Source organism: Schistocerca americana, chromosome 1, assembly GCF_021461395.2.
Source record: "Schistocerca americana isolate TAMUIC-IGC-003095 chromosome 1, iqSchAmer2.1, whole genome shotgun sequence".
Taxonomy (NCBI): Eukaryota; Metazoa; Arthropoda; class Insecta; order Orthoptera; family Acrididae; genus Schistocerca; species Schistocerca americana.
Window position 1 is genome coordinate 1,180,580,497 of NC_060119.1, and position 144,179 is coordinate 1,180,724,675.

The window sequence follows — 144,179 nt, forward strand, 5'->3', positions numbered from 1 at the left end:
TTTTGATTCTGTTTGAATTTTCTAATTTGTTCATACTCTTCTGTGTCAGTGAAGGCTACAGGTCTTGTGTCATTCAGATCATCATCTACCTTTGTAGATAAGTTAGTGACCTGATCCGAAAGTTCGGCTACTTTCTCCGATAGTGAACACATTTCCTCAGTGTGTTTTCCTGAACCAAGTTTCAGAGTGTCCATTTGTGTTGAAATCGAATCTACTGTGTCCTTTAAGTTTTCCTGAGTTTTTGCAAGTTGCGTAAGCGAATCGGTAGATGCAACTGAGTCAATTTTAGCCCACAAGGTCTCATGATTTTCATGGACAATGGTTTGCAGTTCTTTTATGGCTGCTTCGTGATTCTGTAATGCATTTTCATGCCGCGAAAAAATAGGTTGAAAATGCTCACAAATTTGTGTTTTACGTCATTACAGACTTTTTGACATTTCTATTCAATGTTATGTAACTCAGTAGTTAAATCTTCACGTGTTTGTTCAAGTGTCGTGTCAACTTTTGAAGATTTTGTTCCATTGCGTTTAGCTGCTGCTGTGTTTGTCTCTGGTGTTGTTCCATTGTGTCTAACTTTTTAAGATTTTGTTCCACTGTGTCTAACTTTTTAAGATTTTGTTCCACTGTGTCTAACTTTTTAAGATTTTGTCCCATTTGTCTCTGATTTTGTTCCATTTGTTGCATTAATTGCAATAATAATGTATTAGTGTCTGGAATCTGTTTCTCTACGCTATTCGGCAGTGCATTTGCACCGGCAACATTCACATTTTGACAAGCAGAAAATGTGTCTTGACTTATTTGAGAAAACGGTGATGACCCAAAACCTGAATCTACAGTATTTGCGAAATTGTGTCCTGTCATTTCGGATTCCTGAGGCGAGCTGTTGCCGACCGATCGATCGATAATGCTTCCCTGTTCACTACCTGTTTCAATGTCTACACCATTGTTTGCAGCCCGCTCCATTTCCCTATGCACAATTACCAAATTACTACTTTGAACATCAGTTAATTCATTACTCGGTGGCGCTAACACACTGCTTTCATTTTCATTGTCATTTCTCAGTTTACTTTGGAGCCTAGTATTACGTTTTTCACACGCCATTATTGTCACAGTATTTCACACGACAACACAGAAAAACACAATTTGAAGATCAAAAATAAGAGAACACATTAACATAGCACTGAAAATAATATCTAGTTAATTGCAGCTGCGAAATACTTGGTGCAAATCTACATGCATTCCACAACTGTTTTACTGTACAACAATGAAAGACTGCAATTACAAAGGAGATTCTCTCTACAATTACGCGCTAGCAATAAACAATATCTACACTAGTTGCACAAACTACAAGAAAAAAATCAGAAGATTCCAGTGAGGTATCCTCGGCTAAGGGTCGACATATGAAACGTCCCCTTTGAACAATTATACATGACTGTCCTTAAACTGACACACAATATTTTTAGCGAAACGCAATCCGACTTTCAATAATCCCTACAAAAGAATGGCCCTGACTAACATTAACCTATACCTTTCACAAATCACTTACCTCACAAAAATCTTCGTTACTCGAACTACTGCAATACAGCGAGCGCCACTACTGCCAGCTAAATAAAAGATTCAAGCTATGGAAGGCACTAACTACTGATAGGGATAGTTAGCAAATGAAAGATATTAATAGAGAACAAACAATGTATTTACCTTGATATCATCATATATAAATATAGCAGTTCATGACAAATTTCAAAACTCCGCCATCACTCTCCCCACATCCACCACTGCTGGCGGCTCACCTCCAACTGCGCAACGCTACGCGCTGTTCACAGCCAGCTGCCTAACACTACAATGGCGAGTATTACAACAATGCAAAGCAGCCACAGACTGCACACAGCACAGCCAGTGATTTTCATATTGAGCGCTACGTAACGTTGCCAATAAGAAAACATAAACAGCCTACTTACATAGAGAAAACATAAACAGCCTACTTACAAGTACACCACTTTCCTCGCCGTTGTCAGTTACCGTGACCGGAGCCGCTACTTTTCAATCAAAAAGCTCCTCAATTGGTCTCACAAGGGCTGAGTGCACCCTGCTTGCCAACAGCACTCGGCAAACACAGATGGTGACCCATCCTAGTGCTAACCAAGCCCGACAGCGCTTAACTTCGGTGATCTGATGGGAATTGCTGTTACCATTGCGGCAAGGCCGTTGGCCCCTAGGGAGAAAAGCCATACTATAAATAAAATTTTAGTGAACTTTTTACTTATTGTATTCTTAAATTACCTGTAAAAATCTATATTTGATGTGAACTTCTTCTATTTTTTGATAAAGAAAACAATTTATAAATGTATCTGTAACAAAATGATTTGTGTAAAGTATTGAAAATTCAAAATCTATCTATCACTTGAGCCTTGCCCCGCAGTTACGCAGGGTCAGCCATCGTTAATCGGATGTGGCATGTTAATGGTTAAGGGGTGGCCGGATGCCCTTCCTGCCGCCACCCCGTACCCCCTGGGATGGAATTAGTGTACCCCAACTGTCTGCGTCGAGTGTAATCCATGGAATAGTGCGAAAGTGTTCAGATGTCTGCGAGCCGTGTAACTGAGGCGGAACTTGGAGAGCAGCCCGGTATTCACCTTGCGGGATGTGGAAAACCGCCAAAAAACCACATCCAGGGCGGCTGGCACATCGGCCCTCGTCGTTAATCCGCCGGGCGCATTCGATCCGTGGCCGGCGCGCCTACCCGAGTCCAGGAAGCAGCGCGTTAACGCTCTCGGTTACCCTGGCGGGTCATGGAAAATTCAAAATATGCTGTAATAAAGTAACTTAATTAACGAATCCAACAACACACCTGTATTCTTTCAGTTGTTGTAAACCATAAAAGCCGTAGCTGCAAAGACAGAGTTGTTGTCGTACGTGCATCATAATTTGGATGGGGACGATATCCGTAATAGTAGTAGTAATCTTAACGTGCTCGCAAAGATTTGTCAGTCATCATTCCACTCTGGTTTGCGCATGCAAGTGTTGCGTAATAAACACCAAAGCTGAATTACAACCCTGCACTCTTCCACACAATCTTGAAGTTCGGCTATGAAAGTCTCACCACAATAATAAAGTTTACATGGCTCTGAGTGCGTCGGTCAACAAAACAGAATTACGACCACTTACTTCGTGTTATGTACACAATACGAGGGAGCGGGTTCCACAGCTTCACCGCTTCACTTCAAATTTTGTTCTTAGCGAAGTCACAGAACTTGTATCTCCAAGCTGCCCATGTAGCCAAAACGCCCGACCAATTTCACACCGCAACATGTATGTAACGGTCATCTCGCTCGTTTGGCAGCCGTTGACACTCGTCTCCCAGCGGATGTCACGAGATCTCGAGGTTTACTCGTCGAAGGCTAACAACCAACTCGCTTCGCCCGCCAACCCGGAAGATAAGACACGCGAGAAGTTAAGATAGCTTAGCTCAACCACAGTCGATCTCAACGATACATGAACAAAATAACACTGGCTCAAAGCTCATGAAAAATAAAATCTTGACGTATCCTTCTCGGCTTTGTCCATCTGTTCATTCAGAAGTAACAGTAATTTAGATTTCAGATCTCATTTACGCCTGTCACAAAGTTTCGTGAAATCAGAAAGCACAGACTGAAAAAAACACCCAGTCAGCATTATCAGCAGGTGACTCCCAATGTCTTTTCATTTCAATAAGATTTTCATTTCCAGCTTCGGCTTGTATCAATAGCATACGAAAAGGAGAAACACGCGGCAACACCGCACCCCGCATAGCAGGGCAGAGCTGACGGTAATAGCTTCGCGTGTGTGACGTAGCAGCCAACTTGTCGCGGATAGCTTCCAGTATACCTCAGATATTTTGTCGAAAAAGGGAAGAGGTATGGCTCTGCTTCCACCGTTAGATATTTTAGCTGTATCTCTTATGTAGCAATGTACGATATAAAATGCACCAAATGCAAACGCTGATAAGCGACTACATGCATTAGGTTTTCCGTGATTTCCGTAAATCGCTTCAGGCAAATGCCGGGATGGTTCCTATGAAAGGGCACGGCCGACATCCTTCCCTAGTCCGATGGGGCGTATGACCTCACTGTTTGGTCCCCTCCCCCAAATCAACCAACTATCCAACCACGTCTACCTTGTAATGATGGTCAGATTATAGATGTAGTTGTAATTAATTAGAACTAAATAAAAAACTAATCTTTTAAAAACAGAATTCTCACAATTTTCCGCACTCTTTCCCCTCAATCATACCTTCCGAATTAGTACGACAGCTATTTCTTTATTAAGGTCCGATCGGTCGCGAAATGGAAACCACAGTGAAAATCCGATGGCGGTTTGTACCGATGTGCTAGGCGGTGTCTGTAGTACGAATGTGGATTATGTCATGCCGCTCTTTCCAGTTCTGAGCACACAGTTAGCGCATAAAGGTGCCTAGAAACTAGTGTCTCCCGCCAAGTAATAGTGCCTGCCGAGAGATTTCGCCTGATTTTATGCAGCCCACATAACGTAACTATCATGCGTTTCCTTCTTCATGACAAGTCTCGGCCGCACTCTGCAGGGGTAATGAAGACACTCGTGCAGCGTTTTCGATGAGAAATGTTTGATCACCCACGATACAGCGCGGACTCAGCTCCCTCTGATTTTCACCTCAGCTTACATCAACCGCTGGCTACGGAGACAACATTTTGGCACAGAGAAGAAGCTGCAGACCAGCGAAAAGAACCGGCGTAAAGCACAGCAGCCTTCGGAAGGGTATTGGAAAACTGGTACTGTAACGCCGGAAATGCATATCCTCCTATTTCCATCTATCGTTCTATAATTGTTTTCCTTGTTTTGTTACCTCAAGATACGACATTTCTGTGTCTTTATATATTGTAATTGTTTTACTATTTGTATATGTATATATTTATGAATTTATGTCGATGTATAACTGGTTTGTTTTGTAAATATTATGTGTATTTTTACGCTGGGTCTGGCCTAGGTAAAACTATGCTATCGAACGATTACATCGATAGGTCGTGTGGAGAACCAAAGTGTTTAGGATCTTTGGTAGTGTTAACTCTGCCGCATGGAGCTCGGGCAGAGAGAGTCTGGCGGCAGTAGTGCGGTTGAGTACGTGTTATGTGTGACGCTCCCGCGAGTTGCCGCGCTTTCGGGGTTTGGCAGCATGTAATTGCGCTCGACTTGCTATGATAGTTTCTGACACGGTGTCGCGGACGGGAAGCATTAGCTGGCGCACATCAAGAGCCCGTTTCGCCTGGTGACCGTGTCGAGAAGAAGGCGCGCCAACATCCAGCTACTGCAACAGCGACGGCCGACAATGAGTGACTGTCGCCACCTCCTCGACCGACGACTTCAAACCTTCAATCAACCAACAAGGAAGACTGGAAGCACGTAAAGTTTTAGAACTGTATGGCAGACCTCAGCTTTTAAAATTGTTGCATCACAAAATTACAGCAACTTAGCATGAACCTTTGTTGCTCATTGTCCCAATTGCATTACCAAGCAGGGTCCCTTCCTTTTCCGGAATGAACCCGAGTGTCGAAATTCAAACGTCAGCATCATTCGATTTCACTGCTTTAATTTCAAAGTTCAGTTAAGGTATTCATAGCTGGCTACAATATTTAGATTACACGAGCACAAATTAAGAGCGCGAGTTTTGTTAGCATATTTTAGCTTACCTGTGACTGCAGCTCAGCTTGGTACGTACTAAATGCTACTATTGTTAATTGTCCAGAATCATTTAATTCAAGTTCAAAGTTAAATCTCTTATTTCTAAATTGCGTAGATTCAAGTAGCTTTTGAAATGATTGTTGAGGTAGCCCAAGACTAACCTTATTTTACTGAATTTCGTAGTGCTTCAGAAACAAATCTCACTATTAATTTCAGTCACTAAATTAACTTTCAGTTTTCCGGTTTTATTAATTCTTTTGCTAAATTAAGTCAGAGTGTAGTGAAATTTATTACTTCTGACAAACTTTCAGTTTTCACACTACACGTGTCAACCTTTAGTTGCCACGCTTTTAGTGGTAATTATATGTGCAATAACCTTTCTTTTTCACTTATTATAGTAGTTGTCCATAGGACTGGCTACCGTGATTTTCCCCAAATCTCAAATATCTAATTAACGCCAATTAATTGTTAACGTGACGACCGCACATTTACTTTCTTTATTAATTTTAATCTTTTCTCAAAATTAATTTCCACCAATTTCATTTGCATTTTTCCTTTCATTTAGATGTAACCCTTTCCTCCCTCTTTACCGACAGATTAACTTCGGTGACGATTGCTTTTCCCAAATTTCCATTAGGTACACGCGGTTTAATTTTTCACTGTCATTAAGGTCGATAAGTGAAGGGGAGGTTACAGTACAACACTACCGCAAATGTCTAAGTCACAGTGGCGACAATGTAGACAAGTAGCTGGAGGGTGTAGCTAACTGTTGCAAATAGAACAATTTTGATTTTCACTGTGATTTCCATTTCGCAAGCGATCGGAACTTAATAGACAACTAGCCCTCGTACTTTAATCGAGTATTTGTGGGGCAGATTTTAGGTGATTCAACCTGTGTACATATTCTTCTTCAACATTTGAATTGTTGTGTTAAATCTTTACGTAATACCTTTTAACGTGTATGAAAGCATTTTAAATTTTTATATGGAGTTTTTCTGACGCCACGACAATTCAAGCACATTCTGCGATGCAGCTCTTCTCTGTACCGCAGTTGGACTGTGGATGTAGGAAGCCCAGATCCTATATTCTCATCCGACAATATGCTACTCTCCTACTGCGCAATGATCTTACTGTGGGACGACGTATTAATTTATTTTCTGAAGTCCCTAGGTATTTTCCACTCTGATGTTGGTATCTCAGAAACATTGTTTTGGAACTATTGAACAGCTTCTTGAGGTGATGAAAATCGCTCTGTAAGCAGATTTCCTTTGGCACAAGACAGCAAAAAGACGTCGTTCGGCCAAAAATTGTGTGAATAGGGGTGACGAGACATAGATGCGATGTTTTTCTTCGTCGAAATATTGTCTGGCTTATACCACACATCTGATGTCGTCTCGACGAAGAATAATGCGATAGTCTCTTATTTTTTCAATTTTTATCGCAAAGTTGTGGTAAAACAATATTTGTATAACATTCATCACCATGTGTAAATCGACCCTGTAAATAATGAAGACATCGCTTACTAGGAAGACTTTCCTCAGTGAATCGCTACACACTATTTGATCGAAGGTATCTGGCCACCCCTATGCAATGTGGACTCGGCCACTAGATGTCGCGAGAGACGGATCCGCCGCTATAAACAGAAGCGGATGAACTTTGTGTTCTAAAATGGTTCAAATGGCTCTGAGCAATAGGGGTCTTAACATCTGAGGTCATCAGTCCCCTAGACTTAGAACTACTTAAACCTAAGTAACTTAAGGACACCACACACATCCATGCCCGAGGCAGAATTCGAACCTGCGACCGTAGCAGGATTTGAACCTGAAGCGCCTAGAACCGCTCGGCCACAACGACTGGCTCTTTTTGTTCTCAGAAGAGAAGCAGTGACAAGAGATCGAGTCGCTCAGAAGAGCTAAATGACTTTAAACGTGGACTGGTCATCTGATATCACCTCAGTAACAAACCCATTATGGTCATTTGAACCTTCAGCTTCGTAGTGATATGACTGTGAACTAGGAATGCCAAGGAACAGCCACAGGTAATACAGGACCAGGAAGACCTCATGTGCTTACAGATAGGGACCGTCGACCATTGGGTAGGGCGGTTGTAAAAAAATCGCATGTATTCAGTGGAAGGTGTCACTTGTGAATTCCACAGCGCTAGAGTCAGCGCAGAATACAATGGCTGGTAGATGCGCAGACGTCAGGGCACGTGCGGGAAAAACGGTAATGGCATTGTAGGGGAAATCTGGAGCGCTAGAGGGAGGTGCCGTTCTAAACTAAAGCCTGCACTCACATTTTTTGTAAATATTAAGTGGGGCGTGTCCACGCCCACATTTGCACGGCGACCATTAAAAAAGATTTGTCGCATCTGCTTTGGTTAGCATCTAAAAAGAATACCGCCAAAAATGCAGCAATTCATTTTCGTCTGGCTTGTTAACCATGCGTAACTTTCACAGAAGCGTCATGAGTGGAGAATTTTGAGTAAAACGTACACATTTCTCAGGTTGTCATGTTAAAATTTGCGTCTTTTGCCAAAACACAGCGGCGTTTACAATGTCTCAACTTACGTGCAAGCTGTGCGGACACAAATGCGACAGAATTATGAAACAGTGCTTTATTATGTTTATTGAGGAATTGAGGAAAAATAAGGTCAGTAGCTTATGAAAAAGCACATCCTCGGTAAAAAAAAGTGTAATGTCTTCATCTATATTGTTCCAAAACCCATAAAATTTCGCGTTTCACCACTTATCGATGGACAGTATAAATTACATTCTTTCATCGAAAATGTCTGTAGTTAATCGAATTAAACGGTAGGTAATGAAGTTTTGCATAATAACGATATTGAAAAATACTCTCCTCTTTGCTTGCTATCATCTGCCAAAATCATATTTCGATATCTGAAACCGTTTATGAAATATGAGGAATGTTGTAGATATTTCACTGTGGGCTGATCGCTGGCGCGGCGCGATCGCAAGTGAGTGTGCTACCTCAGATTAATTTTCTCGAGATTGGTAACAGATAGATACCTCTACCTAAGTCTAAGGGAAAATTCAATATGTTAGCTAAATTTCATACGCAGTAACATATTATGTCATACGCACCAAACGAAAAATCATAGCGACCTATATTTTTCATTGTTACGAATTTTTTCCACGCAATGTGACCATTAACGAAATGATGGGCACATCATAAAGAACCTGATATGTAAAGCTGTAAGTAAAGCAAAAATGAAATTTTTTTGCGCAATAGTTTATGCAAAATCCTTTGAGAAAGAATGCAGGGCGTGCACCTCGATTCTGCCGTCAACGACCGGCCGAAAGACGGCAAACACTTGGCCGCCACCCCTTCCGCCTAGTCCTTTTGGAACTGGTCACCGCCCACCGGCCGTCGTAGCTTAGGGAATTGAAAAGAATATTATACAACGGTCGAATAGGTCTTCATAAAACCGCACATTTCTGTAGTAACTGCAATTCCTGAATCATGTAAGAGTGAAGCCACTGGACAGTGAATTGGAAACTCGCTATGCCATGTGGCCATCCTGTGGATGTGTTTGGGTTTCGCAAATGCATGGAGGGCGTTAGCTGCTCCATTTGTAGTGCCAATAGAGAAGCGTGGGGAAAGGTGTAACGGTATGGGGCTGTTTTCCGTGTCAGTGTGTGCTCCTTACAGCACTTAAGGAAACGCTAAATGCGGATGGATAGGAAAAATTGTGTACGTGCAGTAGAGGAACTGTTCAGAGACGATGATTGTTTGTATGAGCACGTCAGTGCATCACCTGTCATAAAGCAGCATCTGTGAGGCAATGGTCTGTGGACAGAGGTTCTGGAAATGGCGCGGCCTGCCCAGAGTCTCGAGCTAAACCCAATGGAAAAGTTTTTAGGACTAGGATCAACGTCCAACATCACAACCTTCTTTGGTTTCCCCTCTCAAGGAAGAATGGGCTGTCATTCCTCCACAGACATTCGGAGACTTCATTGAAAGTGGTTCCAGCACAGTTCAAGCCATGGTAAGGGGCAAGGGTGGACACTCTCCATATTGATGTCCACTAATAGGTATCTAGATGCTGTGGATCAGGTAGTCTGGTTAATTCCAGTTCTTCTAGGAATAAACAAATAGTTCCTGGGCTGTACGGATATGAATTTTTTGGCACGAGCCTATTTTTGCGTTTCTGCCAAATTCCACGGACTCCACCGGAAAACAGAACTTTTTCACAGCCGTACGTGCTTTCAGGATCGAATGTACAATATTCTTAGACTTGGCTAGCAATTTCGCTATCTCACTACGTCGAATGACTATCCTCATCGACCAACATTAAGCGCTGACTCTAGAAGGGCTACGACTGAATTCAGCAAATCAGTTTGACCAGTCTTTTCTGGAGGTGTTGGATTACCAAAAGTTGAACGAATCAGTTAGGGGCATTGTTATTAATCATCACTTTCTCCATGTTTGGAGGATGTTGTTAGTCCGCAGCTCGTGGTCGTGCGGTAGCGTTCTCGTTTCCCACGCCCGGGTTCCCGGGTTCGATTCCCGGCGGGGTTAGGGATTTTCTCTGCCTCGTGATGACTGGATGTTGTGTGATGTCCTTAGGTTAGTTAGGTTTAAGTAGTTCTAGATGTTAAGTCCCATAGTGCTCAGAGCCATTTGAACCATTTTTTTGATAATGTTGTTATTCCACACTGTATTTAATTAAGGAAAAACCGTTTGAGCGGCCTTTACAATCAAGCCATTCTCAGAGTCACTTGAAACCACAGTACTTTTTTAAACACTCACACTACTAGGCACCACGTGTTAAGCCCCTTGACAACCAACCTCCACAAAGTTCTGTCTTGAGCTCCAGTGACAACAGGTCCTGCATACTGGAAGCGACTGACTACCTCGTATCCAATAATTCTTGCCATGTCAGGTCCGTTGTCATTAGGGCGATCTACACTGATCAGCGAGAGCATAATGATCGCCTACCTAATACGTGGTTTGTCCACCTTTGGCGCAGATAACAGCGGCGTCGTCGTGGATTGGAAGCAATGAGGCTTTGGTAGGTCGCTGGACGGAGTTGGCACATACAAGTCATCAACATTATATGATCAAAAATATCCAGACACCTGGCTGGAAATGACTTACAAGTTCGTGGCGCCCTCCATCGATAATGCTGGAATTCAGTATGGTGTTGGCCCACCCTTAGCCTTGACGACAGCTTAAACTCTCGCAGGCATACGTTCAATCAGGTGCTGGAAGGTCTCTTGGGGAATGCCAGTCCATTCTTCACGGAGTGCTGCACTGAGGAGAGGTGTCGATGTCGGTCGGTGAGGCCTGGCATGAGGTCTGCGTTCCAAAACATCGTAAAGGTCTTGTATAGGATTCAGGCCAGGATTCTGTGCAGGCCAGTCCATTTCAGGGATGTTATTGTCGTGTAACCACTGCGCCCATCCATGAAAAACACGACCACACCGTAACACCACCGCCTCCAAACTTTACTCATGACACTACACAGGCTGGAAAATGACTTTCACCAGGCATAAGCCGTACCCACACCCTGTCATCCGATCACCATATTGTGTACCGTGATTCGTCACTCCACACAACGTTTTCCCACTGTTCAATCGTCCAATGTTTAGGCTCCTTACACCAAGCGAGACGTCGTTTGACATTTACCGGCGTGATGTGTGACTTATGAGCAGCCACTTGACCATGAAATCGAAGTTTTCTCACCTCCCGCCTAACTGTCATAGGGTTGCAGGGGATCCTGATGCAGTTTGAAATTACTGTGTGATGGTGTGGATAGATCTCTTCCTATTACACATTACGACCCTCTTCAACTGTCGGCGGTCTCTGTCATCAACAAACGAGGTCGGCCTGTACGATTTTGTGCTGTATGAGTCCTTTCACGTTTCCACTTCACTATCACATCGGAAACAGTGGACCCAGGGATGTTTAGGTGTGTGGAAATCTCGTATACAGACGTATGACGCAAGTGACACCCAATCACCTGACAACGTTCGAAGTCCGTGAGTTCCATGGAGCTACCCATTCTGCTCTCTCACGATGTCTAATGACTACTGAGTTCGCTGATATGGGGTACCTGGCAGTAGGTGGCAGAAAAATGCACCTAACACGAGAAACGTATGTTTTAGGGCTGTCCGGATACTTTCGATCACATAGTATAATTCCTGCAAATGCTGGAGAGGTGAACGAGGAGTTCTGACGCCACGTTCAACCACATCCCACATGTGTTCGATCGGGATCAGATCTGACTTGCTGTGGGGCCAGTACATCAACTGGAACTCGCCATTGTGTTCCTCGAATCACTCCATCACGCTCCTGGCCTTGTGACATGGCGCATAATCTTGATGAAAAATGTCACTACCGTCGGGAAACATGATCGTCATGAAGGGGTGTACGTGGTCTGCAACCAGTGTGCGAAACTCCTTGACCGTCACGATGCCTTGGACCCATGGGTACCCACGTGAATGTTCCTTAGAGCATCAGGGAGCCGCCACCAGCTTGTCGGCGTCCCTTAGTACATGTGTCAAAGAGGTGTTCTCGTGGAAGGCACCAGATTCGCACCCTCCCATCGGCATGATAAGGAATGTATCAGGATTCATCAGATCATCCAACGTCCTGCCCCTGCGCCAATGTTCAGTGCCGATGGTCATGTGCCCATATCTTCCGCGCATGCGTGAGTCGTCGGCTGTGGAGGTCCGTCATTACGAGTATGAGATTTTCACTCAGCAGCGGAGTGTGCGCTGATATGAAACTTCCTGGCAGATTAAAACTGCTGTGTGCCCGACCGAGACTCCAACTCGGGACCTTTACCTTTCGCGGGCAAGTGCTCTACCATCTGAGCTACCGAAGCACGTCTCACGCCCGGTCCTCACAGCTTTACTTCTGCCAGTATCTCGTCTTCTACCTTCCAAACTTTACAGAAGCTCTCCTGCGAACCTTGCAGAACTAGCACTCCTGAAAGGAAGGATACTGCGGAGACATGGCTAAGCCATGTGCTATTAGCGCCAGTTCTGTGTAGTGCCACGTTGTGTGCCACCACATTCTGCAATTATCCTTAATTTATGAGCATGCGTGTAGATGCATCGTGCTTGTGTCTGCGTAGTGGTCATTCCTCGCCAGTTGACGCTGCTATCGCCTGGACGAGCTTATATCGACACTAGGTCGGTAGTCATTATGTTCTGATTGATCAGTGTACAGTCATCACTTTCGTCTTTGTCTTGTTGATTGCAAGATCATATTCTCTGCTTTGTTGGGCCAATCTTTGCATGCCGGTTTCCAATTGATGTCGGTTTGCTGCTATTATCAGAATGTCATCTGCGTAACCGGAGAATGCCACCTACAAAGACCAGACTTCAAGGAACTCCCTCGTAATGTGCTCACTATATTCACTGAAGAGTAGTGAAGAGAGAATATAACCACGTCTCACGCCGGCAATAGCAGGAAATATGTCTGAAAAAGCGTTACTGATTCTTACTTTAGCTGTGTTCGAAAAGGACTTTAACAATAACAAACAACAAAAATTAAAACAATGTGGCTGCTGTATCTAGAAAATTAAAAGGCGGCCCTCGTATTACATTTTCTACACACTATGTTGTGAAATGTCTGTTTTAGAGTTAGTCTAGCAGCAGCAGCAGCAGCATGCGTGGTCGGAATCAAGCCGCTGAGTCACGGTGTCCTGAAGCGGTCGCTGCAGCAGGCGCTGGCCCGCCTGAACTGCGTCCGCATTGCTAGGGCGTTTCACAGCCTGGGAGCTGCAACGTCACCGCACGTTTCCAGAATGACCGAGTCACGCCCGGCCCAGCCGACGACTGGAAGAGGGGCAGAGCTCCGCCGGATACGGGCCACGGGGACACAGAGCGTCCGTTTCTCTTGCTTTCCCAGTGGCCGACTTTGTTTTGAGAGATGTACTACTGAATTTAACTGGAGTACTGCTAGAGTTATGTAGCAGCGCCAATCGGTTAGTAGGCCGTTAGTAGCTGTAGAAGACAGGTGTGCTGCTAATTCTATAGAAATTGTTAGCACATTCGCAAGTTTTAGGACGTAATTTTCTCACCGACTGGCTAAGTGTGTAAAATTTCACGAACATAGTTCAGTATTGTTGTACAATGGTTATGCAAAGGAAGTAATAAGACACCGATTGATACAAACTATAGATACGTGAGTGGTAATAGAGTGTGGAGTGTTTAATGCTAGCCAGAGATTTTTACACTACTTTAGAGCAGGTGACGTATGAAGACAGTAGGGTATAAATTCATTATGCTGTAAACTATCGCCGACAGCGTAGTATAGCTCATCTAAAAGACCTGCTTGCAGGCTAAATACATCTTGCGGTCTACCTGTAATCGGATAACGAACCGAGCTTATTGGACTGAGAATGCTTTGAGAAATGCCGCCAATGCTGTAATCAATGAAACTCTCCTTTCTGGGCAGCGAGAAAGCTATTTCAGTATACCTGAGAAAATTAAGGACTAGAATGAAAAACAATAATTTCACTAAAATAAGTCTCGGACCTCTACCACGACTAGGACTTAATGCCAAAAAAAAAGTAGTAAAACGTGTTCTTGACCTGCAGGTTGAAGGATTTTCTCCATCAAGAAGAGATGTCAGAGAGAGAGACTGCAATATAGCGGACATACAAGGTTGAAAAGCCATATTTAATAAAGATAAGAAAATGGGGGGGGGGAAAGCAAGCATAAGTTCCTTTCTAACAAGAAATTCTGAGTTCTGTACGACGAAACGTGAAGGTTGTTCTTCACCAAGATCAGAAGTTGTGAACAGGAAAGAAGTATCTGATTAGTCTGAAATTTTGACCTAAATACTGACAGAAAATAATCTTCTTGATAAACCTGGATTCATACGGAATGCGGACGCAATTAAACTCCAGATCAACAACGTTGTTGGACAAGTAACTGTAGGTTACAACATGGTCAGGGAAAGGCGAGACAGCTACTGTTTTGACTTGCTGTAATGCAGAAGGCCCCTTTTTACCCCCTTGCTGCATAACGAGGAAGTACACAGCACTCCAGAATTACAAAGGGTGTCACCTCCAGGGACAGTTATCGAAATGTCGCCCGGGTCAGCCTACATTAACACAGACTTGTTTATGGATTTGTTGCTAAACGCCGGCCGAAATGGCCGTGCGGTTAAAGGCGCTGCAGTCTGGAACCGCAAGACCGCTACGGTCGCAGGTTCGAATCCTGCCTCGGGCATGGATGTTTGTGATGTCCTTAGGTTAGTTAGGTTTAACTAGTTCTAAGTTCTAGGGGACTAATGACCTCAGCAGTTGAGTCCCATAGTGCTCAGAGCCATTTTTTTGTTGCTAAACTACTTTATTCCCAGAAGCCTTTGAGCGAAAATCTCCTTGTCTAGGATGGTCACACATCACGTACAAATAATACCAATATGCTAGAAGCACCCAGAGATAATGACGTCAGTATGAACTGCCTACCGACTCAAACTGTACATTATCTTCAGCCATTGGACCGTGTTTGTTTCAAACCACTAAAGACATAAAGACACACGTCAGAAGTTCACCAGGGTGAAAGAAAGGTATCAATAATACAACCAGATCTCGATTTGGGAATTATAAGATTTTTGATGTTCAGAATGGCTTTTCAGCATTTAGAGCTACATGTATCTTCTATTCAATATGGAGGCTATTCCACATTATATTTATCTTTTATCCTGCGACCAAAACCATTCAGATCTTTGTTCTCCAAGCATACTTTCCTCATCTCATTTTTCTGTTCCCACTTCTCCTCAGCCAGGTACAAGTACTTCAATAAGTTTTCCTAATTTGAGTTACTGACCTTATTTTCACTATCCCATTTCTCCTCACCAATGTGCATGCGCATCAAGTTCTGCTAATGACTTTAGTAAATGGATCTTTATTGACAAACTCTGAACCTAATACAAACAAAGTGGGCGTTTAACAAAATCCAAGGGTCTGAAAACTAGCTGACCTATTCCGTCAGACTTACAACCCTCTGCTTCAAAAAGGAAACAAAGTGTTGTTAGCGTATCGGATCCAGCTTACATTAGCAAATAGAAAAGCAGAGATGAAAACAAGGGAAAAGAGGCCTGCTGAAAAATTCCCTTGTACAATGCGCAGAAATGAATCTAGTTTGTCAAAACAGTTTCCAAGAAGGCACAGATAAGATTGGAATTAATCATCAGATGATGACAACGACAAGTAAACTATTCTTCACTCCGATAATAATTCAAAAGTAATTCAATGAAGATGAGGGTGTGAAATATCTAGAACTTTATTCTAAAACTCGATCTAAAGCTAACTGGCTAAAATGTGCAGTGTGCGTGAAGACTGTCCAGTTTACAGCACCACGTGTGCATTTTTTGTGGAAGAAATGAAAAGAAAAACCTGTAAAAAAATTACAGTCATACGAAAAGTTGAATAATAATTGCTGTATTGTAACTGATTTATTTGTTTGGTTACCTGTCTCTGAACACTTTCATTCAGTTTCTACGTTTATATCAGCTACCACATGCGTTTTTAATAGTTAAGTGTTATTCTGATTACTTCATTGTTTCCATTAGTTGACATTGTAATACAAGCTTCCTAAGCCAGTTTTGTACCAATAGGCTAGACTTGTCTTTACAATTAGACGAAGCAGTTCCGAATTACAATCATGAATCATCTCTCCTACCCTACCCTAAGAGGAGAGATGGCAAAATACAGTCTTCTTAGATACCGTTTAAAATTCCAGTTTCATTAATGCAACGAAAATAAATAAATAAATAATGTATTTACAGAAGCGATATTTTTCTCACAGACGAGTAATTTGCGCCAGATATTTGGCAAGGATTTACACTTTTAACATACATTTTTACTGGGTTTACACAATGTTTCCGAGTTTCTCCTCGCTTGAGGCTATGTGCAAATGGTATTCCACATGGTTGAATGCAAGCTCCATTGCTATTTTGCATATGTGTGTATGATATTTCATGTAAAACTTAATAAATATAATTACTTCGTCTCTCAAATTATCTTATAATCAAAACAAACACCATAGCCGTACAAGTCACTCGCGTTCCAATTACGGCTCTTGTGTTCCAAGTATATTTCGAAGTGATGTTTATTCAGAGTAGCTTCTCGATCTGCGTATTTGGTGGTTTGCAAAGGGACTACGTTATTCCTTTGTGACCTGTTCGAATCCACGTGCACGCTTGGGAGATAGTATCCAGCTATATCTATTCCATTAGTAATCTTGATCATGTTGAGCACTACAGCTGACACTAAATGTCATTATTACCTGTTGAATAATTTTTCCATCCTCCTGAATCCTTTTGCTTCCACAGATGTGGTCACAAATTTGGTTTTTTGAATGAATATGACCATGCTTATGGTTTTGCTACAATGTTAAATGTGTCTAAGACTTACTGCGGATTATCTTCACTGCTTGTCAGTAGTACTGCATCGTCAGCATAACAAATGATTTTTATTTCTATAACAACTACCAGCCAATATCTTCTTTATCACCTTTTCCATGACTGTTTTAAAAAGTAGCGGACTCAAAGAGTCACCTCGTCTAATGCCACTACTAACTGCTGTGCAGCTAGTTAACCTGGAACCAATTTTCGCCTGAATGTGGGTGTTGGAATAAATGTCTTTAACTGTTTTATTAAGTTAGAAGGAATCCCCCGAGTGCAGAGAATGTTGACCACATCTGTTAACTGAATCCATCGGAAGCCTTCTGTAAATCAATAAAACAAAGACAAGCTGGTCTGTTGTATTAAATAGACTTCTCTACAACCTGTCTGAGAATGAATACTGCATCCATGCATCCCGTACCTGGTCTAAAACAATACTGGCCCTCTGTAACGGTTTTAATGCTTTTTATTTTATTTCTTATTATTTTTGTAATGAGTTTAAGCACTGTAGTTGGATCGGTCTTCCATAACTTACTGGTGATAAACTCCTGTTTCCTTTCCCGACGGCCTCTCTTGGACAACTCTCCTTTTATCGACCCAAACGATATCACGTTTCGAATTCCGAATGTGTCTTTCGTTTTCGGTCCTCAACTCAGACCTCATAAAACAGAGTGCTGGGTCATCAAAGGCTTAGAGAAGAAGACCCTGAAGAAGAAAGTCAGCGCTTCTTGTTGTTTTGCAGTATAAAAGGTGGTGGAGCACCAAAGCCTAGGAGATGTTAGAACTCCCAAACAAAGTCTGATGGGGCAAGTTGGGCTCCTATGCTGTAGTGAAAGCAGTCAGCCTATAGAATAGAAAAACTTGAAAAAAAAAAACACGTCGAAAGCCAGGCCAGCGGCTTATTGGAGGTGTAATTTCACTGCTCAGAGTACCAGTGATGTGCCTCGGGAAGTCCGGACTACAAATATGATTCTTAAGGCTAGGAATCAGAGAGATCAGTCCACCCAATTTTCAATATTTTTCTGTAGCACCACATCTCAAATGCTTCGATTCAGGTCCTCCCAAATTTCATGTTCCACTACCATATGCCGTGCACCAAACGCACACTCTCAGAAATTTCTTTCTCAAATTAAGGCCTATATTTGATACCAGCAGATTTCTCTTGGCCAGGAAAGCCCTTTTTGCCAGTGCTAGACTGCTTCTTATGCCCTCCTTGCTCCGTTCGACATTTTTTTTTTTTTTTTTTTTCCTCTCTTGGTGGCAAAATTTTTTAACTACGTCTCCTTCGTGATCCCCTACTCTGATGTTAAGTTTCTCGCAGTTCTCATTTCTGCTGCTCTACATTACTTTCGGTATTCTTCGATTTATTCTCATTCTATATTCTGTACTCATTACACTGTTTGTTCCACTCGAAAGATCCTGTAATTCTTCTTCAATGTCGTCAGTGAATCTTATCATTGATATCTTGCCACTCTGAATTTTAATCCAACCCTTAAATGTCTCTTTTATTTCCGTCCTTACTTCTTCGATATATAGACTGACCAGAGTACATCCTAGTCTTACACCCTTAATCCGAGCACATCGTTCTTGGTCTTCCAGTCTTATTGTTTCCTCTTGGTTCTTGTGCATACTGTACACTAAGGTTACCAGAATCGTAGGATAGCTATATGCACGTCTACAGATGGGGTTTGTATCGCATACACAAGGTATAAAAGAGCATTACATTGGTGGACCTGGCATTTGTATGTAGTCCAGTGATTCACGTAACAAGGTTTCGGGTGTAATTATGACCGCAAGACGGGAATTAACAGACTTTGAAAGCGAAATGGTAGCTGGCGCTAAACTCATGGGACATTCTGTTTCGTTACAGAATTCAGTATTCCGAGAACCACAGTGTCAAGAGGTGCCGAGAATTCCAGATTTCGCCACTGACTACGCAATGACCGACGGCCTTCACTTAACGATCGACAGCAAAGGCGTTTGCATAGAGTTGTCTGTGCCAACAGACAAGCAACACTACACGAAATAACCGCAGAAATCAGTGTGATACGTAAGAGAAACGTATCCTTTAGGACAATGCGGCGAAATTTAGCGTCAGTAGGATGTGGCAGCATACAACCAACACGAGTGCCTTTGCTAGCAGCACGACATCATCTGCGCCTGGGCTCTTGACCACATTGGCTGGACTCTAGATGACTGGAAAACCGTGGCCTGGTCAGAGGAGTCCCGACTTCATTTGTAAGGAGCTAATGGTAGGGTTCGGGTGTGGCATAGACCCCACGAAGCCATGGACCCAAGTTGTCAACAAGACACTGTGCAAGCGGTGGTGGCTCCAGAATGGTGCAGGTTGTGTTTATGTGGAATGGACTGGGACCTCTACCCCAACTGAACCGATCATTGACTGGAAATGGCCAAGTTCGGCTACGTGGAGACCATTTGCGATCATTTATGGACTTCATCTTTTTTTTGCAGTTCAGTACACCCTTTTCCTGTTTTCATGCTTGACCTGTGTTCAGTTTTTGACGGGCTATCCACGGGACCATCTTACCACTAAGTGTGAGGGGCGAGCGATGGGGAATTTCCCCCGTGAGGAGACGCGTATATCCCAAGCCCCAACAAGGACTTTCTCCTGCATACACAAGAACGTGCGGCGCACTTCTCACACCAGTAATATACTCCGTGGACGCCCCTATTGGCGCCTCACAACTCAACCCAGCAATCTCACCATCACAAGCTTGCCCCGCCCCTCCGCCTCGAAATCCCGCTACCCGCTACCCACGTACTGACAGCCACCACATCCTGGCAGCCTGACCACACTTCCGGCTTCTTGGGCAAAGATCAAATTCAAATATGTGAAGCGATTATCTATCATGGCACGGTTCAGGTATTGATGCCATAAACATGTGACATCAGAGTTAGCTGGATCTGTTGGTGCTCGATTGTTCTCTATTTAACTGACGGTCTGCACTGCCCCATTAGTTGCTGCAGTCGTGGTTCCCTTCCGACTTTCTATCAGTGGAAACCAGTGACATTGCGTCAACGTCTTGCATCTCTAGACACTGCTACATTTCCTGAGCCCGATCCCACCGACGGTGGGAGGGTGGGGGGGCGGAGGGGGGGGGGGAGATTTAGGGGCGTGAGGTTGCCACGACAGACAGAGGGATCAGTATTCTGCTGCATCGCTTCCTCCGTCCCATCGCCATGAAGTTGTCAGTCTGTCGCTGTAGGTGATATAGTCTGTATGGTTGTGACTTTGCCGATGTCTGTTGTCCTCTTCTTCCACTTCCTCAGCGACTGCTGTTTTCTTTGACGCATCTCCATGTCTGGTGAGGACTGCCATTCTAAATGGTCCTCCTGCAGACCAGCTTTTAAGTACAATCATTCAGCCAACACCAAAGTAGGGGATGCCATGACTGTTGGACTGTTTTGTGTCATCATCGTGTTGTTGTGGCTTGTCCCTCATCGTTGATGTCAACGGGTGGTCAGGTTTCTGGACACAGACGCCATTTATGGAGTGGCTTGTCACCCATGTCGCTCCACATATGTAAGAGGTAATGATGGCAGCTAAACTGGAAGTTCCTGGTCACCATGGGGGAGATGAACTAGACGTCATCAATGGAGACACTCAGATCGAATGTGACCTTCCTGTACGCAGCTGAAGCAGATCCTATGTTGTTCATGATATACAACGATGGAACGACACCCTCTGATGCGCACATGAGATGGTATGTTCTTTCAGAAGTTGATACGCCATTGAGTACTGGTAAGTCTCGAAACTTGCTCATTTCTCTGCAATATGATTGAGGACTGTTACATGTGTCCAGAAAGCGTCTATAACCATGTCCATTGGAATTTCAAATGGAAGTTCGAATATACAAACTCCCATGCTGTCGTGATCAACTGGAACTGCAGCCATGTTCCCAAAAATGTGACAAAACTGCTAACCATCCTCAGATCGTAGAAGAAGTCTGTCACAAACTGCTCCATCCACGAGCTTAAGGTGAACTATACTGGAAGCAATGGACAACTGAATCACTGTCAGCTCTCTTAGGTAGCGTTTCACCACATCGCATCAAAAACTCTCAATTTCGTATGCTTTAGGCCGTGTATATTGTGTTTCAAAAGTGAACTTAAGCATTTCTTTTCGGTAGAAAAGAGCCATTGTGGTTCGCGTAGATCAGTATACTAGTGTGTGGTGCAGCTCACAAGTAAACATCACCAAGCTAACAATGAGCTGACAGAACACAGGCAGGTCTGCACTGCTACGCTGCCGAAGGCAGACTGCCCCCTAGACCATGAATGACTTACGATTTCTGTTGTCCTTATAGGAGTACTATTTTTGTACTCTTCTTTCGAGAATTATAAACAGGTGTCAGCAGGGAAGAAACAGGGTATCCAGTATTAGAGTCAGAATTTGAAAGAACTTTGGACTACGGCAGGAAGAAGGTTGTTCATATTGGCGTGTAGAATGCTTGAGACTAGCGATATACCGTCTGACTTTCGGAAAAACATCATCCATTCAATTCCGAAGGTACAAGAGCCGACAGGTGTGAGAATTATTTTACAATCAGCTTAACTCATCATGCATGCATGTTTCCCATATATTTCGTACGCATAATGATTGCAGTAGAGAATTTTCTTTGTCCACACACATCACCACGTGGTTTTGTTCATCCATGCGGGTACGAAATGGGCTCATGGAAACTAGCTCCATATTCCTATGTGGTTTATTTTGCAAGTATAGCTCCTATTCACCTCGCATTAAACACACCAGCTAACTTTCAGCAATCAAATAAGAATGCGACGGAGCAGTTACTGAGAAGTAGCTTGAAATACAATTTTCAGACGCATCACTGTCCTCCACAGGGGAAAACCACCTTAAAGTAGCACTGTCCATTCGCATAAGGAGGATTGAGTGCTTTGGATCAAGAGTGCTATGTTGGTGGTAATTCAGCTACCAGGAGGGTCATCCAAGACGGACAGGACAAAGGAGAGGAACCAGACGAAGTGTGTCCCACAACGGAATATTGGCCCTTATATCCTAGACTTGTCCTAATCATATCCCTTTCCCTATCTCCAGTTAAAGGGTAGGGAGGACTCGTGGGTGTAGGCAAGCCAGCCTCCCTAGGCGAGAAAATCCTTAGAAGAAAATCGGTCAGATTGGAAGGTACCAGAGTGGCAGTCCCATTATCCATCTATACTCCTGCAGGCCTTGTACAACAGCCAGGTGAATTTTGCCAGACATTGTTAGTAACCAAATCAGCCTTGGATCAGTGTCATGCATACTGACGATAAATCCAATGATGAGAAAGACTGGCCACGTAAATTTCTGGTGGATTCATGCAGACCTTCGGTCCCCGCCATTGCGTTAGTGGAGGCACAAGCTTGAGACCATTTCCCATAGTTGTGGGAACTGCCGTTCCAGCCTTGCATCAGGCACACACATGGGCGGATTTCTACGTAGGCGTCGTTCAACCAAATCGGCGAGCCGGTGGCTGACACACTACTCCAGCACACTCATGTCGGCTACCACAATCTTTCTCACACGATTTGAAAGTACCTTTTTGGCAAAAAAAAAATGGTTTCTACGTTAGCTATAGCTTCATATATCAGCTTCATGATAACGTGCCCATCATTTCGCTAATGGTCATAGGAATTGTGAAATTTTGCATATAAATAACACACTGCCTGAAATTCGAATACTTTGCAATTAAAAGTACGGATCGCTATGAATTTGTGTTTGGTGCATATTAGATCATATATTGCTGAGGATGACATTTAGCTAACACAAAGAATTTTTCTTTAGACTTAGGAGGAGGCTGCTATGTATCACTAATCTCAAGAAAATTGATATTATCCAGCGCATTCACTTGCGATCGCACGCGTCAGTAAAAAAGCCAGAATGAAATACTTACAACATCCCTCACATCTCACAAACTGTTTGATGTATCGAAACAAGATTTTGGGAAATGGTAGCAAGCAAAGAGGAAAGTACTTTGTCTTATAGTAAACAAGCTGAACTTTCTTATCTACCACAACTTACGAGTAACTGCAAACTTTTCTAATGGAATGATGTAATTTTTTGAGCCATCAATAGCTGGTGAAATCGGGATTAGTGTGACTTTGAAACAAGATAACGACGAAATTTACAGTTTTATATTTATACCGAGAATATGCTTTTTCATAAGCTTTTGACCTGATTTGGCCTCGGTTCCTCATTTAACAAACCACTATTTCAGCATTCTATCGAAACTGCAACTGCATTAGGACTGCATTGTGTCAACTCCGCTTTGTTCTGCCAAAAGAAGCAAATTTTAACATGGCCACCGGGTAAATGTAGCTATACTCGAAATTCGCTAGTGGTGAATAGGTGGTTTCCAGGTGACAGCAAGTTTTAGTTACTACTAGTATAGTAAAAGGATTGGACTAATGACCATACCGAAAAGATTGTACAATTGTACCAGGAAATACGTAGTCTGTGAAAATTTACACATGAACATTACACAGACACGAGTTTACAAAATAGAGCGGAAACAGACAGCTGAAACATTTATAGGCAGTATTCCAACTTTGGGTAAAAGGTTTATAAAAGCTTACAACAGTGCCAAACGAGGGAATACCTCAAAAACGTGCAAGTAGAGAGCTTTCCCTGATGTGAGCAAAAATTGTACATAGTGTATCGAAAGTAACATCAGCCTGTTTTGTAACGAACTAATTTACATACAGAAAGCAAGTCAGATATAAATATGTTGCATTCACTGATGATGTTTTATTTCAATAAAACGAAAACAAATGTGTATTTTGTTATAGTTGCATAACAAGGATTTAAGGTACGTTCAGTAATTCTAGAAGTACCTCAGAAAAGTGTAGTTCTCTATAAAGAAGCGTAAAAGGGAAGGGTGCAATATGATGTGTCTAAACCAGCATTGTAGTGAGCGTCAATTTGTGACACAAATGTGTATTTTGTTATAGTTGCATAACAAGGATTTAAGGTACGTTCAGTAATTCTAGAAGTACCTCAGAAAAGTGTAGTTCTCTATAAAGAAGCGTAAAAGGGAAGGGTGGAATATGATGTGTCTAAACCAGCATTGTAGTGAGCGTCAATAACGTGGCGCTTTTACTACGCTCATTATTGTAGGCTGTTACCCATCTGCATTTACATGTACATTGTAACTCTATAATTCACAGTTAAGTGCCTGGCAGAGAGTTCATCGAACCACCTTTAAGCTAATTCTCTACCGTTCCACTCCCGAACACCGCGTAGGAGAAACGAACACTTAAATCTTTCTGTGCGATCTCTGATTCCTCTTATTAAGATGCTCGTTTCTCCATATGTAGGCGGACGCCAAAAAAAATTTCACTCTGTCAGGAGAAATCTGGTGATTGAAATTTCATGAGAAGGTCCTGTCGCAGCCAAAAACACCATTGTTTTAATAACTACCACCCCAATTGGCGTACCATATCTGTCGCACTCTCTCCCTTAACTTGCGATGATACAAAAAGAGCTGCCATTCTTTGAAGTTTTTCTATAATCCATATCTGTGTCACGTCCATTATTTCACAGGCAATACGACTTACTGAACTTTACAAAGGCTCAAACAGCCGACGACTGTCACAATTTTGTTCTCTCGATGATATACAAAACACCGAAAGAAAAAAATCGCAGCACCAAAATCTAATTAATGCAGAGTAATGAAATTTCCGGAATACGTTTGTCTAGATAGCAAATTTGTCTTGCTGAAAAATGGCGTCTGGGGTGTTGTGCAGAAAGGGTATGGCTAAGGGTCGCAGGATATCATTCACGTACGTCACCCTGGTCGCATTGCTCTGGACACGCAGGAACTGTGTTTTGTGGCTGTACCCAGTAGCACCCCACACCATAAGACCTTGAGTTGGAGCTGTATGTCTTGTGCCAATGCAGTCGCTGTGATCCTGGTCCACTTGTCTACGACGAACCAAAATGCGGCCGAGAATTCTTCCGGGTTGTGTGGCCGTGGTCCATTGAACTCTTCTTGTAAGCTGCATGCCAGATATCTTGCTGTTTGGTACTTTGGGGAATAATTAGCACTGACAATGGGTCTCGGAGGAAGGTTAATCTTATGAACTTTAGGTAGGCCACAAAGTCTGGGACACATAGCCTCACTCCTCAACAAACCTTTCTTGTCCTCCTTTTGAATTGAAGTAGATGACTTTATCAGTTGCATTGTCTTTGTCAGAAGGAAGAACCACTATCCCTTCCTCTGCACTTAAATCTCTGAGAGCCCTTCCCTCACCTTTCGTTAGGTTATTTTCCAAAGGTTTGTTGCGGCACAAGACCCTGGTGGTTTCGATTCGAATTACATTTGCATTTCCTTTGGGGAGGGTTCGTATCCCTGCTGCTACGTTCGCAATTATCTCCTCAACTAGTACTTTCGTAGGTGTAATAAAAGTTTCCTCCTTTTGCAAGGACCGAAATTCCATCTTGAGACTATCTATTAATAACAGTATTAATAACAGTATCTGACATGACAACGTTACTAGTACTTAGCACATTAGGTTGTAATTTGTCAAACTTCTTCTTGTGCCTACTAGTAGTTACTTCCATTATAGATTCCATCGACCTAAAAATCAGGTAATATATATTATTCCACAGATCTACCGATACCTAGCTGGCAATGAGTAAATGTAATTGCAGTAACGTACGGTCAACAGAATCCATCTCTCGTCTTGTAAAATGTATCCAACCACATATTGGACGAACTGATTCTTATGTGAAAGATTCATGTCATTTCATTGAGAAACTGAAGGGACTAGCTTTGGCTGCTGAGGATATTCTTGTCAGTTTTGACATAGTGTCTTTATTTACGATAATTCCGCTAAACGAAGTTATGGTTTACATAGCGGATGTTTTCCCAGCAGATTTGACCGCCCTTTTCAGTTTTATGAGCAGGTTGATGGTGTGGCCATGGGTAACTCACTGAGTCCTACGATCGCCAATTTTTACATGGAAAAATTCGAACAATTAGCTCTGGAAAAAGCGAATAAGAAACCGTGTCGATGGTATCGATACGTGGATGATACATTTGTGGTTTGGTCACATGGCAAAAAAGCTTTAGAGGAATTCTCTTGTTGTTTACATAGTATAAATCATAATAGCCAGTTTACCGTGGAAATGGAGAAAGACAATGCAATATTCTTCTTGGATGTCTTCGTCATGAGACAGACTGATGGCAGCTTGAAACATAAAGTCTTTCGGTAGGTCACACATACCGACAGATACTTGCTTAAGGATTCCAATCATCATCCACAAAAGAAAAGAGGTGTAATTAAAAGTCTAGTGGACAGAGCTAAAAGGATTTGTGCGCCGGAATACCTGGACGCCGAGTTAAAACATCTAACGTAGGCTTTTGAGAAGAATGGGTACTCTAATAAGGAAATAGAATTTTGCGACCGAATAACAGGAGGCCTAAGGCCTTCATCAAAAAAGTAACGGATCAAATCGGCACGATTTTAAGGGAACATAACGTTCGACCGATTTTCATACCAACTAAGAAAATAGGCCAAGCACTTCGTTCCGTTGAGGATAAACGTCCCCCTCTGTCTGCAAGTTGTGTATACAAGATTCCGTGTACATATGATAGGGTCTACATTGGAACTACAAAGAAAAGTGTGAATACACAGTTGAAGGAACATAAAAGTGTTTGCCGACTACGGAAAACAGACAAGTCAGCCGTGGCGGAACATGCTCTTCAGTCGGGTGATCAAGTAGTGAAATTTTCGGAAACTGACGTTTTATGTACTATGACGAACTATTGTCCACGGCTATATAGAGAAGCCATCGAAATATATAAACATGGGGGTAATTTTAACAGTAAAGAAGAAGGTATGAAGCTCAGCGATATATGGACAATGGCGCTACAGAATCAATGACAATTTTTTATTTTTGACGTACTATGATCGATAGTTATATTTTATCCTTGACAACGTTTATCGCTGCTATGATGCGAAATCCAGAACACCTTCCACGGTATTTAGGCCGTTCTTCGACATCCGACTCGTCAGTCGGCAAGGCTCAGCACAACCAAGAGCACCTCCGAAGATGGGACGAAACGTCAGGGATAGAAGAGTTCCATGGACCACGGCCATACAACCCGGAAGAATTCTCGGCAGCTGAACCAAAATATGGCCATCATTTTCAAACAAACAGAAACTGGATTGCTTCGAAAACACTATCTGAGATCGTTCCTGCCCACAGTGATATCGTCCCATACGCCATTGCGTTTAGCATGCTTCTGCACGTTCGTCAAAGGTAGGCAGAGCAGTGGGCGATGTAACCCATGCCGTAGTAAACAGCGACGGACTGTCACCCCTGATAGTGTACTGTGTGTTACACTACCCCACTGTTGCGCCAGAGACGGGGAGGACGCAGATCCGTCATGCAGTGCCATTCGGATGAGGCGTCGATCTTCTCCGCTGCTTCGACCTCACCCATCTTGTCGTGTTCTACGGCCTTCCATTAATATTCGGCACACACTCGTTGCGCTACCGAAACACTTCGTCCCATACGAGCAGTAATTTTCCAGTTGGATGCACCACATTCTGTCATACCAGTAATGCTCCCTCTTTTAAACCCACTGATTTGACGGTACGGTTCGCATGTACTTTGCGATGCCTACTGCACGTGTGCTCAAGTCACACTGATAGTAATAAATTTTTTGGCCAAGATTGCCCTTCTTGCCTGATTTAGTCCTCCTTGCTTCGCCTGTCATCGGTTATTGTACCTCAAAGGTAGACAAATTGCTTAACTTTGACTATTTCGTGATCATCAGTTTTGATGTCAAACTTCTCGTTATTCTCGTTTCAGCTACTCCGCATTACTTTCGTCTTTATTCGATTTTCTCTCATTCCATATTCTGCACTCACCAAACCATGCATTGCATTCATCGGTGACTGTAACTCTTATTTATCTTCACTGAGGGTAGCATGTCATCAGCGAGTCTTATCTTCGATATCCTTTCACCCTGAATTCGAATCCCACGTTTGAACCTTTCTTTTATTTCCGACATTACTTCTTCGATGTATAGATTGAACAGTAGGGGCGAAAGACACCATCACATCCTTTTTAATCCCAGCATTTCGTTCTTGGTCACAATTTTATTGTTCGCTCTTGGTTCAAGTGCATATTGTATATTACCTGCCTTTTCCTACAGATTACTCCAATTTTTCTCAGAATTTCGAACAACTTGTAGCATTTTAAACAGTCGAATGCTTTTTCCAAATCAACATATCCGATGGTCGTGTCTTGAATTTTCTGTGTCTTTACTTCCATTATAAAACACAACGTCAGTACCGCTTCTCACCTGCGGGGGGTTACTGAGGATCAAAGAACGAATTAAAACTACGGATGACATTTAACTATCTGAATGTCTAAACAACTGATTTTCCCAGCTCTGTTAAAGGACGTGATGAAGTCAACTAAGGTGGATAGTTTTACCATCTCGACTATTGTTAATTATTTACGTCAGATACTAATTGGACTTCGTGATTTGTGTGGTGTGTGATTTTCTTCGTAAGGAACGTACTTCTCATCCTTGCTTAATATGACAAATGAATATGTGTGTACTTCGTAAATAACGTCATTTTCAGCCTCAGTCAGAAAAAAGATTTTCCAAGAATCACAGTACTGTAGAAGGAAATCTGTTGTTGGAATATGGCAACCTGGCATACCCTTCTCTCTGCCTTCCCTCAACAATAAGTATAGCATAGATACGAGGTGCATTCAAGTTCTAAGGCCTCCGATTTTTTTTCTCCGGACTGGAAAGAGATAGAAACATGCGCATTGTTTTAAAATGAGGCCGCGTTCATTGTCAATAGGTCCCAGAGATGGCAGCACCGTACAGCAGATGGAATTTTACCACCAGCGGCGAGAATGAGAACTGTTTTAAATACTTAAAATGGCGACGTTTTCCTTACTTGAACAGCGTGCAATCATTCGTTTTCTGAATTTGCTTGGTGTGAAACCAATTGAAATTCATCGACAGTTGAAGGAGACATGTGGTGATGGAGTTATGGATGTGTCGAAAGTGCACTCGTGGGTGCGACAGTTTAATGAAGGCAGAACATTGTGTGACAACAAACCGACACAACCTCGGGCTCACACAAGCCGGTCTGACGACATGATCGAGAAAGTGGAGAGAATTGTTTTGGGGGATCGCCGAATGACTGTTGAACACATCGCCTCCAGAGTTGGCATTTCTGTGGGTTCTGTGCACACAATCCTGCATGACGACCTGAAAATGCGAAAAGTGTCATCGAGGTGGGTGCCACAAATGCTGACGGACGACCAAATGGCTGCCCGTGTGGCATGTTGCCAAGCAATGTTGACACGCAACGACAGCATGAATGGGACTTTCTTTTCGTCGGTTGTGTCAATGGATTAGACGTGGGTGCCATTTTTCAATCCAGAAACAAAGCGCCAGTCAGCTCAATGGAAGCACACAGATTCACCGCCACCAAAAACATTTCGGGGAACCGCCAGTGTTGAAAAAATGATGGTGTTCATGTTCTGGGACAGCGAGGGCGTAATCCTTACCCATTGCGTTTCAAAGGGCACTACGGTAACAGTTGCATCCTACGAAAATGTTTTGAAGAACAAATTCCTTCCTGCACTGCAACAAAAACGTCCGGGAAGGGCTGCGCGTGTGCTGTTTCACCAAGACAACGCACCCGCACATCGAGCTAACGTTACGCAACAGTTTCTTCGTGATAACAACTTTGAAGTGATTCCTCATGCTCCCTACTCACCTGACCTGGCTCCTAGTGACTTTTGGCTTTTTCCAACAATGAAAGACACTCTCCGTGGCCGCACATTCACCAGCCGCGCTGCTATTGCTTCAGCGATTTTTGAGTGGTCAAAACAGACTCCTAAAGAAGCCATCGCCGCTGCCATGGAATCATGGCGTCAGCGTTGTGAAAAATGTGTACGTCTGCAGGGCGGTTACGTCGAGAAGTAACGCCAGTTTCATCGATTTCGGGTGAGTAGTTAATTAGAAAAAAAATCGGAGGCCTTAGAACTTGAATGCACCTCGTACTTCATCTCACTGTCACCCTACAGCATTCATACTACAGTAGTGTTGACAATCGCAGAACTCATCACAATTATACGTGATGTCTGTTTCCCTAACAATCTGCTACGAAGTACGCGCATTTTTTAACTGCATGGCCAGTAGAAGAATAGTTCTAACAGTGGATGAAAAATGGAAGTGATTTATGGAATCGAGAATGAAGCTTAAAAGGATGACGTGTATCATCAGTTCAGCCTCGTAATTTCCAAACGACCTGGAAGAACAAGGATAAAATTGTTACTGCGTTTGAAAAAAATTGATCTAAAATTCAGCGGCTACGAAAAACTGAACGGAGCGACGTGCATAAAGCACTGCTTAAGTAGTTTAAGCAACAGAGAAGCGTCGGTGTATCGATTAGTGGACCTCTCCTTACGATGAAAGAAAAAGACTTTGCCAAGAAATTAAAAGGTGAGGAATTTGTTTGCAGCAGTGGCTGGATTGACAGATTCAAATAAGGTCACGTCATTACTTTTGGCAAAGTGAGCAGTTAAACCAACAGTGTGAATACTGAAACAATCCAAGCGTGGCTCACTGCCGTGCGGCCTTCAGTTCGTGAAGGATATGCAGACTGACATCTTTAACGCAGACGAGACTGGCATTTTCTTTAAATTGACACCTGAAAAACTCTGAAATTGAAGGGCGGGAAAATGTGTCGGTGACAAGTTATTACATAAAGAACCATTAACAATTCTGGTTTGTGCTAGCGCAGATGGAACTGAAAAGAAAAAATTGTTCGTGACAGGTTGATCAAAAAATATTAGGTTTTCTAAGCATGTAAGAAAAGCTACCAGTGGACTACAGTGCTAATAAAAAGTCCTGGATGACCTCCGAACTCTTTGAAGCTGAAATAAAGAGTTGGGTTCTGGAACTTAGATTCTGGTCCTTGTTGGCAACTGTCCAGCACATCCTGCAGTCACTGGACTGGAGAATATTTATTAAGCTTGTTTTTCCTTCTTCCAAATGCGACAAGCTTATTGCAGCCCACGGAGCAAGGAGTAATTAGGAGTCTGAGCTGCCACTGTCGTAAGCTCATATTACTGAAAATGATACAAAAGTTTGATTATTCTGTTACGTTGATGGACACCATCACATGCAATACCGACGCTTGGAGCCGGGTCACGGCCCAAACCATAAAGGACTGTTTCCGTCATGCAGGAATCAGAACTGATGGAATGAACCCCGACGAAAGGGCAGGCATGTTCAGTGACACTGATCACCTGGTGCTATCTGCTTTGCTGCCAGAAATTACCTGTGATATTTTCAATCAGTACGACCATCAAATGAATGCGACAATAGATGATGACATCGTAACAATCGAAGGACAAACTGAAGACGGAGCTGCAAATGAAGTAAAGAATCAGTTTTACAGTGACCATGAAGAGAGCAAGGCATATGAAGAAGATAAAGAAAAAAAATAAAGTGTCTATCCTTATTGTGAGTGACACTTTGGAAGCTATAAGAATAGTTGAACTTTTTTAATGAAGCTAGAGGATGGAGCAGTGAAATTGCAAATGAAATAATGAACATAGAACGTAATTCAGAAAGTGTGTATTGGCCAAATAGACAGCAGAGTGAAATGTCTGATAACTTCACTGCTAAGTAAAGAAGTTTGGTGAGTACTCAACATTTTCATTTATATACTGCATTCAGAGTGAATGCTGTATGTTAAATAAAATAAGGCTAAATAAATTTGTTGTCCACTTGCCACCACAATAAACTGAAAATACGAATCTCGGTTACAACGACACTCGCTTGTAACAACATAATTTTCAAGGTCCTTCCATGGTTGTTATAGCCAGTTTCCACTGTAGACAAAGTGTGTGAGACGTGCACCGGATGGGACTAACATGGAATATTGAACAAAGGAGGGTGGTATGAAAGGTGACATGTTTGTTTGGCTTGCGGAAGAGCGTTACGGGAATGTTAGAACGTGAACTGGGAGACTTTTGAAAAAGGACGCAATTTATCCCGTGAAAACACAGTGACAAAATTTCAAAAAGCACTATAAGTGAAGAATCTAGAGATATTATTCACGTCTCTAGTTACCGCTGCCGTAGAGACAGTGAAGACAGTTAGACCGACTGAAGAAGGAACAGGGGCACTTAACTCTTCCTTCGCTTCATTCGCAATTTGAACAGGAAGAAACAATAACATCATTTGTTATGGAGTAAAGTTAAGCGCCGGCACGCCAGTCTGGAACGAAAGAAAAGAGACGGCTGTGAGAAGACGTAAGCTAATCGCACGCTGACAGACCCCTCTCCAGGACGACAACGCGACAACAGCGGCCTCTATGTGAAGAGGACATAAGCGCCGAGCCCGACTGGTCGCTGCCAGTTCAACAATAGTTTCAGAACTAGCAACATGGACAGAAGCATCAACTCTAATCACTTGCCTGCACCGTCTATGTAACACGGACTTGGAAATTGTTAGACTGAAGAGATTTTCTATTTTGTCTGTCACCGTTTGCTTGCGACACATCTATGTAACACAAAGTTAAGTAATGTATTTTCTCATTTTGTAATAAAACTCATTAATACGATTTGTTTGAAAGAAATCAGGTTTCCTAGACCCCCACAATTGACGACTAGGCTGGATTAAACGTACTTGTACCACGCTATTTACCCTCTACTTTGTGCAACGCAATGCTTTGCAGAGTATGTACACTGTCTGATCAAACGGAATCGGACACCAGAATGTAATGCAGAACTGACCAATAGATGTCGTCAGAGCCGGACGTGCCTGCACAAAAGGAGGTGGAGAGTGCTGTGTTGTTAGTAGAGAAATAGTTGCTACTCCAGGCGGGCGTAAAAATGAATGTGCGCAACGGAAAACAGTAAACGCTAAAATGATGATTTGGCCCTTTCTGACTATCCCCTGAAGCAGATCTTAGGATCTCTTAATGCTCCTTATTTTTACACATAAATCACAATCTAAGTATAAATGAATGATGAAGGCAACTAATACTACTAAATGATAAACGTTGTTGTTCAACATATATTTATTATAGATTAAAATCAACCCTTTAAATACAATTGTCTATATTTTCTAACGAAAATTATTAACCAATTGCCCAACTCTGCCCTTTATTACGACTGCGCGATCTAATATCAGTAACGCAAAATGACTGACATCATCTGCGTACCAAACACTAGAAAACACTACTTTCAAAGATGATCTACGGTGGTGTGGAACCTCAGTGGAAATAAAGTAACGTGATCACAGCTGTTTAGCTTTATAGGCCTAAGGAGCCGAAGCAATTTGTGATATCACCGTATGTACTGCGTCCGGTGTGTCCAAGTGATGGTTCTCGTACTCGTCTGCAACGTTGGAAGAACTCCAGCCACAAATACTCTTTCGAACACTAGGACGGCAGAAGGCGGTCCTCTGGCAAATATACTCTAATACTGTTTCTCCTCTCTGTGTTCTACAGACGAGAAACGCGAACTCCCAACCACAAGGACGGAGTTCAGATAACGTCTCAATGAAAGTATAGGCAGCAGAAGTGCTCTCAATTACTGATCGCTGCGTACTCAACGACGACTTCCAACCTGGAGGTGAAGTCCAGAATCGTATAGGTTCGCAACAGTACCGTGCCTAACTGTTCTAACTATAAACTCTCCTGAGAGCACAGACAGAAAGTCCGTCTGTACCAAAAAAGCTGATACCGAGCGACCCCCACACACGGGCCATCACAACAAAAGACTTCGTCTCTTCACTGCTGTATTCCCAGCAAGGCTCAGCTCCCAACCCTCGTAATTCCGAAAACGAATCATATTCTCCCTCTCTACAGATTTTTACGAACGCCGACCAACCATATTTCAGTCTTCTGTCGTCCAACGCGGAATGTTTGCGAGGAAAAACCTATACTCGTACAATGGTACGCTTCTGAGTAAAAATCCTTGGGAATAACCCAGCCTGCAAGGTTTCCGAGGTGCCGCTTCTTCGTTCCTCTCACCTACGTCCAAGATTTGCAGAGTTCCCGGTTATTCTTCACGTCCTGCTACAATAGCGGCCGGCCGTCACCCTATTGTTCAAAAATGGTTCAAATGGCTCTGAGCACTATGGGACTTAACATCTATGGTCATCAGTCCCCTAGAACTTAGAACTACTTAAACCTAACTAACCTAAGGACATCACACAACACCCAGTCATCACAAGGCAGAGAAAATTCCTGACCCCGCCGGGAATCGAACTCGGGAACACCCTATTGTGCTCCAGAGCTCAGGTGCATCGACGTCCGTCTAGCTACTTGCTGTTTTTAAGCGGGACCAACACCTGTGCGGGCCTTCCACCCAGAGCTTGGATTCTGCCTGCCGTTTCATCTCGACTGGCGTTCCAACCTCTACTAGAAAAGGCAATCATTCATTACGCCGTGATTATAATAAAGACACTCCGTCACCTTTCATGCAATAAGCGTTATTATTGAAACTTCCTGGCAGATTAAAACTGTGTGCCGGACCGAGACTCGAACTCGGGACCTTTGCTTTTCACGGGCAAGTGCTCTACCAACAGAGCTACCCAAGCACGACTCACGCTCCGTCCTCACAGCTTTACTTCTGCCAGTACCTCGTCTCCTAACTTCCAAACTTTACAGAAGCTCTCCTGCGAACCTTGCAGAACTAGCACTCCTGAAAGAAAGGATATTGCGGAGACATGGCTTAGCCACAGTCCCGAGTTCGAGTCTCGGTCCGGCACACAGTTTTAATCTGCCAGGAAGTTTCATATCAGCGCACACTCCGCTGCAGAGTGAAAATCTCATTCTGGAGCGTTATTATTATTTGCAAGCTGTACGTGACAATATCTTTATCCTTTAAATATTCATATATACGATGTACAACTTATCAAATAATACCTAATTATGGGTTAGTTCACGGCAAAGTAAGTGGATGAGTGCTTGTAGGATGCGAAATTATAGTCACCTTACATAGTGATAGCAGAAAGAGGCGGTCAGGAGAGCACAGTGATTTTGGACGTGGCCTAGTCACAATACGTCACCCGAATGACAAATCGAGCAGCGAAATTTCAAACTTTCTAAAGCTGCCCAAGCCAGCTGTTGACGATGCGGTTGTTAAGTGGAAACGCGGAGGTAGGACCACAGATGAACCAAGACAGGGCGGACCTCATGTGCCGACGAACAGGGGACGTCGAGCATTGTGGAGAGTGAATACAGAAAAACGTATGGAATCACCAGAAGGAATCACTTGTGAGTTCCAAAGTGCTACCATCGGCTCAGGTGACGAAATGACTATGCGTAAGAACTTAAAAAGTATGGGGAACAGTGGAAGAGCAGCTCGTAATTAGGAGCTAAAGTAACCCACACATTTGTTTAGTCAGTACTAAGCGACGCTTGAGGTGAAACAAAGAGCGCCGCCACTGACTGTGAAGCAGTGATTTGGAGTGATGATCACACGGAAGGGTTTGGGCTTTGGCGACTGCCTGGAGAACATGGCGCAGCGCCAACAGCGGAGTACGAGGGTGGTGATCGGGAACGGTATGGCTGTGCTTTTCGTTGTTAAGAGTGTGGTCCCGTAATAGCGCTCCAGAAAACGCTAAATGCGGAAGGGGCTACGGACCCGTTTTACAGAATTGTGTTACTGGGTAGTGTCGGAAGTCCCATGCGGCTTTTCGCGGATGATGCTGTAGTATACAGAGAAGTTGCAGCATTAGAAAATTGTAGCGAAATGCAGGAAGATCTGCAGCGGATAGGCACTTGGTGCAGGTAGTGGCAACTGACCCTTAACATAGACAAATGTAATGTATTGCGAATACATAGAAAGAAGGATCCTTTATTGTATGATTATATGATAGCGGAACAAACACTGGTAGCAGTTACTTCTGTAAAATATCTGGGAGTATGCGTGCGGAACGATTTGAAGTGGAATGATCATATAAAATTAATTGTTGGTAAGGCGGGTACCAGGTTGAGATTCATTGGGAGAGTTCTTAGAAAATGTAGTCCATCAACAAAGGAGGTGGCTTACAAAACACTCGTTCGACCTATACTTGAGTATTGCTCATCAGTGTGGGATCCGTACCAGATCGGGTTGACGGAGGAGATAGAGAAGATCCAAAGAAGAGCGGCGCGTTTCGTTACAGGGTTATTTGGTAACCGTGATAGCGTTACGGAGATGTTTAACGAACTCAAGTGGCAGACTCTGCAAGAGAGGCGCTCTGCATCGCGGTGTAGCTTGCTCGCCAGGTTTCGAGAGGGTGCGTTTCTGGATGAGGTATCGAATATATTGCTTCCCCCTACTTATACCTCCCGAGGAGATCACGAATGTAAAACTAGAGAGATTAGAGCGCGCACGGAGGCTTTCAGACAGTCGTTCTTCCCGCGAACCATACGCGACTGCAACAGGAAAGGGAGGTAATGACAGTGGCACGTAAAGTGCCCTCCGCCACACACCGTTGGGTGGCTTGCGGAGTATAAATGTAGATGCAGATGTAGATGTAAAGGAACAGTTCGTAGACGATGATTCTATCACCATGAGAGTGCACACTGTCACAAAGCAGCACCTGTGAGGTAATAATTTGTGAACAATAAGATTCCTGAAATGGGTCGGCTTGACCAGACTCTCGATCTCAACCAAATGTCACACTTGTGGATTGAGTCAGAATGTCGACTTCGCTACACACCACAGTGTCCAACACCACTACACTCTCTGATTTAGGTTGTCGAGGAGAATGGAATGCCATTCCCCGACAGGCATTCGCACACCTCAATGGTAGTGTCCACAGCAGAGTTCAAACAGTCATACAGATGCAAGATGGACACATTCCAATGTCCACTATAAACTTGTATGTACTTTTGATCAGATAGTGTACATAAATATAGACGTGCCCCCGTTTCCCACCCGTATCTGTTGTTGTTGTTGTGGTCTTCAGTCCAAAGACTGGTTTGATGCAGATCTCCATGCCACTCTATCCTGTTCAAGCCTCTTTATCTCAAAATAATTACTGTATCTTACTATCTTCTGAGTTTGCTTATTGTGTTCATCGTTCGGTCTCCCTGTACAACGTCTACCCCCAGACACCCGTCGAATACTAAACCGCTGATCTCTTGATGTCTCAGAACGTGTCCCATCAACTGAACCCTTTTCCTAGTTAGGTTGTATCACAAATTTCTTTTCTCATCACTTCCATTCAGTACCTCCACATTAGTTACTTAATCTACCCACCTAATCTTCAGCATTCTTCTGTAGCACATCTTTTCTAAAGCTTCTACTCTCTTCTTATCGAAACTGTTAGTCATCCACATTTCACTTCCATGCACAGCTACACTCCACAAAAATACTTTCAGAAAAGACTTCCTAACACTTAAATCTATATTCGATGTTACAAATTCCTCTTTTACAGAAAAGCTTTCCTTGCCGTTGCTGGTCTACATTTTATATCCTCTCCACTTCTGCCATCATCAGCTATTTTGCTGCCCAAATAACAAAAGGCATCTTTTACTTTAAGCGTATCGTTTCATAATCTAATTCCCTCAGCATCGACTGATTTAATTCGACTACATTTCACTATCCTTGTTTTGCCTTTGTTGATGTTCATCTTAAATCCTCCTTTCAGTACACTACCCATTCCGTTCAACTGCTCTTCCAAGTCCTTTGCTGTCTGACAGAATTACACTGTTGTTAAAAAACCTCAAAGTTTTCATTTTTCTCCCTGAATTTTAATTCCGTCTCCAAACGTTTCCTTGGTTTCCTTTACTGCTTGTTAATGTCCAGATCAAACCACCGGCGACAGGCTACATCCCAGTCTCACTCCCTTCTCAAGCACAGCTGCCCTTTCATGCCCCCGACTCTTACAAAGCAAGAACGTGGCCGACATTACACACAGACGTTAAAAGATATCGCCTTAGTTCTTTCACAGCCCAATAGAGGGAACCTTTGTCCTCCATGCAATATCAATAAAGCGTTCGTTTACTTTGAATTCTTATTAAGACACACAAAAACAGACTTAAGTGCAGCCTACGTGTCGCGTTTTGAGGCTGTGTTTCCCTGTAGCAGCCTAAACGTCCGAGAATGAGTCACGCCGCGGCGAATAAATATAGCGAAGAAATCAAAGTAATACGTACAAAAGGGATAACATGCAATAAATTGGTTAAAAACGTGGATGACTTCGACAGTGCGCTGCACTCATGTCTTTTGTTGTGAATCTCAGTCAAGAATTCTTAGTAAACTAATGCTTTATGGACATTGCTTGAAGAACAAAGGTTCCATCTATTGAGCTATGAAAGAACTAAGACGATATCTTTCAACATCAGTGTGTAATGCCGACCACGCTCTTATTTAACAGACTGTAAAACTGCTCTCTGCTTTCTGTACATGTTGCCGATAGCATTTCGCTCACTGTATTTTACCCCTATTACCTTCAGAATTTCAATGAGAGTATTGCAGTCAACATATAACAGTTTTATTCAAGCAGTCATATAATTTATAAAAAAATTTTGTCTTTAAAATTTGTGATAATTTAACTGTGGTATGCAAAGACTATATGGAAAATGTGATATATGTGGTGTTACAGTGCTTTGCTAATGTGCGCTTGTAATTTATGTAAAGAAATATGTGAAATGTGTAAGTTACTAAATAATATTTTGTCTTTGAGTTATAAAATGAAAATATTCGTGTATGTAATTTTATATATTTGTCCAAGATGACATTTTTATAAAATGTTACACGCTTAGGGACAATATAAGGGATATGTGTCAGGTGAGAGGTAAAGACGGGGGTTATTGTGGGAAGCGTAAAAGGTGACTTAGGTTTTTGGCGCTCTATCTGTAGAGCAAGCAAGAAGGAGAAGATATAGTCTATAGGCAGCAGTGAAAAAGACAACACTCGGACGGAGCAGGGATGCATTGCCTGGAAATTGTTACACACTAGCCTCTGATGGCGACTGCTGAATTATGACGGCATTAGTTCAAATTGTTGGGCTCTTATGGACGTTAAAACGATGCCAAGAAGAATTAATCAGTGTGTACTTCAAGAAACTTGTACGTCGTTCCATAGGTAGTGCAGCCGACATTACAATCCACTATACCCAACGACTGCAGCCAACAGGTTACGAACTGTATAATTAGAATTGCAGAAATTCAAAATTAGCTTTTATTGCTTAATTATTCTTAATTATTCACCTATATATGGTCTTTTCCTGATGTTTGATTTTTACGAGTAAACCTGTTATAAAAATATTTGAAGTGTTTTATTCAGTATCTACAACCACTAATTTTCATCTTTTAATCTGAAAGTAATTGTTACGTACCAACTTTTAAAGCGCAAGTAAAAGTACTGTATGATTTACATACCTGCTGAAGTGAAATTTTACTTAAATACTGAAGTAGATGCTTTCAGACAAATATAGCAATTTCAATATTCTTCCTCTCTTTGTGGCAATAAGTAAAGTGAAAGGGAGTAGATAGTAACTGTCTTAATAAATTTACATGTGTGTATTATATTATTAGAATATTTAAGCATTTAATTCATTGTTATACAAAATGCAAACACAGAAGTGTTCCCCCCCCCCCGGGCCAAAACATTTTTAGCACATAATGATGATTAAAAATTCAGGACCTCTCTAGATCAAAATTGTATATGTGTATGGGTGTAGTAGCTACAAGATTCCTGTGTCTTTCTCAGAACAATATTCTGAAAAGTTATATTTGTTTGTGAAGATCTGTTAGGGAACAGCAGGAAAGTAGGCCAAATTTACGTCTTCTGCTTTTCTGAAGCTTAAACATTTTTTTTACTGGCGTCCGAAAATCCTTTAGACAAGCCACTTAATGAACGTATCCCATTTTTATTTCGTTTCTTTCTAACAGCTAGAAAATTCTTAGGCATAAGAACTATTGGTCTGATTTCCGTATCCATTAGTCATAAATCACGATAAAGTCCTGGAAAACGGCTGTTGTGGAAAATAGGCACATTTATGACATGTAATACATGCATAATTCCCCGTATAAGAGTGTTATACGTGGCTTTTCCCTGATCGAGGTTATTTGTTCTGTTACGGTGTAGTGTTAGAAACATTGCTTTCTCTGCGTCTACAAATGCTGTAAACATAGATTTGCATTTCTTCTAAGGTAATTCGTAGCGTCAGTATTGGCTCACGTGTTCCTAAATTTCTCTGGAATCCAAACTGATCTTCCCCGAGACCGGCTTCTACGAGATTTTCCGTTCTTCTGTAAACATACAAGTCAAAAAAGGTTTTGCATCACCTCTGTTCCGAGAGTTCCGTAACCTGTACAGAAAATTGGAATAGAGATCAAGATAAACATCAATTATCCGCCCTTTTTATTGCTCATGAAAAACACACGTTGCTTGTTGTACCACAATACAGCGAGACCTTCAGAGGTGGTTGTCCAGATTGCTGTACACACCTCTAATACCCAGTAGCACGTCCTCTGGCTTTGATGCATGCTTGTATTCGTCGTGGCATACTATCCGCAAGCTCGAATGGTTCAAATGGCTCTGAGCACTATGGGACCTAACATATGAGGTCATCAGTCCCCTAGAACGTAGAATTACTTAAACCTAACTAAGGACATCACACACATCCATGCCCGAGGCAGGATTCGAACCTGCGATCGTAGCAGTAGCGCGGTTCCGGACTGAATCGCCTAGAGCTGCACGGCCTCCACGGCCGGCTTCACAAGTTCATCAAGGCACTGTTGGTCCACATTGCCCCATTTCTCAACGGCGATTCGGCGTAGATCCCTCTTAGTTGATGGTGGGTCACATCGTCCGTAAACAGCAGTTTTCAATCTATCCCAGGCATGTTCGTTAGGATTCATGTCTGGAGAACATGCTGGCCACTCTAGTCGAGCGATGTCGTTATCCTGAAGGAAGTCATTCACAAGATGTGCAAGATGGGGCCGCGAATTGTCGTCCATGAAGACGAATGCCTCGCCAATATGCAACCTATATGGTTGCACTATCGGTCGGAGTATGGCATCCACGTATCGTACAGCTGTTACGGCGCCTTCCATGACCACCAGTGGCGTACGTCGGCTCCACATAATGCCACCCAAAAACAGCAGGGAACCTCCACCTTGCTGCACTCGATGGGCAGTGTGTCTAAGGCGTTCAGCCTGACCAGGTTGCCCCAAAATAAGTTTCTGACGATCATCTGCTTGAAGCCATAAGCGACACTCATCGGTGAAAAGAACGTGATGCCAGCCCTGAGCGGTCCATTCGGCATGTTGTTGGGCCCATCTGTACCGCGCTGCATGGTGTCGTGGCTGCAAAGCTGGACCTCGCCATGGACGTCGGAAGTGAAGTTGCGCATCATGCAGCCTATTCTGCTCAGTTTAAGTCGTAACGCGACGTCCTGTGGCTGCACGAAAAGCATTATTCAACATGGTGGCGTTGCTGTCACTGTTCCTCCGAACCATAATCCGTAGGTAGCGGTCATCCATTGCAGTAGTAGCCCTTGGGCGGCCTCAGCGAGGCATGTCATCGACAGTTCCTGCTCCTTTGTATCTCCTCCATGTCCGAACAACATCGCTTTGGTTCACTCCGAGACGCCTGGACACTTCCCTCGTTGAGAGCCCTTTCTGATACAAAGAAACAATGCGGACGCGATCGAACAGCGGTATGGCTGAACTACAGACAACATGAGCCGTGTACCTGCTTCCTGGTGGAATGACTGGAACTGATCGGCTGTCGGACTCCCTCAGTCTAATAGGCGCTGGTCATGTATGGTTGTTTACATCTTTGGGCCGGTTTAGCGACATCTCTTAATTGTCAAAGGGGCTGTGTCTTTGATACAATATCCACAATCAACGTCTGTCTTCAGGAGTTCTGGGAGCCGGAATGGTGCAAAACTTTCTTTGACGTGTGTAATTTGTGTTAGCATTATTCAACCACAACTTATTAAACTGATAGTTCGGTAGTAATCACACTTGTGAGCACTTGAAATTACTACATTCTTCCTGAAGTCTGAGGGTGTTTCGCCAGTCTCATACATCTTTAGTACCAGATGGAAGAGTTTCGTCATGGCTTCCTCTGCTAAGACTGTCAATAGTTCTGATGCAATGTCGTGTACTCCTGGGGTCTTGTTTGGACTTAGGTCTTTCAGCGCTCTATCAAATTCTTCAAATGGCTCTGAGAATGATGGGACTTAACTTCTGAGGTCATCAGTCCCTTAGAACTACTTAAACGTAACTAACCTAAGGACAGCACACACATCCATGCCCGAGGCAGGATTCGAATCTGCGACCGCAGCGGTCGCGCGGTTCCAGACTGTAGTGCCTAGAACCGTTCGGCCACCCCGGCCGGTCAAATTCTTCACGCAGTATCAAGTTTCCCACCTCATCTCCATCTACGCCCTATTCCATTTCTACCTACACCATCCTAAACACACTACGGGACGTTGTAGTGATACGTGCTATCCTTGCAGCACGAGTCGAATGCGCGCCGTATCCGGTACCGGCACGACCCGGGGAGTGATGCAAGCGCGCATGACAGACGTGCTAATGCCCGGGCCCGCCGTGACGCAACGCGCCTCACGCACGCATTTTAGGGTCAGCCACCTCCAGGCGGGCCGTCCAGCGCGCTGCCCTGGAGGCGCGTAGAGCCCGGCACAGACCGCCGCGCCGGCCGCCGGTCACGAGGCATCGATCTGGCAGCCCCGGCCGACGCGGCGGCCGCTGTCACGCGTCCAACACGCGGATCATCTTCACGCGTAGCTTCCTCCACATAGGGTCGCAAGGCTCGCGAAAGAACAAAGGATTGAGCGGTTCTAGGCGCTACAGTCTGGAACCGCGCGACCGCTACGGTCGCAGGTTCGAATCCTGCCTCGGGCGTGGTTGTGTGTGATGTCCTTAGGTTGGTTAGGTTTAAGTAGGTAAGTTCTAGGGGACTGATGACAACAGATGTTAAGTCCCATAGTGCTCAGAGCCATTTTGAGAACAAAGGATTGCCGTTTCTGAAAGTCTCGAGTCGCCCGACAGATTTGATGCTGATGCCGTCCTGCCCTTCCCATCTGGCCAAAATGTTGTCACCTTCCAACAACCCTGCCACAACAAAGGTCAAAATTTACTAATGATTGTGCTGCTAAGTACTGCATTTTCGGGGCAACAACGAAGTTATTATGTGGCAGGTGTCATTAGAGCACAGTTAATAAAGTCATTTCATGTAATAATGAATATATTAGGCACTCATCTTTTCGTGTTTCCCACGCTGGTCTCGTTGTAAAACCATGGCTGAATCGTCGAAAATATAGGTGGAGATGGTTCCAAGCTCGGATGCAAAGAGGCCTGGGTTTTATTCTGCTATATTCAAAAGTTTTGTAGATGCGCTTCACAAACCTTTTTGAAGATTAAACCTTTCAAAGTTAGCACAATGGTGATGTAAAAAAATAATCAGCACTCCGAATTTATAGTTACACTTCCTTTTTATTGCTTTTGTTGCAATATCACGTAACACACAAAACATCACTTCACAATACAAAACATACTTGAAAACATCTTCCTCACTGTTAGAGTTCACATTTTATAAGCTGACTACAATACGCGTCTTTCCAACATCACGTCCAAGACTTGACTTTCTCAAGGTCCGACTCTCTAACAACTAACTGCTTACGCGCACAAAAATCAAGAGTTACAAGTACGTCAAAGATCATAGTGACAAAAGAAAGAATACACATAAGAATAATATCATTACAACATAAACATATCGATGTATCAAAGTATCTCTACATTAATGAAATCAAATCTGAATGTTGTCACAGAAATATGTTAACTACTTTACAGAAACACAGTAAAATATTGCTGGTATCGAGAGGTTCAGGTGAGGTACCGTAATGGTTACGTAATTCAAGTACCATTACAACCTCTGCACAAGGACGTTTAATAGCGCCATTACTGTTAACATCGTACGCTGTGGGCGAGAAGTCTCCTTAAACCCTAGCATCGAATGCTATTTGATTTTATCTTATTTTGAACAAGTACGTATAAAGTATCCATTTTAATGGTATGTTGCCGAACATGCTATAAACGCATTTCTGTACGCCTCCATGTTCTTGACCATGTCCGGCGTTATAGTGCGAAATGCATCCTCAACAGCTTCATATTAGACGAATGCCCAAGGAACAGACACCCCAAAGAATCCGCATCTGCGAAACATTATACGTAAATTAAAGAGGGATCACTGCTGTCAGTTGCAAGGGGACGTTAAGCGGAATCAGCGGCGACGAGCGAAAATGTGCACCGAACCGGGATTCGAACGCGTGATCTCCTGCTTACTAGGCACGTGCGGTAACCACTGCTCCATCTGGAACATAGCGCTATCGCCACTGGTCGGACTATCACGGCACGCCCCACAGCCGATCCACATTCCCACCGAGCGCGACCTGTCCGCAGTCCCTGTCCATTAAGCTCCTGTTTGTTACTGAGAGACTCTCACAGGAGCTCGAATGTGTTTGTGCATTCGCACTTGAAGAAAGGGGAGCCATCGCCCAGCCAGGCCTAACAACACTTTACATTCTCATAGGTCTTGCTGGGCAGTGAATCCCCTTTCTTCAAGTACCAATACACTAATGAGTCCGATCTCCTGCGGAAATCTCTGAGTAGTGAACAGGGGTATAATGGACAGGGACTGTGGACAGGTCCCCCTCTCCTTCCTTACAGTCCTAGCCACCCTCTACGTTATCCTCTCCACCGGCTTCTACCCTGACCTGTGGAAGACTTCTTGGATCCTTATGTTTCCCAAACCTGCCAAACACACTTCTGACGCCTCCTCCTATCGCCCTATCAGTCTCATGTCGGTCTTCAGCAAGATCCTGGAGTCCATCCTTACCCACCACATTCACCACCACCTCCACCAGTACTGCCTCCTTCCCTTGACCCAATGTGGCTTCCAACCTTCCTTCTCTGCAGATGATCTCCTCCTCCACCTGACACACCTCTTGTCCACTCACCTCAATTATCTTCGCTCTGCCATCTTTGTGTCCCTTGACCTTGAATGCGCCTACAACCGTGTATGGCGTCCTGGCCTCCTCTTGAAACTCCAGACTTACACCCTCCCCATCAACTATATTCACTTCATAGCCTCCTTCCTCTATCACCACCCCTCCTATGTTACCATCCACAACTCCAACTCTTACACCTTCTACCCCTCCACAGGCGTTCCCCAATGCTTTGTCCCTCTCCTCTACCTCTTATATACAGTGGACATGCCACAGCCCCCACCACCCGTCCATCTCCTGCAATATGCCAATGACACCACCTTCCTTGTGCTTGCCCCCTCTCTCCAACATTCCCAGCACCTCCTCCAGTCGCACCTTGAACTGTTCACCACATGGTGCAACCAATTGCTCCTTAAGATCAATCCCTCCAATACCCAGGCAATCATCATAGGCCACACCACCCCCTCCTTCTACCTCCTAGATTTCTACCTCACCATCTATGGGCTCCCCATTGCCCTCACTCCCACCCTCAAGTACTTTGGCATCACCCTCAACTGCCACCTTTCCTCGACCCCCCCATCTCCTCACAGTCCAAGCCAAGCCACGTAACTGTCTCCATCTCCTCAAACTCCTCTCTGGTCGAACGTGAGGGTTAGACCCTTCCACTATTCTACATACCTATATGTCCCTGATACGCCCCATCCTATGTTATGCCCACCTGCTTGGATCTCTACCCCCCCACCCCCCAACTACTACAAATTCCTCCAAATCCTTGAGCACCATGCACTCCACCTCGCTTATCACATCTGTCTCCCGTTCCCCATGCGGATCCTTTATGATCTGACTCACTTCCCCCTCTCCTCCTGTTTCTAAAATGAATATGGATCCTATACGTCTCCTGCTAACTGGATCCCCCCATCCTTTGGTTTCCCCCATCCTCTCCCACCCTAGCCCACTGCTGCGCCTGTACCACAGTGTCCCACCTGCTTTCCACCTCCACACATTCCACACCCTCGCCCAAGGTGGCTTCTACCAACTCTCCCTCCAAGATGATTTCCTCGTGCTTTGTATCTACCCCTCCTACCAGATCTAATCCCTCCTCCTTCCCCTCCCCCCACCCTCCTCAGGGCTCCTTCTCTCCATCGCTCCCCCCCTTCCTTTCTTCCTCCATTTCCCCTGGCGAGCACCTTCTTTCTCCTTTTCACCCCCCCCCCCCCCCAGGGCTTCCAGCTCCTTTCCTTCTCCCCTCCCCTGCCCCCTTCCTATTCTCCTCCTGGCTTAACCCTACCGTCTCTCCCCCTCCCTTTTCTTTCCCTGCCCTCCCTTCACCAGCTGGTAGGTCCACTTCGGTGCAGTGAGTTTTAACGTTTTCGTTGTAGTGTCAGTGTTACTCCAGTGCCGTGTGCAGTGTCACATTCCACCAGCACCAACACTGTCGCCAGCATCATTCATTTGTGTTCGGCCTGGTGTTTCTTTGTTTTTCGTGTCGACTCACAGTGTTCATTCTTCGCATGTGTGTGTGGCTCTCATTGTTATGTTGTTTTTAAATGTACAGTTTATACTCATCTATTTTTGTTCTTGTTTTTTTTCATCATTTTATATCATTCTCTGTTATGTGTTCTTTTCTCATTTGACTGTGTTGTTTCTGTAACTCTCGTGACTGAAGAGCGGCGTATTGTATCGCTGCCAGCCCGCCCCATTTTGGGGAGTGAAATACTAATAAAGACAAAAAAATTGGACAGGTGGCGCTCAGTGGGAGTGTGGATAGGTCGTGAGGCGTGCCGAGACAGTCGTGCAGTGACGATAGCGCTGTGTCCCGGGTGGCGCGGTGGTTACTGCACCTGCTTAGTAAGCAGGAGATCCCAGGTTCGAATCCCAGTCACGTGCACATTTCCGCTCGTCGCCGCTGATTCCACTTAATGTCCCCTTGCAGCTGACAGCAGTGATCTCCCTTCAATATACGTATAAAGCTCAGTTACATGTGCTTTCTGTTCTAATTGATCTATAGTGAGGAGAGCCTCTGGGATGTGGAACATGTTAGAAAACAAGAATACACAATAAATATTTACGAAATAAAGACAGATATGCTAATCTACCTTCCACAGATCTCAAATGACTTTGGAAGCACAATCCATAAAAAAAGCAAGTATTTCCTCTACTGGGATAGACTTCCAAAGTATAGAGTCTATTCTTGTGATTTCTTTTTTCACTTCTCCCAGCAGTTCACCAAAAGAAGTTTTCGACATTCGGGAGTACTGAAAAACTTCTTCTTATCTTGTCTCAGATCGGCATAAAGAGCATAAAACAATCCTTTCTCCAGTCGATCACGCAGCAGTGGATGCACGTGTAATGAATGTTTTGTGTTCTCCTCCTCCTTCTCCTCCTGCTTAGAAGTACTAACAAAAGTTCCTCCTCCAAAAATGTCCAAATGTGTGTGAAGTCTTATGGGACTTAGCTGCTAAGGTCATCAGTCCCTAAGCTTACACACTATTTAACCTAAATTATCCTAAGGACAAACACACATACCCATGCCCGAGGGAGGACTCGAACTTCCGCCGGGACCGGCCGCACAGTCCATGACTGCAGCGCCTCAAACCGCTCGGCTAATCCCGCGCAGCTAGTTCCTCCTCGCTCGAGCCCATTTCACTAACTAATCAGTTGGCAATACCTGCCGTGTCGGACACCGGTGACCCAGGCGTGTTCACCACAATTACCAATGACCATTACTGGCAACCGTCACCAATGTCCCAGTGTGAAACGGGCCTTAGTGGATGACTGTGCAGAAAACATCAGGTCGTAAAGTTTGTGATGAGTTGCTGAAAAGACAACCAACACTCTCATGTGTGCACATATTAAGTTACTGCATATCAAAGTATCTGTACGTATAATCTTTACGCACTGTATACACAAAGACCGAAATCTGAAAAAGGGCATTCTCGCTGCTACCGTCTTAGTAGAAGTTCTGTGGTATGAAGCCATATTTGTATTATCCATAGCTTCTTAGGGTCTCTATACATTTTTGAAGCTTCATTGTGGGGCAGCAATCAGTCAACTGTTTTTTTCTTTTTCTTCTTTGATTACGGTATTTCTATACATTACTTTTCACCTCACGTAAGTCGGTCGTAGTTGTACCGTATTTGAGAAATTCACTGTACTGGTGAACCTCAATAAAATATTAATAGAAGCCTCTGATTGTTGTTTAAAACTACTCTAATGAATTCCTCGAGCCCTCCGAACAAAGCTTTGCAAACCCCTGGTACCAAAAGGCACATCGATGAAAAATGCACATTCCAATTGTAGGTAAAACTTCTGTATGAATCATCGTTAGCCAAAAACTGTAGGGTGATTATCAGTATGGTTATAACTGGTGTACGGTCCTTCGTACTGGTACCGATCTCACCATTTCGCAGACGAACTGCTTTTGAGAGATATATTAAATAATCGTGTTTCTGAATTCCCGAAAACTTATGTATCCAGTATCTGTCACGAGTTGAAATTTCGGAAGCAGTTCGCTTACTTAAAAAACACACACATCAGCGTGGCCAGATTTCTCTTTTCCTTGCTAGCTTTCGTCCTTGTGGAATGCAAATGCAGAAGAGGCACAACCGTTCCCACTACCTCGCTTTCGTCCATTTCGCAGCCATAGTGCGGCTCATATGAACACTTCTGGCCCAGAACTGTATTGTCGCAAACTTTGGCGGGCAACAGAAGTTGGAAATATTGCCGTCAACGTTTTTGCAATTCAAAAAATTCTGACAATAAGTTAGGCAGTGCGACAACACAACAGTATCTCAAATCTGGTAAAAGACGATTTCTTAGACTTAATTGTAACAAATAACTGCAAATTAGCAAAAAATTAACAGTGTATTAGAATTGTGGAAGTCAAATCGCAGTAATACATTATCTCATCAGAAGTATCCAAGCACTACTGCGAAGTCACTGATGACAGTGCCATTAAAGTAGAGCTGTTAAACACAGTTTTCCGATACTCCTTCACCAAAGAAGACGAAGTAAATATTCCTGAATTCGAATCAAGAACATCTGACAAGATGATAAATACAGAAGTAGACATCATCGGTGTCGCAAAGCAGCTTAAATCACTTAATGAAGACATGGCTTCTGGTCTAGATTGTATACTAGTCAGGTTCCTCTCAGATTATGCTGACACAATACCTCCATATGTAGCAATTATATACAACAGCTCGCTCACAGAAAGATTCGTACCAAAAGACTGGAAAATTGCTCATGTCACATCAATACCCAAAAAAGGAAGTAGGAGTTATCCGCTGAATTAGAGGCTCATATCACTATTGTCGATTTCCAACAGTGTTTTGGAACATAATTGTATTCGAACGTTATGAAGTACCTCGAAGAAAACTATTTATTGACACATAGTCATCACGGATTTAAAAAATATAGATATTGCGAAACACAACTAGCTCTTTATACTCATGAAGTAAGGAGTGCTATCGACAGGGGATGTCAAATTGATTCCATATTTTTAGATTTACAGAAGGCTTTTGACACCGTTCCTCACAAGCGTCTTCTAACCAAACTGCGTGCCTATGAAGTATCGCCTCAGTTATGCGATTGGATTCATGATTTCCTATCAGAAAGGTCACAGTTCGTAGTAATAGACAGAAAGTCGTCTAATAAAAGAGAAGTAATATCCGGGGTTCCCCAAGAAAGTGTTATAGGCCCTCTATTGTTCATGATCGATATTAACGATCTTAGTAGCCGTCTTAAACTGTTTGTAGATGATGCTGTCATTTACCGTCTTGTAAAGTCATCAGATGACCAAAACGAATTTCAAAATGATTTGGATAAGACATCTGTATGATGCGAAAAGGGGCAATTGACCCTGAATAAAGAAGAGTGTGAAGTTATTCACATGAGTACTAAAGAAATTCACTAAATTTCGATTACGCGATAAGTCACACAAATCTGAAGGCTGCAAATTCAAGTAAATACTTAGGGATGTGTGTGATGTCATTAGGTTAGTTAGGTTTAAGTAGTTCTAAGCTCTAGGGGACTGATGACCTCGGATGTTAAGTCCCATAGTGCTCAGGCCCATTTGAATCATTTTGAACGATGCCGTAGATAATGATGTGGGCAGAGCAAACCAAAGACTGCGATTCGTTGGCAGAACACTTAGAGGGTGCAACAGGTCTACTAAAGAGACTTCTTACACCACGCTTGTTCACCCTATTCTGGAATATTGCTATGCGGTGTGGGATCCGCATCAGGTGGGCCTGACGGATGACATCGAAAAAGTACAAAGAAAGGCAGCTCGTTTTGTATTATCGTGAAATAAGGGAGATAGTGCCACAGACATGTTACTTGAATTGGAGTGGCAATCATTAAAACAAAGGCGATTTTTGTTGCGACGGGATCTTCTCATGAAACTTCAATCGCCGATTTTCTCCTCCGACTGCGAAAACATTCTGTTGGCACCCACTTACATAGGGAGAAATGATCATCACGATAAAATAAGAGAAATCAGGGCTCACACAGAAAAACGTAAGTGCTCGCTTTTCCCGCGCGCCGTTCGAGAGTGGAACGGTAGAGAGACAGCTTGAAGGTGATTCATTGAACCCTTTGCCAGGCACTTTATTGTGAATAGCAGAGTAATCAGGTAGTTGTAGATGTAATGCCGCTAGATGTCACGAGAGTGCAGTTACCAGTATAAAAGGGGGTGAGGAGCAGTAAATGCGGAATGAGTTCGTCAGGAGAGATCTGTGACTCCGAAAGTGGTCTCGTCGTTAGATGTCACCCGAGGAAAAAAGGAATAAAATAGGGACATTTCAATCTATCTAAGGCTGCTCAGCTCGTCTGTTGGTGATAGTCAGATGAAAACGCGAAGGAATTGCGGCGCGGCACGTTACGTTTTACCGCCCTGCCAGTGTCCAGCAATGTTTATTTGTCTAGCTAAAAGCTGCAGTAGAAAATACTAGACCACTACTGTCTATTGCAGGTCGCAACATACATAGAATTGCCCGGTAAACGGGATGTGGCTAGCTACTGAAATAAAAGTTTTAACTTGGCAATGTAAATTTTCAGGTGTATTTTTACAATAAAGATCACAGTTAATACTGCCAAGTCCGTACTAAGTGGCAACACAATGTAAAGTTCACACGCACACCACAATCAAACACGTAGCCAGTTTATGGTATTTACTCCCGTTACCGAAGTTGATAGAGTTCACTGGATCGTTTAGTTTTCAAAATGCTCGCTCAAATGTTGTGCACGCTGCTCTACACGTAAAACCTGTTCCAGTCTTAGATCGTACAACACACCACGCGGTTTTAACTAACAGTCAAAAGCAATAATTTTGATATTCCGTCCGAAATTCCACACGACCTCCACTATACCGTTCACTTAAATACACTTTGTACTACTTCGCGAACTCGTAATTAGCATTTTTCCGCGATTTTACAGTACTTTCGTCGGAGCTGCTTTCAATGAGATGTTACTAGTTCGAACCCTCAGCGCCGACCCGACTAGATCACACCAAAGGCTTTGTTCCCAGCATAGATTGGCGCGAGCCTGCATTTTTCTGAATGGCTGATATCACAAACAGCAAATCAGGCTGCAGTATTATCCCGCGCTAACCCGTGCTTTACTTCAATGACCAATCATAGTAAAACATTTCCTTCTATGGCAATTGCTAAATAAATAAATTTAGAAAAGTATCAAATATAAAATTACTCCTTCTGAAATTACCAATTAATTTGTGTTCTACTCACGATTTATTAGTACCATAAACTGACTGCACATTTAATTATAGTAATTCCCCTGTATAGTTTAACTGGTACTTCGCGGATAAACGAAACAATTTTCATTTACTTCTGTTCTTTTTCACTCATGCAACATTCACACTGCTAATTACTACACATATAAAACAATTATAATTATGCAAATACATTAAACATTAATCAAACATAACTTTACAACATTGTTTTGACTACGACTGCTAGCACTGTCCGTCAACTGCTGACCTCTGCCGCCTACTAGTACAACTACGTGCAGCTCTGTAACTCAGGTCCATGTCAGCCGGTGACATCTGTCGATGACTCATGCCTATAACGATATCGTCCTAACAAGTGACAGGAGCGATGCGAAGGCGCTATGCTTCAGAACAACCACAGCTATACGAAAAAAAAGACAGACATTCTGTTCCACAACCGTATTGAAAAAATTTAGGTAAACGACATTTGAAGCTGACTGCAGAACGATTCTACTACCGGCAACGTACACTTCGTCTAAGGACAACGAAGAAAAGAGAAATTAGGGCTTGTCTGAAGGCATATAGTCAGTCATTATCTCCTCGCTCTATTTGCAAGTGGCTCAAAATGGCTCTGAGCACTATGGGACTCAACTGCTGAGGTCATTAGTCCCCTAGAACTTAGAACTAGTTAAACCTAACTAACCTAAGGACATCACAAACATCCATGCCCGAGGCAGGATTCGAACCTGCGACCGTAGCGGTCTTGCGGTTCCAGACTGCAGCGCCTTTAACCGCACGGCCACTTCGGCGGACTATATTTGCAAGTGGAACAGGAAAAGAAATGACTTGTAGTGGTAGAAGGTGCCCTCCACCACGTACCATAGGGTGTCTTGCGGAGTGTGTATGTAGACTGAGGATGGTTGTATGAAATCACATGGAATCAGGGGAAGGAATCATTCGCAAGTTCCCCATTCCAGCTAACACAGTGAATGTGCTTAGGGAGCTGCAAGGAATGGGGTGCAGTGGTGGAGCAACTGCACATTAGTCACACTCTTCTGCAGTCACTGTTAAGCGATGCTTGAGCTGCTGCGAAGAGCAACGCCACTGGACAGTGGATGACTGAAGACGAGTGATTCGGTGTCATGAATAATGATACACGCCGTGGCAATCCGTTGGAAGGGCTTGTGTTTGCTGAATGTCTGGGGAATGTTACCCGCCATCATGCATGCTGCCAACAGTGAAGTTCGCAGGAGGTCGTGTCACGGCCGTGGTTCCCATCCTTTCTTAGACCATTACACCTGAATGCAATTAGATATTAATTATTACCATCCCCCATCCACCCACCATCTACCATCACAAACGTTAACGCCTTAATAAGATTTAGAATGCAAAATAATTTTGTTTAAGCACTTTTCTTATCAAAATGATGAAAGGTGAATGATATTTAGTTTTTTGTGGGTGTTTTATTAAGCCACGATTAATGAGTCACCGAGGCAATTTATACTGCTAATGTCTAACTATCGTTTGTATAATTGAGTTGTTCTGAGTCAGTGCACATTATAAATAATGCTCCATCTTGATATATTTTGATTGCTATCACAGTGAAATATCTACTGTCATATCCATAAATCTTGAATTCCACATTTCTTTTCCATGTGGTGTGCTCGAGTAGTCTGTGTGTGTGTGTGTGTGTGTGTGTGTGTGTGTGTGTGTGTGTGCGTGCGTGTGTGTGGGTGTGTTTCATAGTGAGTGATTAAACATTTCCCGCTGCATAGCGAGTGCTAGCGGCAGCTTCTTCTCAGTTACGAAAGCTAACTATCGAAAGTGAGGGTAGACACTTGTTGCAGAACACTTACTCTTCCCCTTAGCGGCACGTGCACCCTGCACCCCCATTACAAATGAATCAAGTTAGAATGTGTGCACAATACTTGTTGTTGTAATCTGCAGTCCAGAGACTGGTTTGATGCATCTCTCCATGCTACTGTATCCTGCTTAGTGTATTCATCTCTTCGTCTCCCTCTACAATTTTTAAAAATGGTTCAAATGGCTCTAAGCACCATGGGACTTGACAGTCTCCTAGACTTAGAACTACTTAAACCTAACTAACCCAAGGACATCACACACATACTTGCCCGAGGCAGGATTCGGACCTGCGACCGTAGCAACAGTGCGGTTCCGGAGTGAAGCCCCTAGAACCACTCGGCCACAGCGTCCGGCTACAATTTTTACCCTCCACGCTTCCTTCCAATACTAAATCGGCGATCCCTTGATGCCTCAGAACGTGTCCTACCAACAGATCTCATCTTTTAGTCTGGTTGTGCCACAAATTCCTCTTCTCCCCAATTCTGTTCGGTACCTCCTTATTAGTTACATGAGTTAACCATCTAATTTTCAACATTCTTCTGGTGCACCACATTTCGGAAGCTTCTATTCTCTTCTTGTCTAAACTATTTATCGTCCATGTTTCGCTTCCGTAGATGGCTACACTCCATACAGACACTTTCAGATAAGACTTCCTGACACTTAAATCTATACTTGATGTTAACAAATTTCTCTTCTTCAGAAACGCTTTCCTTGCCAGAGCCAATCTACATTTTACAATACTTACTGTCCGTAGATTGCTAGACTCCTCACTTCAAAACTGAATGAAATTGGAAGACTGTTAATGCTTTGTGTTTCACAACTTTAATATTAATAATAATAATAATACTGTGTACAGCTCTATAATAGCCCTTATGTAGTTACAGCTGTGTCTTGCTGTCAATTACTTCATTTGTCTGCGTAGAAGTGAGTAACGAAGTAATTTATGATCTATTGTAAGGATTACATACACCTTAGAGAAGAAATTTGCATGAAACATTTAATGTTTGTTACGTCTATGCCTCACTTTTTCTCATCTGCATATGGAACAAAGCTCAAAGTTGTGTGTTGTATGTGTACTATGTGACGTACCTGTAACTCCCCCATATAGTGTAATGCATTACTAGTGGTAATGTAGAAAAAGTAATTAACTGATAATATGTGTGATCAATTTACAGTCTTATAAACTGTGATAATAGTAACAACCTTTGAAAAATAATTTAGATTCATACCTGAAAGACAGTTCAATACTTTTGGTTTTCACCGCTCAGAAAATTTCATTTTATCCCTTAGGTGGTAATTACCCTCAGTCTGGGAATCAACGAGTTACGGTATGGGGGTGATTTCCGTGCTTAGTGTGTGGTATCCTTATTGGCAGATTAAAACTGTGCCGAACCAGCGCTCGAACCTGAAAATCATCTCGTCGTCTGGCATATGAGTAGAAAAAAAAAAAAAAAAAAAAAAAAAAAAAAAAAAAAAAAAAAAAAAAAAAAAAAAATCGGGCGACGCTCTGTTACCAGAATAAGGTCTGAAGCTCATAAGTTGTACCGTTCGTTTGTATAAACTTTTGAAAATGTACACTTCTTTTGTGCTCACCCAGTATAATAGTGTCCAAGAGAGTAGATAGCTAACAATTTATCATGCTTCTTGATTGTCACGATCCGTTAACTCAGCTTTGTTCTCTAAAAAACAGCGTGTAGTCAGTTTATTTATAAATCAGTTTATTTATAAGCACTGACTCTTTAATTTAAAATAGTCTTCACTTTTCGGTGGGATATGGGGTTATAATACTATAATATTTCAAGTACTTGGACTTTTTGTTTAAAATCCGCGTAATCTGTTTCCAGCAGAGGTTATAAGTACTTCCGCTTAGTTCGATGATACGAGATATCCCCCTTTTCAATTTGAATGCAAACTGGTTTTAAATTTCAGCACTAACTTTACGACGTTGAAATTAAAGAATATTTTCATATAATCTATCCCTTTGAACCGACCAATCCGTATAGTAAAATTATGGTTCCCGCATGCTTAAGTTTTACTCGACCAATGTTCACTTTTCCTCTAGCGTCAGTTAGAATCTCGTTTTTAATCACGTAATTTCTGAAAATGTCGTAACCTTCACAGTAGCACTCTTTGAAATATTCTGTTCATAAAATTGCTAAGATAAATAAGGACATCGACATCTTCAAACTAATTCCAACAGTTTCACAAAAGTGTTATTGGAACACAGTGCCTAGACCTTTGTGTCACGTAATAGCTTTTAATTACAATATCATATAACAGTTCTTGGCATTTCAAGATCTGAAAAGCGATAGAAAGTTTTACCAGTAGAACTTATATCTTTCTTTCTTTATTCTTTGTTAACAAGACTAGCCATAGCAAGAACTTGAAGCTCTTGGCATCTTCTTCATCCCTCTGGCCGTCGACGTGATGGCGACCACGTCCGGTGGTGTTAACTGTTCTCTCTGATGTGTTCACTGCCGTCACCGCCAGTTTCTTGCAGCGTCGCCCATGGAACTAACTGAAACACCTTTTGTGGTTACATGCGAACAGTGCAAATTACATAACATAAAATCATAAGTCACAATTGTATTAAAACATGAATTTAAGGTACCATATGATGACATAAAATTCTAAACATGCTAAGGATCAAAAGTAACCCAGTGAGATATAACAAAAAAGGTACTGTATGACATATGAAATAAGAGCGCATGTTTTTATAGTATTAAACATTTATAATCATGCAGGGAATACAAACTATACTGCAAGGTGAGAGAAAATGGTACTGAGTTGTTCAGAAAAGGAAAATTAAAAACTTGAGATCAGAAAGTGTCTTACACATTACCTAGGCTAAGTCCAACAGAGGTACCATTTTATTGTGGTTGACAGAACATACGTAAATTATTTTAAGACATGTAAACGATACAAAACAAAAATCAGTTTGCACTGTCATCAAATCAGTAAAAAACTACCAGTGGCGATGTGGCATAAAGAAGATGCCATAGCAAGGAAGTCTTTTTTTTTTTCAGCAGACAAACGTGAAATACTTCGCACTACGAAAGTTGTACATGAATGAAACAACCAACTGTTTTGCCTCTCTTTACGACGTTTGCCTTTCCAACTGTTCAATGCCACTGAATATTATTTGGACGTGCACTGTTTCAGATGAGGTGATTTTAATTTGTGCAGCACAACGGATGTGTACTATTTGCTGTGTTGATGACTTTTTCAGCAGCAGTCTGAAAGCCAATAAAGTCCTTTTCCTCCCGTCTGAATGTGATGAATGGTAAAGAAGAGCGTACTGAAGTAATTACTTCTTGTAAATCACCAGGTACCTAACACTTTAACTACCATCTCGCGCTTTTCTGTTAAGGCAAAAGTTCTATCACAAGACAGGAAACTGTGGTCTAAAACCAGATATGCAATCAAGCAGGCACAAGACACAACGAACATTTACTGAAGTTCACGGTTTTTGTTTTGTCCATGGCATCTGTCACTCTAAATGACAAGTTTCCTTTTGTTATCAGTTGCGTTGACGGTATTTTTAGTGCAATTCAGAACATGGAAATATCATGATGCGATTTTGTTAACTCCACGAGACCATTCAACCTCATGCTATAATTACAATAATGTCTCATTGCTGATCCAAAACTGCTCTAAGCACAATAGGACATAACATCTGAGGTCATCAGTCCCCTAGATTTAGAACTAATTAAACCTAACTAACCTAAGGACATCACACACATCCATGCCCAAGGCAGGATTCGAACCTACGGCCGTAGCAACAGCGCGGTTCCGGACTGAAGCGCCTAGAACCGCTCGGCCACAGCGGCCGGTCTCATTGCTCTCATGAGCATGAACACAGATGTGGTATGATGAAATCTAGCGTAAGCAGAAGATATTCAAGTGTGTAAGATTTGGAACTAACAGTAATTGTTGCTGATCGATTGCTCGTGCACAAGTGTTACTTCCAAAACACGACAGACAATGTGGTAACTATTGTGTTCGCGAGTTGAACTGATGTAATTCACTGCTGATTGCCAAGCACATTTAAAATGAAGAAGCTCGTCGAGCTAGCACCAGCGCCTTCTGTTCGTCACTGTTACTATTCTTTACCTCCATCATATAACGAAGCGCTTTCAGTAAATACACTCGGCTTTGGAGCGAATAAAGTCAGTTTAGAAAAAAATGGTACTTGGCACTTTTAGATTGTAAGTCTTTATATATCGTTACTACTGGGAAGATCAGTCAGTAATGCTAGGACTGAATTTTTCGTGTCACTACAAGTCGACAAGAGTTTCTTCCCCACAGTGGGAACCTCTTCGGGAGGGCCGTCCACGCACTGTGCGACATGTCTCCAGCAGTGGTAAAAGTCGCCGTAAACAAACCAGGCGGGCCGACACGCCAGCCCAGAATAGGTACCGCACCGCATTGTACGCACTGTTTAGGTGGACAGGCCTGGCGGTACGCTTTTAGCCTAGACCGTAAAAAGTTCTTACCAATCCGCCTCCCGCAACGTCGCCGTGCGTGTGAGGACCTCCCCAGAATACATTCCTGTGAGAATTCGTCACTTGATTCCAAATAAAACGCATCTTTAAATAGACAGCATACATGGAAGGTGCCACTAATCCGTTCACTACAGCTACTGACTCTCTATGCTTGAGTGAGTCTGATCTCCTGGTCTCATAACATTATTTTTTACTTATATTTTACCATCGAATGCCCACAGCTTCAGCGATTATCAGTCCCCAAAGCCAAACGAACTGAAGGTTGTAATGCCACTTCCTCGGACGAAAAATGAAAAAAGAAAAAAAAAAGCAACCAATATCCAAAAAATTCCCCGAAAACAAGTTCCAAATACCATGAAAAGTAAACAAGTAATCAAAGTTCCATTTAACACTATTATTTGGATAATAACCAGTAATTGAAACAAGAACCTTACATTTAGTAATTTATCAACTCACAAAAGAAAGACAGAATCTCAGTAAACTCAAACTGAAAATTATAGTAAATCGCAAAAACATTATAATTAAAATTAGCAAAGTAGAACCAACGATCTCAAAGAATACTTCGTGTGAGTACTCTTTGAGAATCGTGAGTAATGGCTAAGGAAAATTTGATCCATTGTCACTACGTTACGAGAGTTAGTCGAAGCTGGTGAGACTTGTTTGAATACTCGTATATGTAGGCACGGCTAGGTTGTATTTGGGGAATGATAATTGCGATCTACTATGTCGCAGTGAAACGAAGCATTGACTTCAACTATACATCGTTTAGAATTCAGATAGAGGACTACCTTATATTAGACTGAAGTGAACTTTTTAATTAGATAACTCGAACTCAACTCTAGTTAGGCATTGAACAGTGATAGACAGTTGACTTCATTCGTAATTGCAAATGGACCCTGGAACTTGCCAATAGTTTTAAAGCAGATAATTTATTAATCCCCCCCCCCCCTCCCCCACCAACTGGGAAGGCTTCTTCCTCACGGCCTTGTTAGGAAGTGATTTTTATTGTGAAATAAACCACCCTTTCCTGCCGATTTACGCATTTGTGATTCCAAATTACAAAATTGTTTAGAGACATAACTGAGATCTTTTGCGTGCTGCGATAATATTTGACTGAAGCGCTCGGCGCATATATAGAAACTCTTTGACGTTAGGAAGCAATCGCAATGTTACGACTTATTAGAGATTTGAAATTACAAGCAAACTGTGGGGAGGTTTGTGTCGGTGGAACTAAATTGAACTTATTAATATTTTTATAGCAACTGTTAAACTATCGAATATAAACGAGTTAATTACGAAGAGTAGCGTAATATCGGTCACAAATCGTGAAGTAAATATCATGCACACGTCGAAAGTTCGGTTCAGCACTGTTTTTTTGTAACGTCGTCTTTATCTAATAACGGTATCATCGCTCTACCGACCATCGCCGAGTTTTAGCCAGGGCCGATCAGTACTAATCTATCAACTACCAACTAGAAAAACTGGTGACGTTACAAGGTGCAACAGAAAGTCGTGTAGGAAGCATGAGGCTATAAAGCATAAGTGAACACTACTGCACAAATACTGGGTAGGTCACTCAGTGAAATGTCGTCAGTTTTTGAAGAAATGATCTTATTATAACGTGCTTCGGGTTTACCCATCATCAGGCAATCTGAAAATAGAGGATACGTTGAGATGAACTAAACTAAATGAAACTCCGTCCGAAGAGGCCCCGGTTCCGACCGGCCGCCGTGTCATCCTCAGACCACAGGGGTCACTGGATGCGGACACGGCGTGGCATGCGTCAGCACACCACTCTCCTAGCCGTTGTCACTTTTCGTGACCAGAGCCACTACTCCTCAATCAAGTAGCTCCTTAATTGGTCTCACAAAGATTGAGTGCACGCTGCTTGCCAATAGCGCTCGGCAGACTCGGACGGTCACCCAACCAAGTGCTAGCCAAACCCGACAGCGCTTAACTTCGGTGATCTGACGCGAACCGTTGTTACTACAGCGGCAAGGCCGTTGGCATACATTGATATGAAGTAAAACATTTTAACAGTAGCGACATGCAGTATGAATAAGAAACAGTCATTGGTTACATCAAAATGGGCTCATATCCAATACGTCACATTGTTCAGATGAACTTAAAGTACGTATTGAATACGTAACTGTCAAAGGCAGGCTGGTAGAATTAATATGGTGACATCACAACTAAGCAAGAACTGCGGGTACTGGGTAAGAGTCTGCCCCAGGTGGCATTGCCCGCAGCTCGTGGTCGTGCGGTAGCGTTCTCGCTTCCCACGCCCGGGTTCCCGGGTTCGATTCACGGCGGGGCCAGGGATTTTCTCTGCCTCGTGATGGCTGGGTGTTGTGTGATGTCCTTAGGTTAGTTAGGTTTAAGTAGTTCTAAGTTCTAGGGGACTGATGACCATAGATGTTAAGTCCCATAGTGCTCAGAGCCATTTGAACCCAGGTGGCATCCTCAGCGTCAAATAGCAAAGCAAAGCATAACATGTTATTTACAATGATAGAAATTTAAATTACGAATTGAAATACCTATACATTCATTTGAAGAGGATTAACGTTCGTACGTCAGCATCAAATGCGTAGATAATTACAAAATCAAATAGTTATTTTCTCGTTTTTGATAAGTTACAAAGCCAGTGCTGAGGGACAAACTCTTGCCCCATATTGGTAGGTTTTGCTCCATAGTGATGTCACCTTGTATATATATTGAACTGGGGACCTAAAAACGACAGAGAGGTTTCGTCTCGCCATAGCCATAGCCGTCAGTGGTTCACAACCCCACAACAGGCCACAGCAGTCCACCCACCCCTCCGCCGCCCCACACCGAACCTAGGGTTATTGTGCGGTTCGGCCCCCCGTGAACCCCCCCCCCCCACCCCTCTCCCCAGGAACATCTCATACCAGACAAATGTAACCACATGCGTGGATAATCGTTTTACTTCCGTTGCGCTTTTAGTATAAAGACAAGTTATATTCAAATCATTTACAGTTCAGTTCAAATTTGGTTCAATTTAGTAATACGTTAGCATAGTTGCATAACAGTTTGTGGGTACATAGTTTTGGTAATATATTCATTTTTTGCAGAGTGGTAGGTAAATCTGTGCTAAGTTTCATAGATAAACACATAGCGGGGAAACTTCCTGGCAGATTAAAACTGTGTGCCGGACCGACACTCGAAATTGAGAGTTTCATATCAGCTCACACTCCGCTGCAAAGTGAAAATCTCGTTCTACATAGCGGGGAGGTTACAGGCGTCCCACTTTCATGGTGAGCAGCACGCGGTAGGGGTTTTGAAAACATTGTCGTTGGTCTTTCACAAATTTTTGGGATGAAGTACATGGCAAGTCATTACTATGATATGCTTTAACTTGCTGGAAATTCGTTTTATAAACTTTATGAAGTTCAGTTACTTCCCTACTTTATACATCACCATTACTGTGGAACTGGTGGACGGTTAGAAAATTTTACTGAAAACAGAGATACAAAAGTAAGCGGCAGGTAAAAAAAACCGGTTTATTACACCCTCAACGTTGCTTTTGGAAAGACAATAAATAAATGTCGGGTGCATGCCTCTGAATTTCAGGCCACCTCAGCTTCTTATGCGTCGGTTTCACTGCTCGTTTATTGCAGCAGTTTCTCATGTAGCTTCACGAGATTGAGTGGACCTCATTCTCAGACATTTCCATCTTAGTAAAGTCTGAGGTGGTCACTGGGAATCGAAACCGGGGCCTCCACATCAGTAGCTGGCAAGCTACCTATTAGATCTTATTTATGGATGATTGTTTTTGTTTATGTTGTATCATGCTTCTACATGAAAGGGAAACACAAACGAAAGAAATCAATTAGCTTTCATTGGCTTATTTGCTGTCTTATAAGAGCAGCCTCAGGAAAGATAACCGGAGAGACAATTCTGACGTCATCCTTGATAATGGAAAAACAATTTCAGAAAACATCAAGACGTCTTTATAGGAAAGTTCAACGATGTGGTTCAAGAAGTCTGAAATCCTCGGAAAAATAAAAATTAGCTACACAGGATTTGCCGATGACATTGCGATATGTCTGTGCGAAATGAATGAGCAGTTTAGTGAGCCCCTGATATGGACTGAGAGTAAACTAAAGAAATTCTCAACTATCTAGGTGCAGCTGAAAAGAAATTAGCGAAAATCGTAATACCATACTATAGTTGTAGGGGAAATGAAGGAATTTTGATACCTTGGAAGCAAAATAACGCATAACGGGCGAAGCCACAGGACAAATGAAGCAGAGTAGCACAGAGAAGTGTAGTTGTATTAAATATAGGTCTTAATTCGAACAATGAATTTCTATGAATGTATGCATGGGGCATAGTAGTAGTGCGTGGAAGTGGCTCATAGACTATGGGAAAGTAGAAAAAGAAAGTAATCAAAGAGTTTGAGATGTGATGCTGCAGAAGGTTTGGAAAGGAATAAGTAGTAAGAAGGTAGTACAGGATGGCTGGAGATGTATTACGATATCAGGGAATAAATCCAGACTGAGCGGTAGAGAGTAAAAACTAGGGGAAGACAGAGACTGCATTATATCCAGGAAACAACAGCGGCCGTTGGGTCGTAAGTGCTACTCTGAGTTGAAGACTTAGGCTCAGGGGAGGAGACAGTCGTTGGTAGTATGAAATCAGTCAAAAGACTGCTGGCCCTTCGGCCTCCCCCAAAAAGTTTCAAGTAAGTTGTCTGTCTTTCAGATATTCAACCAAGAAAATATTTTCCCTAAATTGTTGTAAGAGCGGTTTTCTTCTGCTTTTGAACAACTTATTCTTGCAGAAACAGAATATGTTCTAAGAAAAAGATGCCTTTCTTTTACACATACTGAAGCTGCGTATAATTTCAAAGATCTGTTTCTATGACAACATGGGTAACATTCGAAAACAAATATCCAGTAATCAACACATACTCGAAGAAGTAACTGCGAAAGACTTCCAGTAAGTAATGAAACACGTTTTGGTTTTATTCAAGATTGCAATACTCCATATTATTCCCCTCTCTTTCGGCGAGAAAACTATTTTTCAACATAATTTCCGTTCAATGTGACAGCCCTACGCAGGTCCTGTATATTAGCGTGGTACCAGTCTACTGGTCGACGTAGAATCCAACATCTCCCTGGATCAGTAACCTTCCCACCATCCACGTATTGCTTTCCTCGGAGTGAATCCTTCATTGGACCAAACTGGTGGAAGCCGGAAGGTGCGTGACCGGGGCTGCAGTGTGGACGAGGACGAGGAAGAAGAGTCCAGTGAAGTTTTGTGAGCTCCTCTCGTGCGCGTAGACTTGTGTGAGGACTAGCGTTCTTATGGAGAAGGAGAAGTTCGTTTGCATTTTTGTGGCAACGAATGCGCTGAAGTTGTTTCTTCAATTTCCTGGGGACAGCACAATAAATTTCAGAGTTGATCGTTGCTCCATGAGAGAGAACATCATACAGAATAACCCCTTCAGAGTCCCAGACGCCCAGTTGAGCAGCGAGGTGTTTCATTACGATCAGTCGAACATTGCAGGAATCACAGCTGCGTGCGGCCTGCTGGCATGCCGGACATCGGACAGGTTTGCGCAAACTTGTTGCGGTGGTGACAGACGCCTCGCCCAACGAGTCGCCGTGCTTTTGTTCACTGTGAGGTCTCCGTTGACATTCTGAAAGTGCCTGCGAATATCTGCGATCCTCTCGTTTCCCGCTAAAAGAAACCCAACGACAGTTCTATGCTTGGACTGCACCTCCGTTACAGAAGCCATTTTGAAGATTATGTATAGCGCCACCACCTACCGGAACTTCGTGAAACTGTAGCGACTCAAGCTGGGATATACCACAGTCCCACAGCAAATTCCGCGTTTTTTCAAAAGATTCTGGTCGAGGAAAAAATTTGTTGCGTTACTTATTGAGCACATCTCGTACTTTCTGAAGTTTTCTGTGCATGAGTGAAAACGTTGTTTAATAGGTGAAAAACCGCCTATAAAAAATCAGTAGACGAAAATCGGTGATCAGTACTGACAGACGCCTTGCCCAACTCCGTTATATAGCAAAAGTAAGAGGAATATAATACAAAGCTCATCAAGGTCTTTTTATTCATTTTTCAACGCCTTACTTATGTATATCACATGTGAAGAATGTCTCTGCTAGACGAACATTGAATAGGATTGGGGAGAAGAGAAGTTTGTGGCACAACTTGACCAGAAGAAGGGATCGGTTGGTAGACATGTTCTGTGGCATCAAGGGATCACCAATTTAGTATTGGAGGGCAGCGTGGAGGGTAAAAATCGTAGAGGGAGACCCAGAGATGAATACACTAAGCAGGTTCAGAAGGATGTAGGTTGCAGTAGGTACTGGGAGATGAAAAAGCTCGCAGAGGATAGAGTAGCATGGAGAGCTGCATCAAACCAGTCTCAGGACTGAAGACCACAACGACAACAACAAACGAACATTGATATTATGTGGAATTTAAAGTTTTTTGTGCTTTCCAGAAAGTTTTGCCCCTCTGACTAAGGCATTCTTCTGGGAACTGGCTGCTCACTTCTTATCCTGACATTCTGTACAACCTTAAGAACAGTGCAACTGAACCATTATTTGCTCTCTTCCTCTTGTCTTATTCGTCTTCCACTTTTGTACTTGTTTCTTCTTGGGATTGTTTTATATTAGATTAGATACATCGTCCATAGGCCCACATTGATGTGGATGTGGTATGTACCAGAAAAATGAAAATACGCAACACTTATGTACGAAATAACTGATATGCTTTGTTATTTCTACAGAATCTGGAGTGGTCCTCAAGCAAGTCAAAAATTTTATTTTATTTAAAAACTTAACGCAAACTTTCAAATGGATACATACGAAAATAAGGTATATAATATCAAGGCTACTGTACAAAACCATTTAAAAAAGGCTTCACGTCGCATTACTGCACTAAATCATTTCGAGAACAGATCCTACGTACGAAAAAAATGGCTCTGAGCACTGTGGGACTTAACATCTATAGTCATCAGTCCCCTAGAACTTAGAACTACTTAAACCTAACTAACCTAAGCACATCACAAAACACCCACTCATCACGAGGCAGAGAAAATCCCTGACCCCGCCGGGAATCGAACCCGGGAACCCGGGGGTGGGAAACGAGAACGCTACCGCACGACCACGAGCTGCGGACTCCTACGTACGAGTAGCGTTCTTGTTATGTGACACAGTTAATTGGTTTTGCTGAGAAATTTATCAACGTGTGCTTATTTCGGCAACAATAAATCCGTTAGACTACTCTTAAAATTGATTATGTCGGTAGTTAAGCTTCTTGGGATTTCCGGCAAGATAGCCAAAATGTGTATTTTGAATAACAAGCACTTTTCTGGACCAAAGCGAGTGGTTTTAAGTCTTTATGGGCTTTTGTTGTATTGTTGTTTCTGATTCCGTGAGAAGGTCTACTGGTTGAAAAAGTGTATTATTTATGACAAATTAGGCCTAGGAATAAACAAACTATAGAAGCAGTAGCTGACTTACACAGTTCACTGAACAGGTTTCTGAAAAAAGAGTTTATATCTTACACAGTTCGTAATACATGATTTGGATCCGGAAAACTTTGCGTCTTCTTGATGTGTTATCCTAAAATATGGTACCGTATGACGTTCTGGAATAAAAGAAACCACGTGTATCACCTTTTTTAAATTCACGCCACGTTTTTCTGACAACGTTTTCACTGCAAATAAAGATTTGTATAGACATTTCAGCAGTTCTGTCGCACGCACCCTAAACTAGATTTATAATTAAATTTTAATCGCAAGAATTTAACAGATCCAGTCTCTTTTATCTGTATATCCTGAATTGTACAAACACGTAGGTTGGAACTTAAATAGTGGCAACACTGATTTGGAGACACTATGCAATGGAATCTACTATTGTCGCTGATAGCACACGTTGTTGACATACCTACCTTACCTCCGAGCAAATAGACTCGCCCGTCCCACGTCACCGGCGTGCGCACAGTCGGGGGAAACACAGTCAGTTGTGAGGGAGCGGTCTAACGTAACGGTGTCACAACGTTTTCGAAACAGGAACAACAGAGCTGGATCAAGATTGAATGTACCAGAGGTCGTACAGCACGACGGTGTCATCAAGGTCTTCAAGAGGCGTGTGGGGAATCGGCCTTGCCGTGCAGAACAGTGGCACGTTGGGTAAAAGCCTTCAACGAAGGTCGGCGAACTGTGGCAGACGTGCATCGGGCAGGTCATCCTAGCGTTTATGAAGAAGAAGTGCATACTGTTGCCGCGTCAGTGGACAGTGATCGACGCCATACGATTCGTGAGCTCCCCCATGAAACCGGATTAGCCCATACGACTGTGCTTCGCATCCTGAAGGAACGCCTGGGAATGCGAAAAATTGCATCACGACGGGTTCCGCATAACTTGACGGAAATGCAGAAATGGATGCGTTACGACGCTGCTCAGACGCACTTGGAGAGCTATGAGCGCGAAGGAGCAGCTTTCTTACGCCGTATCGTAACACTGGATGAGACATGGGCCACATGGTATGAGCCAAACCTCAAACGCTAATCCAACGATGGCGTCATTATGGGTCGCCGCAAAAGTCGAAAGTGCGTCAGAGCCCCAGTATGTTGAAAGTTATGGTGCTGTTCGTGTAGGACTGTGATGGTGTTATCCTAACGCATTACGTTCCTCCACGGCAGACAGTCAGTGCACAGCATTACTGTTCGTTTTTGGAGCATAACCTGCGACCAGCGTTACGAAAGAAGCGGCGACACTTTCTATGCAACCCACCCATCATTTTACACGACAGTGCGCGGGGGCATACAGCGCAAGCTGTGGCTGCTCTGTTCCGTCGATGGAACTGGAAACTACTGTACCATCCACCATACTCCCCGGACTTAAGTCCTTGTGACTTTGATTTTATTCCGAAGATGAAGGAACCACTTCGTGGCATTCGCTTCAGATCTGTTCCAGAGATTCGACAGGCAGTAGACCGCTCCATTCGCACCATCGACACGCTCAGCTCTGGCAACGGGTTCTGCACAACGCTGGTGACTACTTTGAAGGACAGTAACAGGTGCAAACATGTAACTCATATGTATCGGTTGTGAATAAATAGTTGCCACTATTTAAGTTCCAACCCTCGTATACTGGGTGGAAACCTCGTTTGAGTTCTGAACTGTACGTCCTGTGGTTTTGTTTCTTTGTTTTAACGTTTAACGACAGCTGAGTGGCTGTTGTTGTGGTCTTCAGTCCAGAGACTGGTTTGATGCAGCTCTCCATGCTACTCTATCCTGTGCAAGATTCTTTATCTCCCAGTACCTACTGCAACCTACATCCTTCTGAATCTGTTTAGCGTATTCATCTCTTGGTCTCCCTCTACGACTTTTACCCTCCACGCTGCCCTCCAATACTAAATTGGTGATCCCTCGATGCCTCAGAAGATGCCCTACCAACCGATCCCTTCTTCTAGTCAAGTTGTGCCACAAATTTCTCTTCTCTCCAATTCTATTCAATATCTCCTCATTAGTTATGTGATCTACCCATCTAACCTTCAGCATTCTTCTGTAGCACCACATTTCGAAAGCTTCTATTCTCTTCTTGTCCAAACTATTTATCGTCCATGTTTCACTTCCATAAATGGCTACACTCCATACAAAAACTTTCAGAAACGACTTCCTGACACTTAAATCTATACTCGATGTTAACAAATTTCTCTTCTTCACAAACGCTTTCCTTGCCATTGCCAGTCTACATTTTATATCCTCTCGACTTGGACCATCATCGGTTATTTTGCTCCCCAAATAGCAAAACTCATTTACTACTTTAAGCGTCTCATTTCCCAATCTAATTCCCGCAGCATCACTCGATTTAATTCGACTACATTCCATTATTATCGTTTTGCTTTTGTTGACGTTCATCTTATATCCTCCTTTCAAGACACCGTCCATTCCGTTCAGCTGCTCTTCCAGGTCCTTTGCTGTCTCTGACATGGATTTTAATACCAACTCTCAATTTTTCTTTTGTTTTCTTTACTGTTTGCTCAATATACAGATTGAATAACATCGGAGAGAGGCTACAACCCTGTCTTACTCCCTTCCCAACCACTGCTTCCCTTTAATACCCCTCGACTCTTTATAACTGCCATCTGGTTTCTGTACAAATTGTGAATAGCCTTTCGCTCCCTGTATTTTAACCCCGCCACCTTCAGAATTTGAAAGAGAGTATTCCAGTCAACATTGTCAAAAGCTTTCTCTACGTCTCCAAATGCTAGAAACGTACGTTTGCCTTTCCTTAATCTATTTTCTAAGATAAGTCGTAGGGTCAGTATTGCCTCACTTGTTCCAACATTTCTACGGAATCCAAACTGATCTTCCCCAAGGTCGGCTTCTACCAGTTTTTTCATTCGTCTGTAAAGAATTCGTGTCGGTATTTTGCAGCCATGGCTTATTAAACTGATAGTTCGGTAATTTTCACATCTGTCAACACCTTCTTTCTCTGGGATTGGAATTATTATATTCTTCTTGAAGTCTGAGGGTATTTCGCCTCTCTCATACATCTTAATCACTAGATGTTAGAGTTTTGTTAGGCCTGGCTCTCCCAAGGCTGTTAGTAGTTCTAATGGAATGTTCTCTACTCCCGGGGCCTTGTTTCGACTTAGATCTTTCAATGCTCTGTCAAACTCTTCACGCAGTATCATATCTCCTATTTCATCTTCATCTTCATTCTCTTCTATTTCTATAATAGTATCCTCAAGAACATCGCCCTTGTATAGACTCTCTATATACTCCTTCCACCTTTCTGCTTTCCCTTCTTTGCTTAGAACTAGGTTTCCATCTGAGCTCTTGATATTCATACAAGTGGATCTCTTTTCTCCAAATGTCTCTTTAATTTTCCTGTAGGCAGTATCTACCTTACCCCTAGTGATATGTGCCTCTACATCCTTATAGTTGTCCTCTAGCCATCCCTGCTTAGCCATTTTGCACTTCCTGTCGATCTCATTTTGAGACGTTTGTATTCCGTTTTGCCTGCTGAGTGGCTAGAAACCTTTTAATTGACTAGGCGCGTGGTTTCTACGTAAACTATTCAGTATTATTTTGAAGCTGAACATGTCGAGATTGCAGAACCCAGGATATGAAACAGAGAACTAAGCTGATTTTTTTTTTTTTTTTTCAGCTTCGCATGCTCTCCTCTTATGCCGAAAGCCAACGAGATCTCGTTTAAACGTCCGTCGGGCTCGCCAAATAATGCGACCCGCTTTCAGCAGGAATGCGGCGGTACCTGCTGCCTGATAATGCGCTAATGTGTTGCCTGGCAGACACGTCACTATAATTACGGGGCGTACACATGGATTATCAGAATTATACCGGACGTGGCCGCTGATTGGACAGCGACTGTATGCCCCGCGCGTTAGCCAATTACATCCCTCCATCTCTGCTGCAGCCCCGTATCCTGTGTGCACTGAATTCACACCAACATGCTGAATAGTGCGCATCGTCGGCAACCCCTTGACAAACTGAAAAATGTGTTTTGAGTCTTAAAAACGAATGCAACACGGAATCTGTATAAATTTATTTACAAAATATGACATGTAGCCGGTAACTTCTCTTACCAGTGGCGTTTATGGCACATTCATGGTCAAGTTTATCATGTCTCTGTTGCTATGTTTTATGCACATTATGGGGAGATTTTGTATTGCGGGAGGCTAGCGAGGGAGTAGGATCTCAAGGCAAGACTCATGGAACGACGCGCCACATGGTCACACAGCGTTGAGAACGGCCGGGCGAGCAACAGCTGTAATGTACTGGAGCAGAGAGAGAGAGACATTGGGGATTCAACTAAAACCCTGGGCGCCAAGAATCGAATCTTTTAGTATTTATATTTACTTTCTGAATATACAGCTCTAAACATGCTGATGTTATTTGCACTGAGAATTGTTACTAATAATTTCACTATCACTCAGTTCATCAGAAAATGCTAATTACAAATTTCAGTCACTGGCAGTGCTTTTGTTGATGGACAGGATGGACCAATCCCAAGTCCGCCCTGAAAGGGCAGGCGCCAAACAGCTAATACAGCTCACTCCTCGTCTACGGTCGGTTTCTGAGGAGGTAATACCTGAATCCGTGTATAAAATCTGATATCATGTAAAGACGAAACAGTTCATTGGAAAACTGCCTCGGATGATGTACTTGTACGACGTTGTATTAATGAAGGCAGTCTACGATCCGTTTTCGAGGTGGCAACACGAAACGTCTTAGTTTTTTCTTTATATTCCCTTCTGTCTTCACCGACTTGATTGCTTGTAGCAACTGAATCTTGGAAGAAAAGCTGCTGAATGTAATGTTATGTAATTTAATCTAGAATGACCTTTAATCATGAATTTAAACCAATACAGGTAAGTTAGGCTCTACACTCACTTGCACTTGAAGCTACCTAAATGCAATAAGCTTGTTCCTTAAAAAGTAATCTTAACTGTAACAGAAAGTCAATGACGTTCAGTTATGCCCTGAAACTAACACGAACTGTGTATTTTACCTGTGATGTCATGAGGAATGGATCTCCTCTCTTCACCTGTCTTGAATCTCATATCCTTGTCTCATACACGCTGAAGAAGAATACCGCAGTGCATCAGTAGGTGCAATGTACGCAGCTTCAGGTGTTGCTGAAAGACGAGAACTAGGGAAAGATGGGACAAAAACAATAATTTTTCTACTTAAAAACGAAATTTGAGTATACATGGCCAGCAGAAGAAGGAACGCAACGCTGGGCAAGTGTCACTGACATACAATTTACACAGTAATGATGATTACAAAATCACATTAAGGGAAAGTTTATCATGAAGAACACGAGAAACCAGGATCTACTTGTGGGCCTGAACAAAGGATGAATTTCCAGTAGGCTGGTATATATATATTACAGTTGAATGGCAGGACTCACCAACGCCATTTAGTTTCAATCCTGCAACCATAATTCAGCCAAATTATGACCTCAGTTACTCTGAATAAGTAATACAAGAGAAGGGAATAGTTACGGAGGATACTAGACCTACAAAACGTGCACTAATTCCTCAACATAGTGGTTGCAAGTGCGTATTGTAAGAAAATACAAGTGAACTCTACTGTAAAACGAGGGTAGGGTAAAGGCCTCTAGTAGTAAGAGAAATAACGAAGAAGGCTTTCGTCACCAACTCTAGTCTGTGTAGTACAGCCCATCTAACAAGCACGAGATAGCTCCTCATTCTGCAGCCGCCACAAGAGGAATGCTTGTTCACCTGAAGAAAGACGTGCGAAACGGTCGCGGAAGCTAAAGTCGCAACATTCCTGGCTTACAGACAAGGCAAAGCGAGTCAGGAGTGTCAGGTCCCAAAGGCATCCGAGCCATACAGAGATAGATTGTGACAGAAACAAAGATGTGTTTCACTTCTGTACAGGGATAAGTTGCCGTAACTTGTAACCTACCCTGTTCCTTCTCCATAGACTCATTACCCATTCCAAAATTTCATCCAGATGTGCATGTACTTTTCTCTCTAGCATTTACCTTTAAATTTTTTAGTGTGCTGTATAATGTACATCAGAGGTACTCACTCTTTTTTACCTACCATCCATTTTTGTATCTCTGATAGTAGTAATATTTTCTAACCGCCCATCATTTCTGAAATGCGCTAGGAAGCTAGTGTTGAGTGGAAAGGTATTGAGCCATAATGAATGTATTATTGTTATTGTTGTGGTCTTCAGTCCAGAGACTGGTTTGATGCAGCTCTCCATGCTACTGTATCCTGTGCAAGCTTCTTTGTCTCGCAGTATCTACTGCAACCTACATCCTTCTGAATCTGCTTACTGTATTCATCTCTTGGTCTCCCTCTACGATTTTTACCCTCCACACTGCCCTCCAGTACTAAATTGGTGTTGCCTCAGAACATGTCCTACCAACCGATCCCTTCTTCTAGTCAAGTTGTGCCACAAATTTCTCTTCTCCCCAATTTTATTCAGTACCTCGTCATTAGTTATGTGATATACCGATCTAATCTTCAGCATTCTTCTGTATTTATTGTCCACGTTTCATTTCCCTACATGGCTACACTCCATACAAATACTTTGAGAAAAGATTTTCTGACACTTAAATCTATACTCGATGTTAACAAATTTCTCTTCTTCCTTACCATTGCCAGTCTACATTTTATATCCTCTCTACTTCGACCGTCATCATTTAGTACTTTAAGTGTCTCATTTCCTAATTCTCTCAGCATCACCTGATTTTACTCGATTATGTTCCATTATCCTCCTTTCAAGACACTGTCCATTCCGTTCAACTGCTCTTCCAAGTCCTTTGCTGTCCCTGAGAGAATTATAATGTCATCGGTGAACCTCAAAGTTTTATTTCTTCTTCATGGATTTTAATTCCTACTCCGAATTCCTTTACTGCATGCTCAATATACAGATTTAATAACATCGGTGTAGGCTACAATCCTATCTCACTCCCTTCCCAACCACTGCTTCCCTTTCATGCCCTTCGACTCTTATAACTGCCATCTGGTTTCTCTGCAAATAGTAAATAGCCTTTCGCTCCCTGTATTTTATCCCTGCCACCTTCAGAGTTTGAAAGAGAGTATTCCAGTCAACATTGTCAAAATCTTTCTATAAGTCTACAAATCTAAAAATGTAGGTTTGCCTTTCCTTAAACTATCTTCTAAGATAAGTCGTAGGGTCAGTATTAACTCACGTCTTCCAATATTTCTACGGAATCCAAACTGATCTTCCCCGAGGTCAGCTTCTACCAGTTTTTCCATTTGTCTGTAAGGAATTCGCGTTAGTATGAATGTATTAACGTTTCTAAAAGCACTAATGAATTTATTAATTTATTTTTAAAAGCAAACATCCAAGAATAACATTAACTCAAAAGATTAAACTTCAATAACCAACTTATGGCAAACACCTCAAAATGGCAACAGTATAAAATCACTTCCTTTTTGTAAAGAATATTAAATGAATTTAAAAAAAACATTTACATTACAAACAGCAAAACATATGATCAAATGATGATGTCACAAGCATCAACCATCTGCTATTGCCAGTAATTATCAAAACGCCATTGCCTTCGACGTAGCCAAAATGATTGACAAAAGTGCTTCAAATTTATGATGATAGAGACGGTGCCATAGGCGACGCCATTAGCAACAGTCCCTCCTTCACTAATAACATAAGAAGGCGGTTGCCGCTACCACAGTGCTAGAAACCTTCATTAAAAATTTCAGTCATCATACTCAGGCATCCTTAACTAGATCACAGTTAACAAGAGATATCACCTGTTCTGTAACACAGAGACAACACGTTAATTATTTAGTAAAAATTTACAGACTAGAAGTGCAGAAATTCTTCTTTAGTTTTTTTTTGTTTTTTGTGGGTTTTTTTTTTTAGACGCAAACAATTTAGTAAACAGCTCGAGCTCGTGATACCAGCCAACAGGTGACTATAAACATGCCTCAGAAATAAGTCAGCTAGAGTCAACCATTTTCACTGACTATAAAGTACAATTCGCAAATCATAAGAATTACATCTGCATTGTATACCCTTAGATTCTAAAATCAGTTTGGAATAGTGACAGTCACAAGCCTACACACATTGACAGAACTGGACTCAAATAGTACCTGGCGAAACCTTCATAAGTAACACATTTATATACATAACAACGGGCAACCAGGATAAAGAGTCAGAATAGCCACCACACGAAACCAAGTGACGTGCACACTAATCGGAGGCCCACCGTGATTTCTCGTAAAATCCAGCGCCCATTGACAATCGCTTACTTAGAGAGCGCCGACAGAAGGATGTAACGAAGATCACTCGTAGACGGAAACCCACGGCTACCATCGAGCAGCCGCCACCACGTCCAGTACTAGCAAAGGTCAGACAGGCCTCCAACCCGGCACCACAATGGACACAAACTATTTGCAACTTTAATAGCAGAGGACACGCCGAATACTGTGCGTCCTGCCGAAGTACACTACTGGCCATTAAAATTGCTACACCAAGAATAAATGCAGATGATAAACGGATATTCATTGGACAAATATACTATACTAGAACTGAACATGTGATTACATTTTCACGCAATTTGGGGGCATAGATCCTGAGAAATCAGAACCCAGAACAACCAAAAATGGTTCAAATGGCTCTGAGCACTATGCGACTTAACTTCTGAGGTCATCAGTCGCCTAGAACTTAGAACTAATTAAACTTAACTAACCTAAGGACATCACACACATCCATGACCGAGGCAGGAATCGAACCTGCGACCGTAGCGGTCGCTCGGCAACAGACTGTAGCGCCTAGAACCGCACGGCCACTACTGCCGGCCCACAACAACGACCTCTGGCCGTAATAACGGTCTTGATACGCCCGGGCATTGAGTCAAACAGAGCTTGGATGGCGTGTACAGATACAGCTGCCCATGGATCTTCAACACGATACCACAGTTCATCAAGAGTAGTGACTGGCGTATTGTGACGAGCCAGTTGCTCGGCCACCTGGACCAGACGTTTTCAGTTGGTCAGAGATCTGGAGAACGTGCTGGCCAGGGCAGCAGTCTAACATTTTCTGTATCCAGAAAGGCCCGTGCAGGACCTGCAACATGCGGTAGTGCATTATCCTGCTGAAATGTAGGGTTTGGCAAGGATAGAATGAAGGGTAGAGCCACGGGTCGTAACACATCTGAAATGTAACATCCACCGTTCAAAGTGTCGTCAGGTGACCGAGTGTGTCGTCAGTATGGTCAGTATGGCGATGACGAATACACGCTTCCCATGTGCGTTCACCGCGATCTCGGCAAACACGGATGCGACCATCATGATGCTGTAAACAGAACCTGGATTCATCCGAAAAAATTACGTTTTGCCATTCGTGCACCAAGGTTAGTCGTTGAGTACGCCATCGCAGGCGCTCCTGTCTGTGATGCAGCGTCAAGGGTAACCGCAGCCATGGTCTCCGAGCTGATAGTCCATGCTGCTGCAAACGTCGTCTAACTGTTCGTGCAGATGGTTGTTGTCTTGCAAACGTCCCCATCTGTTGACTCAGGGATCGAGACGTGGCTACACGATCCGTTACAACCATGCGGATAAGATGCCTGTCATCTCGACTGCTAGTGATACGAGGCCATTGGGATCCAGCACGGCGTTCCTCATTACCCTCCTGAACCCGCCGATTCCATGTTCTGCTAACAGTCATTGGATCTCGACCAACGCGAGCAGCAATGTCGCGATACGATGAACCGCAATCGTGATAGGCTACAATCCGACCTTTATCAAAGTCCGAAACGTGATGGTACACACTTTTCCTTACACGAGGCATCATAACAAAGTTTCACCAGGCAACGCCGGTCCACTGCCTTTTGTGTATGAGAAATCGGTTGGAAACTTTCCTCATGTCAGCACGTCGTAGGTGTCGTCATGGCGCCAACCTTGTGTGAATGCTCTGAAAAGCTTATCATTTGCATATCACAGCATCTTCTTCCTGTCGGTTAAATTTCGCGTCTGTAGCACGTCATCTTCGTGGTGCAGCAATTTTAATGGCCAGTAGAGTAGCTTTTGACGAGCCATGCTCACGGCTACGACCGACACCTGTCCTCACCAGACCCGCAGTGAGCGGAGGCACCAAGTCTTGCCCACGGACCACGGCAGTCGCTTGGCCACAACAACACGCCGCCTCACTTGCACTCCTCGCCATCCGTGTCAGACTCCCCCTCTCTCCAGGTCGCCACACCCCTTAACTACCTTTTCATCGGACCTGCCCTCTACCGGCGTCAGTCACGCTCCATGCGCTCTTGCGGCCAGAGAGACTCCAAATCGGCGGGAATTACACGAAATTAATCTCGGGCGCACGGCACAGTAATGGTGATTTAAAAAGTAGAAAAGTAACTTCATAAAATTTATAGAGCAGAGTTATAACAGTTTGAAGCATATAATAAGAACTACTTACTAATGATTTAATGTCAAAATTTTATCAAAACCTAGTGAAAATGTATTTAAAATTCCTACTGCCTTCTGTCCCCATGGAAGCTGGAACGACCACTTGGGGAGGTAGGGACCAGGCTGACGGCCATGGCGTGCCAAATAAAAATTTGCTCGGAAAATATTTACAATAAAACTGACGCGCGCGTGGCCCTTGTTAATGAACCCAGAAGATGCTACATATGGCGCCGTTGACTTCAGTGTATCGCTGTTTTCGACTGTGGGACGAGTGTAGTGACTCGGCCGGGGGGGATAGCTGTAACAGCGTTTTCATTGTCCCACTGTAGCTCGTCCATTATTTGAGTACAACTGGCCGTTCAATTTGCCTCAAAGGTAAAAAATCACCAGGAGAGAGATCCGGCGATCGAGCTGGACAGGAGACTGCACTGATTGTGCTGATTGTTCTGTCCGCGCGGAACACCTCATGTCCTCGTGACAGCCTTGTCAATGCGGTGTGTACTGTTGCTCCGTATTGCTGAAAGTGTCTATCTCACCTTCTGCAAGTTGATCCGGAAAGGATGATCCAAGAAGGACGCGCAGGTTAGCATTAACAGTTTGGTGATAGAATCGTGTTAGAGTCTGTGCAGGGTACGTTCGCTGATACGCAGTGACCAGTTTCTGTCCAAAGCGCTGGGCGAATTCATTCGTTTGTTCGGAATGGAAGGCTAACAGGCATTAGCCACCTTTCGGCCGGTCGGCGATGACGGAAACGAGGCACGCCCTGCAATCGTTCTCAAAAGATTTGACCGAACTATCCGGCAAAATTTCATTTTTGCTTTACTTACAGCTTTATATGTCAGGTTCATGATGATGTGCCCATCATTTCGTTGATGGTGATGTTTACGTGGAAGTAAGACACTGCGCGAAATTCGGGAAGCTATGCAGTGAAAAATAGAGGTCACTATGATTTTGCGTTTGGTGCAAATTACACAGTATACTGCTAGGAATAAAATTTAGCTAACGTATTGAATTTTACCTTAGACTTAGATAGAGATGGCCCACCCGGTTAGCCGTGCGGCCTAACGCACTGCTTTCTGGGCGGGAAGACGTGCCGGTCTCCGGCACGAATCCGCCCGGCGGATTAGTTCAAATGGTTCAAATGGCTCTGAGTACTACGGGACTTAACATTTGAGGTCATCAGTCTCCTAGAACGTAGAAGTACTTAAACCTAACTAACCCAAGAACATCACACACATCCATGCCCGAGGCAGGATTCGAACCTGTGACCGTAATCCGGCGGATTAGTGCCGAGGTCCGGTGTGCTGGCCAGTCTGTGGATGGTTTTTAAGACGGTTTTCCATCTACCTCGGCGAATGCGGGCTTGTTTCCCTTATTCCGCCTCAGTTACACTTTGTCGGCGATTGCTGCGCAAACACTTTCTCCGCCTACGCGTACACCATAACTACTACCACGCAAACATTGGGGTTACACTCGTCTGTTGTGAGGGGGGCTGTCTCCACTGGGGCCCGAACCGCACAATAACCGTGGGTTCGATGTGGGGCGTCGGTGGGGTGGGGTAGAGTGCTTTAACCTGTTGTGGGCTTGTGAACCACTGAGGGTTACAGTGGGTACGAAGCCTCTCAGTCGTTTCTAGGTCCCCAGTTCCATACAATACAATAGGTAGAGATGTCCATCTGTCATCTGTCTCGAGAAAACTAACATGACGTAGCTCACTCATTTGTGATCACGCAGCGCCACCGATAAAGCCAGAGTGAAATATCCACAATGTTCCGCATATTCCATAAACGCTCTCAGATATCGAAATGAGATTTTGGCAAATGATAGCACGCAAAGAGGAGAGTATTTTGCTGTATGGTTATTACACAAAACTTCATCGTCTACCCGTAATTTTTAAGGGCTGTCTATAACTGGTGCAAGGAGAGATGCTACAGGTCTTAGAACAACATAAGTGAAGACATTACACGTTTTTTGTACCAAGGATGTGCTACTGACCCTACCTATTTATGGTTCCTCACTTGATAAACTTAATAAACCACTGTTTCAGAATTCTCTCGCAATTGTGTCTGCTCAACTGTTAGTGAGGAGAGACGGTGTAAATTCCGCCACGTTTTGACAAAAGAAGCAAATTTTAATGTACTAATCAGAGAAATGTGTAGGTTTTACTCAAAATTCGCCACTCATGACGCTTTCGTGAAAATTACAAATAATTAATAACCCAAACGAAATGACTGTCTAGACTTTCCCAGCAAATTAGCGTATCAAATTCTTGTCTGGTCTACAGCCAGATCAAGCTGTCTTCTGCAAACACTATTTCTGCTGTCCATCTGGCCGCCATCATCAGGTGAGAAAAGCTAAGGTGCTCTCGCCGACATGAAATGAAATGTTGTGGGGCTAGGGCCTCCCGTCGGGTAGACCTGTCGCCTATTGAAAGTGTTTTGAGAAGGCGCCTCTTGGCCTCGAAGAGGATGAGATGATGATGAGGAGGACAACAGCCGCGCAGGATTAGCCGAGCGGTCTGAAGCGCTGCAGCCGTGGACTGCGAGGCTGGTCCCGGCGGAGGTTCGAGTCCTCCCTCGGGCATGGGTGTGTGTGTTTGTCCTTAGGATAATTTAGGTTAAGTAGTGTGTAAGCTTAGGGACTGATGACCTTAGCAGTTAAGTCCCATAAGATTTCACATACATTTGAACATTTGGAGGACAACATAACACCCAGTCCCTGAGCGAATAAAATCTCCGACTCCGCCGGGAATCGAGCCCGGGCCCCTTTGTACGTCATTCTGTCGAGCTGATCACTTCTTTTTTCTTTTTGTTAATTTCATTTTGTTCTATACTGTTCGTTGAATTTGTTCGGGCGGGCGTCCTACAACGCTTGTTCAAGTTCATCGTTGATCCGTTCACTCAGTTTTTTTTATTACAGAGGCCAGCTAACCCTCTGACCGAACACGCTGAGCTACAGTGCGGGCTTTACATTGTTCGTTTCGTTTGGTCTGGAAAGACGTCACATGACATCTGTTCACTCAGGACTTTTTTTTTTTTTTTTTTTTTTAAATTACAGAAGACAATCGGTCCTTTGACCTAACACGCTGAGCTACCGTGCCGGCTATAACTCATCTGTCGGGGCGGAGCTCTCGCCGATAACTGATTCAAACTGTGAACGATGCCAGGCGAAAAGAAATCGCTGCATTTTCGGCTGAATTCTTTTTAGATACTAACTAAAGCAGAAGTGACAGATCTTTTTGAATAGTCACCATGCAAGTGTGAGCGTGGAGTGGCTCCACTTAATATTTACACAAAGCTTGAGTGTAGGCTTCAGTTTAGAACGGTACATCCCCAACAGCAATCTGCATTTCTCTTAGAACGCCTTCCCGCTACACTCACCGCAATCGCTCTCCCCATGCGTCTCCTACCGATTGCGCATATACCTGCCACGGTACTCTGCGCGGTCTCTACCACAGAGGCACGAGACATAGCGCATGAAACATCAGTCTTGAGAATAGGCAACGGCTCTTCAAAATAATGATTCTCAATTTCTGATGCAAATGGCACATGTTGACATACTCTGTGAGGCTAAACCATTCCTCATCTAAGGAAATGAAAAACTGGGGATCTAAAAGTCCTGATTCCACTTCTCTCCGAAGCCACTGGCCACTGGCAAAAGTTCGTCTGGACACTTTAGCTCATGCACAAAAGTATATTTGTAAGGGTACAAATGCAAGTCCTTATTGATACTGTTAAGACATGACGACCTCTTAATTCTCACTTGCTCAAATTAACGGCGTTGACATTTCGTCGGATTTTGATCCAAGCTTTCTTTCACTTGAATAACTTTTTTTATTTCGATTTCTTTTCGGATAGTTGCAGTTTTTATTTGCTACATAGCCGTTTTGCGTCATTTTGCTACAAAGTTCTGCACTGCAGACTATGCTCGAGTTCGCACCAAAACAGTTCCAGTCTTAAGCTCCTGAGAAAACAGTTACGCACATTTTTATGCGAACTGTGCTGTGCATGACACTCTACAACGAACAAACGTGTTTTATCGTGAGCCCATTCAGCGTTCCATTCAAATGGAAACTAAATACAGGGCGAACCATATAAACCTGAAGTGGATCATAGTTTCCTTTCGACAGCTAGCAGAAACGGTAAAATTGTTTTAATGATCTCAGTAGCTCTGACAAAATCTGAAGCAGCAACCGGGATTGTTGTGTCAGCGCAGGACGTCCTTTATTCCATGTAATGCAGCGCTTACTCGGCTGGCGTTAGTCTGTTCGTACCCTTGTCGGCCACGGATTGCGAAGTCTGTGTGTGTGTGTGTGTGTGTGTGTGTGTGTGTGTGTGTGTGTGTGTGTGTGCGTGTGTATGTGTGGTTTTTCGGGCCGCGTGAAAATAAAGAGCGAATTAGTGATTCCTTCGCTGTCTTTAGCTGGCGGAAACACGCAGTAACCACTTCGAAAGCGGCTTTTTATTGTGAAAACATATTGTAAGACTGTCTCATTGGTTACAATACAATGAGCATTCCACAGAAAATTCACTGTGCCCATTGAAACCTGGTTGGTAGGTACTCAGAGAGGGCACAGGAGAAGGTTACGATTGTGGACGGGGCCGTAAACAGTTACTGTGAGGTGCAAAATCAAACACACAACTTTATTTTTCTAAGAATCACTTATTTACACGTTGCTTTAAAAGATCACAATTAGAAGGCCTAGTTGAAGAAAGCTTGAGATGCTTTCTGGACTAAAGGCCCAAAACCACACCAAAAACAAGAACGGCTGAAGGCCTAGCTTAGAAATCAAAAGCAATTAAGAATAGAAGGTAAAATTAAAAAAAACATGGAATTGAAAACAATTAGCGACTGAAGACCTACACCACACGTCTGACGGACAACTATAATTAAACAAATCAATAAACATTTTTTTCTAACTAGAAAATTTCTTTTTAAAGTTAAACAGAATGACCGAATGCCTAATTAAAGAAATATTAACTTATTGCTCGGCTGAAGGCCACGAAGAAATTTGAAACAACGGCTGAAGGCCTGAATAACAAGTCAGGCAAACAATATAAAATAAACCCCTTCCTTTTTATAAAAAAATTTCCTTTAAAAAATACACACGGCTGATGGCCTTGACGTAAATCCTCGGCTAAAGGCCACACGTAACACTTCGAACAACTAACGGCTTAGGGCCTGGATTACAAACAATTTCAGATAGAACGAATTTTAAGGAAAAAATATATTTTTTAAAAAATAAAATCAATCTTCAAAATTTTAATCTAACACGGCTGAAGGCCTTTATGTAAAATTTAAAAAGAACTGAATTAATACACGGCTGAAGGCCTCACACAATACTTCAAACTAAAATGAAAATCACTATCTAAAACAAACACAGCAAGTGTCGCTAAGAAGTGTTCCAAAGGTCGGCGTGAGAAGGTAGCTCAAACGTAAGGTGAGATGAGACAGGCAGCCAAAAGTTGAAGTTAAATAATCGGATGGCAACCCAAACTAGAGACGGCCCAAGAACCGACCAACAATTTAACCAATTCCCTTCCGTCCGACCAACGGCACAACGACGGAAAATACCGGCTGAGGACGAGGGTACGAACAGCACTACGTCTTCAGAAATTGGCGTCTAAAACAGCGAAGGGAACAATAATCACTCTAAGCAAAATATGATCCAAACAACTTAAAAGGCTGTGGAACTACACGCCGTGCCGGACAGCATCAACACGACGAAGAAAGGCACACTGCCGGAAAACTACGCTAACGACCAGGGCAGGTAACTAAGGCATTAACAGGCACAGGGCACAAAATACCGCGGGTGCACTTCACTGGCAACAAACAGTCAATTTAATAATTAATCACAGTACAGGAAGACGGCTGCAAGATTTCACCAACTCCTACACATCATACGTAGCTGCTAGCCTGAACGACCTAGAGAGCAACAACCGGCAAACGAACGAAGAGATGTCACAATAGTTGAGGTTTCATAACAGGTTAACTGATCACTCAACTTCAGCGTCCAGCTTTGGTGGGCAACGAAATTTGTCGCTCTTGCAGCTAGCGCCTCAAAATCTGACAGCGCGTGCACGCCACCAGTGGTTCTGGCCTGGCCTCGCGCCACTGAGACTTCCTCGCTGCTCCGTCACAACTAACTGACCACCACACACACCACCACCTGGAAATACTAGCGGTCACACCAAAGATAGTACGACAGTACCAGTATGAATAGGCGCTGCTGCTGCCACGCAAGGAGGCAAGCCAACAACTTCGTTACTCCAGTAAGTAAGGAAGAAACAAGGCGCCACTCTATGTGACAAAATGCCATGAACGCGAGCCGCACACGGCTCACCCACTGTTCCAACAAAGGCAAAAATTTTATCTGTTGTTAGCAAACTGGAGACAACTGGTCTACTAACCAGTAAACAGTGACAGTGGTAAACATACATCACCACTAAGTGCAGGGGTTAATGGAAACCATTGCGTCGATTGAGTCAGGAGACAGGCTTTTTATGTGGCACGTGTCAGAGAGCTGCGAAGAAATCGGCACTGCGACCATACACAGAACACATGATGCAAACATAGCAAGAAATAGATCATTAGAAAAAATATAAACTGTCAGTTGTTTCATTGGTTCCTTATTTAGAGTCCAGATATTCTCTACAAAACTTGGTTTACAGGTGACTCGTGGTTACGTCTTTCAGGTTACTTCAACACACAAAACAGAAGATACGGGGCTGGCGCAAACCCGCATATCATCCACGGAACACCACTGCATGATGAAAAGGTTGGAACGTTGTGCACGGTGTCAGCTTATAGGGCTGTCTGATACGACCGTAGACTCTACAGTTTAAATGAGCATCTTCAATACGTTTGCGCAGCTGCTGCATGACGTCGAACTTACAGAATGTTATTTCCAACAAGAAGGAGCAACGAGTCACACATCTAACGTTTCCATGCAACCTGTAACCAGTTTCTCTGATGACCGAATAATCTAAAGGATTTGTGCCTCCGCCCTCCCCGATCGCCCGTTTTATTATGGTGGACCTTAAAACCCTAATATACGAGAATAGACCACGGCCAAGTACAGTACTCCTTGAGGCCGTTATACACAAAAAAGCAACATTGGCGAAGATGCACGTCACAGAATGTCATGAATTATAATGAAACAAGTACAGTTGTGCATCAACGCTGGTGGAGGGCACTTTCAACATTTTCTGTGAGGACTTTGTATGTGTGTAGTATGTAATCTCCCAAGTGTGTATTATGATCTCCAAAACTTGCAAATGTGTTTCATTATTGGTTCACATGCTGCGATTTATTAAAGTAGTTCAGGTTTATATGAACCGCACTGTACATCTGAGCCTCACACTCACTTACACATAATGACACAGCACAGTACCTGGAGACAGAGCGTGCGGGAGATGTGCGTTCGCAGACATGTGAGAGCGACCGATTGGTGCATCGATCTCAAGGTGTCCAGAATTTTCTGTAATGGACAGTTCTACTGTTCATTAACTCTGCCTCTGTCTTATAAATACCGTATTCCATACCCTGAATCTTGTTATCCTAGCGGGATTTTTTCTTCGGCGTGGGCGATTCTTTTCTTATGTGGAAGAAGAGAGACCAGTAAAAAACAGAGGTAGGTCCAGCTGTGCTACCTACTGGACACGTATGCGTCAGGAGCGACATTAAATTCTTTGAAGAATCATCCCAATTCAGTTTTATATCAGTTTCCCTACATCTCTTAAGGCAGTTGTCCGGACTGTTCCCTTGAAAAGGACTCAATCTATTTTTTAACCGACTTTCTCAAACGGATATTGTACTCCAACTCTGAAGTTACATTTACATACGCCATAAAAATGGTATATTATAGATAATATATCCCAACAATGTTGTCCGGCAATAGTGCGGCCATACGAACTGCAGCAACAGGTATTAAAACAATACTGACCATTATGGGTGTGAAATGTTTGAGGCAATACATTTCTCGGCCAGAAGCGTTCACAAGGTTCAAATGGTTCAAATGGCTCTGAGCTTATGGGACTTAACTTCTGAGGTCATCAGTCCCCTAGAACTTAGAACTACTTAAACCTAACTAACCAAAGGACATCACAGACATCCATGCCCGAGGCAGGATTCGAACCTGCGACCGTAGCGGTCGCGCGGTTCCAGACTGTAGCGCCTAGAACCGCTCGGCCACCCCAGCCGGCCGTTCACAAGGTACCACACCATTACCACAGAATGGATGATCTCGAGCTAACGGAAGTGAGTGCGGTTTTACTGCTTTTAAATCACACGAGGAATATACACTGACTAAAAACCAGCAACACAAAAAATTATGTAGATTAATAAAATTTCGGGAATACATTCGTCTAGGTAATATATTTAAGTGGTCAACACTGCAAGGTCACAGATTAATGTAAGCACGAGATAAGCCATTCCAGAAATGAAATCTGGTACAATAATAATCGGAGTAACCGCCAGAATGTTGAATGATAGCATGAAAACGTGCATGCTTCGTGCATGCTTTTAAATGCATGAATGTGTAACGCCGTAAAAAGGAAAGGCGGGCATAGAGAAGCCGCCGAAACTGAATGGCCTGCCACCCAGCAGAACAGGAGAGGAGAGCGTCTGGGCGGGTTGGAAGCTGCCAGCAGAAGAGAGCGGACGGCGTAGACGCTCCCGGCGGCTGGCCGCGGCTACATCCCCACGTGACCGCCTTCAACCCTCCCTATTGGACAGCCAATCTGTAGGCGCACAGTTCGGCAGTGTTTCCTCGTCAGTAGCATGTGACTTTAGCTGCTGATGGTTCAACACGTAAGTTTCAAAGTGGTTCTGTCCGGTTTTGTGCAACGTGACTGATATGCTGAAACTAGCCGCCAGGCAGAAGGCACTGGGGAACATCAAGTGAAAAAAAAAATCACATTTTATACTGTTAAATCCATCCAATATCGGCCTCCACTGTACACTAGATTGTGGGTTGGATATCCACGCATGTTGCAGTTGGTTAGTCAATACAGGACAGTTAATGCTGTTTGTGGATGACGCTTAAGTTGGCGTATGATGATGTCCTGTATGAGCTCGATTGGAGACGCCAGTGCAACATGTCGACACGCTGCACAACATGTCGGCATACATCAGTTGGAAAACAGTTACTGCCACTGAATGACTGCACAACAGGTCGAATCATCACACTGACGCACAAATTTGCAGTCAGGATGCGTGGGTTAACCACGAGACTGCTCTTGCTGTCATACGAAATCGCACCCTAGACCACCATAACTCCAGGCGGGTTGGTTGCAGGTCCCCAAATTGCCTCCTCCTAACCGACACACGGCCATCACTGGCACAGAGGCAGAACCAGCTTTCATCAGAAAACACAACAGACTTCTACCTTACCCTTCAATCTCTCGCTTGACACCACTAAAGTCGAAGATGGCAGTGGTTTGGTATCGGAATGAACGTTACAGGGCGTCTAGCTCGAAGTAACCGATTTGTTACAGTTCGTTGTGTCACTGTGGTGTCAACTTGCAAAGGGACATTCTCGTCTAGCACTACTTTCCCTGAACAGTAGTAATCGATACCAGTAATATTTTTCGAATTTTGAACAGGTCAATATTATCTCAGCTGTTTTAATGAAAAATTTGACATAATTTCGTACACAACATGTTCTATTTCATACTAAAATTTATGAAAAGGAATTATTATTTTCGTTGTTACAATCGATATGTACCAGCTCTGAATGTACAATTAAAATTTGTTTTTAGAAACATTTGAAATTACGATATATTTGGCACGCTTAAACATTCTATTATTGATTACGCAGTCTAGTACTGTGGATGATGTTTATTCTGGATTCATTTATGAAATAATAATCGAATTAATAGAAATTCATTTGTCCAGAAAAATTGTAAACCCTTCGGAGTATTGTTATAACCGCGGAGTGAGGGAGTAGTGCCCCTGATGTGACCGGACGTATCTTTGTATTTTGGATGAACAATGTAACTTCGGCATTGGTTCAAATGGTTCAAATGACTCTGAGCACTATGGGACTTAACTTCTAAGGTCATCAGTCCCATATAACTTAGAACTACTTAAACCTAACTAACCTAAGGACATCACACACATCCATGCCCGAGGCAGGATTCGAACCTGCGACCGTAGCGGTCGCGCGGCTCCAGACTGTAGCGCCTAGAACCGCTCGGCTACCCCGGCCGGCTTCGGCTTTGTTAATGTGAAAATTCAAAAGACGGTGTGATATAGTAAAATGTAAGACAATATACTATCGTAAAAACAAAAATTCTGCAACAACATTCTTTAAAATTATTTAGATGAATTCAACCATGAGAACCTAAAATGTGAGAATTTCAGCTTCAAGAATCAGAGCCATAGACATGAAGAACTGGAGACAACTGTGCGAGAAAAGATAAGTAAAAAGTTTATTGTAGATCTTACTGCCCTCGAATCTTCTGAAATGATTTTACCATAGTGGACAATAGCAACGACAAAGAAGGGAGGGGTAGAGTACAAACTTCTGTTCAAATTCCTGCTGCAAATACTGTATGATGCTCCAGAGCCATTCGTCGAACACTATGGTTTTCCCCCTCGGTAACGCAACGTAGCTGCCCGGAACCCGTTCTTCTTGTGACCGTACGTCTCGTGACTACCGCTGCCAGCACTCATGTACAGTGGCCACATTCCTGTCAAGTCTTTCTGCAGCATCGCAGAAGGAACGTCCGGCTTCTCGTAACCCTATTACACTCAGCAAGATGTTGATAATGCATAATGGCGACTTTGAAGCCTTAAAGGCATTCTTTATTTAACAACAACTCACCAAGTCCAATCGCACACTCACGACATTTACAACGTTATTTCAAGCAAACCTGATTTGCATCCTCGTATTGACGATACTAGTTCGCAAGGTATGCATTTTAGAGCCCATGTTTGCTAGAAACTTTTGCTTGAATGATCATTCCTGTCATATCTCTGAGTATTGACCTTACCTCCTGGGACACCCTGTCGTTGCTCATGGCTGACTCGTCAAGCAGTAGGTGTTGTATACGGTACAATAAGATTCCTTCTATACCCCCATGCTCTCCCCTGCCCCCCTCCCATACACACACGCGCATACGCACACAACGCCAAGTGGGTGCGTGGCGCACATGCTGACGAGTGATGGTCACTGTCCGGAGACAGCATTCCGCTGTGTTGTCCCTTGGGGACCTGACCATTTATCTCCGTCGGTGTCGCCTCCACGGACGGGCCAGCGTGTTGCTAGCCTGTCCCCTGTCCCCTGTCCCCTGTGCCGGCTGCCAGTGACAAACAGCGCTTGGCATTCTTTCCGCCGCGACAATGAAAATAGCACGCGCGTTACACCCGCTGCCTTAACACGTTGCGCAGTTCTCTTCTCGCCTGTGACTGTGTGTTGTGATAAACACACACTTGCTCACGCAGTCTTTAAACGGTGAAATATCCACCTGCGACATAAATAAAGCATTCCACAGTGTCGTCCATTACATTTCGGGCACGCAGCCACGTAAATAAAATTTCTTTCACTGTTATTTCGGCCGCTTATCGCCCAGCCATCCTCAAAGTGAGTTGCATCACTGTCGACAAGATGCCAAGCGCGGTACGCGCCTGAGAGTCACGGACTCTTTACCTCGTATCGGTCAACATTTTGATAACATCACGGCCTATTAAAAAATGTGCTTTTGTCATCTTATTTTCGGTTTGATGGTGAATTTTGTGAGCGGATTGATGGAGTTTCTATGGGAAGCCCCCTCTCCCCTCTAGTAGCTAATTTATTCATGGAAGACTTCGAGGAGAAGGCACTGGACTCAGCAAGTTTTAAACCATCGGTCCTCTGGAGGTACGTGGACGACACATTTGTAGTATGGCCGCACGAGGTGGATGAATTACATCTATTTCTTGAGCATTTGAATTCTGTCCATGCTAGTATCAAATTTACCATGGAAATAGAAAAGACGGCTTCCTCCCTATTTGGATGTTGTCTTTCGGCGTAAAGTTGATGGCGCATTAGGACAAGCCGTATATCGTAAACCCACTGGAATACGTCAAGCAAATAATTGAGGACGTAGGTTGCAAGCGCTACTCTGAGATGAAGAGGTTAGCACAGGAAAGGAATTCGTGGCGGGCCGCATCAAACCAGTCAGTAGACTGATGACAAAAAAAAAAAAAAAAAAAAAAAAAATCTATATGCCAGTAGCTGCCATCACCCTTAGTGCATAAGGCGCACTGTATATCCGATAAAGATAATTTCCAGGAAGAACTCATATACCTCAAGGGCATTTTTAAAGCGAATGGATTTTCTCTGTAACGAATTCGTAGAGTATTCAATGTAAAACTTAAAATGCAGGTATAAGATGGGGAACAAGGTAGTAATTCCTTCAGATGAAGTGCGTTTTTGCCCTCTGTGTGTGCTCTTTCCTCGAAGATAGGCCGTATTCTCGAGAAACAGTTTGTTAAGGCGATCTTCCGGCCTCCCACGAAGATTGCAGCTTCACTCGGCTCTGTAAAGGACGATTTATTATTCGTAGGGCCGGTATATATATAGCAGATTCCTTGTGGAAATTGTGAGAAGTCATACATGGGCCAAACAACACGCAACGTAAAAAAAAAATGGTTCAAATGGCTCTGAACACTATGGGACTTAACATCTATGGTCATCAGTCCCCTAGAACTTAGAACTACTTAAACCTAACTAACCAAAGCACATCACACAACACCCAGCCATCACGAGGCAGAGAAAATCCCTGACCCCGCCGGGAATCGAACCCGGGAACCCGGGCGTGGGAAGCGAGAACGTTACCGCACGACCACGAGATGCGGGCACGCAACGTACATGAGAGATGGAGAGATGTGTAAAACATAGAAGAAACACACGCTTATCACAGTCAGACAAGTCAGTTGTGGTCGAACATTGTATTGATACAGGGCATTCCATGAACTACAGTGATGTGAAGATTCTAACATCCACCTCTTCCTTTTGGGATTCTGTCTTCAAGGAAGCTATAGAGATTACATCAACTAATTAATTAATAAATATAGTTAATTGTTTTAATTTGGACAAAGCATGGAATCCGGCTCTTGGGATAATTAAACTGCAAAGAAGTCGTCATGGTCTCATCGCCGCCGAGCATACATCGAGAAGCGAATCGAATGTCTGTACACCTTCGCCAACCAGCGTCTGTGATTCACAGGCGCGTACTGCCGCGGCGGAGCGTATAAAGGCCGCGCTTGGTATGTTGTCATCAGTCTTGCGATTCCCTCTAAATATGGACGGACGATACGCAGCCGAAATATCAGTGGCAGAAATTTTGTTTGAGCGGATGTATGCCCGAAATTGAATGGGCTAATCATTACGCTGCGAAAAGTTGAAAATGCACGTTCGACTGTGTTAATCTTTCCACGACAAGAGTTAAGGAATGAGGCGACAAAAGTCGTGGGACAGCTCACAATATTGTGTTGAATCTCGTTTCGCCAGGCACACTGCAGCAACTCGACATGGGCATAGGTTCACCAAGTCGTTGGAAATCCCCTACAGAAATATGGATCCAAGCTCCTTCTGTTCTCGTCAATAATTGCGAAAGTGTTGCCTGCGCAGGATGTTGTACACCAACTAATTTCTCGATTATGTCCCATAAATTTTCGATGTGATTTTTGTCTAGCAATCTGGGCGTGCAAATCATTCTCCCGAATTGTCCACATTGTCGTTCAAACTAATCGCGAACAATTACGGTCTGGTGACGTGGCTCGTCGTTGTTTCGGAACATGAAGTCCTTGAACGGCTGCAAATGGTTTCCAAGTAGCCGAACATAATCATTTTGAGCCAACGATCGGTTCAGCTGGACCAGAGGACCTTGTCCATTCCATGTAAACACAGCCCACAGCATTGTGGAACCACCGCCATCTTGCACAGTGCCTTGTTGAAAAGTTGCAACCTGCGGGGCTCTTCGCCACGCTCCAATCCCACCGTTGGCTGTTACCAGCTGAAATCGGGACTCATCTGACCAGGCTACAGCTTTCCAGTCGTCTATGGTCCAACCGAAACGGCCAGGAGCCCAGCAAAAGTGCTGCGGACCATGTCGTGCTGTTAGTAAAGGCAATTGCGTCGGTCACCTGCTGCCATAGCCAGTTAACGCCAGATTTCGCCGTACTGTCCTGACGGATACGTTCGTCGTACATCCCACATTGATTTCTGCGCTTATTTCATGCAGTGTTGCTTGTCTGTTACTACTGATAACTCTACGCAGATGCCTCTACTCTTAGTCATTAAGCGAAGGCCGATGGTCACTGCGTTGTCCGTGGTGAGTGGTAATTACTGGAACTTGGTATTCTCGACACACTATTTGTAGTGTTAGCAGTTAGCCAACACTACAGACACTACATGAAAGAGGAGGCCGAATGCACGCGTTAAACTCGCGCAGGCTGGATTGAAGTCTGAAACAGGATACGTAATGAATGCTATACAGAAAAGTACGTAGCTTCGGGAATACTTAACTTTAATCCATCATTTGTATACATCGTTCTTGATGAGACATGCTTCATACGATAACTATCAATCGCTATGGCGCCTTGCTAGGTCGTAGCCATGGACTTAGCTGAAGGCTATTCTAACTACCTGCTCGGCCAAGGAGCGAGGCTTCGTCAGTGTAGTCGCTAGCAAAGTCGTCCGTACAACTGAGGCGAGTGCTAGTCCGTCTCTCGAGACCTGCCGTGTGGTGGCGCTCGGTCTGCGATCACTGACAGTGGCGACACGCGGGTCCGACATGTACTAATGGACCGCTGCCGATTTAAAGCTAGTGTGGTGTCTGGCTGTGACACCACACTCTTGACACTGTAGGTCTCGGAATATTGAATTCCCTGACGATTTAAGAAATGGAATGTCCCAGAGTCTAACTCCAACTATCACTCCTCTTTCAGAGTCTGTTCATTCCCGTCGTGGGGCCATAATCACATTGGAAACCTTTACAGGAATCACCTGAGAACAAATGACAGTTCCGTCAATGTACTACCCTTTTATACGTTGTTTACGCGATACTATCTGAGCCGTGCGTGGCTCGTGTTCCCGCCATCATGTATTTTAACAACCTGTTTTTAACGTACTTCCACCTCACTACGTTAATTTAAATTCCTGGCGTCACTGGGTTGCTGCTTTGCCCGACCCTGAGCGGCGTTAGCAGCGCTTATCGATGTGTCCCCTCTCGTTGTATCTTTGCTTGACTGCTATTATTTCCAGGTCGTTGTCTGCCGTAAGCGAGTTCGGGTCGCGAGTACGGGCTTTCAGTCAGATGGAACGCGTTCCAAGTGCAGTCCGGACCTGCCAGTCGGGGAGTTGCAATGTGGCACCAGTGCAGTCGGGTTGGAGCAGTAGTGAGGTCTGCGTCGACATGGCTCGCCCGACCATTGCCGTCACGCATCACTTGAGGCGGGCCACGGTCTGGGTGGATCGTCGGTCGGTCGTCCCACCGGACGACGCGTTTTGGCTCGCCGATCGTTCATGAGTCGGCTGTGTGTGTGTGCATCGACTCCCGATTTCTCTTCGTGCGCACTTACAAGGGGAGGCCGCCAATTGTGAAATTCAGATTCGATTCATACTGCGCATAATAAAAGCTCATGGCCAGAGGTGTAATGTGGCAAAGCACCAAGATGCACTTCTCAGCCGTTGTCGAGAAAATCGACAGTTAAAAGAAACCGTTGCGGTGAAATACTCTCTACGATTACTAATTCTCTACAGCGTCGAGGCGCAGCGGTAAGCGCTCGGGTTCGTAATCCGAAGGTCGTCGGATCGAATCTGGCGCCATGCAACCTTTTTTTTAGTATTTGTTTTTTATAATTCAAATATATATATATTTATATATATAATTCTCGGCAATCAGTTGCAACAATTATGCATATAATAAGTTGTTGAAAGTCGTTTGTCGTGGAAAAATTGGCGACTTCGAACATCATTATGTTTTCCGCAAACAAAGTTGTATTTCACAAATGTTGTTAATTGTCTTCATAATATTAACCACTTGTAGTTAACGGAAGACGTAGAAACGATATTCCGAAACGAATACGTATAGCGTAAGTCAAACGTTCGAATTAGAATAGAGACCCCACGAACACAAATTTGCTGTGGCAGGTATGAAATATAAACTCCGTTACTCGCTCGTTACACTTGAATGACAGATGTTGAATGGGCCGAAACGAGCCGCCGCATAACAGCGTAGTTGCCTGCTAACTTCGAAAGAAGGTAGATGCGGTCCCTAGCGCAACTTATAACATTGTCGAAAATCAGTGCGGACGGGAGAGCTTTGGTACACCCTGTTAAAAAAAAAACGGAAAAATGGAGGCGGTACAATTCGAGAGCGATCCGCCTTCACCAACATGCATTACAAAAAACTAATAATAAAAAAAATTGCATGGCGCGAGATTCGATACGGTGACCTTCGAATTACGAACCCGAGCGCTTACCGCTGCGCCACGACGCTGTAGAAAATTATTAATCGTCGAGAGTATTTCGCTGCAACGGTTTCTTTTAACTGTCGATTTTCTCGACAACGGCTGAGAAGTGCATCTTGGTGCTTTGCCACATTACACATCTGGTCATGAGCTTTTATTATGCACAGTACGAATCGAATCTGAATTTCACAATTGGCGGCCTCCCCTTGTTAGTGACTGTTGGGGCAGGTCTTAGTATAAGTGTTTGTCAGGTTGTGTGTGTAGCTGGCGTTATTTCCTCTGACGACTATTTTAGATGTTGTCCGTATTCTGAGTGGAGTCGGTCGGTTGCTGCGGACCAGGAAAGAATGTTCCGGTTACCTGGCCTGGCCACTAACGTAATTTCAGGCAGTGCCCCTTCAAAATTGTTCAAATGGCTCTGAACACTATGGGACTTATCTTCTGAGGTCATCAGTCCCCTAGAACTTAGAACTACTTAAACATAAGTAACCTAAGGACGTGACACACGTCCATGCCCGAGGCAGAATTCGAACCTGCGGCCGTATCAGTCACGCGGTTCCGGACTGAAGCGTCTAGAACGGCTCGGCCACCGCGGCCGGCCAGTGTCCCTTCCTCACCCGTTGTCGCTGTCCAACATGGTGTGTAATTTTGACAGCTAATACATCTCCATTGTGCATTATCGCGTTTGTAAGTCGTCGTGTCGGTCGGTCCGTGGATGTCCCCTGGTTGGCTTCCGACGGATCAAGTGTAGTTGGGCTCACCACCTGTCTCACCTAAGTGAACGAGGGCAGACAGACCTCCCTGGAGGCTTCTGAGTGCCGTTGTCTTATTGTCTTTCCCCACCGGCGTTAATTATCTGTTTTCAGCTACCTAAAATTTAAGGTTTATGGGTTTTTTTCTTAAAAATTTTGCAAAATTAATTAAGGGCCTTCAGTCTTGCAACCTTATTTTTAAAATTATCTTTCAAGCTTAAACACTGCGGCCTTCTGCCTTTAATAGATTATGGTAAAATATTTTAAAATTTTGAAACTTAATAGCGGCCTTCAGCCATTGGTATTGCACCTTGCATATGTTTGTTCTATCTGCTTTGCCTTGAGGCTTTCCACTTAGCCGTGATATATGTTTTATTTATTTATTTGCTTTTCTTAATTGCATTTTTATCTTGTTGATTTGTTAAGATTTCTTGGTTTCAAAGATTGTGGCCTTCTGCCTTTAAAAGTCTATGGTAATATATTCTAAAATTTCAAAACTTAATTGTGGCGTTCAGCCATTTCTATTGCGCCTTGTATATGTTTGTTCTATCTACTTTGCTTTAAGGCTTTCCACCTAGCTGTGATAGATGTTTTTTTAAAAATTATTTTATTGCTATTTTAATTGGATTTTTATCTTGTTGATTTGTTAAGATTTCTTGTTTGGAGGCCTTCAGCCGTGAAAGAATTCATTTGGTAAAGTTTCGGCTATGTGACTCTTTGGTTGTAAGTGTGTTACTAAATTACAAAAAATTACAATTAGAAGGTGAAACTGAACCCGACCTTATTTGGCCTTTTCCACAATCCTAATTACCCGTTCTGCCCAGCGGATTTAGCGGGCTTATCTCTGTCGTCATCTGTATATGTGCATATCACTATTCCATGAATCACCTTCTTGTATTTACAAGGGCTTCATCCCATTCCAATCACGTACTGAGCGCGGGAATGACTGTTTAAATACTTCCGTGTGTGCTGTAGTTAATCTAATCTTGTCCTCAGGATCCTTACGAGAGTGATGCGTAGACGGTTGTAGTATGTTCCTAGAGTCATCATTTCTACCCAGTTCTTGAAACTTTGTAAAAGGGCTTTCTCAGGTTAGTTAGTGTCTAACTTGGAGCGCCTGCAAATCGTATTCTTCAACATCTCTGTGACGCTGTCTCTCGTGTCGAAACCTGCGACCATTCGTGCTGCTCTTCCCTGCATAGACTTGAGCAATATTCTAGGATGTGATCGTTCCATCTCATATCCCTAGAAAGTGTTACACGCAAACATTTGTTTGAGCTGAGCGATTCAAACTGTGTTTCGTAGATACTGTAGTCATAGGACACCATGTTTTTTGCCTTATTTGTGATATTCCTTGTCCAAGGCACAATTCTCCCCCTAGCATTTCGTCTTCCATTGATGGAGATTACATCAGAGGCTGTAACGACATAGAAAACTGTTACAGTCTCAAACAAGCTCAGCAAGCCGAACTTTTAACACGTATCCTCCCAACGGTTGGTTCGTGACGTCATCTCACCGCTTGCCTAAGGCAACACCTTCTAACATACAGGCCTCCCAGCCAAGACGAGTAGGCCATGTGACGTCACTTTCACTAGGCCAGTGGTGGAAAGACAGATTTTGCTACAACTAGCGCTGCTGGTGGCCAAAACTGGATCTAATAGCCATACCAACTATGCAACAAAAGGCACCGGTAGAATACATTGTTCGTTTAATTGAAAATGAGTATGTGAAGCACTGCAAGAAAAAGTAGCACCGTTTACAAAGCAATATGCGATAAGAAATCTGCACCGTGAGATGCTGTGCTTAATTTGTATGGATTTACCTTTATAAGCAATTCGAAATTCTGTGTTTATGTTGGCTAACCCACCCGGGAAACAAAACTTGTGTTCTGTTTACTTTCACAGTATAGTGGTTGATTCATCGAAATTACATCTCCGCGTAACTCTGAGATTTGATTTAATCGTTCGAAATGGTGTATAAGTGTTGTGTTCCACGTTGTAGAGGAAATTACGAAAACAAGCCACGAGTAGCGGTGTTTTCTTTTCCTAAAAGCACTGAACTACAGCAGAAATGGATATCTGCAATACATCGTGAAAATTTCCAGGTTACACAGAATTCGAAGGTAAGCTCAGGTTCTTTACAATTCAGTTAGATTGTCTCAGGGTGTGTGTTCTTTAATTTAGAGAGCGGGAGCAACTAATCACATATTTAAGTAGCACGCTCTTTAGATGTTCATTAACAGCTGAATTCGATTGACTTGATGCCCTTCTCTAGAAGATCAACTGCATTACATACATTACTGAGTCACTGGAAAACTGTGATTTACTTATGCAAGAATAGCTTTAGCCTTTTAACCTGAAATACCGAGTGAACAATAATCGATTTGATCTGAAGATAACTGACACTAATCCCATGTGTTAGCATTAGTACCCCCTCGGGATTATTACATGTAGCTGATAAAAGATTTTCTCATTATTTCAAGGTCTGCGAGCTCCACTTCACTGAAGACCTCATTCTGAAACACAGTGAATATTTTGACAGTTCCACAGGGAAGAAATATTCTGTGCCACTTCCAAAACCTCGCCTTAGAACAGGAGCCATACCATCCATTCTGCCTAACTGTCAGAAGTATCTTTCGTCAGCTTCTTGTTCGAGGGAAAGTGGAGATGAGAGACGAAAGCGTCTGGAAAATAGAGACTTAGAAATAGCTATTGCAGCGAGTGTAGCAACTCATGCTCAGTATGAACAGGAAAGACATTTTGTGGACTTTAATGGTTTTGTTAAGTGTTTAGAGGGTATCAAGCTGCCTAATGACTGGCATCTGATAAAGTCAGAAAGTTCAATAACTTTTGTTCTAATAGACGTCAAAGGTATTCCTACACTTTTGTGTTCTGTTGTGGTGACTACTGACCTGAGCATGTATTTATATGAGGGTAAAAGTGTAATCTCAAAACTTGGTACAAGAAAGTTCCCTTAACTATAAACCATTTAAATGACTTAATTAAATGAGACAGGTATTTGAAATTGAATCCAAGCTAAGAATTCAGACTCTGCTTTCCTTGAAAATTTCATCCTCTGCTCTTGGTGAAGTTGGCATGGATTTAGATTCTTTTGAAAGTGATTGTGTAGATGATATTACCTTACCACCACCATCAAACTTTCAGAGCATAATGGATTTCAGTGAAGAACAAGTTCAGTCTGTTCAGGAATACCTGCCTGTTTTCACATACTTGTCAGGATACTGTGCCAGAGCTGTTCTTAAGAAGCTGAGGTGTGAAACATGTAAAACGTACTTAGTGCTTGATAAAACATTATCAGTAATAGAAAGTGATGAAAGCTATGGACTTCTAAGAAATGTATATAGAGGTGGATTGTATTGCCCTAATAATGAGGTCATTAATGCTGTTATTTTCACTTATTTGATTGTTAAAAACTTGGTGTCTGGAGAACATGAGCTCTCCTTCATGAGATGTACATCCCAGAGAAATCTAGTTATAAGATTAGCTGTTGATGTAATTAAAAGGGAAGACTTTTTCCTAAGGGAATTTTCTTGTAGTCAGGTAGATCACACTGATGACAAAATTCTTCAGTCTGTAGTAAAAGTAGCATGTAATATATTTCTCAATAATTATGTTAAAAAAATTAATGACAGCCATATTGGCAGTAAAATGAAAAAGAGAAAACTGTCAACTGTAAAGTAGTTTAGAATAAATTTTGTGACAGGTTAACAAACATTTACATTTGTCATTCTCTCCTAATTCCTACCTTTCTCTACTTGATGTGTGTAGCTGCATTGCTTAAAATGAATGTGCATAATATTAGGCCTATATTCTATTTACAATGATGTCATATCATTATCAAGAATATTCTGTTAAATATTTGAGAGTTTTGAAGAGAGACAGACAAAGGTGTCAAACTTACAAAATCCCTGATTTTGCTTTGTGGGTTAAAGGTTAGAGTAGATTCAGTTTTTGTACTGTAGACTCAAAGATGATATGAGTCTCATGGGTGTGGGACATGTCAGAAGATATAACATAAAAACATAGGACACTTTAATATAATACTCACTTCCCTGATCATTTTGCCAGTAGATTGTCAAGATATCCAGATACTTAACAATAAACTGAAACTGCTAATATCTACAGAATGCTACGGCCGCAGGTTCGAATACTGCCTCAGGCATGGATGTGTGTGATGTCCTTAGGTTAGTTAAGTTTAAATAGTTCTAAGTTCTAGGGGACTGATGACCTCAGAAGTTAAGTCCCATAGTGCTCAGAGCCATTTGAATCATTTTCTACAGAATGTACACAGTCAGAACGAAACATAATTATACACTTTTACTAAATATCTCATACACAAATTACCTAATCTTGACTGTTGTGGCCAAGTGCTGTCAGAGCTTAAATCTAACAGACATTTTTACTTCAGCTGTTCTAACAGTCCCTGTTAAAAAATTCATCTATAGAGCACAAAAGGAGTTACCTACCAAGAAGCTTTTCAACCTGTGCTTTATCTTAAATCAAGTTTTTAATGGTTACTGGTAATTTATTGAAAATGTGTATTTCTGAATATTGGACCAAGGTAAGTGATTTTAGGTCTTTATGTAGATTGTTCTTATTCCTAGTATTGGTACTATGTATTGAGCTATTGGTTGGAAGTAGAGACATATTGTTTGCAACAGATTGCATTAAGGAATAAATATACTGGGAAGCAGTGGTTAAAATAACCAGTTCTTTGAGTAGCTTTATACATTATGTTCTTGAATGTACACCACAAATGAGTTATTTCACGCTTTTGCATTGGCTAAATGAGCGTTTGTAATTAAACTTCTCACTGTGACAATATCTCCAATATCTATGCGATCATTGATGAGCCATTCATGCCGCAGTGAATTACATTTTTGCCCCAGTAATAAACTTATGATCACTACAATAATTTCGTCATGCTGTCTGTTAACTGTTACGAAGTATCTCCGTTAGTGTCATTTACTGACTAATGGATCTAGGTTTCTGTAGCGACGTTTTTCTTAACAAGTAAGTCAGATTTTGCATACGATTTTAAACACAACAGAAGGAGATCACACTGTGTTGTGATCAGTGTGCCACATTGCGCGCGATATCATACAAGGGCGGCACAATTTCTCTGTAAAGGGCAAATTTAACGATCAGTGAATTTGCTATGGTTTCACGAAAGAAATACTCGTTCATCGGCTCTAGCGCACAGGCTGTCTTGCAGCGGCAGATGTTAGCCTAGCGCTGATGACGTCATAGTTCCGCCGTGAGGCCTGTGTATCAGAAGGTGTTGCCTAAGGTCGCGGAGTGACGCCGTCTTTGAGCGGTCGGAGTGGGCGCGTGTTGACACTGTTTGTTCTATTTACCAACTAATGCTCACAACCTGTCTAACTTCGATCCATCTTCTTCTCTGTTAGAGTTGTTTCTGTAGCCTCTCTGTACATTCCAACTTAGAAATGACTCGGTCTTTATAAAACCACAGTGACTGCCTGGTCCCAGAGCATGATCTAATACTGCTGATTTATACGTGTTGCTCTTGTGTTCCTTTAGGCGGCAGTTAATGCTCCTTTTTGTATTTCCTATGCACTCTTGGTCGCAGGTGGACCCTGTGGCAAGGAGCAGTTGCAGGTCCTTATAGGTGTTCAAACTTTGCGCACCTGAGAACCATCAGATTTGTTTCTTTTCTGATACTGTGGTTTTAAAATGCTTCAAATGGCTCTGAGCATTATGGGACTTAACATCTGAGGTCATCAGTCCCCTAGGACGTAGAACTACTCAAAGCTAGCTAACCTAAGGACATCACACACATCCATGCCCGAGGCAGGATTCGAGCCTGCGACCGTAGCGGTCGCGCGCTTCCAGACTGAAGCGCCTAGAACCGCTCGGCCACACTGGCCGGACTGTGGTTTTATCAATATCTAATCAGCATTACACTGGGATGTATAGAGAGGCCAAGGAAATAATTCTAACAGAAAAGAAGGTGGGCTGAAATCAGACAAGTTGTGAGCCCTAGAGCTAAATAAGCAAACAGCGCCAACGCCTCCCCACTACAAGCTCTACGACGTAATGAGGTGACAAAAGTCATCAGATACCTCCTAATACCGCGTAGGGCCTCCCTTTACTCGGCGTAGTGCAGTACCTCGACGTGGCATGCACTCAACAAGTCGTTGGAAGTCCCCTGCAGGAATATTGAACATTGCTGCCTCTATGGCCGCCCATAATAGCGAAGGTGTTAGCGGTGCAGGATTTTGTGCACGTATTGATCCGTCACTTTTGTCAATATATGTACGACGGGATTCACGTCAGACGATCTGGGTGACCAAATCATCCGCTCGAACTGTCCAGAATGTTCTTCAGACAATTCGCCAACAACGGTGGCCCGGTGACAGGACATCGTTGTTTGGGAACAAGAAGTCCATTAATTGCTGCAAAGGTCTCCAAGTTAGCCATGAGGCTCCATATTGCTGTGGGCTATCTTTTCATGGAATATTGCCTTGTTGACATCTTGCGTCAATGGCTTCGTGGGGTCTAGGCCACACTCATACCCTAACATCAGCTCTTATCAGTGAATCTGGACTCATCTGACTAGGCCACGGTTTTACAGTCGTCTAGGGTAGAACCGATATGGCCACGAGTGCAGGAGAGGCGCTGCATGCACGCTTCGGTCCTCTGCTGCCAGAGCAGATTAACGTCAAATTTCGCGCGATGTCCTAATGGATATGTAAGTCGTACGTCTCACTTTGATTTCCGCGGCTATTTCGCGAAGTTCCGCTTGTCTGTTAGCACTGACAGCTCTACGCAAACGCTGTTGCTCTCGCTCGTTAAGTGAAGGCCGCCGGCCGCTGCGTAGCCTGTAGTACGAGAGGTAATGCCTGAAATACGATACTCTCGACGAATTATTGACACTATAGACCTCGGAATATTGAACTCCGTAACGATTTCTGAAATGGAAGGTCCCCGCTTCAGAGTCTGTTAATTCTCGTAATGTGGTCATAATAACGTGGGAAACCGTTGCACATGAATCTCCTGAGTGCAAATGACAACTCCGCCAATGCACTGCCCTTTTATACCTTGTGTATGCAATACTGCCGCCATCTGTATTTGTGCATATCGCTAACAAATGACTATTTCACGACAGTGTACGTCGGCGCGACTCCGAGATCTTAGACAGCTGTCTAATGACGTCAAGAAACCGATCGTTGCCTGGGTACCTACGAGGGTGAGTCAAATGAAAACCTTAAATTTGTAATAACAAATCGAAATTCCGCGCCGTTATCCTGTAAGTTGGTAAGCGTGCTACAAAAAGCGTGCAGAATGGACTGTAGGTGGCAGCATAGTGCAGATGCACACATACCGTCGCAGTATCAGTATAAAGATGGCCGCCCCACTTGCGACTTGCACCAGCGAAGACCAGCGTTCTGTTATTCGGTTTTTGCGTAGTGAAGGTGTGAAACCTATTGAAATTCATCGACGAATGAAGGTTCACTACGGTGATGCATTTTTGTCACAGCAGCAAGTCTACGAATGGAGTAAGAAGTTCGCAAATGGTGTGACTTCAGTGGAAGATGCTCCTCGTCCAGCTCAGGCACAACGAGTTGTGACTCCACAGAACATTGCAGCAGTTGAAGCTATAGTGAAGGAAAACCGCCGAGTGACACTGAATGACATTGCAGCATGTTTACAGATTAGTCATGGGTCAAAACACGACATTGTGCGTCATGTGCTCCAGTTTCACAAAGTGTCTGCAAATGGGTGCCACGGCAGCTGACTCCTGAAATGAGAGAAGACGTGTTGATGCTTGTGAAGAACTTCTTCGGAGCTTTGAACGAGAAGGTGATGGCTTCCTTGCAAGATTCGTTACTGGGGACGAAACCTGGGTTCAGTTCCACCAACCGGAAACGAAGAGAGCGAGCAAAGAAGTTTCGAACAGAACCATCAGCAGGGAAGGTTATGCTGACCCTCTTTTGGGAAGAAAAAGGCGTCATTTTGGAGCATTACATGCCTAGAGGGACCACTGTCACCAGTGCATCATACACAGACCTTCTAAAAAATCATCTGCGGCCTGCAATCAAATCAAAGCGACGTGGATTGCTGTCAGCAGGTGCCCTTTCGCTCCACACCGCCCGTACAAAAGAAAAAAAAAAAAGTTATCTGTAAAACGTTCTCGATACATCTGTCGTGCAGCTCTGACATTACGTCCAGTCTTACGGTATATTATCAATATCTCTGTGTGTATCCTTCTATCTCATGTTCTTCCATTCTGTACTGTCTGATTATCCTTAACGCTGAATGGCGGAATGGCAAGCGACCAGAATTCTGAATCGATGACAATAAACAGACTGCACGTTACATCAAGGGTCTGACGGTGGCGCCCTCTTCTCAGTTTACGTGCGTACTGAAAAGCGGGAGACTTCAGAATCATCCGATCTTCAAACCTGTTTTGTGTCTAGAAGCTACGCTTCCGAACGTGGATTTCTTACGAAAATTTTCTCTAGAAAATCCCTTCTACAACCTCCCAGAAGACTAAAACAGTAATTGTAAGATACCTTCTATAGGTGCCAAAACTCATGGGACACGGATCTGCCGTCGGCTGCTGAGGCCTTCGCGGTGTATTTGTGTTCGTACAGTTCCGCTAGAAATGTGCGCCTAACGACCTTCATTCAAATCGGCGGTGATTTTACTTACAAGTGAGGGTAGACAGTCATCGTCTCTGTGGCTCACTGGAAACGAGATTTCGTCAAACACTTCATTCGTTGTCTAAAACGAGTCAACAGTAGAAGCACATATGAAACTTCCTGACAGATTAAAACTGTGTGCCAGACCGAGACTCGAATTCCGGATCTTTGCCTGTCGCGGGCAAGTGCACTACCATTTGAGCTACCCAGGCACGACTCACGACCCGTCTTCACAGTCCTAATTCCTCCAATACCTCGTCTCCTACATTCTGCAAATTTCGCAGGAGAGCGTCTGTGAAGTTTATTTAAATCGACCAAATTATGGCCTTAAGGCCCTCGCTTACATTTGATCAGGAACAATACATGCAAAAAAATATTACATAACAACCACAATAATAATAATAATTTGTAGTATTAATAAAAATAATAGTAAGACTAATAACGATGATAAATAAGGAGAAATTAAGAATTACTACGTAACGAATTCAGTAATAATAATTTGCATTATTAACAAAAGTAATAATTTGCAGTAATAGCAACAACAACAATAATAATAATAACAATAAGGCATTGAAAATGATGTTGATTAGATTGGCTCTTTTGGAGTCTTGTTTGGTATTAGTATATGTGGAAGGGATAATGAAACAGGAGAGGATTGGAATGAAGGTGACAACAGTTGCTAGGAAAGAAGAGAATTTCAACAGAGAACTCTATAGACAGAGGGAGGGAACAGTTGGGGGAGGGGGGGGGGGGGGGAGGGGAGGGGAGGGAGAGTTGAAGAAAGTGACCTGCAAGAAGAGATTCTATTGTCATAGAAGCTGGGTCTTTAGCTGTCTTTTGAAGTGTGAAAGGATTTCAGTTTCTCTAAAACTGTTCAAAAGTCAGGTTCGTGATACAGAAAATGATTTAGAGAACATGGCTTGTTGTGTAGTGGTACAGAAAGAATTTTACTTGGTTGGGAACGAGTATTTCTGCTGTGTTGTTCAGTTTGTAGAGTAAGGGTTGAAGGTGAATAGAAAGGAATGCAGTGATTGAGAAATCGAGACAGCAAACACAGGGCATAATAATCTCTAGATTTCCAGCACATAGCCACGTGAATTGCTCATAGACAGGAACGATACAGTCGAAACAGCGTACATCACAAATGTATCGCACACAAGCATTCATTGCCAATTTCAGCCGACGTGAGCCATGGAGAAAAGGATCACCATAATCAAGGATGGGGAGTGTTAGTGACTCCAGGATTTTCATTTTAAGCTTGAGAGGAAATAATTTTTTAGATTTCCGTATCAAATGAAATGGTGATCACACCTTCTTACAGACTGCAGTGTGTTGAGTCCAGCTTATCTGATGGTTCAGAATTATCCCCAAATTATTTACAGAAGAAGAAACGTGACTTTTGTGCTGTTTAGGATTAAGGGTAGAAGAGATTCTCTGAACTGAGAAGTAATAACGACCAAAACTGCTTACGTTTTGGACGGCTTAAATTTCAAACTTATATTCTGCCCCCATTCCAACAACACAGATAGGTCAGTATTACGTTCTGGATGGCTGTGCTCAGGTTTGTTTGGCGTGCAGTTAGATATAACTGGAAGTCATCAACGAATAAATGATATTTGCAATGGGAGATAATGGTCGACACATAATTAGCGTATCTGAGAAAAATAATGGGCCCAATACTGATCCTTGTGGGACCCCGATACTACAGTCTTCCACTCTGACCTCTTTGCTCCGATCTGTTGCGTCCTTGTCAGTGGACGCAACCGGAGCTGGCACATTGGGACAGTTTCCGACTGGCGCCACAGGCGGTGCTTTGAAGTTCGCCGCCAACCGCAAGTGCGGTCCAATCAGCAATCTCCGCCTATGAGACGGACTTCCGCTTGGTGATTAGTGGCGGCCACAGGCAGCAGCGGACTGGCCGTGTTCGGCATCGGCGTACGACGGTTCTGGTACGGAGTTCCAGGGTTGCTGTTCGTAGCTGTATTTCGTAGTGGAGATCAGTCTGCGAGACTTAATCTACACGTGTAGTCGCCTACAGTCTTTGCATAGGGCTAAGTGTTTACTGGACTGATTGACAGAGTGACACCCAGGGCGGACATAGTCTTGTTGACATTGTATTGAGTAATGCACCTTTTACAGGCCGCTGCTTGGTTGTACTGTGCGAAAGCACATCCAACGAGTTGCTGTACAACTTGAGTTAAGTATCACAATGGAACAAAGTGTATATTTGTGTGTCACTAATTTGTTTGCATTGTCACAGTTCCTCCGTCCACCTCGGAGCAAGTAAACCTAATAAGACGGGTGGGAGTCGTTTTACCCAGACGACCTGTACACATTAGATCAGCACACACTGTTGGCGGTATATAACATAGGAGTGGAACCACTGTACAGAAATTGATGGAAAGTTTTGACATTGGAATTTAGCAAGTAGAATGTCAAAGTCGACAGAGTCTAAAGCTTTGCTGAAATCAAAAAAAATCACATAATAATCGCCTCTTGTTTGTCCCGTAACTAATTGCAGTTCGTCAGTCACTTCTACAAGAGATGTCCCCGTGCTGTAATTTTCCCGGAACCAGATTGGTATTCATCCAAAAGGTTATTTGAGGCTCTGTAACCGGTAAGCTGATCGTGAACTGTGTGCCTTAGATACGAGAATTGCATTACTACACTGAAGAGGTTAGATATTAAGCGAAACTCACGTTATGTGAAATTAATAGTAGAAACAACGACCGGCTCTGCTAAGCAGTTACACAAATGGGCCTGAGTCAGTATCTAATGAATCTTTTAAACTTTTGCTAAATTTTACGTAGCTAAAATTTTTATAGCAAATGCTTGTTCCTAATTAGAGCACACGTGACAGTGTGGCAACTGTATTTGAAGAATTGCGCTCGCGTAACGACTACATAGTGAAAGTGAAGACTTACATATTATTCTCTACAGTTAAGTATATAAGGTTATTGGGAGTAGTTCAGTACAGTAAAGCGGATTGTTGTGAGGAATTTTGTACACTTTTTAACGCAGATTCACTATAAACGAAATTTGAAAGTCGCTTTTGAGCAGTAACAGGGATTGTTAAGAGGCGAGATAGCGGAGCACAATACATGTGGGAACAGTATCTAGTTTTCTTTGTCACTGTTATTTTAGTTCCTCCGATATCTTTGAATCCTCGTTTCTGTGTTTGTGTGTTTTGTGGGCTTAGTTTTGTATTTATTTTTCAAAGTAGCAATCCTAAGATGGTCGTTTCTCATATTTGGTTGTATTCAGAAGAGGAAGTTACCTAGGGCGTGTGGGATTGTGTATTTTGTTTCTGGACATCAGGAAAAATGACCAAATTCTGCAGCAATAAGTTGCGTTGATGTTTTTCGACTTCTGTGGGTTGCTGTTGTGACGGTGGTGGAAAGCCCGCTTTGGTGGCTGAGGTAAAGAAAATGCCTTTAACATCGCCTGAGGCTATGGCTAAATTGGTAGGCTATCCGATGTAACTGAGATATGTCCCGGTCGCTTTACCCCCCCCCCCCCCCCCCCCCACTACCCTTCGCTGCTGGAGTGTGGTCAGGTGAAATAGTCTCTGTACAGAAGGTTTATTCTACGTCTACATCTATATCGTAACTCTGCAATTCACACTTAAGACCCTGGCAGAGGGTTCATCGAACCATTTGCATACTACTTCTCTACCATTCCACTCTCGAATGGCGCGTGGGAAAAAGGAACACCTAAACCTTTCCGTTCGAGCTCTGATTTGCCTTATTTCATTATGATGATCGTTACTGCCTACGAAGATGGGTGTCAACAAAATATTTTCGCATTCGGAAGAGAAAGTTGCTGATTGAAATTTCGTAAATAGATCTCGCCGCAAAGAAAATCGCCTTTGTTTTAGTGACTGCCACCCCAACTCGCGTATCATATCAGTGACACTCTCACCCCTATTTCGCGATAACACGAAACGTGCTGCCCTTCTTTGCACTTTTTTGTCGTCCTCCGTCAATCCTACTCATTCTGAGTTTCCAGCTCGTTCGCAACTCACTCTCCTGAATCTCACTTGTCCTCCCTTGAGCCGTCGTCATACGTGGTATCAATCGTGGTTGCCCTGAAACGACCTGTTACATCTCACAGAAAATGCTTATCCTGATTTACCAACGCAGATCTCTCCAGTCGCAATTACCTGCCTCGAGATGACTGGGTGTTTGTGTTGTCCTCATCATTTCATCATCATCCAGGAAAGTGGCGAAATTGGACTGAGCAAAGATTGGATACTTGTACGGGCGCTGATAACCACGCAGTTGAGCGCCCCACAAACCAAACATCATCATCATCATCATCATCCAGTCGCAATTGTCGGGTGAAACTACCTGGAGCGCTAATGCGACAGTTCGTTTACCAAAATGGATGCGAGTAAAATTGTTGCGACAACCCAGCTATCGTCGATGAAAGGCGGAGAAAGTCGTGAAGGAGATTCCAGAATCGTCGATGACTTCAACAGCGACTTGATAGCAGACCAACACTACATGTCTAGCGCAGTCATCTGACATACATATTAGGAGATGTCAATCGTTAACTCTTTTGACTCTCCATCACAGCCGGCCGCTGGTGGCCGAGCGGTTCTAGGCGCTTCAGTCTGAAACCGCGCGACCGCTACGGTCGCACGTTCGAATCCTGCCTCGGGCATGGATGTGTGTGATGTCCTTAGGTTAGTCAGGTTTAACTAGTTCCAAGTTCTAGGGGACTGATGACCTCAGATGTTAAGTGCCATAGTGCTCAGAGCCATTTCTCCATCACAATTTCGGATTTAAACTGAATATAGTTTAAGTAACGTACTTGAAAATAGGCTTATAACCCGAAACCTAGGTTGTGCAAAAACATTAACAATAAATTGTGAAACATGGCTAAAAACAGTGTTTGTTTAGTTAATTTAGTTTCACCAAGAACCCAGAGCTGATTCAATTAAAATAGTTTAAGTTTACTTCTAATGTCAAAAAAAAAAAAATGGCTCTAAGCACTATTGGACTTAACATCTAAGGTCATCAGTCCCCTAGACTTAGAACTACTTAAACCTAACTAAACTAAGGACTTCATAAACATCCATGCCCGAGGCAGGATTCGAACCTGCGACAGTAGCAGCAGCGCGGTTCCGGACTGAAGCGCCTAGAACCGCTCGGCCACAACGGCCGGCTGCTAATGTCAGTGTCCATAATTCTCAATTTTGTATTCATTACCATTACTCTGAAGTAATTCAAGATCGAGATTCGTTTTGTAATTTCATTCGAATTCTAACGTCACTTCATCCACCTTTCCTAATACCTTTTGAGTGTAGCCAGAGCCCAGTACTCATCTTCTACCCTAAAGTATTTAAATTTGAACAAAGTGAAGAAGCTGTACAGTATTTAAATTTGAACAAAGTGAAGAAGCTGTAACTGAACTAATTTGTACTCAACTTTTGGGTGTTGTTGAAGTTTTAGGAGATGTCTCCAGGGTTGCTACTGCTTCTTATGCAAGTTTATAAAATTAGGTTCTGATAAGAGATTTGACGTTTGTATTTAAATAAAAGTCTTGGCCATGTTGTCATTTTTCACCAGATGCTTTACCTCCGAATTCTAATTACACATTACTACTGGTTACACAATATTCACATGTATTAGTGATGAGAACAGTTTTTAGAGCGATCATCAAAGCACGTCAACTTCCAACCATTCTTGACAACCAAGTGCGTCGTCTGCCTCGAGACGTCAAAGACCTCATAAAACCTCTAGGTTCAAGCTGGAGTTGTTATTCCGGATTTCATTTGCAAGCTTTTGATACACGTTAATAATATTACAATTTTTTTTTTTAAAAAAAGTGAAACTTACAGGTTGAGGATAATGCTTACAGTACTTTGTTGACAATGGTATACTTTATTTAAATTCGGCGCTTTCACCGCTCTGACTGTCAAACAGATGTTTTTCAATATTGCATTTTTCTACATATAGGTTACATTTGTTTTATATTCCATATCAGGATTTACAAATAATGAAAGTAATCTTGGAGTGAACATTTTTCGTGAATCAGTTTTGCATTTTCTACATCTACATCTACATCCATACTCCGCAAGCCACCTGACGGTGTGTGGCGGAGGGTACCTTGAGTACCTCTATCGGTTCTCCCTTCTATTCCAGCCTCGTATTGTTCATGGAAAGAAGGATTGTCGGTATGCCTCTGTGTGGGCTCTAATCTCTCTGATTTTATCCTCATGGTCTCTTCGCGAGATATACGTAGGAGGGAGCAATATACTGCTTGAATCCTCGGTGAAGATATGTTCTCTAAACTTTAACAAAAGCCCGTACCGAGGTACTGAGCGTCTCTCTTGCAGAGTCTTCGACTGGACTTTTCCTATCATCTCCGTAACGCTTTCGCGATTTCTAAATGATCTTGTAACGAAGCGCGCTGCTCTCCGTTGGATCTCCTCCGTCTCTTCTATCAACCCTATCTGGTACGGACCCCACACCGGTGAGCGGTATTCAAGCAGTCGGCGAACAAGTGTACTGTAACCTACTTCCTTTGTTTTCGGATTGCATTTCCTTAGGATTCTTCCAATAAATCTCAGTCTGGCATCTGCTTTACCGACGATTAATTTTATATGGTCAATCCATTTTAAATCACTCTTAATGCGTACTCCCAGATAATTTATGGAATTAACTGCTTCCACTTGCTGACCTGCTATATTGTAGCTAAATGATAAAGGATCTATCTTTCTGTGTATTCGCAGCACATTTCACTTGTCTACATTGAGATTCAATTGCCATTCCCTGCACCATGCGTCAATTCGCTGCAGATCCTCCTGCATTTCAGTACAATTTTCCATTGTTACAACCACTCAATATACCACAGCATCATCCGCAAAAAGCCTCAGTGAACTCCCGATGTCATCCACAAGGCCAATTATGTATATTGTGAATAGCAACGGTCCTACGACACTCCCCTGCGGCACACCTGAAATCACTCTTACTTCATAAGACTTCTCTCCATTGAGAATGACATGCTGCGTTCTGTTATCTAGGAGCTCTTCAATTCAATCACACAATTGGTCTGATAGTCCACATGCTCTTACTTCGTTCATTAAACGACTGTGGGGAACTGTATCGAACGCCTTGCGGAAGTCAAGAAACACGGCATCTACCTGTGAACCCTTGTCTATGGCCCTCTGAGTCTCGTGGACGATTAGCGCGAGCTGGGTTTCCCACGACCGTCTTTTTCGAAACCCATGCTGATTCCTACAGAGTAGATTTCTAGTCTCCAGAAAAGTCATTATACTCGAACGTAATACATGTTCAAAAATTCTACAACTGATCGACGTTAGAGATATAGGTCTATAGTTGTGCACATCTGTTCGACGTCCATTCTTGAAAACGGGGATGACCTGTGCCCTTTTCCAATCCTTCGGAACGCTACGCTCTTCCAGAGACCTACGGTACATCGCTGCAAGAAGGGGGGCAAGTTCCTTCGCGTACTCTGTGTAAATTCGAACTGGTATCCCATCAGGTCCAGAGGCCTTTCCTCTTTTGAGCGTTTTTAATTGTTTCTCTATGCCTCTGTTGTCTATTTCGATATCTATCATTTTGTCATCTGTGCGACAATCTAGAGAAGGAACTGCAGTGCAGTCTTCCTCTGTGAAATAGCTTTGGAAAAAGACATTTAGTATTTCGGCCTTTAGTCTGTCATCCTCTGTTTCAGAACCATTTTAGTCACAGAGTGTCTGGACACTTTGTTTTGATCAACCTACCGCTTTGACATAAGACCAAAATTTCTTAGTATTTTCTGCCAAGTTAGTACATAGAACTTTACTTTCGAATTCATTGATCGCCTCTCGCATAGCCCTCCTCACACTACATTTAACTTCGCGTAATTTTTGTTTGTGTGCAAGGCTTTGGCTATGTTTATGTTTGCTGTGAAGTTCCCTTTGCTTCCGCAGCAGTTTTCTAACTCGGTTGTTGTACCACGGTGGCTCTTTTCCATCTCTTACGATCTTGCTTGGCACATACTCATCTAACGCATATTGTACGATGGTTTTGAACTTTGTCCACTGATCCTCAACACTATCTGTACTTGAGACAAAACTTTTGTGTTGAGCCGTCAGGGTGCGGCCGGGGTGACCGAGCGGTTCTGGGCGCTACAGTCTGGAACCCCGCGACCGCTACGGTCGCAGGTTCGAATCTTGCTTCGGGCATGGGTGTGTGTGATGTCCTTAGGTTAGTTAGGTTTACGTAGTTCTAAGTTCTAGGGGACTGCTGACCTCAGAATTTAAGTCCCATAGTGCTCAGAGCCAATTTTTTGAGCCGTCAGGTACTCTGAAATCTGCTTTTTGTCGCTTTTGCTAAACAGGAAAATCTTCCAACCTTTTTTAATATTTCTATTTACGGCTGAAATCATCGATGCGGTAACCGCTTTATGATCGCTGATTCCCTGTTCTGCGTTAACTGTTTCAAATAGTTCGGGTCTATTTGTTACCGGAAGGTCTAATATGTTATCGCTACGAGTCGGTTCTAATTCAAAATTACGACGCAATATTCATATTTCAGATTTAGCTATTTTCGATTTGGGATAGAACTGACAAAAACTAGGAAACTTTTCAATTTCTCTGCCTCATAAGTTTTCGCATGAGACATAATGTTCCAAGAGATGATTTAATTAATAATGTAACAATATTGCACATTTTGTAATTTTCGTCTTGTGGTTCGTTATTGAAATTCAAATGGCTATTTCTGTGATGTCAGTGTTCAGAGGTCTGTTTACATGTAATATGCATTTTGTCTGTTCCAAAAATTTACGTTTTCTTTACAATTGTGTGGTTGCAAATTTAGTTGTAAGTCTACATTGAAGATTATTTTCGATAAGCTGTCATATCCATCCTGTATTACTTGTCTATAGAACTTGTAGGGTGCCTACAAATGTTATCAGTCGAAATATTGTGTGAACAGTTTGAACAGATTGTAAAGATGAACTAGATAGTTTTACTGAATCTACCTATACGATCTCCATAATGTTATAGAATAGAAGAGGAAATTTGTTGGAATCTACTCACCATCAATGAAAATAATTTAACAGCAAGATACAAGCATGGGGCTGTCCACAAAACCAAGAGATAGGTATACACGAAGTCTCATAACTGCAATAACTTTCGGAGTATAGCTTGTGTTTTGTTTCTGACTTAGACTGACAGTTATGTTGAGATTTCTGTCCACTGAGGAAACATTTCACTCTTTGGCCTATGCAATAATAATTGCACCAGATACATAACTTATAAAAAATTGCTTCAATAATTACAGATAATACTTCTATCTAACTGATAAGAAAAGGGAACAGATACATAACTTATAAAAAATTGCTTCAATAATTACAGATAATACTTCTATCTAACTGATAAGAAAAGGGAATAAAAGCGTTTTTGGTACAGCTAAACGTGAACCTGCTACTTTACTCTTAATAGTTCATGATGCTGTCAGTTACACTACAGCTTGAACATGACAACAGCACCTAAGTTACACGGTATACAACGTCTAAAGGCTGTATCCAAAAATACCATTATTTGATATTTAACTGTATAAATTGTACCAGAAAAGACCCGCTTTAGATAAGTCATCATTGCGCTGTAACATTGAAACGGTATAATTCACAGGACGCAAGTTGTAACTCGAGAAGTATCAAAGCCTCTAGATACCGATGCGTAGTTTCCTGTCATTTTATTATAACAAATCATATCTGAAACACGTGTTCTTCGGCCCTCTGCATCAAGCTTAATTGTGGCTGAAATTCTTCGGAATAAATAGATTTGTGTCACGAATTCCCCGATCGTACTACAGTGGTAGAGATAAAAGTGAATTTACCAGCAGTATATTGGTAGATTTGGATATGGAAACGATAAATAAGGGCACCATGAACAATGATTTGTGAGGGAAAAATCTTTTCTAAACAGATATGATGACTGAGTGATTGAATAGATGACGTTGATCCACTTATTGACTCCACGCAATATGAAAATTTTTTACGTGGTTTCGTAAGAATCTGTGGAGAGCGACCCTCGTCCGTACTCGCTACGCACCACGCCGTTCACACTTCTTATGCCTTCGATTCAGACGTGACAGTTATTTCTGTTGCCACTGTAGCACATCTGTTTCGTGCTGCTATCTCACGGCCATTTAGTACACTATATCCGTACCAACGGAAGAAACTACTCGCTTGTTCTGAAACACTCTACTAACGTCCTGCGTAGCAGTTTTAATGTGCATCGAACAGGTTGGTGAAACATAAAACTCGTTTATGATTCATATACCAAACGCTACAACGTATTCTGAGATTCTAAGCCTTCTGAGCGAAACCACTGTGGTACTACGTTTTTGAAGCAGAAAACACCTGGGCTTGACTGTCTGCAATTCTTTCCCTTACAGTTAAGCTTTCAAACATTTAACTATAATTTCTCGGGATTGTCTGATAAATATATTTCATTTTGTTCAGAAGTAAAGAGGATATGAAACCCACTCATGCTACAGCTAGAAAAAAATTTCTTAAAAACTAAAACATGTCAACATCTAATATAAATTTAAGAGTTTGCAAGACTTTTCTGCAGACAGATGTCTGAAGTGTACTCTTGTAGGTAAGAGAACGCGAACTATAAATAGTACAGACGAGATTGGAACAAAAGGTTTTGAAATGTAGCGCTTCAAAAGAACACTGAATATTAAGTGACGAGGTGATAAATCGAATCGGAGAGAAAAGGAATTTACGGTAGAACTTGAGTAATAGAAAGACCGCTTTATAGGGTACCTCCTGCGTCATTAAGGGTCACAGAGGAAGACTGCACTGTAGTTCCTTCTCTAGATTGTCGCACAGATGACAAACTGGTAGGTATCGAAATAGGTGACAGAGGGATAGAAAAACAATAAAAATCGCTCAAAAGAGGAAACGCCACTGGACCCGATGGGATACCAGTTCGATTTTACACAGAGTACGCGAAGGAACTTGCCCACCTTCTTGCCCGGTGTACCGTAGGTCTCTAGAAGAGCGTAGCGTTCCAAAAGATTGGAAAAGGGCACAGGTCATCCCCGTTTTCAAGAAGGGACGTAGAACAGACGTGCAGAACTATAGACCTATATCTCTACCGTCGTTCAGTTGTAGAATTTTTGAACATGTATTATGTTCGAGTATAATGAGTTTTCTGGAGACTAGAAATCTACTCTGTAGGAATCAGCATGGGTTTCGAAAAGGTCGTGTGAAACCCAGCTCGCGCTAATCGTCCACGAGACTCAGAGGACCATAGACACGGGTTCAAAGGTAGATGCCGTGTTTCTTGACTTCCGCAAGGCGTTCGATACAGTTCCCCACAGTCGTTTAATGAACAAAGTAAGAGCATATGGACTATCAGACCAATTGTGTGATTGGGTTGAAGAGTTCCTAGATAACAGAACGCAGCATGTCATTGTCAATGGAGAGAAGTCTTCCGAAGTAAGAGTGATTTCAGGTGTGCTGCAGGGGAGTGTCGTAGGACCGTTGCTATTCACAATATATATAAATGATCTCGTGGGTAACATCGGAAGTTCACTGAGGCTTTTTGCGGATGATGCTGTAGTATCTCGAGAGGTTGTAACAATGGAAAATTGTACTGAAATGCAGGAGGATCTGCAACGAATTGACTCATGGTGCAGGTAATGGCAATTGAATCTCAATGTAGACAAGTGAAATGTGCTGCGAATACATAGAAAGAAAGTTCCTTTATCATTTAGCTGCAATATAGCAGATCAGCAACAGGAAGCAGTTAATTCCATAAATTATCTGGGAATAGGCATTAAGAGTGATTTAAAATGGATTGATTATATAAAATTAATCGTCGGTAAAGCAGATGCCAGACTGAGATTTATTGGAAGAATCCTAAGGAAATGCAATCCGCAAACAAAGGAAGTAGGTTACAGTACACTTGTTCGCCTACTGCTTGAATAATGCTCACCGGTGTGGGATCCGTACCAGATAGGGTTGATAGAAGAGACGGAGGAGATCAAACGGAGAGCAGCGCGCTTCGTTACAAGATCATTTAGTAATCGCGAAAGCGTTACGGAGACGATAGGAAAAGTCCAGTGGAAGACTCTGCAAGAGAGACGCTCAGTAGCTCGGTACGGGCTTTTGTTCAAGTTTAGAGATCATATCTTCACCGAGGAGTCAAGCAGTATATTGCTCCCTCCTATGTATATCTCGCGATGAGACCATGAGGATAAAATCAGAGAGATTAGAGCCCACACAGAGGCATACCGACAATCTTTCTTTCCTCGAACATTACGAGACAGGAATAGAAGGGAGAAAAGATAGAGGTACTCAAAGTACCCTCCACCACACATCGTCAGGTGGCTTGCGGAGTATGGATGTAGATGTAGATGTAGTTAGTTTGGTAGTGCAGGGAAGTGCGAAGTTAAAGAACTGGAGTAGGACACTGTTTTGACTGCAGTAGGTAGATTCTGGTGGATGTAGGTTGCAGTAGATATTTACATAAGACGAATTTTGCAATGGATAGACTAGCTTGTAAAGCTTCACCAAGCCTGTCTCCTGGGCAACATTTTCATACAGAATCAAAGAAATTAATTTCCATTTCCAAACGATTTCACCAAAGTTTGTGACAGATATTTGCAAAAAAAAAATGTTGTATCTATAGTGCAGATCGCTCAAAATATTACAGTACAACCTGCGACCAATTTCAGCTTTAGTCAGTCATCTTCTCGCCCGTAAAGTAAATCTGCCAACAGAATTTCCAAAGATTGGTGGTAATCATATTGATTTTGGCTTTCATCGTTCGCAGAATTGCTGTACGGAAACAAAATTGTTATGTTGTTGTTGTTTTTGTTGTGATGCTGGTGGTGGTCTTCAGTCCGAAGACTTACCTGATTCAGCACTCAGTGATACTGTATCCTGCGCAGACCTCTTCACCTCCGAGTAACTACGACAATCTACATCCTTCTAAACCTGCTCAATGTATTCATTTCTTGGTCTCCCACTACGATTTTTACGCCTCACACTTCCCTCCAGTACTAAACTCGTGATCCCCTGACGTTTCAGAATCTGTCCTACAAACCGATCCCCTCTAGTAAGGTTGCGTCACAATTATCCATCTTCTCATTCTATTTCGTACCCCTTCGTTGGTGACGTGATCTACCCATCTAATCTTTAGGATTCTTCTGTAGTACGAAATTTTAAAAGCATCTATTCTCTTCATCTATAAACTGTTTTCGTCCATTTGCGCTTCCATATATGTCTACACTCCATAGACGTACTTTCATAAAAGACTTCCAAACACTTATATCTATATTCGGTGTTAACAACTTTCTCTGCTTCAGACACGAGTTTCTTTCCATGTTTAAGTACCCTTATTGAAAATAAAGTATTATGATATAAGGCTAATGCCAGTCGCTATAACCACTCTGTTATGTCCCTCCTTTCACCATTCATCACAGTTCATATCCCCTTCAAGTTTTCAGCGCACTATTTTCTGAATCTACCTCCACCCTTGTTATTTTGCACTTACTGTCCAAAAGCGTTTGTCACACACTTCCTAAGCGCTCGAAAATGGTTCAAGTTTCAGTTCTGTCGTTCTATTTCTCTAAGACTCTTGCGTTCATGATCTTGTATTTCATTAAGGACCCATTCGTGTTGCTCAAACCCAGCAGACAATTCAGCAGTATTTAGTTGTTATTACCTATCTATTTGGCTCATTGTTGAAGCTTTCACTAACACTGAACAGCACCCTCCAGATTTAATCAACGCCTTCCACGGACTGATACGAGATTGGGTCACTCCTACTGCCTTGAAATACACGCCTAGCATGATCTACCAGCATTCTACCTTTCTGGAGTGCATAGGCTGTCTGCAAAAGTGATGTTCCCTGAACACCACTTCTGTTCAAATTGCATTATTTTGGAAGGCTGAATTGTCATGTCGCTGATTAAACCTAAAGACACAATGTTTAAGCGGCATACATACTAGCACATTATATAAAATATACAGCAAGCAATTCACAGTAATGTCCGGAAGTCCTGACGCCCCGTTTATCCCTGATGACAATATTTATACTCCATTCGTACTTTCTTTTCAGATGGCGAACATAAGTACCTACTGTGTGGTAGAATGTGTTATGGCAATTGCATGGATTCATGCAATTGCTCGGTGTACACACCGAGAAGGTCAAGAGACGTGTAACGGATTTTTGCGGCACGATCCTATCAAGAAGCTCCACCAAAGCGCATGATACTGCGATGGCAACAGAAATTACTCAGAACCAGGTCCATTTCAGATGTAAAGAGGACAGGACGAGCATCAACACGACAACAGACATGTGCAGCAGTGGCGGATTCTGTGACCGGATCTCCCATAAAATCATTGTGGAAAAGATCGGCTGAACTTGGACTTCCCAGAAAGACTATGCTGACACACCTGAAAAAAGGTCTGGAAATAGAATCTTTTAGGCCAACATTCGTAAAAGAGTTAAGTGATGAGGACGTGCGCCGAAGACTTGAAGCTTGCTCAAGATTATTTGATGTGTTCGTGACTCTCCCACAGCGGGGCAAAGTTTTCTTCTCAGAAGAATGTCCAATTTATCGAGCTTATCGGAACAGGGGTATTTTTTTCTGCAGGAAGGAAAACCCATATTATTATGAAGAGTTAGAGAATAATTCCCCCCCCCCACCCTCCCTCCACACGTTATGATATGGGATGCAGTGTCCAGCAGGCATGTCATAGGGGCGTATTTCTTTGGCGGTTTACTCCAGAGCTCCAGAGACGAGAACATTTTTGGTGACAGTTGACTTCGTCAAGATGGAGCTCCCCCTCTCTACGTTCTCTGTGTTCGAGAACTCTTGGATTAAGTGTTATCCCAGAGGTGGATAAGGAGAGGGTCAGTGCATCTGCCAGCACCGATAAGAGTGGCCTCCGAGGAGTCCATATCTGACATTCGACAGTTCCACGTGCGGAATAAGTAAGCAGCATGAGCAAAACAACGGTACCAAAAAATGGTTCAAATGGCTCTGAGCTCTATGGGACTTAACATCGCAGGTCATCAGTTTCCTAGAACTTAGAACTACTTAAACCTAACTAACCTAAGGACATCACACACATCCATGCCCGAGGCAGGATTCGAACCTGCGGCCGTAGCGGTCTCACGGTTCCAGACTGCAGCGCCTAGAACCGCTCGGCCACCCCGGCCGGCCAACGGTACCAGACAACTGATGAATTGAAACAAGCCGTTAGGGGGGCATTCGGAAAAATCACACTGGCTGTACCTGGGAAAATTTCACATAGTACCTGGCGCCGTATCATTTCGTACTGCGACAATGAAGGTGCCCATACGAATGTTCATCACTAAACAAGCTGGAACGTGAAGTACCGACGTTTTCTAGACATCTGCTGTGGCATGTTCGAAATAAATAAGTGAATAAATAAATAAACAAATAAATAAATACACACCATGACCACAAAAGAAGGGGCTGGCATGACTTTCTGAACAGTCTGTACAGTCTCAGGCTGGTAACTCAGTATACATATCGTTATGAATAACAGATGGTCTTGTCTTATTGGCATGCTAATAGAGACTAGAATGATGTATTGGCGGTAATACCTAAACAAAGATGAAAAAGTTATTCAGAACTCTGTGCCAATAGGAATGCAAAATTTTGAGGGTACAAAAGGCAATCACTCATCAACTCCACACACAGGCTCTAATACTTTAAGACTACGGAGATCTGTCAGACTTATTGGTAAGTACCTCTAGAGTCCAGAAATTTTTTTATGTGTAATCCAAATGGCAGTAAAGGTATTAGCGAGTGTGATAGTCATCAAACGAAATCTACAAGACGCACAGAAAAAAAGACACACATTAGTGATAGAGCATTTCGTTCCGATTCGTAATACACGATGTAGCGTAGTTTCAGAGCGCACCAGTAGCGGGCAGATGTGTCACAACATGTAATTTCATCCGCTCCTTGTTGTCGTATCGAATTAGTTCCCCCCTGGCGGTAGGCAACCCGAAGCGGGCTGCTGGCGTTGCCCCCTCCGGGGCAGCAGCAGCAGTGGCTTAACGAACTGCACTCAAAAGCCGGTCAGAATTATTTTATGCTTTTTTCGCAATAGGATCAAATGAAAGACATATTTGACATTAATTATATGTGTACTTACAAAATATACAAACTTGGCATGCAAACTATTATAAAATAACTTTCTCCGTAATCTTCTGGTAAACCTTCCGGGATGTAAGGTCGTGGTCCATGAAACTCTTCGGCTCCTAACGTTTCGTCCAGAGCTGCGCTGGACATCTTCAGAGGGGTGTTTCTCCTCCGGTGAGTCTTGCCGACTGACGGGTCGGACGTCTGAGAGCGACTTATGTATCGTAGAAAGTGGGCGTGACCAGAGTTACACGTGATATGCAGAGATAACCTTTGTCAGAGATAAAACTTAACTATCGATCGTAATCTCGTCACGGATAAAACTGTCTAGCAATTCTGTAGTGCTACTGTCCAAATATCACTAAGTTTCATGGTCTCTTCTTTCCGATTAAAATTATCCCTATGTTTATATATTTCAATTGCTTCTCTACAAAGCCGTGGGTAATAGTTCGTCGTCGTAGATAAAATTTTTGTTTCGGAAAACTTCACTTGATGATTTCCTGGCTGAAAAGCGTATTCTGCTACAGCCGATTTATCCGTTTTTCCTAATCGGCAAAGACTTCTGTGTTCTTTTAACAGTGTATTTACGCTTCTTTTTGTTGTTCCAACATAAACTTTACCACATGTACACGAAATTTTATATACGCCACTGGCTGATAGAGGAGCGCGTTTATCTTTTACAGACCGAAGAACATGACAAATTTTCTTCGTTGGTCTAAAACCAGGTCTAATATCATGTTTACTTAAAATCTTTCCAATCTGATCCGTTACTTTCTTTATAAAAGGGAGAGAGACCATGAAACTTAGTGATATTTGGACAGTAGCACTACAGAATTGCTAGACAGTTTTATCCGTGACGAGATTACGATCGATAGTTAAGTTTTATCTCTGACAAAGGTTATCTCTGCATATCACGTGTAACTCTGGTCACGCCCACTTTCTACGATACATAAGTCGCTCTCAGACGTCCGACCCGTCAGTCGGCAAGACTCACCGGAGTAGAAACACCCCTCTGAAGATGTCCAGCGCAGCTCTGGACGAAACGTTAGGAGCCGAAGAGTTTCATGGACCACGACCTTACATCCCGGAAGGTTTACCAGAAGATATGTCATCCGGTCGTGAAAGCTTTCATACTATTTCTCCGTAATCTTGGCCTCCTTCTATTATTTCGTCGCTGTCATTTTCATCTAGATACGAAGACGGTGTGTTTGCGATCATAATACTGATCGCCTCTTGCGAATTAGGATGCCTTGGCTGCTACAACCTAAATATCAGACTGAATTTAGTAACAATCTGTGTGGTATAACTCTGTTGCAATCCACTCGTGGTTAGCTTTTGTGTGACAGTAATAACTTCTGCTCAGTTTGGCGACTCTGGTTGCGTGGAAACCACAGCGTTTATTAATTTCGACGCGTCATGTCAAGTGCGCTGATTCATTCCAGCTGCATCGCAGAGCCCGAACATTCCGACGCTTGCTGTGTTTGAGGAAGCCGTTCCGGGTTTAGAGTGTGTGCCGCAAACCAGTTAGTCATTTCAATCGAAGAATTAAGCCATTGTTTATTTATCTGCACGAGACGTTCGTGTTTGTAACTAGCGGTTCTCTACTTTTACTTGAAATCTTTTTTGAAATATCTCAATGCACGACTTAAGACATCAGCTGGACATTTTAACAATTCCGCAAGTTTGTCCTCAATGAACGAAAAGTTCTCAAGCAGTTCTTCGCTTTAAATTGCTTCAAAATACCGTACAAAGTTCTCCTCGTCAGTTTCTTGATTGTTCCCAAAAAAATCAACGAACAAACGAAAAATTGCTATTTTGCAGGGGTTAACTAATTTAACGTTGCACTTTGGATGAATAAAAATCAAAATGGCAGGCGAGAGAGGCCAATATTACTGTGTTAAACAATTATCATCGGTCTAAATTTCGTGCCTATAAAGGAAATACACCCGATAGATAAGTAAAAACTTTGATATGTCAACATTCTGAGAAAAAAAGACCCATAGAAATACTGTCAATAAAGGTACAATTTAACCAATAAAACAATGTAGGTATGATTTATAAGATAAAGTTCATACCTTTCATTGCAATATTAAATAGGTGTTTTTGTCTAAACTTAACCACGAAGGCGAGAGAAACACAATCAACAAACAAGAGCGCACTGACGACCACATGTATTTACCGCTGTGTCTGGTTTGCGTCTGACTTTGCAACAGCTCAGCAGGTAGCGCGAGCGTAGACGAAGGTGAGCTCACGGACACCATGCTACGAAACCAGCTTGTGTTTTATTTGGAACAAAAGAAATGTGAAATCATTTACTCAACACAATATTATGAATGCGAGCAAAAAATCAAGTAAAATACGAAAAACGTTTTTACAAAAGAATTAAAATAGGACAAGACACAAGAAGTCTAAATCACGAACACGGTACGATGGAATCAGCTTCTGTGTCATGTCATCTCAGTTGATTTTTAATATTTGACATGAGCTAGAGCGTAATTAATTCCACTTGATAACGGCCACATGATGGGAATTAAAACATTGGTTATAACAAAATTACCGTCATGGGACAATCACGATGTCATCAAAAAATGTTACATGACTGTTGGGCAGCTACGAGAAGATAATCTTTCATTATTGAATGTTACAGAAGCTTTCCTATTTCTAGGCATGCTTTTTACTACTGGACTATGAGACCCACCCAAAAGAATAAATGTAAAATGTTATTATTCAGATCGTGTGTTTAGAAGTAAATGGTGGGAATTAAAATACTGGTTATAACAAAATTACCGTCATGAGACAATCACGATGTCATCTAAAAAATGTTACATGACTGTGGACCCCAGCTATGAGAAGTTAACTTTCGTTTTTGAATGAGAAAATATTGATTTTCAAGGCTACAGAAGCTTTTATATTTCCAGGCACACTTTTTACTACTGGACTATGAGACCCACCTAAAAGTATAAATGAAAAATATTATTATTCAAATCGTGTGTTTAGAAGTAAAAATACGGATATTCGTGCCACATCTTCTCGTATTGAAAGTTTACTGCTAGGCCACATGGAACGTTGCTGTCGTTCTCTGTTTCCGAATTCTAGCACGGGTATTGTACCACTTATATGTTGGTGTTCTGTGTGTTGACAGTCCGGCAGCGAGTATACATACCTAAGCGAACCTCTCAGAACCTGAAGACGGCGGCTCTGCCGATCGTCGACATATTATGCATAAAATGAAAATGACTACTTCACACCGAGAAAATTGGCGCAGTGGTTAGAACACTGGACTCGTATTCGGGAGGATGACGGTTCAAACCTGCGTCCCGCCATCCTGATTTAGGTTTTCCGTGATTTTCCTAAATCGCTTCAGCCAGGATGGTTCGTATGAAAGGGCACAGCCGACTTCCTCCCCGATCCTTCCCTAATAGGTGGGACTGATGACTTCGCTGTTTGGTTCCCCCCCCCCCCCCCCCCCCCCGAATCAACCAGCCAACCAACTAGTTAGTCTCTGTATGTCCATCCTTTTAGAGATGGTTGCGGCAATCGGCTGTTCGATAGAGGATATCAGATTTAGCACCTTTCAGCCGTAAAATTTCCAACCTTATTTTATTTCGCAACCAGTTTCAGCGTTTTGCTACGCCATCTTCAGGCCCCTGACCGACGTGTGGGAACAATCTACCTCGATTGTGATCAAATACTTGCTACAGTGATCACTTCAACCATCACCTTGGTAGAGGTAGGTTCTTCCTAAACGTCGATCAGGGGCCTGAAGATAGCGTAGCAAAACGCTGAAGCTCGTTGCCAAATAAAATAAGGTTTAAAATTTTACTGCTGAAAGGTGTTTAATTTGACATCCTCAACCAACCAACTACTTCGCAGAACACCCGTGAGCCCACCATTGAAGTAGCTATCATGTTTGGATATTTTCATGAACACACCGTGGATGTGTGCGTCCTATCACACCTCGACTAGCTCCTAAATCATCCTACCTTAATGCGAACGAGAATTTCTGCGGGTATTTGAAACAGCGAGTGAAACTTAACAACAGTCAACATCCGCGCAATATGATAATTCAGACCTCTCAATGCGCGATATGGAATACGTGAAAAACCTTGTGAACTGTCTTGCTCAACGGATTGAGGCCGTTATCAAGAAAAGAGCCGGTGTTAGACGCTCCTAGCGTGGTATCTCCTCGGAGCGACTAATGTGTTGTCCGGTGTGTTTCGAAGCCTCTGGATATTCGTGAACTGGGATACCGGGCCTCTCAGGGCTACAATCACCGGTGTCGGAGTGGCCGTTCGTTTTCCGGCCTGACTCACGCGACCTCGACGCGACATTCTCTCCGGAGCAAGGGCTTTAACTCAGGCACCTGTGCTGGCCATTCACCTGTTGCTAAGTGAAACAACTCCCGCAGGTTAGCGCCAGCAATGCTGCAGCCTCTGATTCTTCCACTACACTCACAGAAATTATAGGTCCTACTCTTCTGTACCTTCATATTATTTTCCTTCCCGCATTGTTCTGCTCTTGTATCGCTTGTGGTCAAAATTCGACCAGTTATGTTCGTAAAGTAAAACGAGAGGGAGGGTCGAAAAATGAAGGTAAAATTTCGAAGTTGAAATAATTGTTGTGTTCTCCAGTTACTGTAATGGATGACCTACAGAGATTTTATTGATGACTATCACACTCGCTAATATTTTTACTGCCATTTGGATTACACAAAATTGGTTACGATCTTTACTACTCTTACTGCTATTTGGATTGAACATAAAATTGGTTACGATGACGATGTACTCCAGCACACTGGAAGATAGCTGTATACTACTTTTGTGACAGTTAGGTATCCTCACATAGTGTAATCTGCCACACAATCTATTTATTTTAATTTAATGACATTTTTGTTGATAATTGTTTTTCCAAACGGATATTAAAATTATTTTTACAGCACGATGCTTTGAAACTTAGTAAACACATAATACGTATTGGGTATTTGATTATTTATTCGTCCAGTTAATAAACGAAAAATATCTGTGTTGTGGGATTATTTAGTTTTGTATTCAGTTGTGACATACATTTTCGGCTAATGTACCCTTGTCACCATCTGTAACAGACGCCATCTTAAACTGAATGTTTATTAACTTCATCTCTGTTCAAAGAATATTACCGTAGATGTATCCGCAACACATAACTATACCCTGATGTTCTTTGATGAACATGTAATGTCTCCTTCTTTCAGTACCGTAATTTTATCTTTGAACAGTATTATGACAGGTGTACTATATCGATGGAATAGTGTTTTTTTTTTTGTATAGATCTTGTTCTCAAGGAGGCTATATTAGTTTTGATGTTCAGAGTAAGTGTGCGCACATTACCACACTTCGACTGTGTAAATCTACTACATGGGAAATTCAGTGAAATAATTATGGTGATAATTAGTCAGATTCTGTACTTAATGTAGCCGTATTTGGTAGACATGTTTTTTGACCAAATGAGTGCATCATCTAAGTGTTGCGATGCTTCAAATGTTTTGCACCTACTTTCGTGTTATAATATTGTAGGAATTGTGTTAGATCTAGCAGTATCTCCTGTGAAGGTCAATGAAAGTCAAATTTTTAATGTAATTAATTGAAATTTATTCGTCTGCAGATTCTTAGTTCTTAACTGATCACTATGCAGAGTTTTAGTCCTTAGCTGAATACTATGCGTAAAAGAGTGAGAAACGGCGAAGGGGAAACCTTAGAGACTTGAAGACACATCGGGAAAATAATTATTTTTTTTTTACAAGTTCACGATACAAAACTTCAGTATAAACTTTTTTTTCGTAAATATTCTTTCATTTGCTGTATGACTTTGCTCCCTATGTTCAGAAAAATAAAACTTCGAACAATCGAAAAATGAAACATATAACTGGCCACACTTCAAAACTGGTTGCCTTTATAAAATCCAGCTTTTCAGAACGTTTATCCCTGTCTAGGAATAGCTATTGGGTATTGTTTGCTTTGAAACTGAAAGGGTAAAATAGTACGGGAATAAGTTATATTTACATGCAGAATCAAAATTCGGTTATTTTGTGAGATTCCAATTAAAACTGGCAATGAATAGCATTGTTGTTGTTGTTGTGGTCTTCAGTCCTGAGACTGGTTTGATGCAGCTCTCCATGCCACTCTATCCTGTGCAAGCTTTTTCATCTCCCAGTACCTACTGCAACCTACATCCTTCTGAATCTGCTTAGTGTATTCATCTCTTGGTCTCCCTCTACGATTTTTACCCTCCACGCTGCCCTCCAATACTAAATTGGTGATCCCTTGATGCCTCAGAACATGTCCTACCAACCGATCCCTTCTTCTGGTCAAGTTGTGCCACAAACTTCTCTTCTCCCCAATCCTATTCAATACTTCCTCATTAGTTATGTGATCTACCCATCTAATCTTCAGCATTCTTCTGTAGCATCACATTTCGAAAGCTTCTATTCTCTTCTTGTCCAAACTATTTATCGTCCATGTTTCACTTCCATACATGGCTACACTCCATACGAATACTTTCAGAAATGACTTCCTGACACTTAAATCAATACTGGATGTTAACAAATTTCTCTTCTTCAGAAACGCTTTCCTTGCCATTGCCAGCCTACATTTTGTATCCTCTCTACTTCGACCATCATCAGTTATTTTGCTCCCCAAATAGCAAAACTCCTTTACTACTTTAAGTGCCTCATTTCCTAATCTAATTCCCTCAGCATCACCCGACTTAATTAGACTACATTCCATTATCCTTGTTTTGCTTTTGTTGATGTTCACCTTATATCCTCCTTTCAAGACACTGTCCATTCCATTCAACTGCTCTTCCAAGTCCTTTGCTGTCTCTGACAGAATTACAATGTCATCGGCGAACCTCAAAGTTTTTATTTCTTCTCCATGAATTTTAATACCTACCCCGAATTTTTCTTTTGTTTCCTTTACTGCTTGCTCAATATACAGATTGAACAACATCGGGGAGAGGCTACAACCCTGTCTTACTCCCTTCCCAACCACTGCTTCCCTTTCATGTCCCTCGACTCTTATAACTGCCATCTGGTTTCTGTACAAATTGTAAATAGCCTTTCGCTCCCTGTATTTTACCCCTGCCACCTTTAGAATTTGAAAGAGAGTATTCCAGTCAACATCGTCAAAAGCTTTCTCTAAGTCTACAAATGCTAGAAACGTAGGTTTGCCTTTCCTTAATCTTTCTTCTAAGATAAGTCGTAAGGTCAGTATTGCCTCACGTGTTCCAGTGTTTCTACGGAATCCAAACTGATCTTCCCCGAGGTTGGCTTCTACTAGTTTTTCCATTCGTCTGTAAAGAATTCGTGTTAGTATTTTGCAGCTGTGACTTATTAAGCTGATAGTTCGGTAATTTTCACATCTGTCAACACCTGCTTTCTTTGGGATTGGAATTATTATATTCTTCTTGAAGTCTGAGGGTATTTCGCCTGTTTCATACATCTTGCTCACTAGATGGTAGAGTTTTGTCAGGACTGGCTCTCCCACGGCTGTCAGTAGTTCCAATGGAATATTGTCTACTCCGGGGGCCTTGTTTCGACTCAGGTCTTTCAGTGTTCTGTCAAACTCTTCACGCAGTATCGTATCTCCCATTTCATCTTCATCTACATCCTCTTCCATTTCCATAATATTGTCCTCAAGTACATCGCCCTTGTATAGACCCTCTATATACTCCTTCCACCTTTCTGCTTTCCCTTCTTTGCTTAGAACTGGGTTGTCATCTGAGCTCTTGATATTCATACAAGTGGTTCTCTTCTCTCCAAAGGTCTCTTTAATTTTCCTGTAGGCGGTATCTATCTTACCCCTAGTGAGATAGGCCTCTACATCCTTACATTTGTCCTCTAGCCATCCCTGCTTAGCCATTTTGCACTTCCTGTCGATCTCATTTTTGAGACGTTTGTATTCCTTTTTGCCTGTTTCACTTACTGCATTTTTATATTTTCTCCTTTCATCAATTAAATTCAATATTTCTTCTGTTACCCAAGGATTTCTACTAGCCCTCGTCTTTTTACCTACTTGATCCTCATTCTAGTACCATTAACTAATGCTTCTTTTATATTTATATTTCTAATAGGAAAACCTATGCAATTATTTTTAATAGTACAGGGTGGTAAACAATTTACACGAGTACCACCGTGCAATTCCTTTACCAGAACTGTTCCATAACCTTATCAACAACCATTATTCAGATGAGGATAACCATTCCATTTAAACTGTTACTGCTGTGTGTAAATATGAACACGATTGAACGTAAAAACAATGATTACAGATATGAGTAACTATCTTTTCCTTTAACTCTGTTCGGTGATGGTTCCTCGTTTTCAAGGTGAACCAACTCTGTGCTGTACAATGATACAATTTTGCTGGTACATCCAGTGTTATACGTGCCTACTATATGCGAAATGTCGTATGAACAGAATTAACAGTAAGGAAGTAATAAATTAAAACGTCATGTATGTTGCGGCAGTTTCTCACGCATCTCAGCGTTAATGATATCGTACATTATGTGATCAAAAGTATCCGGACACCTGGCTGAAAATGACTTACAAGTTCGTGGCTCCCTCCATCGGTAATGCTGGAATTCAGTGTGGTGTTGGCCCACCCTTAGCCTTGACGACAGCTTCCACTCTCGCAGACATACGTTCAAATAGGTGCTAGAAGGTTTCTTGGGACTCAACAAATCATTGGAAGCCCCTTGCAGGAATATTGAACAATGCTGTCTCTATAGCCGTCCATAATTGCGAAGGTATTGTCGCTGCAGAGTTTTGTGCACGAACTGACCTCTAGATTTGTGCCATAAATGTTCGATAGGATTCACGTCTGGGGATCTGGCTGGACAAATCAGTCGCTCGAATTGTTCGAATTGTTCTTCAAACCAATCGTGAACAATTTTGGCCCGGTGACATAGCGCACTGTCATCCAAAAAAAGAGCCACTATTTTTTAATGGCTGCAAATGGTCTCCAAATAGCCGAAAGAAACTAGGACCCAGTCCATTCCACGTAAGCAAAGCCCACACCAGTATGGAGCCACAACCAGCTTGCACAGTGCGCCGTACTCGGAACATACCACCAACTGTTAACAACTGAAATCGGAACTCATCTGATCAGGCCACGTTTTCCAGTCGTACCAATATTGTCACGAGCCTACGAGAGGCACTGCTGCCGTTGTCGTACTGTTAGGAAAGGCCCCCTCGTCTGTCGACTATTGCCATAGCCCATTAACGCCACATTTCGCCCCACTATGCCACATCGTACGTCCCACATTGATTTTTGCGGTTATTTCACGCAGTGTTGGTTGTCTGTTAGCACTCACGACTTTACGCAAACGCTGCTGGTTTCGGTCGCTACGTGAAGTCTGTCGGTTACTGAATTGTCCTCGAAGAGAGGTAATGCCTGAAATTTAGTATTCAATGCACACTCTTGACACTACGCATCTCGGAACATTGAATTCCCTAACGATTTCTGCTCACTACACCAGCACGGACGGACCTTCTCCATTCCAGCGATTCCTACTGTCATCAAGGAGTGTAGATCTGATGATGATCTCTTAGAAAATCGAAACCGGTCACCTAAAAAAACAAAAATTAACAACTTAAATGCGAAACGGCTGTACTTATTTCATAAGTTACAGTATTAAGAGATCGCAGTTTTCCTTGGAACGATGTTAGAAAAAATTTTCCTGTTCCTGGGAACCATTCATGACTGAAATGGTGAGAAATGACAGTGGTACAGAAAGTAATCTTTGCCACACACTGTAAGCCGTAAGTTGTTACAGAAATAGATGTAGGTGTACTACGTCTTCGATCATCGACTTATCTTCGCTCTCGGTTGTCACATGCTAGGTGTTTCGCGTCAGTGATTTTCCTAGTTTGTCAGACGAGAATAAAATTACGTTATGGTGTTCTGTAAACTTGCACTTGGAACAACTGATATTGCAACAAGTCGATATGCCTGCCTTACGCAAGGTTTCTATTTTTCGCAACCTACCACGACTTCCGTCCTGAGCAAACGTCTTTATCTCAGATTAGCACTTACATCCGACCTGTTTGATTATTTGTTGGATATATTCCAGTCTCTGAATTCACTTACAGTTTTTGTCCCCTACGTCCCCCTGTAGTACCACGGAATTTACTCCCTGACTGAGTGCCCGTTATTGCCTGTGAATATATTTATTCCAGTCTTCGTCCATCTCCTGCTTCCCCTCTCTGTCAATCTGCTCCTCCACCCTCTGTCCATTTCCTCCTACCCTCTAATTCCGTGTCCTTCTTCCGTTATCCCTGTTTACCTTCTCCCCCTTTCGTTTTTGTGTCCATTTCCTCCTCTCATCTCTCCCTCTGTCCTACTCCACCTCTTCCCTTTCTCTGACCATTTCCTAATCCCCCCCCCCTGTCTATTCATCTCCTTCCACCCTATCTCTCTGCTTGTCTCTTCCTTCTCCTGTCTCTCTCAACCTCCTCGTCTTTCCTTTATCTGTCCATCTCCACCTCTCCAATCCCTCTGTCGATTTTCCCCTCGCCTGTCTATCTCCGCCTACTCCCACTTGTGCCTGTTTCCTTCTTCCATCTCCCTGTCTGTTTTCCCTTCTCTCTCTACGTTATCAAACTTAACCCAATAGGAGGCTGGTGGTTCTTACCTCTACAGTATTTCTTTCCAGATGGTAACTAATGTGTGTATCAATTTATCTGAAATTGTTCCAGGGTTTGAGGATGAGCGTTTTACCAGTGGTTTTACTCGCATACGCACATGTCAAATACATTTCGCACATATTTAACGTATTTCACGAGTATTTGTAAACCTATTTCAACTGTACGACTAGTATATTTCAACCTCCTTTTTCATTTTCACGCAGCTCGAGGGTTTATGATGGCGTATATCCTCAACTCTGTGCTGTACAATGAGACAATTTTACTGGTGCATCCAGTGATATATGTGCCTACTATCTGCGTTATGAGTTATGAACAGAATTAACAGTAAAGAAGAAATAAATTAAAACCCATCTCAGTGTCGAGCAGTTGAACGGAATGGACAGTGTCTTGAAAGGAGGATATAAGATGAACATCAACAAAAGCAAAACGCGGATAATGGAATGTAGTCGCATTAAGTCGGGTCATGCTGAGGGAATTAGATTAGGGAATGAGACACTTAAAGTAGTAAAGGAGTTTTGCTATTTGGGGAGCAAAATAACTGATGATGGTCGAAGTAGAGAGGATACAAAATGTAGACTGGCAATGGCAAGGAAAGCGTTTGTGAAGAAGAGAAATTTGTTAACATCGAGTATAGATTTAAGTGCCAGAAGTCGTTTCTGAAAGTATTTGTATGGAGTGTAGTCATGTATAGAAGCGAAACATGGACGATAAATAGTTTGGACTAGAAGAGAATAGAAGCTTTCGAAATGTGGTGCTAGAGAAGAATGCTGAAGATTAGGTGGGTATATCACATAACTAATGAGGAGGTATTGAATAGAATTGGGGAGAAGAGGAGTTTGTGGCACAACTTGACAAGAAGAAGGGACCGGTTGGTGGGACATGTTCCGAGGCATGAAGGTATCACAAACTTAGCGTTGGAGAGCAGCGTGGAGGGTAAAAATCGTAGAGGGAGACCAAGAGATGAATACACTAAGCAGATTGAGAAGGATGTAGGTTGCAGTAGGTACTGGGAGATGAAGACGCTTGCACAGGATAGAGTAGCATGGAGAGCTCCATCACACCAGTCTCAGGACTGAAGACAACAACAACAACATTATGTGATCAAAAGTATCTGGACACCTGGCTGAAAATGACTTACAAGTTAGTGGTACCCTCCATCAGTAATGATGGGATTCAATATGGTGTTGGCCCACCCTTATCCTTGATGACAGCTTCCACTCTCGCAGGCATACGTTCAAACAGGTGCTAGAAGGTTTCATGGGGAATGGCAGCCCTTTCTTCTCGGAGTGCTGCACTGAGGAGAGGTATCGATATCGGTCGGTGAGGCCTGGCACGAAGTCGGCGTTCCAAAGCATCCCAAAGGTGTTCTATAGGATTCAGGTCAGGACTCTGCGCAGGGATGTTGTTGCAGTATAACCACTCCACCACAGGCCGTGCATTATGTACAGGTGCTCGATTGTGTTGAAAGATGCAATTGCCATCCTCGAATTGCTCTTCAACAGTGGGAAGCAAGAAGGTGCTTAAAACATCAATGTAGGCCTGTGCCTCCTTGAAAAACACGACCACCGCCTCCGAATTTTACTGTTGTCACTATACACACTGGCAGATGACGTTCACCGGCCATTCGCCATATCCACATCCTGCTATCAGGTCGCCACATTGTGTACCGTGATTCGTCACTCCACACAACGTTTTTCCACTGTCCAATCGTCCAGAGTTTACGCTCCTTACACCAAGCGAGGCGCCGTTTGGCATTTACCGGCATGATGTGCGGGTTATGAGCAGCCGCTCGACAATGAAATCAAAGTTTTCTCACCTCCCACCTAACGGTCATTGTACTTTCAGTGGATGCTGATGCAGTTTGGAATTCCTGTGTGTTGGTCTGGAGCCTATTACACATTACGACCCTCTTCAACAGTCGGCGGTACGCTTTTCTTGCTGTATATGTCCCTTCACGTTCCCACTTCACTATTACATCGGAAACAGTGGACCTAGAGATGTTTATGAGTGTGGAAATATCGCATACAGATGTATGACACAAGTGACACCCAATCACCTGGCGTCATTTTGCAACACCATGCATCAAACGCTTTGTTTCTCTTCCTTTCCAGATGACCCACTGTCCGTGATACATTTTCTCACAATGCTGGAAAGTCCCCTTAGCCTACGTTGTTCTCCTTCTAAAATCCTCCATGCTTCATCTGCCATGTATTATTTTGCTTCCAAGGTAGCAGAACTCCTTCACTTAATCTCCTTCGTGGTCCCTAATTTTGATGCTAAGTTTATAGCTAATCCCGTTTATGCTACTTCTCGTCTTTAATATTTCTTCGGTTTACTCTCAGTCTGTTAATTCCCTTCAAAAGATCCTGCAATTTATCGTCACCTTCATCGAGGACAGTAGTGTCGTCACGAGTCTTATCATTTATAGCCCTTCACTCTGAACTTTAATCCCAATCATACTTCTCGCTATGTGGCCGACCACTTCTTTCAGAGGAACGGCCAAAGGCCATATCCACAATTCACGCTTGCGTATGGGTTCTTTAACGATTCTTGCAGATTGTGCAGTTTACCCAAACAGAGGAGCATACTCATATGCCCAGGAGGGGAAATGTAAGGGAGGGGAAGAACATTGTAGTGTAGCGGACGAGCTTAAGGGCTAGAGGCAGTACGGGCATACACGGGAAAGCAAAGTGGGTTTCTTTCACGAGCATATCCAGGTCAAACGTACAATTTTGTCGGAATCAGTAGGTTTACCGTCAAGAGAACCTTCACAGACGTTTAGATTAACTGCAACCACAATCGAACTTTACAAATACGAGGTTGAGTCAAATGAAAACCTTAAATATTTTTTAAAATATTATTTATTGTGCAGAAGTGGTACAAAGCTGTAAAAATTTTCAACATAATCTCCCCCATGCTCAATGCAAGTCCTCCAGCACTTACAAAGTGCATAAATTCCTTCAGAAAAAAATTACTTTGGTAGTCCGCGTAACCACTCATGCACAGCGTGGCGTACCTCTTCAACAGAACGGATCTTCTTTCCTCCCAATGCGTGTTTGAGTGGTCCAAACATATAGAAAACACTTGGGGTAAGGTCTGGTGAGTATGGTGGATGAGGAAGATACTCAAAATGTAGGTCTCTGATTGTTGCAACTGTTGTACGGGCAGCCGGCCGGGGTGGCCGAGCGGTTCTAGGGGCTACGGTCTGGAGCCGCGCGACCGCTACGGTCGCAGGTTCGAATCCTGCCTCGGGCATGGATGTGTGTGATGTCCTTAGGTTACTTAGGTTTAAGTAGTTCTAAGTTCTAGGGGACTGATGACCTCAGAAGTTAAGTCCCATAGTGCTCAGAGCCATTTGAACCTTTTTTGTTGTACGGGCAGTGTGTGCATTGTCATGCTGCAAAAGGACACCTACTGACAGCAATCCACGTCGCTTTGATTTGATTTCAGGCTGCAGGTGATTTTTTAGGAAATCTGTGCATGATGCAATGGTGACAGTGGTCCCTCTAGACATGTAATGCTCCAAAATGACGCCTTTTTCGTCCCAAAAGAGAGTCAGCATAACCTTACCTGCTGATGGTTCTGTTCGAAATTTCTTTGGTTTTGGTGATGAGGAATGGCGCCATTCCTTGCTCGCTCTCTTCGTTTGCGGTTGGTGCAAGTGAACCCAGGTTTCGTCCCCAGTAATGATTCTTGCAAGGAAGCCATCACTTTCTCGTTCAAAGTGCCGAAGAAGTTCTTCACAAGCATCAACACGTCGTTCTCTCATTTCAGGAGTCAGCTGCCGTAGCACCCATCTTGCAGACACTTTGTGAAACTGGAGCACATCATGCACAATGTCGTGTGCTGACTCATGACTAATCTGTAAACATGCTGCAATGTCATTCAGTGTCACTTGGCGGTTTTCCTTCGCTATGGCTTCAATTGCTGCAATGTTCTGTGGAGACAACTCGTTGTGCCTGACCTGGACGAGGAGCGTCGTCCACTGAAGTCACACCATTTGCGGACTTACTATTCCATTCGTAGACTTGCTGCTGTGACAAAAATGCATCACCGTACTGAACCTTCATTCGTCGATGAATTGCAATAGGTTTCACGCCTTCACTACGCAAAAACCGAATAACAGAACGCTGTTCTTCCCTGGTGCAAGTCGCAAGTGGGGCGGCCATCTTTATACTGATACTGCGACGGAATGTGTGCATCTGCACTATGCTGCCACCTACAGACCATTCTGCACGCTGTTTGTAGCACGCTTACCAACTTACAGGATAACGGCGTGGAATTTCGATTTGTTATTACAAATTTAATGTTTTCCACATACGAGAACACATTTAGAAAATGGTGCACCCTACGTTTCTTCATCTTCCGCAGCAGTGTATATTTCACTGCCATTGACAGTGTCGGCTAGCTTACTTTCATCTCCACTTGCGGTATTAGTGTTGCTTCCATCACTCTGACAATCATTATTCGAATTCGTACTATTTCCCACATTTATGGTCGTCTCCAGCTCTTCGTCCATTAAACGTTCACGTGAAATGTACTGTTCTTCGACTTTGTTTTCGTATTCACAACGTGCATGCCAGTCCTATTCGAATTTGTACCATTTCCCACATTTATGGTCGTCTCCAGCTCTTCGTCCATTAAACGTTCACGTGAAATGTACTGTTCTTCGACTTTGCTTTCGTATTCACAATGTGCATGCCAGTCTTCTTTTCTTACGAAATCAAGTTGTTCATCTGTAAGTTTTAACGTGGCTATTATGAATGTCACAATAAGTTTAGAAAGATCGTTCTCGACATGTGCCCTTATCGTCTCTATAGTTCAAATGGTTCAAATGGCTCTGAGCACTATGGGACTTAACAGCTGTGGTCATCAGTCCCCTAGAACTTAGAACTACTTAAACCTAACTAACCTAAGGACACCACACACATCCATGCCCGAGGCAGGATTCGAACCTGCGACCGTAGCAGTCGGGCGGTTCCGGACTGCGCGCCTAGAACCGCGAGACCACCGCGGCCGGCGTCTCTATAGTGTTGTGGGCTGTGTAAAGGAAGTTGTTTTCAATATGACCATGCTTAATTAACATACAGTCTATTTTATAAGTATTCTGGCACAGTTTGATCATTTTGATCAATTAATATAACTAGGTTGCAGCATTTCCTTGTCAGAAGGAAATCCCTTTTCTGTTAACCAAGACACCCCTTCTCTCCTCGTGGAATCTGGTGTTAGAGCACGTGTCACATCCTTATTGTGATAATGGGCGTCATCTATAACGAGGACAGTACGAGGTAGTAGATTAGATGCTAATCTCTCCCTGTGCCACTTATCAAAATTTGAAAAGTCCATGTCGTTCTCGGTCAAGATTTAAACCTCATGCAGGCATTCGGTGCAAACCATTCTCCTCGCCAGCATAGGGGATGATAATTCTACTTCCTTTCCAAACACGTTTCAACAGATCCAGCAATGAATTGTCACTTTGCCAGTACGATGCTGTGCGACAAGTGTGAACATATGTCTCGTCCGTATAGACCGTCGGAAGACACTCAGGTCTGTACTCTCGTATGCTTTTCAAGTAAGCAATGCGTTGATCCCTGATACTACTTTATTCCCGGAGTATTTGTCAGTTATTCGCCATCTTTTTCCACCTCAATCCTAGAATGCGAAGAACTGTACAAGATGTGTTTACACGTTGCAATTTGGTCTTCATAGAACTTGAGGAAGCGTATGGCACTAAGTCACTAAAGATATTGCTCGAGTGCTTTGGCCACGGGAAGTGCCAGAAGTTTATGTTAGAAAAATTGTAAACCTCTACAAATCGGCAGAGCGTGTCACTGCAGCGGAGAAAAAAGTTTCTAGTGGGGCATTCAGAATAATCAAATGACTGAAACAAGGAAACTGTTTGTCGCCCACGCTCTTTAAAATATATGTGAAGAATCACTGGTGTAGAAACTACGTGGGCATTGGGATTGATGCAGGGAGCCATTGCATGTACACACTTTTTTAAGCTGACGATTAGGTCGTCGCAGCAGACTACATCTACATATATACTCCGCTAGCCACCAAGGGATGTGTGGCGGAGGGCACCATTCGCACCAAAGTTAAATTTCCACCCGTCTGTTCCACTTGCAGATCGCGCGAGGCGAAAACGACTGTCTGAACGCCTCAGTACGAGCTCTAGTTTCCCTTGTCTTTGAATGGTGATCATTACGCGATTTGACAATGAGTGCTAATAATATATGCTCTACGTCCTCGGCGAATAGTGGATTTCGGAATTTAGTGCGCAGCCCCTTCCGCCTAGCGCGCCATCTATCTGCAAGTGTGTCCCACTTCAAACTTTCTGTGAGATTTGTAACGCTCTCGCGATGGCTAAATGTACCAGTCACAGATCTTGCCGCTCTTCTTTGGTCCTTCTCAGTCTCTTGAATCAGACCCAACTGGTAAAGGTCCCATGCAGACGAACAATACGACTGGACGAACTAACGTATTGTAAGCAATTTCTTTTGTTGAAGGGCTGCACCGCTTCAGGATTCTACCAATAAACCCCGTTACTTGTGTATCTGATAACTCCATTTGAGATCATTTCGAATAGTCACACCCAATTGGAGGTGACTATTCGAAATACTTGACGGATGTTATCGATTCCAAAGACTGGGCATTTATTTTGTACTCGTACATTAATGGGGATATTCGCCTTGTTATACGCAGTAGCTTACACTTACTAATATTGAGAGATAACTGCGAGTCATTACACCACGCATTTATTTTTTGCAAATCTTTATTGATTTGTTCACAACTTTCATGTGATACTAATTTCCTGTAGACTACAGCATCATCGGCAAACAGTCTAATTCCATCAGTACCACCAACCAGATCGTTTATGGAAATTGTAAAAAGCAGCGGACCTATTACACTGCCCTGGGACACATCAGAAGTTACGCTTGTATATGTCTTAAATGCTTCTGTAGTTGTTGGAAAAATATAGAAAAGAGGGTCTGAAAATTAAGTTTGACAAGATAGACCATCTATGTTGTGGAGACGAGGGAAAAAACTACTTCTACATTGGGGGATAACAAATTAAAATGTGTAAAGAGTTCGAGTATTTAGGTAGTGTTCCGTCAAGTGCTGGAAGATGAGATAGATATATCCAATACAGGATCAGGCAGGGAAAGGCAGCTATCCAAAAATTAAATCCGGTGCTGTGGATTCCAAAAAAGAGTCCAGGGGTTAAAATGCGGTTATCCTGATCGATCTTGGAACCTATAACAAGATATAGGAGCGAGTGTTGGGAACTAACAGAAAGAAATAAAAAGAGAGTTACAGCTTTAGAGGGATCACTTGAGAAGAGCATCTAGAGTTTCACTACTTGATCCCGTGAGAAATGAAGCAATAAACGAAAGGCTCTGTTCTGGTATTAAGGATAGAATAGAAAGAAGAGAACGGCTAGGGTGGTTAGGGCAAATCAAAACAATGGAGGAAGATAGATAACCAAAGAGAGCACTTGGATTTTAGTTCGAACGGAGCATCTAGCGTGCAACCTCGTTCTTCATAAACCGGGAGGGGTTTGGAACCATTTTCGAAGGTTTGGCCTTCGACATCTTTGTCATTTAACTACACTACTGGCCATTAAAATTGCTACAGACGCGAAATTTAACCGACGGGAAGAAGATGCTGTGATATGCAAATAATTAGCTTTTCAGGGCATTCACACAAGGTTGGTGCCGGTGGCGACAACTACAACGTGCTGACATGAGGAAAGTTTCCAACCGATTTCTCATACACAAACAGCAGTTGACCGGCGTTGCCTGGTGAAACGTTTCTGTGATGGCTCGTGTAAGAAGGAGAAATGCTTACCATCACGTTTCCGACTTTGATAAAGGTCGGATTGTACCCTATCGCGATTGCGGTTCATCGTATCGCGACATTGCTGCTCTTGTTGGTCGAGATCCAATGACTGTTAGCAGAATATGGGATCAGTGGGTTCAGGAGGGTAATACGGAGCGCAGTGCTGGATCCAAACGGCCTCGTATCACTAGCAGTCGAGACAACACACATCTTATCCGCATGCCTGTAACGGATCGTGCAGCCACGTCCAATCCCTGAGTCAACGGATGGGGACGTTTGCAAGACAACAGCCATCTGCACGAACAGTTCGACGACGTTTGCAGCAGCATGGACTATCAGCTCTGAGACCTTGGCTGCGGTTACCCTTGACGCTGCATCACAGACAGGAGCACCTGCGATGGTGTACTCAACGACGAACCTGGGTGCACGAATGGCAAAACGTAATTTTTTCGGATGAATCCAGGTTCTGTCTACAGCATCATGATGGTCTCATCCGTGTTTGGCGACATCGCGGTGAACCCACCTTGGAAGCGTGAATTCGTCATCGCCATACTGACGTATCACCTGGCGTGATGGTTTGGGGTGCCATTGGTTACACGTTTCGGTCACCTTGTAACAACAACAACTCTGTACTATTGTACATATAAGTAAATTTTTTTCCATCTGATTTTTCGATAAATTAGTGTAATTGATGTTCTGATTTCATTTCTTTTTTGTTTCATGCCATTATGTTAAGGAAACTGTAAACAATTTTCAATGCGAATATTAATGTTTATGTAAAATGTCAAGCAATATTGTAATAGAACTGAAAGGTAACAAATGTTGAAACTGTGGTAACATGTTTAAAATTGTAACTGTGCGTTTGGTCCATACGTAGGAAATGTATTAGAATATGTAGAATGTAAAACCTCGGGTGAATACCCTGTCTGTAAGGGAGCGGTAAAAGGTGGATGGCAGGCGAGCACGGGAAAATGCACGCGGGCACTGCACGGCACAACGGGCTCAGCAGTAGTAGTTGGAGTTTGGCATTGGTCTGAACAACACGTTCTGGAGCGAGGAGGCTCTCCTGGAAGATGTAGTTTCACTGAGCGTCGGGTATGCCGTTCCAACGCCTATACAGCATGGCAACATTCCATAGGCACTAAACGGAAAAGTATTGCGACGCTAAGAAGAATTAAAGTGCCGATACGTCAAGAGCCATAGCTGTGGTTGTATGTGTGCTTCGTGCCTCGCCATCTCGCCGCTTGCCGACCGCCGCATCGATACAAGCAGGTTGAAACTGTTAGTACTGTATTCGTATGGACCAGTGCTACTTTCGTTCCATACTGTTCAATAATTCAATAACAACTTAATAACAACTTAAATTTTACCAGAACTTTCCTATCATTTAATTATCCTCACAACTAACCTAGACAGGGTCCTTTCCAAATGTTGTGCAATCCGAGTGTCCCGAGATGAAAAATTAAAGTTTGTGTTAATAATAATTACCTGCAGACCTAGCTATGATAGAATGGTATTTAAAGAACTGTTTTGTTAATGAGCCAGTAAATGAATAATGAAGGTCTGACAAAGTTGGAAGATAACTTTAATATTGATTTAGTAATGAAGTTTAATTATTTCGAGACAGACATAAAGGTATTTAAATAAGCAGCAAATAAGATTAAAGGAGTAGTAACTCATATACTGGAAATCTTGAACGCATGATAAAATCAGTAATCATTTTTTTTTATATACAGTTTTTAGAAACCCCCACCCCTTTTCTTTATTCATTTGAATTCTGAAGTGTTCTAAATTGATTTGACCACCAAAAGTTAAAGTCAATATAAAAGCCAAAATTTATCAGTGTTTTATCTTTATCAAAATTGACATTGTGTGTGTGACTCGAAAGTGCTGTTTCTAGGGTAACCTATACCCGATTTTAATCAGATCAATAGACAGTACGACGTTTTGTAGTAAACATTATAGTGTAGTGTTATGTATTTATGGTTTATCCATATCAGTACAGAACGTGAAATTATCAGTTCAATAGATTTTCTAGTTCTAAAATTTTACTATATTATGCAGTGTTACTACTTGTTGCTTTGCACGAATATCTGCCAACTTGTACAGGGAAGAAACTCAGTTAATGCCTAATTAGGCTGGCGACCGTATTATTAACAAATTGGTAGTATCTTCTGTGTTGCTTTTTGTCCGTCCTGACGTGTAGTTGCATTTCGGACTTATTTGACGTATCATTGTTATTACAGAGTGGGTGTAAGTCTGATTCGCCACCATTCAGGTACACGCGGTCAATATATATACAAAAATCCTGTCTCGTAAGGTGAACCCCACTCACTTACTATAGTACAGGCTTTAATGAGTATCGTGTGCCTCACGCGCACGTTACAAGTGGCTCCCGGTGACAGGACATCCAGTTGTTGTCGGTCACAAATTAACGGGAATACCGAACAGTGGATGTTCAGTGGCACGAATTTCAATATTATTCAGTAAAATAAATAGCAGTGAAAGTCAAGTACGGTAGTGGGGTGTAACTTGCGTTCGGTATGGACAAGAATGTAAAAACACTAGATGTGACGAGCGTAATGGAAAATGCGACTGGCAATGACAGGAGTTTACGCGGCCAGATAACAGATGGCGTTAGTGGTAGACAATTGGCGTACATAAAATACCACGAACATGTTAACGAACAGATTGAAATGTCGAGATCGCCTCGAACACAGCAAGGAATAAAACAGGAAGTAGAGGATGACTTTGTAGATGATAGAAAGAAAATTTTGAAGTAGGATCGGAACACACCGATTCCGTAGAACAAAACAGTGTGAAAATTTTAAGCATGAACGACGTATTTGAACAATTAACCAAACAAATTGCGGGACAGAATGATCAGCTTAAAACACACGTTGACGAGCAGCTTAAAACACAAGTTGGTCAGCTTAAAGTACAGGTCGAAAAACAAGGAATTAAAATTAGTAATCATATAGAACAGGTAGAACAAAAAGTGGGTAATTTAAATTCTGCAATAAATACTATGAAGTCTGAAATAGACGCAATTAATAAAAATATGAATACTATGCAGGGGGAAATAGACAACATTAACAGTAGGTTTGATGTTGAAATTCTCAACATCCAAGAGAAAGTAGAGCCTCTGGTTGAAACAAAAGTAGACGAAAAAGTTTTCGGTCTTAAAACTGAGATCGTAAACGAATTCCAACATGGAATCTCACAGTTGAAAAAGGCAGTTTCAGATACTGAAAGAAATTTAGGCGAAAAAGTTATCGGATGTGTGCAAAAGTGTGAACAAAATACATCGAAAATTCAAGGCAAAATTTTCGATCTCGAGAGTATAATCAAAGATAGGCCTGGTGTAGTCTGTAATGGCACGCCACTTACGAAGCTGTTGGAAGGTGAGGAGCGCTTCGATCCCGCCAAAAAACATAACGGATGGCATCCGTTAGATTTCATCAAAAATTGCGAGAGGATGTTTCCTAAACACTTGTCTGGTCAGGAGAAGATAAACGTAGTAATTAGCGCCTTAGCAGGTGACGCTAAGCACTGGGGAATTAATTTGAATACCGAACTAATGACGTTCGAAGAGTTTAAACAAAAGTTTATGGAAGAATACTGGTCCTAACAAAAACAGGGTCATTTGTGGCGCGAGTTATCATGGCCAAACTTCATAACAGGGGCAGGAATCCTTTGAAAGATTTCTGCGAATATTGGTACCGAAAGTTGACACACTTAAGAGGGAGAAGATCCGATTCTGAAATCATATGGGAGCTATATAAAAAGCTTCCAGAAGATTCGAAGAGATATGTGGGAAGCAATCATCGTAGCTTCCAAGCGTTTCTCGAAAGGGTCGAAGTCGAAGACCACTGGCGCGAAAGTCATGCCAATTATCAGAATTTTAGTAACAGAAATAATCGCAATAATGACGAGAGAAATGACGGCGATGGGTTTCGCGTTAACATGATACAGAGAGGTAGAGGCAGAGGAGGAGGAAGAGGGGGTTATCCAGGTCGCGGTAGAGGGTACACCGCGCAAAATAATAACGACGCGGGAAACTGATTTCCGCGAACGTTGCGGGTCAAACGGAAGCGGACAGAACATACCGGCCCCGATTTAAGATATGTTACCGGACTGACAGTAAAGTTATGAGACAGGTTAGAGACAGGCGTGAAACGACGCAACGTGTTTGTTGCGAAACAAGCGTCAGGTGCGAGCGTAGATGACTCATCTTCGTCGCACAGAGCGATACATGTTAACAGGCGAGTGGAGCATCAGAGGGCAACGGCCCAGCCTAGCAGAACAGCTGTTCAAAGAGAAGCCACTAGCAAGGCGGCAGCATTAGGTACGAACATTGCCGTAAGAGCTGGTGAATACATTACGAATGGTAATTCCGTGGCGAAGGATATAGTAGATGGAACAGTGGATACACAGAGAGGTGAGGTTAGCAGTGTTAGCAATGAAGTAAATGGCGAGAATGAATTAGCAGAAGTAACTGATTGGCGTGTGCAGATCGACGATCTGTACAAGGGCCTCAAGCAATGTGAGTGGGAGGATTTTAAGAAGGAGTATGAGGCAAGGAGGTTAATTAGTGAAAAAGGAGATAGTAGGGACGTCGATAAGGTGACGTGGCCCGAATTTGAAGAGGAGAGAGTAAATAGCGCCGCGCAAAGTACGTGTGCTGTCGATAGGACGAAGGTTAAAGATAGAAAGGAACTGGAGGATGAAATCCTAAGCATTGACGAGGAAGTAAGTTCTGTTAACGATCCGCCAACAGTACAAGTTGTTACCGAAAGGCACTGTGGGGAAGAGGCAGGTAATTACCTACGAGTAACGGAAGTCCATGAGGATTATGCTAAATATGAAGTAACAGTGGATGTGAGTAAAGCTGATAATGAGGTCGTTTTGTCAAAAGAGGATACTGAGTTAAAATCAAAGCCTGACGAAAATGCAGAGGAAGAACTTAGTGCCTATCTCAGAAAAGCTTTTATGTTAGAACCTGAAAGCGATCCAGAATGGTCGGATTCTGACGATGGTTCAGGTGACGAATATTTCGGTACTAGTGAAAATAATGGGAATACAGCTAATTGCGATATTGTACCTACTGATGACGAGGTTTCAAAACAAAACCCAGAAGTTGAGACTGAACACAGAATAAAGGAACCACCTGACGACTCAGTGTTATTGTTACGCGGAGTTCAAGTATTTAATGACTTTGAGCTCCGGGAACCAAAGTAACCGCCAGATATAGGTGATGTGCAGGTCAAAAGCATATCTTGGGACGATGTTATCGTCGACCCGGATTTGCTTAGGGAAGAACACAACAATGAAAGGCATTTGACGGTTAAACAAACTGTAATACCAGTTGAAATTTATAATGTGAAATTGCAAGTACTTCTTGATACCGGATCTCAGATAAGTGCAATCTCCCAGTCGTTTTTTGAACACATCTGTGATAAGCCTGGACTAGTAATTATGTTAGTGGCGGGTGTAAAAATTGTTGGTGCTACTGGCAAGACTAGCAAGGCAGTAAAGAACCAGATTTTGGTTGAATTTAGTATAAAAGGACAAAAGTTTGAACACGATTTTTTGGTTGTGCCAGACTTGAGTACTGAAATGATTCTGGGTATAGATTGGCTAGATAAAGAAAAAGTTATTATTGATTGTAGCCAGGAAGTGGTCAAAATTAATAATGCATCTACGACTTTGGAAATAAAATTTGAGGAAAATGGGATGGTGTTCGATTCAGAAATTGGTTCTTTATTGTTGGAGATCGACCAAGGGAATGATGGTTTGACAAACATGTATGAAATGTATCATGTCTAGAGGTTAATAGATGAAAGTGACAGGCAGGGGCATGAATTCAACGAAATTGTGGAAAATTTGAAGGAGATATCTCATGATCAGAAAATAGAATTACTTGATCTTTTAGAAAGTAATAGCACCGTATTTTCTGACAAACCTGGCCTAGTTAAGAATTTTGAATACCAGATTGAGACATTAGAGCATAAACCTTTCTTTGTAAGACCGTTTTCGGTACCCATATCAAAGTGGCAGGCTGTTCAAGTGGAAATAGATAAAATGATAGAATGGGGTGTAATCGAACGGAGTAGCAGCGAATATAATAGTCCGCTTATCATCGTGAATAAAAGGGATGGGGGAGTAAGAGTAGTCATTGGCGCCAGGACTTTGAACAAAATTGTGAAGAAGGAAATAGACAGACCTGAAAATCTGGACGAAATGCTCCAAAAGTTTTATAATGTGAAGTATTTAACCAGTCTGGACATGACCGCCGGATACTGGCAAATCCCATTGAGCAAAGAATCCCGTAAATATACCGCTTTTCTATTCGCTGGGAAATGCTATCAGTATAAAGTAGTGCCATTTGGGCTTAGCACTTCTGTGGCGGTATTTATTAGGGCACTGGACTTTGTATTAGGGAGAGAATTGAGTTCCCAGCTAACCATTTATGTAGATGACTTACTAATTGCTACTGAGGAATGGCAAGAGCATTGTGAATCATTGCAGAAAGTTTTGGTTGCTCTACAAGCAGGGGGAATGACACTTAAGTGGAAGAAATGTGAATTCGTGAAGTCGGAAATAAAGTTTTGGGGCACATTATTACTACTACCGATATTGGCAAGGACCTGTAAAAGTTAAGTGCAATAGCAGGGTGTCCAGCTGCTAGAAATAGAAAACAGTTGAAAGCCTTTTTAGGTTTATGTGGGTTCTATAGAAAATTCGTCAAGGGGCAAGTTTTTAATAGTCCTAATTTGAATAATCTACTTAAGAAAAATAGTACTCTTGTGTGGACTGAAGGGTGCATGAGAGATTTTGACAATTTAAGAAGTGAACTTTTGAATGACAATATTTTGCATCACCCCATATTGACAGAACCTTTCCACATGAGTACTGACAGTAGTGCTTATGGAATTGGTATAGAAGTTTTCCAAGAAATCTGTGATGGCAAAGAAATCGAACACAGGACTATCGCGTTTGCAAGTAGAACTCTAACAAAATACGAGAGAAACTACACTATTTCGGAAAAGGAGGCTTTAGCCATTACATGGGGATTAAAGAAATTCAGGAATTATCTGTGGGGCCATAAGCTCATCATACATACTGACCACAAAGCTTTAACTTTTCTTAAAGATTGTCGTTTACTTAATGGCAGGCTAGCTCGTTGGGCTTTGTACCTGCAGCAGTTTGATTATGAGATTTGCTATGTTAAGGGTACTGAGAATTACGTGGCAGATGCTTTATCTCGATTGCCTAATGGTATGAGTGAAGTGCCCAATGAAAATGGTGAAGAGGGTACTTTCCAGATAAGGTATATGAGAGAAGTTTCAGGAAAAAGGAAAATTGAGCAAGTATGTAAAAACATGAGGTACCATCAGAATGAGGATCCGACATGGAAATCCGTGAAGGTAAATTTTGACAGTATGCAGTATCCTCAA

General features: G+C 42.8%; 1 pseudogene; it reads right to left on the bottom strand.

Annotated features, from left to right (window-relative positions):
* Positions 1-2,091: 2,091 nt before the first annotated feature.
* On the bottom strand, positions 2,092-2,210 carry LOC124560829 (annotated as a pseudogene).
* Positions 2,211-144,179: the final 141,969 nt, after the last annotated feature.